This window comes from Garra rufa, chromosome 1, assembly GCF_049309525.1.
Source record: "Garra rufa chromosome 1, GarRuf1.0, whole genome shotgun sequence".
NCBI lineage: Eukaryota > Metazoa > Chordata > Actinopteri > Cypriniformes > Cyprinidae > Garra > Garra rufa.
This window is the reverse complement of record NC_133361.1, coordinates 41593765-41708081: the sequence shown is the minus strand read 5'-3', so window position 1 is coordinate 41708081 and position 114317 is coordinate 41593765. Positions and strand designations below refer to the sequence as shown.

General features: G+C 37.1%; 3 protein-coding genes across 7 annotated transcripts in view; 1 reads left to right on the top strand and 2 right to left on the bottom strand.

Annotated features, from left to right (window-relative positions):
• Positions 1-1215, bottom strand: part of LOC141298774 (stonustoxin subunit beta) — a 17376-nt gene extending 16161 nt beyond the window's left edge. The window contains exon 1 of the mRNA XM_073829120.1: positions 1015-1215. Coding sequence (XP_073685221.1) covers positions 1015-1069 — 55 coding nt within the window. The 5' untranslated portion in view covers positions 1070-1215. The remainder of the gene's footprint in view (positions 1-1014) is intronic.
• Positions 1216-13131: 11916 nt separating this feature from the next.
• Positions 13132-18587, bottom strand: emc10 (ER membrane protein complex subunit 10). Of its 3 annotated transcripts, XM_073828783.1 has the most exons (8): positions 18479-18587; positions 18246-18312; positions 18061-18173; positions 17824-17937; positions 17381-17565; positions 14634-14727; positions 14005-14107; positions 13132-13432 (listed from the first exon to the last, which is right to left on the bottom strand). In XM_073828783.1, the coding sequence occupies exons 1-7, from the start codon at positions 18572-18574 to the stop codon at positions 14021-14023; spliced, it is 756 nt and encodes a 251-aa protein (XP_073684884.1). In that variant the 5' UTR covers positions 18575-18587; the 3' UTR covers positions 13132-13432; positions 14005-14020. The 3 variants fall into 3 exon arrangements, with proteins under 3 accessions (XP_073684884.1, XP_073684820.1, XP_073684947.1); XM_073828719.1 differs by lacking the exon at positions 14005-14107; XM_073828846.1 differs by lacking the exons at positions 13132-13432; positions 14005-14107; positions 14634-14727 and adding an exon at positions 15023-17294.
• An 8707-nt stretch (positions 18588-27294) lies between these two features.
• mybpc2a (myosin binding protein Ca) lies at positions 27295-72974 on the top strand. Of its 3 annotated transcripts, XM_073828036.1 has the most exons (32): positions 27295-27379; positions 43870-43905; positions 44013-44027; positions 46695-46712; positions 48966-48986; positions 49381-49395; positions 49846-49929; positions 55219-55367; positions 55446-55563; positions 55894-55942; positions 56740-56796; positions 57145-57317; positions 57810-57942; positions 58095-58219; positions 59418-59523; positions 61162-61322; positions 61468-61633; positions 61873-61979; positions 62059-62088; positions 62169-62311; positions 63964-64123; positions 64223-64327; positions 64438-64626; positions 64722-64856; positions 64991-65158; positions 66487-66575; positions 66693-66888; positions 68260-68399; positions 71076-71235; positions 71360-71496; positions 71610-71796; positions 72784-72974. In XM_073828036.1, the coding sequence occupies exons 1-32, from the start codon at positions 27355-27357 to the stop codon at positions 72813-72815; spliced, it is 3429 nt and encodes a 1142-aa protein (XP_073684137.1). In that variant the 5' UTR covers positions 27295-27354; the 3' UTR covers positions 72816-72974. The 3 variants fall into 3 exon arrangements, with proteins under 3 accessions (XP_073684137.1, XP_073684210.1, XP_073684282.1); XM_073828109.1 differs by lacking the exon at positions 48966-48986 and having other exon boundaries at positions 27296-27379; XM_073828181.1 differs by lacking the exons at positions 46695-46712; positions 48966-48986 and having other exon boundaries at positions 27308-27379.
• The last annotated feature ends 41343 nt before the right edge of the window (positions 72975-114317 follow it).

Below are 114317 nucleotides of genomic sequence, written 5' to 3'. Positions count from 1 at the left end.
AAGTAGGTGTACACACACACACACACACACACACACACACACACACATGTTGGGTTTACATGTTTTATGGGGACATTCCATAGGCGTAATGGTTTTTATACTGTACAAACCGTATTTTCTATCGCCCTACACCTACCCTACACCTAAACCTAGCCCTCACAGGAGATTGTGCACACTTTTACTTCCTCAAAAAAACTCATTGTGCATGATATATAAGCCTGTTTCCTCATGGGGACCTGAGAAATGTCCCCACAAGGTCAAAATCTACTGGTATTCCTATCCTTGTGGGGACATTTGGTCCCCACAACGTGATGAATACCAGGTACACACACACACACACACACACACACACACACACACAATATTTTCCCTTGTTTTCCAATTGTACCTGTCAGTTTCAGTACAACATGCAGTATGCATTCATATGTCCTATTGCTGCTGTGTTTTACTTTTTATTTTGTGATATACCAAGATGAAAATGAGAATACCTATTAATATAAAATGTACAAAAAATGTAAACATATAAAACTCAAATTAACATATTTACAAAAAAAATAATAAAACGTCAACAAAAAATATACAAATGTATTAAAATAAAACAAATTACACATTTATAATCAAGTTGTTTTAATGTGCATTTTACCTTGCCATTTATGATCTATTTTCCTCAGAAAACTTACTTTTTTTTCTCTTGCAGATATTTGCTATTTTTCAATTTATTATGTTTTATTTTGCATTTAATTTCCATGTACTCTTTTCTTTCTATTTTTTACTATTTTGTCAATTTTCTTTCGCCTTCATTGTGTATCTTTGCAAAAGTTCATATACACATACATAAGCACTGTTTTAAAAGAAGCTAAAGTTTTACTTGTTTATTTGCTAGTGCCAGATTCTTAAAATATAAAGCAACATCCAGTGATGCATTTGCAGCAAGCAACAGTGGGTCCTGGCACACAGCCTGTTTTGATAATAATAATGAACTGATATAGGTGAGGCAATGAGAGCAGCCCTTACCTGGTTTCTTTACTTCAGGCATGATTCCGTTGGTGCTTGGGGTACTACTGGGCATTGCAGGGCTGGATGAGTGTCTTTCGACTCCAAGTCTCTCAGTCTCTGGGTTCCCTTCTTATTCACTCCACCAAAAAGGGGGAGGAAAAGACACTGCCTATAGGGAGGGGAGGGGGTCTGTAGGTGGTCGAGGTGCTGAACATGAGGTCCAACCTGTCACATAAACCACATGTAACATGTTACATGTACCAAGAATTGAGTCAATGAAGCATATAGGAGACACACATTCACAGTTATGATTATGATGCAATGACGCAGTGAACTGATACAAGGTGCAGAGAACAAAATAGCATGGCATGGCATTTTAGCTTATTCCAGTGATTGGTATAAGACATTTAAAGTGTTTTTTTATACAAGGAGAAGACAGAATGGTTCTTTGACCTCGGAGTTCAGCAGGGACTCTGACACTGCACTCACATTACTGTCACGTCTGAAGGACATCTTCACACACAACCCAAGGCATTTTTTGTTAATGTTGTGCGAAATGTTATGTAGCCACAGCAACTTTGCTAATACTGAGGTATCAAAACTGAATCAGAAGGGTGTCACAGGGAGTCTAAGATTTACAATAAAAACACCCTGAAAAACACCCTGATTGAAAGATTTACAGCCAGGGTCAGAAATGAATGAGGGCTAGGGGCAAAAATGCCACCAAAATGAACAAAAATGTCCCATAAAATCAAGACAGAGAGGCAAAAAAAGTCCCTGCACAATTAAACAATGTATACAGCTGTCGCGATTAAAATGGGAGCTGAAAATGAATGAAAAGTATTAATTCACGTAATTACATTTAGATTCTCTCACATTGCATCAGATTGCTTTTAGGCGCTGTGTTGAGCCTTGTATTCAATTAAACGTATTTCTGTTAAACTTATGAATGCATTGGCCAATCAAAGGCGCTTAGATTAATCAGCACTAAAGACAAGCCAATCAGAGGAACTTAGATTAGTCAGCACTGACAATTCACCTATCAGAGACACTGAAAATGCATCAATTAGAGGCACATAAATTAGAGCTAAAGGAGAGGTGAGGAGCGTGAAGTGCTGATCATTGTAGCCAGTCACAGTCATATGTCAAGCGCGTGAACACTATAGCTAATCAGTGAAAAAATTGGCTCAACAGTGCTCACATGTGAGTGGGAAATGCAAGTTTTTAAACTTTCAGTACCAAAAGTATTGAACTCTGTACTTTTTGACAACTCTAGCTGAGATGTTACGATGTTACAGAGGACTTATTTAATTTCTTTGTTCCAACTTCTAAGTGGCCATGTTAGTAATGAATAAATTATGTTAAAACATGTATAAATTACTCATTCTGGACAAAAGCTGTGTGTGTGCGCACATTTGAATAATGCCGGACTGTAAGAGGTTCAGGCTTTTAAAAAGCTGTCAATCAAAATGTACTTGTTGGGCTCGGGCCGAAATCTGTCGGGCTCGGGACCTGACGGGCCTAACTTTTAAGGCCCGATTACAGCTCAGCACTGAAAATGCATCAGACAGAGGCACTTAGATTAGTCAGCATTGAAAACGCAACAAACAGAGGCACTTAGATTAAAAAAAAAAATTACCATTAAAAAAATTACCAATCAGATGCGCTGAAAATGCAACCAGAGGGGCTTTTTAGTCAGCTCTGAAAATTCACCAATCAGAAGTGCTGAAAATGCACCAATCAGAGACTCTTAGATTAGTCAGCATTGAAAATACACCAATCACAGGCGCTGAAAACGCACCAATCAGATGCGCTTGGATTAACCAATATGTTCAATTCAGAGTCCCTTCGATTAGTCAGTGCTTAAACGCATCAGTCAGAGGCATTTGGATTAGTCATCACTGTAAATGCACCAATCAGAGGCGCTTAGATTAGACAGCATTAAAAATGCACCAATTAGAAGCACTGAAAATGCACCAATCAGATGCGCTTAGATTAGTCAGCATTGAAAATGCACCAGTCAGAAGCGCTGAAAACACACCAATCAGATGCGCTTGGATTAACGAATATGTTCAATTCAGAGTCCCTTCGATTAGTCAGTGCTTAAACGCATCAGTCAGAGGCATTTGGATTAGTCATCACTGAAAATGCACCAATCAGATGCGCTTAGATTAGTCAGCATTGAAAATACACCAATCACAGGCGCTGAAAACGCACCAATCAGATGCGCTTGGATTAACCAATATGTTCAATTCAGAGTCCGTTCGATTAGTCAGTGCTTAAACGCATCAGTCAGAGGCATTTGAATTAGTCATCACTGAAAATGCACCAATCAGAAACGCTTAGATTAGACAGCATTAAAAATGCACCAATTAGAAGCACTGAAAATGCATCAATCAGATGCGCTTAGATTAGTCAGCATTGAAAATGCACCAATCAGAAACGCTTAGATTAGTCAGCATTGAAAATGCACCAATCAGAAGCGCTGAAAACACACCAATCAGTGGTGCTTAGATTAGTCATCACTGAAAATGCACCAATCAGAGGCGCTTAGATTAGACAGCATTAAAAATGCACCAATTAGAAGCACTGAAAATGCATCAATCAGATGCGCTTAGATTAGTCAGCATTGAAAATGCACCAATCAGAAACGCTTAGATTAGTCAGCATTGAAAATGCACCAATCAGAAACACTTAGATTAGTCAGCATTGAAAATGCACCAATCAGAAACGCTTAGATTAGTCAGCATTGAAAATGCACCAATCAGAAACACTTAGATTAGTCAGCATTGAAAATGCACCAATCAGAAACGCTTAGATTAGTCAGCATTGAAAATGCACCAATCAGAAACTCTTAGATTAGTCAGCATTGAAAATGCACCAATCAGAAGCGCTGAAAACACACCAATCAGTGGTGCTTAGATTAGTCATCACTGAAAATGCACCAATCAGAGGCGCTTAGATTAGACAGCATTAAAAATGCACCAATTAGAAGCACTGAAAATGCATCAATCAGATGCGCTTAGATTAGTCAGCATTGAAAATGCACCAATCAGAAACGCTTAGATTAGTCAGCATTGAAAATGCACCAATCAGAAACACTTAGATTAGTCAGCATTGAAAATGCACCAATCAGAAACGCTTAGATTAGTCAGCATTGAAAATGCACCAATCAGAAACACTTAGATTAGTCAGCATTGAAAATGCACCAATCAGAAACGCTTAGATTAGTCAGCATTGAAAATGCACCAATCAGAAACTCTTAGATTAGTCAGCATTGAAAATGCACCAATCAGAAGCGCTGAAAACACACCAATCAGTGGTGCTTAGATTAGTCATCACTGAAAATGCACCAATCAGAGGCGCTTAGATTAGACAGCATTAAAAATGCACCAATTAGAAGCACTGAAAATGCATCAATCAGATGCGCTTAGATTAGTCAGCATTGAAAATGCACCAATCAGAAACGCTTAGATTAGTCAGCATTGAAAATGCACCAATCAGAAGCGCTGAAAACACACCAATCAGTGGTGCTTAGATTAGTCACTGCTGAAAATGTGCCAATCAAAGGTGCTTAGATAAATCAGCACTGAAAATGCACCAACCAGAGGCGTCTAGATTAGTCAGCATTGAAAATGCACCAATCAGAAGCGCTGAAAACACACCAATCAGTGGTGCTTAGATTAGTCATCACTGAAAATGCACCAATCAGAGGCGCTTAGATTAGACAGCATTAAAAATGCACCAATTAGAAGCACTGAAAATGCATCAATCAGATGCGCTTAGATTAGTCAGCATTGAAAATGCACCAATCAGAAACGCTTAGATTAGTCAGCATTGAAAATGCACCAATCAGAAGCGCTGAAAACACACCAATCAGTGGTGCTTAGATTAGTCACTGCTGAAAATGTGCCAATCAAAGGTGCTTAGATAAATCAGCACTGAAAATGCACCAACCAGAGGCGTCTAGATTAGTCAGCATTGAAAATGGACCTTTCTCACATTTCTGGGTTTCTCATAGCAGAAGTCGTCATAGTTGGGTAAAATCCGAGAACAGCGAATAGAAGAGTACCACACAAAGGAAAAAAATGGAGAGAGACTGATATCGGCAGTCAGAAAAGAGAACAACTTGATGAAATAACTTGGTGATATAAAACCAAGTATAGTGTTATAAATGTACATACATTTTTGTTTTTTAAATTTCAAGGATTTATGATAATGTTGGCCATTCCAAGTGGCAGATATAACCCCTTAATGGAAAAGATTTCTGACCCTAGTTGCAGCAAGCCTTCTGTCATGGTTCATAATGCCTCCAAAAATGACAATAGCATCAGTTTCTTAATCAAATGGGTGGACTGGAAAAAGAGCAAAGCTGTACTAATCTGTGGTGGATCCACTGAACATTATCACTCAATAATGAGAGACATTTCTTCATCTCAAAGAGTCTCTGAGTCTTAAATGACATGGTACTTCTTTAATGCTTGAAAGCAGACTGCCGATTACGTAAGTATCTGCCCTGTCTTCATTCCTGATAAATGAGACAGGTGTATTCCTTGTCCCTTAGCCTCTCATTCTTTTCACACTCTTTCTCTTAGCACCTCTGTTCTCTCTTTATCGTTGTAATGAGAAACAGCTTCCCTTCCACGGAGCGCTCTGTTTCATTAGCTCTTCACACTTTGAAGACTTGTAAGTTAGGCGGTGGAATTTTAATAGGTGGCAACTGTACACTATGTTTAGCTAAAATACAGAGCATTGTGTGAGCATGTGAATGTATAGGACGTTTTAGGAGACACCCTAACCATGCCTCCCTCTGAAATAGCATTGGTGGAATGACAATGATTTGTAGGCTAACTTACACATAGTTTAACACTGTTTGTGTGCTAGTCTGTTCTGCATAAATCAAAACAGACTATGTATAATCTGCATCGCTTTTTTAAGTTGCTAGTTACCTGTGATTTATGCATAATAAATTAAATAATTCCTGAACTTATGTGCAGCGATAACAGTAATGACAATAATAATATCATAAATCTAATATTACATTTGATGCAATTTAATATATTTGTGTTATATTTAATATATATTAAATATACTACCAGTCAACGTTTTTGAACAGTAAGCTATTGATGTTTCTTAAATAATTCTCTTCTACTCAGCAAGCCTGCATTTATTAGATCCAAAATACAGCTAATATTTTTACTATTTAAAGTAACTGCTTTATATTTGAATATATTGTAAAATGTAATTTATTCCTGTGATCAAATAAATTTGCTAAATTATCAGCACCATTACCCCAGTTTTCAGTGTCACATGATCCTACAGGAATCATTCTAATATACTGATTTGCTGTTCAAGAAACATTTATTATTATTATTATTATTATTATTATTATTATTATTATTATTATTATTTAAAACAGCTGTACATTTTTTTCAGGATTCTTTGATGAATAGATGGATCCAAAGATCAGAATTTATCTGAAATAAAAAGCTTTTGTAACAATTTACATTATACCATTTAAAAGCTTGGAATCAGTACAATTTGTTTTTGGTAAAGAAATTATAGAAATTAATGCTTTTATTTAGCAAGGATGCCTGTAAAATTGATGATAACGACATTTATAATGTTACAAAAGATTTCTATTTCAGATAAATGCTGAACTTTCTCTTCATCAAAGAAACATGAAACAATTCTACTTAGCTGTTTTCAACATAATGATAATAATAATATTTTTTTTATTTTGAGCAGCAAATCAGAATATTAGAATGATTTTTGAAGGATCATGTGACTGGAGTAATGATGCTAAAAATTCAGCTTTGAAATCACAGGAAGAAATTACATTTTTAAATATTTTCAAATAGAAAACAGTTATTTTAAATAGTAAAAATATTTCAGCATGTTACTGTTTTTGCTGTACTTTGAATACTTTGTTGTGTAATATCTAGATATTAAGAAATCTCTTATGAAAAATTATCACATATTTTTCAATTATGAAATTAACATGAATATATAATTAATATGCATATTATATTATATTTAGTATTAGGCTACTTATGACATCAACATTATTATTATGCTGAAAACAGCTGAGAAGAATTTGAGGTTTCTTTGATGAATAGAAAGTTCAGAAGAACAGCATTTATCTTTTATCTGAATATCTGTCATACACAAATCACAAGTATTTATATAGGATATTAAATTATATGAATATATTATATATTATAATGATGAAAAAAAAAATGCAAATTAAAATTAAATGTAAAATGTAAATAATGTGCAGATAAAAGTAATAACAATAATATTAATATCACAAATGTAGTACTAAATCAAATATAATTTAATATATTTTTGTTATATTTAATATATTAATTCTATATATAATTATTATTATACTTTTATATTATTATTATGTATTATTTAATATTAATATTTAGATGTATATATTATATCATATTTGATATTACACTTGTTAATAGCATTTATATATATATATATATATATATATATATATATATATATATATATATAAGCATTATTGCATATATTATTACGTTAATAAATTAATACGAATATATAATTACTATGTATATTATATTATAAGGCATGTTCAAGTTCAAGTTCAAGTTTATTTATAAAGCACCTTTAAAACAACCTTCGTTGACCAAAGTGCTGTACAACAGGAGTCAATCATGTACTCATCAAATCAAGTAAGATGATAGGGTAGTACATAAAATAAAATAGAACATACATAATATAATAAAACAGGCCAAGATAAAGCTTCCTATTTAGTATTATGTATTTAGTATTATGTACCAAAATGAAAATTCCAAACACGTTTTTTCGTGTCCCCCTCCCCCATGTATTTTGCCATTTTTTTTACTATTGCATAAATGAAATACGCCAATTTTGTCTTGCTTTTCAAAGAAAAAAAAATACAAAACTAAAATTTAAAAATATTTACTTAACACTGAACAACATCAGTAAAATTACAATGCTAACATTTCTGAATGTTGACTTTTATTTTGGCGGAAACCCACAAGAAGACCTCAGCACAAGCACCGACAAGCTTTGTTATTATACAGACTTGTGTTAAGGCAATGATCTAGGGAAGAGTTCAGAAAAAAATCTGTTGCATTAAAGTTCACAGAAGCATGTAGCCTCCATTATCCATAATGGAAGACGATTGGAACAACTAGGACTCTAGAAAATGTCTGCCAGCCCCCATCCAAGCTGACAGAGCTTGAGAGGTGAAAAGGTGAGGCAAAGAATGGCAGATAATTGCCAAATGCAGATGTGCAAAGCTTGTCACATCATACCCAAAAAGACTTGAGGTGTTAAAGGTGCTTCAACTATGTACTGAGTTACTTATGCAATGTACTTATTTCAGTGTTTTATTTTTAATAAATTTGTAACATTTGCAAATCTGGTTTTTGCTTTGTCATTATTATGGTGTATGGAGTGTAAATTGATGTGGGGAAAAACTCATTTAAAGCAGTTTAACATAATGCTGCAACAAAACAAAATGTGAAAAAATGAAGGGGTATGAATACTTTTGCAAGGCACTGTACAGTAACCAGCAACAACCACCCCTTTGATATGTGATGCAGTTCTGAACAGTCTCTCGCTGTCGGTGCTTGTAATGATTTTTGCGTCTTTCTCAGACAGTTTTAAATGCTTCCACATTGCCGACATGTTTGCTGCGTTAGTCAGCGCCTCTATTTGATCACGTCACATCATTATTCAGTACAATTTATTCAGCGTTTTCGCTTATTCGCCCAAACACCGAAAGAGCTTTTTTTTTGCTATTTTCGGCTGAATAATTTCGGTTGGCGAACATTTGGTGCATCCCTAACAATTAGTATTACATATTGGTTATTATTAGTAGTAGTAGTAGTTGTATTACTGTTTTACACAAATTACAAGTACTTATATAGTATATTAAATTATATGAATATATTATTATATATTCTAACTATAATACTTTCATAGGGAAGCATCTAATAATTGCTTAATATTATATTATTTATGCTATTTTATATATACTGTATATATGTATATCACTGACCACTTGACCAATGTCAAGTAAACACAAGCTCAGAATACTTTAAAATCACATTGGAATCCCTGGCAGGTGTGCTCTGAGTAACAGGTAGTTATGGTGACCCAACTGGTCACGTAGTGACAGGATGTGAGATTTATGATTGTCCACTGACAGAGGCCTTACCCAAACAGAGGTTTCTGTTTCCTTTTCCTTTGTGTATGTGCTACAGTTTAATTTGTCATGCAATTCTTCTTGTGGACACAAATGAAGTGGATTGGGTTTGAGAATCAGATGTGAGCAAAGGTTGAGCAAGTGACACTCACTGTATATCTCCTAAAAAAACAACAACAAAATTTGCAGATGTTCTAAATACAGTACTAATTCAGTAAAAGTAGCATGTCACATCATGTTTGTTTCTCTTATTTGGGCTTTTGGTGTGCGTTCAGAAAAATACAGCGGCAGAAGAATTGAGCAAGAAAGAAATGCACTTACCATAGCACACACACCACTGTTCTGTCTCAGTTTCAGCCATGTGCTTCTTGGTGTCCATTCACACATTCATCAGAGCTGTGATGATAGTTCTACACAGAATGGGATCCCTATGTAAAGAAATTCACAAGTTACCCAATACCAAAAATGTACAGAGGAATAAACGTTTAAGATCTGTAACTTCAGATGTACACTTTTTTACTTCTCATTAGCTTAACACGGCTAAAGCGGTAGAAACAAACACAACATTTCCTGCTGCGCTGTCCTTTGACCTGGTACATTTTAGCCCACCAGAGCTGTTTACAGAGGCCTGTAAGCACAAAGGTGCCAGACCTTTGCATACCAGCAGATCCTTTTACTTACATATGACTTTGAAATTCATTCAAGCTCTCTCCTCCTTGCTTTAGAGTTTAACCGTGACATTGACTTTGGCTTCGACAGAAAGAGACTAACAGTGATTGATTGAGGTCACTGACTTGTAGATGTCCTGCTCCATGGGACTACAAAATCTTTCAGAGAATACAGGTGGGTGGTGTAGTTAAGGGTTTAGGGAAACACGATAGATTGTTGTCGGTGCTGAGCCTCATAAGATCCAGATTTACCACACACTGCCAAAGTTACACATGAACGGACCCCAAGACAAACAAACCCACAAGCTGAGAATGGCCGACAGCTGACAAAGATAGCCACACGGGTCTGCTGGAGTCGATCTAGAACATTCTCTCCCCAAGTTCGCTTCAGTTTACAGCACACACACTAATAGCCGAATGATTAGCAATGTCTTGCAATGAAGGAGGATGGATAAAATCTCGAAAAGTCTTTTGAAGGTCAATCTCAATAAAAAACAAAAAATAGAATATTTTGTATCTACCTTATTTTTAAATGCAGAAGTAAGCCGTTTTCTGTGAATGTGGAAGACTTACAGTTCATTAGCCTTGGTAGGGAAATAACGAGAAGAATAGAGGGTTTGCACTTGAGTCACGGTTTGGTCAATTACCCGGATGCACGGCCGTATTGGCAATGCTCAGATGTAAACAACAACACGGACTGCTCAGTTAATGTACTACTGAATATGTTGTTACGCTAATGTATACTATCTAAACCAGACAAATGTGTGAAAGCTGGAAAGGGTGCAATAGTTTGACAAACTAAAGTTAATAGGTGGGAAAGATACATACAAGCAGTATTAATTTAGATATTAGCCTAATATTTCACCTACCTGACTGGAAATGGTAAGAACAAACTCTAATGATTCTTGCCCTGGAAATCCTGGTTCAGTTTGGCCAACCACAATTTTTTTTTTCTTCCTCGGACAGTTTTTTGCACTCTTTTCTTTGATTTGTTATAACTTTTGGCAGTCTACAGTACTTCAATAGTTTTTTCCCGGTCTAACCGATTAGTACATCCCAAAACATGACAATAATTAACCATTTTCAGCAGCAATGATCAACAAAATATGCAAGTTTTGTTTGGTTCAGTGGCATTGTTTACATTTAGTGCCGCTAATATGGCCGATTGATGACTCGTCATGAAAACACTCAAAGTGCAATAAACGGTAAAACTGTTTGCACTACAAACTAGTGTGTTTATCATTAAGATAATACATTAAAAGTAATGTAAGACACACCAGTCTGCAATATTAAGCAGCAATACTAGCTGTTTTGTACGGCTAATCATACATAGCTGGAAGTCTCGCACATTAAATTTACAAATGCATGCGACCGCTCTTACAGGAAAAATAAGGTGGATAACGGCCATTAAATACTAATAAATAATAATTGTTGTAAGTCAAACTAATTTTAACTTAAATAAGAACCTACCTTCCATTTTAGGCGGATGTCCTACTCTGTTTTGTTAAATTTTAAAACATTAACATTACCCATTACTGTGATAGTGAAAGGGATAGTTCATCCAAAAATGAAAATTTGATGTTTATCTGCTTACCCCCAGGGCATCCAAGATGTAGGTGACTTTGTTTCCTCAGAAAAACACAAACAAAGATTTTTAACCAAAACCGCTGCAGTCTGTTATTGAATTAATGGCAGTGGATGGGCACCAAATCTTTGAAAGTAAAAAAAACAACCATGCACAGACAAATCCAAATTACATCCTGTGGCTTGTGGCGATACATTGATGTCCTAAGACATGAAACTGAACAGTATTTATATAATTTTTTACCTTTGATATACAGCAATGTCCATCTCAGCTCAGCATCTGGCGCGTTACCTGTGTACGCACTCTGGTGTAGTATACGCAAACGCTGGAAGGGGAAATCGGTGAAAAGTCAACATACCCGGATGAGTTTGCGCAAGTAAACGTAATCTTTTACCTTTAAATCGTTTTGCTGCTATCTCTGTGCACTGTGTAAACAATGAGTGTCGTACACACGCGACAGATTGCTTCCGGTGTTTGCGTATACTAAGTCAGAGCACGTACACATGTAACGAGCCGGATGCTGAGCACGCACTCGGGACAGTTGTTGGACATGGCTGTATATCAAAGTTAAAAAATTATATAAATACTGTTCAGTTTCTCACGAAAAAAACGATCGTTTCGTGTCTTAGGACATCAATGTATCGCCGCGAGCCGCAGGGTGTAATTTGGATTTGTCTGTGCATGTTTTTTTTTTACTTTCAAAGGTTTGGTGCCCATCCACTGCCATTAAATCACTAACAGACTGCAGCTGTTTGAGTTAAAAGTCTTCGTTTGTGTTCTACTGAGGAAACAGTCACCTACATCTTGGATGCCCTGCCTCATTTTTGGGTGAACTATCCCTTTAAGCTGAATTTCCAGCATTACTACTCCAGTCACTCTAGTCAATTCAGTGTCACATGAATCATCATTCAGAAACCATCCTAATATGCTGATTTGCTGCTCAAAAACCATTTCTTCTTATTATCAATGTTGAAAACACTTGTGCGGCTCAATATTTTTGTGGAAAGCATTGTTTCTAGGATTCTTTGATAAATACAAAATTCAAATAACCAGCACTCACAAAATAAAAATCTTTGGTAGCAAAATGAAACCATCACTTTAGATCAATGCAATGCATCCTTGCTGAATAAAAGTATTAATTTCTTTAAACACACACACACACACACACACACACACACACATATATATATATATATATATATATACAGTGTTTAAGCTATGTGGCTGTAACTGTGTATTTTACTCCAATTTAATGACTAGCACCTTTGACTTACATTGTAAATATATTACTGACAGCTGGATTGTTGTTTGTTTTTACACCTTACTCTATTGCCTTAATAATGAAATAAAAATATTCCTGTAAATCCAACAGAGCTTAACACATTTTTTTGCAGGAACATTTTCGTTTATTTAGTGGCGAGCTTATACCATATCCATGATGAACAGATATTTGGTTTACAGTAGATGACTAGTTATTTATGGCACCAAGGTGCAGAGAGGAGAGGTATTACCAGCATCAACATGATTCAAAACAAACTAGCTCAAATGGCACTGTGTCAGGAAACAAGACTAGGATCTACAGACAAGAGCATGAAGAGATCCCCTGTTTTAAAATACCTATGTTTTTAATATGAATAGCATCACTTGAAGTAAATAATCGTGCTGACAACTTCAAGTCATCAAATTATTTTATTAAATCAGTAGTAAAAACACAATCCAAGAATGCAGTTATAAGTTAAGCTTTTCAATCATTATCTCTCTAGAACGATCCTTCGTTTGTAAATGTATGTGTCATTATGTGTGTCAGTGAACTCAAAATCTGCTTTAAATTATTATGTACAACACAGGAGTTTTTGTTGCCAGGAATCATCGTCCTCCGCCATTGGCTGCACCACCTCCGGCTCCGCCTCCAGACTGATCCTGAGCTCCAGACATCATCAGGAAAAGAACGAGAGGGACAATATACATCCACTGGTGATGAAAGAAAAGAAAAACACAACAGATGGTTTTAACACATTAGTAAACGGTTTAAAATGCAACACATGATGGTTCCTCTCCAGAGTCAATGATTAGGACAATTACAGGCCATTGAATTAATTGGTTTTCCCAAGCAAATCATTTTCAGTTTCATCCTTCCTTGCTCTCTCTTTGTCCAACCTCCACCACTTACTGCTTCTTACAAATGACTCCACTGGGAGGGAGAAATCAGGAGAAATGAGACTGAAAAAACAGGACAGAGTGAAGCAAGCAAGCGTGGGTCATGAACATCTCTGAGCTTGAGACTACAATCACCTGCTAACCTGATTGTGAGGCCAAAAGACCTTGTTTAAATCAAAACACCACTGATCTGGTCATGACCCATCAGAAAAAAAGCACAAGGACGCACATAATCAACTGAACACCAAGCTGAAACAGAGGAAGGATCAGAGGATTTGAGTTTGTATGTATGTGGGTATGTTTGTAGGCCCATATACAGACACAACATTGAGAAATGCAGCTGGAGTGACAGAGTAACCAAGTAGGCTAAAATGAGATTTCAGTACTTGAAATGAATGGAAATCAGCTCTGCTCTCTGGCGCCCCCTGGTGGGGTCTGTGCTGAACTGGTGGCCATGAGGAACACTGCACCTCCCAGAATCAAATACCACTGGAACACAGCACAGACCGGCACAAAGTCAACACAGACACAGCACAGTCACAGCATAGTGAATGCAGAACAGCCAACCACGACACACGCCGCTGGAGAATTAAGAGATTGGTCACAAAGAGGGACATTAGTGCTGGTAGGCGTATTCAGGACTGGGTGAAACGGACCAGCAGCTTCAACACGGAGCAGAGCAGCAAATTAAATAATGGTTAGCTCAAAAAACATACAGTAACGGTCAGCTTAGGCACTGCAGTCCACTAGTTCCACAACACAAAAAAACTAATTCTAAAGACACATAGTAGAGCAAAAAAATATTAGCAGGAATAGAGGCCATTTGGAAAGGAGGTGAAATAAAGGATGAGAGGAGATTAATGCAATAATGCTGAATGTTTCACACGTTTACTACCTAGATAGATGGAGAAAATGATCACATTAATAGTTAATCAAATGCAAACATAATTGAGTGAACTTAATAGAAATCCTCATGTAATGTGAGGCATCATACTGAAAAAATAAAAATACTCACGTATTTAGCAAAGAAGGATTTCTGCTCTTGAGGGTTTTTGCCTTTCTTTTCCATTTCCTGCTCCATCCTCTCAATGTAGGGTGCCGTTTCAGGTCTAAACCAGCGCCAGAAGAGACAAACTCATTTTCAGATGCGCTGATAGTAACATATGCAGACAATGGAATTTGTGGGTGTATTGTTTTTGCATACTGTATTTAATATTTATCTAAAACTGAAAGTGGTCAAATAATATGGTAGTCATTTTTCTCAATTCATTATGGGGCCTCTACAAACTTCCAGAGGTTCCCCAATGAATATCATGATTATTTACAGTTAGTTATGATGTTAGTATGTTATAACGTTAAAATGTTAAAACCCACACACATTAAAAATAATGTACAACACTTAACTGACATCAGAATTTTGAGTTTATTTATTTTATTACTAGAGGTACATATTAGCTATTAGCTTAGACAGGAGGGAGTTTGAATATAGTCTTGGACAAAGGGGCCTTTGGATCAAAGAAAGTATCAGAAGTAGCCATTTGAGTGTGTGTGTCTGGTATGTGCACTACCAGTCAAAAGTTTTTGAATAGTAAGGTTTTTAATTTTTTTTTTTTTTTTAAGAAGTATCTTCTGCTCACCAAGCATGCATTTATTTGATCTGAAGTACAGCAAAAACAGTAAAGTTTATTCCTGTGATCAAAGCTAAATTTTTACCATCATTACATCAGTCTTCAGTGTCACATGATCCTTCAGAAATCATTCTAATATGCTGATTTGCTGTTCAAGAAACATTTTTTTATTGTTATTATTATCAATATTTAAAACAGCTGAGTACATTTTTTCATACTTTGATGAATATGGAGATCCAAAGCATTTATCTGAAATAAAAAGCTTTTGTAACATTATACAAAAAGCTTAGAGTCAGTGTAAAGTTCACTTTTATTTAGGAAGGATGCTTTACATTTTTCAAAAGTCATGATAAAGACATTTATAATGTTTTCTAGATTTCTATTTCAGATAAATGCTGTTCTTCTGAACTTTCTATTCATCAAAGAAATCTAAAAAAAATTCTACATAATAATATTTGCTTTTTGATGAGCAAATCTGAATATTAGAATGATTTATGAAGGATCATGTGACTGGAGTAATGATGCTAAGCTTTGAAATGACAGGAATAAATTACATTTCAAAATACATTCAAATAGAAAGCTGTCATATATCAAATATTTTAAAATTTTACTGTTTTTCCTGTACTTTGGATCAAATAAATGCAAGCTAGGTGAGCAGAAGACTTCTTTTAAAAACATAAAACAGATCAAATAAAATTTGACAGATAGTGTATGGTTTATTAGGACACTGTATAATAACATGGGTACTACAACATAAACATGGTTTATTAGAACATGTTTTGTGTCCCAGTAAACCATTAGGCTTTCAAAAAAAACTAGTGATGCTCCGATTGATCCGCCACCGATCATGATTGGCCGATATTGGCTAAAAATAGCTTGATCGGCGAACCCCAAAAGCGCAGATCAAAAAAGCCGATCACTTGATGTAAATTACTCGCGCAACTTTTTCACACGTGCATGCACGGCGCACAGGTAGACAACAGCAGAGCGGAGCTTACCAGTGGCAACATGAGTACTAAATTCCTCTTTCGTTTTGTAAGGGTAGTCTTGTTATTGGGCATGTGACTAAGTTGTGCGTGTACAGAGCGCTGACTGTAGTTTTGCCGGAGAAGTTAAAGTATACTTTCGGTTTCATTCTCTGCAATCGTCAGTGAGTGGTAAATGTGCGTGCTTGAATGTAAATGCATGTATCTTTCTATAACCGTCATATTGCAATAGCGTTACCGCTGTATGTCTGATTGTTGTCATCAGTTCATGTTGTAGTTCAGTTCATACAGAATAGAAACGGTGCGCATGTAATTCATGTGCGTATGTTTAGCGCCATTTTATCGCATCGTAATTCTAATTAATGCATATAGATGTTACTGAGGTGAATGTTTATGTTTCCTATATAGGGACGGATTCTGATATATCGTATTTAATTCAGCCTAAACCACATTTTACTACCTTTATCCTAATGACTGTGCAATGCTGGATAATATAATCCTTACATCATCTTAAAAAGCAACTACAAATAACAAGCAAAGAACAATTACATTATCAAAGAACTTCATCACTAACTAGTGTAGCCTAGTCTAGTGAGAGGTACACTCCCGTTATAATCAGTTCATCTATCTACACTGTATGATGAATAAAATCTCTTGCATGCGTTTATACCACGGCAAGTTTCTGAAGCATCCTAGAACCGACTCTCTGCACTGCATCGCTAAAGTTTTTGGGCAGAAAAGACTCCTTTTTGAGTCTTGTTATCGTCAAAGGCATCAGCAACTGGAGATATCTCTAACTATCGTTGATACACCATACTATCGTCTACAACCCTAACTTGGTGGTTCTTCAAGATCTTGACTGTAGCCTATTTCTACAGTTTTTTTCCCCCAATATAGTTAATTTAGAGTTAGTTTCATTTCTACAAATGGTGCAAACTCTGCTAGATTATAGATCAAAGATTTCCATTCCCCTGCCATTCTGTGATCGGCAGTAATCGGCGATCGGCAGATCATGATCTTGGTGATCGGTAATCGGCCCCAAAAATGCTGATCGGAGCATCTCTTAAAAAAAAAAAAACACAGTAAATAGAGAGTCCCTGTAAACCATATATGCAAGAATGTTTGTGTGTGTGTTTGTGTACACTCACGCAGGTGCAGTGACTGGGGCCACAACACTTATTGTTGTGTTAAAGACTTCCAGGTCAACCTCATCCTCCACCTCTATCCCACGACATGACCCAGGGATTGTTACTATGGAAATGCCAATGACATATCCGCTGACATCAGTGTGAAGGGTGATGACATCACTGAGGTGCGACTCCACTAGCGAGCACTTGGGAGAAAAGCAAGACAAGATTCATAGCTGAAAACAGTTGTGCTGCTTAATATTTGTGTGTAAACACATTTTGCAGGATTCTTTGATGAACAGAAAGTTGAGAAGAACAGCATTTATTTGAAACAGACATTATAAAGGTCTTTACTGTCACTTTTGATGTATGTTTGCTGGATAATAGCATTAATTTTTTTAGGTAAAATCTTACTGACTCAGAACTTTCTAATCTTTGCCGGTATTCACAAGAGGTTGACTTACAGCTCTAACGAATGTAGTAAGGTAACCTTCAGACTGTCTCTCTATCTGCCGATCCACCTGTAGAGAGACTTTAGGCACTCGAATCCTATACAGACCATCAACTGCTGCCACATCCTGAAGAACACAGGTAGAGAAATCAATATTATACCAGAGAGGCCGCTGATATGCTTTCAATATGAAATTCCTCCATCTTTAGCCACAAATATCCTTGCTTTCCTACAAACAGCATCTTCTCACCTTCAATGTATTCCTGTCTTTCTCAGAGAGCTGGTTTTGGGAGAGATACACACTGTTTTCTCTTCCACCCCTGAATTGCAGGGCACCACGAAGGCGAAATCTGGGGACATCATCTGAAACAAAGACAAACAGTGACCAAACTGCAAAGAGACATTAAATTATTAATCAATTACATTAATACTCACCCACTTCAAACGAGTGCTCTATTGGCACAGAGAAACCGCTGAAATCTGTGTCCACTGCATCTCCTGACTGGCAGAAAAAAACATTCACATTCATTCAGTCATTCATCTGCATATAGACAGATCAGACAGCAGCCTAGCTGCTAGCATGCTAACAAGCTCCCTACGCAAGACAGCAAACACAGGTAAAACTCAAACCACGTGATTGTGAGATTTAACAGATGTATTCGTCTTACCCTTCGACCATTATTGCATTCGCCAGATTGCGTCCATAACAGCGTTAAAGTTGATAGGACGGACAGAATAAGCGACAAGACTCTTATCGTGGCCATTTTGTCCCAAGCTTTGAAAGACTTCCCCTCTATGTACCGGAAGTACGGCGTTTCAAAACAAAAGTCGTAGAAAGCTAATCGAAGCACACCTTTTTGTTTGTATTCACTAAACACGTTTTACCCTGCTGTTCCTGATTATGAAAATATTTTGTAATGCTCATTTCTCTCGAAATAAGTCTCTCTACCGCATGTCTGTGCTTTCCGTTAACCATTAGAATTAACTAACGATAGAGAAGTTTGCCAGGTTTTGGTGCAAAAACAAGCAACCCGCTCTGACAAAACAAGCCCAAAATAAACAACTTGCCTCACCAAAAAAAAAGTGTTATACTTTAGGTACTTTTTTTCAGTAAATAAAAAGGTACAACAAAAGTACGACAAATTTAAGCACCTTTTATGAACAATTTCAAATACGCATATATCAAGCGGACATGGCAACACCACTGTTTATTTCCTGGGCCACTAGAGGGCGCGCCGCGTACTAGAGCGCAGTCAGAGTTAAGAGTTGCAGAAATCTGCAGTTCTATCGCCGGGCGCAGTGGCGTGCGCCTGTAATCCAAGCTACTGGGAGGCTGAGGCTGGCGGACCGCTTGAGCTCAGGGGTTCTGGGCTGCAGTGGACTATGCCGATCGGGTGTCCGCACTAAGTTCGGTATCGATATGGTGCTCCTGGGGGAGCTCGGGACCACCAGGTCGTCTAAGGAGGGGTGAACCGGCCCAGGTCGGAAACGGAGCAGGTCAAAGCCCCCGTGCCGATCAGTAGTGGGATCGCGCCTGTGAATAGACACTGCAGTGCAGCCTGAGCAATACAGCGGGACTCAGTCTTTTGTGTTTTTCATCACATTCTCATTTTATGTTGTAATAAATTAATGTATTAGCTTATAAATACTTTTTTTTATTTAACTTGCAACTTTATTTGGTACATTAGTCAAAGTTTTCTACCTCCAAAATTAAAACTATGCTGATAAATGCGTTTTATTTGCAATATTGCACAAAATTTGGGCTATTTTGATGCCGTTGTAGTGGCCAGAAAATAAGTGATGTACTGCCCCCTCTGTTTACGAAATTGAAATTACACCTGAATTTTGTGCGGCACGAATCGCTGAACCAGTAGGAGTCGCTGTTCGCATTATTTTTTTTAATCAGTTCATGAGAGAGATTTTTTCTCTGAGGTTATAATCCATATTTAGATGTCTTTTTATATATATATATAAAGATGTTACTTCATGATTAAATCATGAGTCTGCAAACATATGGTTCAAAGTAAAAGCAAGAAGCATTTTGAAAAGACATTAACAGGCAAACTGGACAAAAACACATTCTTGAAAAGCATAGAGATCTTAAAGGAGTAGTTCACTTTCAGAACAAAAATGTACAGATAATGTACTCACCCCCTTGTCATCCAAGGTGTTCATGTCTTTCTTTATTCAGTCGTAAAGAAGTTGTGTTTTTTGAGGAAAACATTTCAGGAATTCTCTCCATATAATGGACTTCTATGGTGCCCCCTCTAAATGATCCCAGCCGAGGAAGAAGGGTCTTATCTAGCGAAACAATCAGTTGTTTTCTAAAAACATTTACAATTTATATACTTTTTAATCTCTACAGAGTACACACAGAGCTAGACAAGACAAGCATTTGAGGTTAAAAAGTATATAAATTGTAATTTCTTTAGAAAATAACAGATCGTTTGGCTAGATAAGACCCTTCTTTCCTTGGCTTGGGTCGTTTAGAGCCCTTTGAAGCTGCATTTTGGAAGTTCAAACTCGGGGGCACCATATACACAGGAAATAGAAGTCCATTATATGGAGAGAAAACCTGAAATGTTTTCCTCAAAAAACATAATTTCCTTACAACTGAAGAAAGAAGAACATGAAGATCTAGGATAAGGGGGTGAGTACATTATCTGTAAATTTTTGTTCTGAAAGTGAACTTCTCCTTTAAGGTAGGTGAATGTTCAATATGTGTGCCCGTTTACAGGGTTCTCTCTGTGTTACTATGTTTTGGTTAACTTCACTATACCTGGGGCCAGTTGTTCAAAAAGTTTAATCTGGATTAGAATTATCTGGATTTGGAAATTCACCCTTTAGGGGTAAATTGTTCAAAAGTAATTTGATCAGATTTTGTCCATCGGATTAGATCAGATCTTGAAAATAGGTTGTTCAAAAGGAAAAAAAAAAAAGGATTCTTAATTCAGATTAGATTACAAAATCCAGCCTTGGTTTTGATCTGGATTAAATCCTCAATTTGTGTTGTTTAAAATGTTTTAGTAAGACTGGGACACTTTTGATCCAAAAAAAAAAAAAATGGATTGTTCTGATGCCAGCATAAGGATGGATTTCAGAAACAAAAATGTAATAAAACTTTAAAACTGGTCCAAAAAATACAACATTTTAACATGTAATATATCCCCAAATCTCCAAACAGCTGTCAATATCAAACAAAAATATATATTTAATGTTGTTGTTTTTTTAATCACTGATTGTAAACTACATTGGCACAGTTATCAGAGATGGACCAGTAAGAAGTAGTTATTTGTGTATATGCAATGCAAAACTAGAATACAATATATATATATATATATATATATATATATATATATATTTATTATTATTATCCCCCCCCCCCTCCTGTAACCATTTCCCTTCTGTAGAGCACTAGTAATCCAGATTTGGAAATCTGAAAAAAAAAAGTGTGTATCAGGGTGATCTAATCCAATTTTGATTTAAAAAAAAAAAAAAACAGCACAAAAGTAGGATGGGTAACCTGATCGTAGATAGCAGAACATGGGATTTCCAAATCCAGATTATTCTGATCCATAATAAACTTTTTGAACCCCTGCTGCAGAATAATTCTTATTTTAAAATCAAAAGTATCCCAATGTTACTAAAACGTTTTGAACAACACAAGATAAGGATTTAACCCAGATCAAAACAAAGATGGGATTTTGTGATGTAATCCGAATTCAGAATCCGTTTTTTTGTTCTTTTCAACAACCCATTTTCAAGATCTGATCCAATCCATGGCCTAAATTCAGATTACTTTTGAACGACTGGCACCTGTTTTCACAATGAAAGAACAAAATGTAATGACAGGAGTTGGACACTAGAGAGTGGTTTAGTTACACAGGAGAATGTGGCCATGTGTGAAAAACCAATGTAGAACACTTTTGAACACGGCTAAAGTCAGATGAAATGATTGATGACAAGACCTTTACATTAATCTCAAATGACTCCAATTATAGTATTATTCCAGGATCTTACTGTCAATATTCAGACGTTGAACGCACAGATTTTCATTACCACATATTTAAACATTTCCTATTACATCTGTCTTGAAAACGTTTTTACTATGCCTTTATAATTTATTATTTCCTCATTTTTCTACCTCACGAGGGATTACGTCCCTCTGTTATGACGTAATCCTTTGACGACCAACTAATATTGCCTCTAAAAAGTTAATGTACTTGGTTACCAAGGAGGCAAGTGACTGTAATGCTTCTGATATAAAGACGTGATGTGTGGAGAAAACAAAGTAAGTTTAAGGTAATAATATGCAAAAAGTGTGAAAATATTATGTTTATGTGTACTTAGATACAGCCCTGCTGGAAAACAACAACAACAACAACAACAACAACAACAACAACAACAAAAACAGCTAACACCAGCCTTGGTCTTAGCTGGTAAGGCTGGTCTTAGCTAGTTTAAGCTGGTTAGGCTGGTTTTAGCTGGTCTCCCAACCTGGTCATAGCTGGTTTATCAGGCGGGTTTACAGGGGTTTTGACCACTTTTTTAGCTGGTCAGACTGGTTTTATCTGGTCAGTGTTGATCTTATTTGGTAAGGCTGGTCTTAGCTAGTTTAAGCTGGTAAGGCTGGTTTTAGCTGGTCCCCAGCCTGGTCATAGCTGGTTTATCAGGCTGGTTTTAGAGGAGGTTTGACCACTTTTTAAGATGGTCAGACTTGTTTTAGTTGGTCAGTGTTGGTCAGGCTGGTTTTAACTGGTCTTCCAGCCTTGTCATACCTGGTTTATCAGGCTGGTTTAGAGAGGTTTTGGCCACTTCCTTAGCTGGTCAGGCTGGTTTTAGCTGGTCTTCCAGCCTTGTCATACCTGGTTTATCAGGCTGGTTTTAGTGGGGTTTTGACCACTTCCTTGGCTGGTTTTAGCTGGTCATCCAGCCTGGTTTTAGCCGGGCATAGTTGGTCAGCAGACTGGTTTAGAGGGGTTTTGGCCACTTCCTTAGCTGGTCAGGCTGGTTTTACCTGGTCTCCCTGCCTGGCCATAGTTGGTTTATCAGGCTGGTTTTAGAGAGGTTTTGAGCTGGTCAGTGTTGGCCAGGCTGGTCTTAGCTGGTTTAATTTTTTTCGGGCTGGTCTTAGTTAGTCAGGCTTGTTTTAGCTGGTCTGCCTGGTCATAGCCGGTTTATCAGGCTGGCTTTAGAGGGTTTTGATCACTTTTTAAGTTGGTCAGATTGGTTTTAGCTGGTCAGTGTTAGTCTTAGCTAGTCTGGCTGGCTGGTCTTAGCTGGTTTAAGCTGGTCAGGCTGGTCTTAGTTGGTTTTAGCTGGCCATGCTGGTTGGTCTTAGCTGGTTTAAGATGATCAGGCTGGTTTTAGCTGGTCAGACTGGCTGATCTTATCTCTATTACATTACACTGGTTTTAGCTAGTTGTCCAGCTGGAAAAAACAGCTAAAACCAGCTTGGCCAGGCTAGGAGACCAGTTAAAAAAAAACAGCTACTTAGATCTTAAACCAGCTGAGGCCAGTCAACCAGCTTAGGCTGGTTTTATTTGGGGTTTTTTCAGTGAAGAAAGAAAACAAGTTAGTGGATTTAGATAAAAAAATACCATTTTCATGCACTCAATGCTATAAAACACATTCAATAATTTGACATGTGGTGGAAATAACAGGGTGGTGAAAATGTTTATGACTTTCCAGCTGAAAAAAAAAAAGATAAAACCAGCCTAACCTTGGTGGTTTTAGCTGGTTGGCCACCTGGTCTCTTAGCCTGACTAGCTAAAGAAGTAATCAAAACCCCTCTAAAACCAGCCTGCTGACCAGCTATGACCAGGCTGGAAGACCAGCTAAAACCAGCCAACCAGCTTAGGTTGTTTTTAGCTGTTTCAGTGTGGAAAATGACATGTTTGATAAATTAATCACAGTATGGAAAATGACAAATTTAATCAACTACTCGCAGTGTTTTAAGAGTTTATTTCTTAAGAGTCCACAGGGCCAGAAGTGGCCGTAGTTGAAGAAACACCCTACTGTATAATGTAATCATTTAGTAATGTTGTCCTTGGATCTGACATACGATGTAATAAAATGTTTTCCAGGTTAAGCCATTACACACATGACCAAAGTTATGTGTGCATAAATACTGCAGTGTTCCCCAACCACCCAATAACCTATTAATTCCCCTCAACATCTGTCATTGTAGTGAACTTATAAGATAATAACTACATTGACAACAGTTCCAGAATGGACCATCAGGGCCACACGTTAATCAATAGCTTAGATCGATTACAATCAATTACAGTAGCACACAGTTGTCGTACTCCACAACCTCATTTTGTTCTGTACTGTTCTGTTCCCATTGTACTGTAAATCAAAGTTAATGATTATCTTACACTCTTTCCCCCAATCAATAGTGTACCTATTTGCGCCACTCAGTACGGGACCCACGGACCGCCATTAAGATCCAAGGCAGAAGAAAAACAAACAGACGCACGCATGCCCTTTCAATTACATTAATCAGATGACAGTGAGGTAAGTGATACAGCGTGGCGTATTGGCATTTCCATAACTGAACACATAAGAGCGTCTGTATGATTAATAGACTGTTTCAGCAGAAGGGCTCGGGTTCTCCATGCACTCATGCCATGTGATTTCCAAGACATTCCTGCTTTGAAATTAATATATACCTCTTCCATCTAGCCATTGCTGTCTGTCAGCACGCCCCCAAACAATAGTACAGCCCCATACTCCTGCTAGACTATAATTAGCCATCTCCTCACCGTAAAGGCATGCGTGTTACTCGTGCCTTGACATTTTATCATAAAGTGGTGTAACATTTTCTTCTTACATTTTATGATGAGAGTTGTTCTGCTCTTATATATGTTGACATATGATTTATATTTTCTTTACCAAGCACTTATTACGAGTAATAGAATCAAATAAATTAAGTTAGCACTCTATGAAGCATGAAGTATCTTGTTTCCTGCCTGTTGTCTTCAATATATCACTTTCCTTTCCACTGCATATGTCTTGTGCTTGTACGTGCGACTTCTCTGTCTCTACTCCTCTGTAATATTTCTCTTTTTCCTTTTCTCCTTGACACCTGCCTCTCAAGTTGGACTTCCTATAAATAGCACAGTCTCTGCCCAGTCTTCTCTCCCCCAAATTAAAGTTCAAAAGAGCATTTATTGGTGTGTCAGGCTTAATAGAGCGTCACTGAACTCTACACTTCAAGAATTCGCACTAGGGGCATGACTAAACTCTGTACTAGACATCTGTACGGCATACACAGGACATTTTGTGATTGTTGTTTCACATTTTTTTCAGTGTCTTACAGTGTTCATTTCATATTTTTGTTTTAGTCTGTTGATGGCTTTTGAAGAAAATATCCTTTTTTGTTCTAGTCAGTTTTTCATAACATAATCAGAGTTTATTTGAAAATTTTAGTTGATGAAAAATAATAAATATTTAAATATTTGGTATACACTACCGTTCAAAAGTTTGGGGTCAGTGTCTGCTCATTAAAGCTGCATTTAACAAATAAACTAAAAAAAAACAAACAGTAAAAACAGTAGTTTTGTGGAATGTTATTACAATTTTAAATGAATGTTCTCTATTTTATTATATTTTAAAATATAGATTTTTACTGTGATGCAAAGTTGAATTTTCAACATCATTACTCCAGTAATTTAAACATATATCAAGCTTTAACAAAATTTTTTTAATTTTGTCAGTAATTACTCACTCTCATGTCGTTCCAAACCCGCAAGACCTTTGTTCATCTTCGGAACACTAATGAAGATATTTTTTTATGAAATCTTTGAGCTTTCTGACCCTGCATAGACAGCAACACAACTACCACGTTCAAGGCCTAGAAAGGTAGTACGGACATTGTTAAAATAGTCCATGTGACATCAGTGATTTAACTGTAATTTTTGAAATCTACTAGAATACCTTTTGTGTGCAAAGAAAAGACAAATAACAACTTTATTCAACAATTTCTTCTCTCTGTATGGTCAGAAAACTCTTGGATTTATTCAAAAATATCTTCATTTGTGTTCTGAAGATGAATGAAGGTCTTACGGGTTTGAAACAACATGAGGATGAGTACAGTTGAAGTCAAAAGTTTACATACACCTTGCTGAATCTGCAAAATGTTAATTATTTTACCAAAATAGGAAACTCAATGCATTAAGAGCCGGAAGGTGAAAACTTTTTGAATTTCAAGATCAGGGTACATTTAACATACTTTTTCTTCTGGGAAACATGTAAGTAAAGTATCTTCTGTAGCTTCTGAAGGGCAGTATGGAATTTAGGCAAAATAAGAAAAATGTACACATCTTTATTCTGTTCAAAAGTTTACACCCTTGGCTCTTAATACACCAATTGTCCTTCTGAAGCATCAGTGAGTGTTTGAACCTTCTGTAATAGTTGCATATGAGTCCCTCAGTTGTCCTCAGTGTGAAAAGATGGATCTCAAAATCATACAGTCATTGCTGGAAAGGGTTCAAATACACAAAGATGCTGAAAAACCAAAGAATTTGTGGGACCTGAAGATTTTTTCTGAAGAACTATCACTAAGCAAAAAACAAAAAACAAAAAAAACAGCTGTGGATCATTCATGTAACAACACAGTATTAAGAATCAGGATCATTTTTATAAATTCAACTATTATTTTCTCTTGTGGACTATATGTACACAACTTTAATGTGAAATATCTTATTCAGGTCATGTATGTATGTAAACAATATGTCAGGTGTATGTAAACTTTTGATTTAACTGTAATTAATTAAAGAATTTTCTTTTTTTCGGTGAACAAACCCTTCAAGTTATGCTGACTAACATTAGTTTTATGTGTCAGCATATGTATGTATTTGGGTGAGTTATTTGACCCGCTACCAAAGGACATCAGTACAACTGCTTTTATTCACTGTTTAGTCTTGTTATTTGTAAAACACAGTCAGTGTGTCTCACGTGAAGATCTATGAGAGTTGTCAGCACTTATACTTGTTGAAAGGAAAGGAGTGGTTAGACAGCTATAAGGTCAAAGGTCAGCCTGTCAAATGTACTTAACCTCTGACAGCATTTCAGCAGCCTGAATTTGTTCTAGACAAGTCCCTCTTTAAATTTCTGAGGTAAGAATCACTTCATAGATGATAATCACAGGTGTCAAGCAGAAACTAGAATGTGCTTCATACAGGCTGTCAATGAATAGATCCACGAGTATATCATGCCATTAGCAAATAGCCTGGTTCACAGCATGCCTCAACAAGGTAACCAATTAACACAGACACCCTGTTTGTTATAACGTTAAACTTTTTCACCCTTGTCTCTGTCTTTCGTCTGCTCCTCCTGTACAAGTTGTATTCCCTTAAGATCTCAAGTAACGCTCGTTCTGTCGCACTCTCTCCCTGTATCGCTCTTTTCTCTCCTCACCCACCCTTTCTCAAGGATGGGGACGACATGCTTGCCAAGGGAGGAGGGAATAAAAGGGATGAAAGATGAGTAAAGTGTGGGAGAAAGAAAAGTCAGGGTGACCGACATATGACGAACCACCATGCCTGAACCGAAGAAGAAGCCAGGTAAGCTTCTTTAAGTTCATTTTCAACATCGATTTTTACACTTAACACTACGGTTTATTTTTATCACCGCTATTTGTCATTTTATATGTCACGTTAATGTAAATGATGCTCTTATACTGTGACTGAGTGTCTGGCCCATACTTAACATCCGTAAAGACATCCATTTGTTCTTCATTTCATTCATCAAGCTGGATTAGTTAAATATTGATCACTAGTTCAAACTTGTTTGTTAGCTGACTACCTGGTGATCCTGGGAGATGTGTTTTAGTAAGCATAAATCATAGATCTGTATGTATAACTTGTTGTAAGGAGATGTTTAGATTGTCTCATCTGTGACAGGTGCTGAAAGATAAATTTTATAGGTTGGGCTGGCAGCAGCAGGAGTGAGAGGTCAGTTTTCAGATGACTAGACCGAAGATACCCAGTTTGAATTATATGATGATTACTTTAACGCTGGACTTGTGAAATCTGAACGGATTTTAAAATACTTGACTGTGTAAATAGTTACAGAGGAAAACTGGCCATAATACAGTAAAGCGACTGAGCATCACACATTACCAGACTTTAAGGTCTTTCTGAACACAAACTCACAGAAACATGTGCCTTGTTACTAGGAGACTCATGACAAATGAATACACTATTTGTTCTAAAATTAGCTTGAAATATCAAACATGTTTGATATCCTCCATCTGGACGGGATCTTCATCTGAATCTGTGAAATATGAATTCCCAAAATCTGCCGACTGGCTCGGACTTTTGGCAACTCCTCCAGGCTGTAACTCTGGCAGTGTTGTGTTGTGTATTCCAGCCTTGAATCATTATTACTAATTATTAATCAATGGGCTACACTCTAAAAAATAAAGGTGCTTCACAATGCCATAGAAGAACCTTTTTTGTTTAAATGGTTCCATAAAGAACCTTCAACAACTGAAGAACCTTTCTGTTTCCCTGCTGAAAAAAAACAGCATATGCTGGTTAGGTAGGTTTTGGTGCTGGGATGCTGGTTTTAGCTAGTTAATGCTGGTCCTTTGCTGGTTTATGCTGGTCATGTTGCTGGTCAAGGACCAGCATAAACCAGCAAATGGCCAGCATAAACCAGCAAAGGACCAGCTAAAACCAGCATCCCAGCACCAAAACCCACCTAACCAGCATATGCTAGTTTTTTCAGCAGGGTTCACAAAAGGTTCTTAAGATTATAAAAAGGTAAGAAAGAGATGGTTCTTTAAAGAACCTTTGACTGAATTGTTCTTTGTGGAACCAAAAATGGTTCTTCTGTGGCATCGCTTGAAGAACCTAATAAAGCACCTTTATTGTTAAGAGTGTATACTTCACTGTACCTATAATGAAACTTATAATGAGGTGGACTCAAATCTCATTATATGTGAAGACTCAGAGGAAATCACATAAACCTGCATGACTATGGTGTTTCGCCTACAGACATATTTTCTTAAAGTCCTTCATTCGAACACTCAATTCTCAATTGACCCTGCAGGTGAAATTCTGATCCTTATGAAAATGAATCTATTGATTGAAGTAGTGCACAATTAAAAATCAATAGCACATCACATATGGTCCTTCAAGTGTTAATGCTGATTTTGGAAAGGGGGTTAGTTCTGAACATACAGTATGATTTCATTCGCTGGCACCGATACAGAGGTGAAAGCTTTTTCCGCCACACCTTTTTATGGAGCTTTTAAAGGAGAGTGAATTGCAGGCATTGAAGTGTAACCAGCAGATGGAATCATTAGCATCGGATATCAGAAGTTGGTGTCAAAGGATACCCATGTTCAGCCGTGTAATGACGTTGTGAACTTGTGTATCTGACTGAGACTCTAAAATATGACCGTCTTCATTTTCGTTGCGGAGTACATGTCTTGAGGCAGAAAGAAATGACAGATTTGACAGCCGAAAAATCTTCAGGTGAAAGAAGCAGCGCTGTTCGGGGTAGAAAAGCAGATTTGGAGGGCAAAATAGAGTTGTGTTTCAAATCTAAGTCGTCCTCATAGAGAAGTCATTACTCTAGCAAGAGGAGGATAATAAGCAAAACCACTGCTATGCTGTAATACTCTCAAAATGCATTTAATGTACAGGGCAAGTAATTGTGGCACTAAGCTGCTTAACGGTGGATGCTGTTAAAGAAAACAGATCAGAATGTTTGTAATTACTGGAAATGGAACTGGAAATTTTAGATATTCAGAAGTAGAAAGAAACCGAACCTTTTTTAGGAAAACATTTAGGATTTTTCTCCATATAGTGGACTTCAATGGGGATCAACGGGTTGAAGGTCCAAATTGCAGTTGCAATGCAGCTTTTAAGGGCTCTACACGATCCCAGCCAAGGAATAATGTTCTTATCTAGCAAAGCAAAAAAATAAAATAAAAATGTATATACTTTCTAACCACAAATGCTCATTTTGCACTAGCTCTGAAAATACATGGAAGTGAGTAAATTATTAGGAAATGTTAGCTCCTGTTCTAACTTTGTGACTATGTTCAGTATTCTTTGAAGTACAACAGTTGGTTGTCATGGGCATGTATTTAGTAAACAACTGCCTCCAGAGAATGACCCTGTCAAAACTCACAAGGTCATTTCAGTGTCTTTGTCTATGTCACCATGCCCTCTTGAGATCTGCCTTGTATCTGTTCTGATTCAGTTTTTCCTTCTTGCTCAGCCCCATGACTTTGTGTTAATCCCAGTCTAAGAGCATGACATCAGGGTGTCAAATAACTGCATCATTTCATTGGACGTGTCTCTTGCCTATCCTTCCGTCCCTCTTTCATTTTCTCATTTATCCTGCCTTCGCACTTCAGACCACACACGAGGCCTCTCTTTTAGTTTATTGCTTTTTAAAGATCACATTTACCACCCTCCACTCGAGTCCCCCAGTCACAAACACAGGCCACTTTACTCTGAGTGGGGAACTGTCAAGATAAAGTCTGTCTGTATCTCCTGAAGCCGTAGTGACTGGCAAGGAGCATGATTCCTTAATAAACAGCTTCCAGAATAGCCCTGCGGCCTTGAGCAGCTTTTAGGAGGGTATGCGATTTTACAAATGGGCATGTTGACAGTGGAGAAGTGTTCGGAGATGTGTGTCTCGGCATATTGCTCCATGATTATGGATATTTTGGAATGATAGTACTGTAATAGTGGGTCAAGGCTGTGCGCTATAAATTGTGCATTTGCATTAAGGCTGAAATAAAGCCATGTGATGTGTCACATTAATATAAATTACTTCACAAAGAGTCTAAGCTTTACCATAATAGTCAAATGTCCGGCTTGTGACACTTTGAGATCACTGAAGTGACTTCTAAAATGTCCTAAAATGATTATTTGCTTGTGCTGTTTAAGCATCTTCTGTGACAATATTGAGGCTGTTTTTGCATAAGCCTGTGCTGCCCTGCCAGGCTTGAATCATGTCATTTCTGTCCTGGCAGGACAACAAGAGTTCGGCTCCCTGTAACCCTGCTAATGAAACACCCCGAGTATTGAGTATTAGGGAAGTTTAAGCCTCTTATTTGCCATCTGAAATGTCATTATTATGGTGCTCCCTTTCCCCAAATCTCCCTATTTTCACCACAACACTGTGCAGAATGACACAAACGCTCTCTGTGAGCTCTGTAATGCATTATCGACATATTCTTGCTTCATCCTCTTTTATTGACCCAAACACTTAAATATTTACTAGTCATATAGTAGTGATTCTCAACCAGGGGGTCGGGAACCACTAGGAGGCCTCAGCACAACTTCAAGGTGGCTGTAAGATACCTTAAAATTAGTGCTGTCAAAATGAATCTTGTTAAAATATTTAATGCAATTCAGGGGCGGGACTAGGGTTGGCCACCTCACTCACAACTGCTGAACCATAAGGAACATTCAGTCGGAATCATGGGATTTGTTTTAATAATTTATCTTTTTTATTTGATTTTAGTTTTATTCAGGTTGAGAACTGCTGCGATCTACAAAAAAAAAAAAAAAAAAAAACTTGTATATAAATATTCTAGTTACACTATAAAAAATGCTTGGGTTATTTTGCAACCCCAGCGCTGGCTAAATATTGGACAGAACACATGCTGGGTTGTTTTGACTCAGCTGGTTGGGTTAAATGATTTTACTCGACATGCTGGGTTGTTTTATGTAAGTCAACTATTGCTTAAAAATATTATATTGCTGGATTAAAATCACACACAGAATTACAGAGGCAACAGCAATAATTAAAAGATGAGCATTTATTACTAAGAAAAAAACATCCATGAACAAAAATATAAGACAAATTTAATTTATTTGAGTGAAAACAGCATAGTTTACAATAATACAGTGGTGTGAAAAAGTGTTGGCCCCCTTAATGATTTTTTATTTTTTTGCATGTTTGTCACACTTTGATGTTTCAGATTGGGCCACCCTTAGCAGCAACAACTGCAATCAAGCATTTGCAATAACTTGCAATGAGTCTGTTACAGCGCTGTGCAGGAATTTTGGCCCACTCATCTTGGCAGAATTGTTGTAATTCAGCCACATTAGAGGGTTTTTGAGCATATACCACCTTTTTAAGGTCATGCCACAACATCTCAATAAGATTCAGGTCAGGACTTTGACTAGGCCACTCCATAGTCTTCATTTTGTTTTTCTTCAGCCATTCAGAGATGGATTTGCTGGTGTGTTTTGGATCATTGTCCTGCTGCAGAACCCAAGTTTGCTTCAGCTTGTGGTCACGAACAGATGGACGGACATTGTCCTTCAGGATTTTTTGGTAGACTGCAGAATTCATGGTTCCATTGATCACAGTAAGTCTTCCAGGTCCAGAAGCAGCAAAACATCCCCAGACCATCACACTACCACCACCATGTTTTACTGATGGTATGATGTTATTTTTCTGAAATGCTGAGTGAGCATGTCTGTCACACTTTAATGTTTCAGATCATCAAACAAACGTAAAAATTAATCTGTACTCAGTGATGGCAAAATAACTCTTCATTACTGTTCTACAGTTGATATGGTGGCAGATATTTTAACTAAACCTGTATCTAGAATCAGAATGGATAAATTTGTGTGTTTTCTATTTGGTATGTGATGCACTGTGTTGTACTCTGTCAATTTCAGAACAAGTAGTTTCTGGAAGTGGGCGTGGTGATACACCGGTGCGCAATCATTAATAAATGGCCACTGCTCATTCTCAGTTTGTGCATGCAGGCCAAAGGAATTTGTGTGTCTGTGTGCTAAGTTTTTCCTCCGTTATGAGAACCGGCATTCCCAGTTCTTTTGGAGATGGCCGCACCAACAAAAGATAACACAAGTAAACACAAAATGCAGTTTTTAAATATCTAAAGACCATCTAAAGAACTGCAGGCCTCTCTTGCCTCAGTCCACCATAAGAAAGAGCCTGGGCAAAAATGGCCTGCATGGCAGAGTTCCAAGACGAAAACCGCTGCTGAGCAAAAAGAACATAAAGGCTCGTCTCAGTTTTGCCAGAACACACCTTGACTTTTGGAAAAATACTCTGTGGACTGACGAGACAAGTTGAACATTTTGGAAGGTGTGTGTCCCATTAAATCTGGCATAAAAGTAACACAGCATTTCAGAAAAAGAACATCATCCCAACAGTAAAACATGGTGGTGGTAGTGTGATGGTCTGGGGCTGTTTTGCTGCTTCTGGACCTGGAAGACTTGCTGTGATAAATGGAACCATGAATTCTGCTGTCTACCAAAAAATCCTGAAGGACAATGTCCAGCCATCTGTTGTGACCTCAAGCTGAAGCGAACTTGGGTTCTGCAGCAGGACAATGATCCAAAACACACCAGCAAATCCACCTCTGAATGGCTGAAGAAAAACAAAATGAAGACTATGGAGTGGCCTAGTCAAAGTCCTGACCTGAATCGTATTGAGATGCTGCGGCATGACCTTAAAAATTCATGCTCGAAAACCCTCCAATGTGGCTGAATTACAACATTTCTGTCAAGATGAGTGGGCCAAAATTCCTGCACAGCGCTGTAACAGACTCATTGCAAGTTATCGCAAATGCTTGATTGCAGTTGTTGCTGCTAAGGGTGGCCCAACCAGTTGTTAAGTTTAGGGGGCAAACACTTTTTCACACAGGGCCATGTGGGTTTGGATTTTGTTTTCCCTTCATAATAAAACACTTCATTCAAAAACTGCATGTTGTGTTTACGTGTGTTATCTTTGATTAATATTTACATTTGTTTGATGATCTGAACCATTAAAATGTGACAAACATGCAAAAAAATAAAAAATCAGTAAGGGGGCCAACACTTTTTCACACCAAATCTTATGTAGAGGACAAAATCACGCAAAAAGCCCCCGCTCTGACTGTAACTCAGTAGCTAGGTTGTTTCGTCGGAGACAGGCTCAACCTAGCGTTTGCATTGAAAAAAAATCCTTTATTTAATAACCCATTAAAAATTACCCAGCAGTTACAGAAAAACTACCCAGCACCTGGGTAAAAATATTAAAAACAAAACAATTAAATGACCCAGCAGGCTAAACCCAGCATTTGGGTAAAAAAAAATAACCCAGCCTTTTTTAGAGTGCCCTAACACCAACCCTTTATTTTATGTACAAATTGTTTTTCCAATTGGACATCTCCAAAGGGTGGTTTTGTATACCTGAAAATATAGCTAAGTAATCTCACCCCCCATCCCCCCTAACACACACATATATACAGTGACAGTGATAGGCGTCTTAACATTCAATGTCTCATTTACAGCTGGGATAGTGTAGCATTACCTCATACCCGTTAACATCACAATGCACTCCTCGGCATGCGTCTCTTTCATGATGGATCACACGCAGATGTGGGAGCGCTCGCTTTTTGTGCGTTTTAGAATATGTCCTCCAACTTAACGTATGTAATGGGATATCGACTGCATGACCTGATGTCGTCAATGACTATAATCATAGTCATAGACGACGCTGTTGCATATTCCACACACCAGTCTTGCTCAGTCTTGCTCCTGGAGATCTGGAATCATGAAATATTCAAGTGAACCCAATGACCTTGATTAGCTGGTTCATGAGTATTTGATTAGATTTGAACTAAACTCTGCAGGAAGGTAAACCTCCTCGAGCGCTCCGGCAAAACCACTGTGCTAATTTGTATCTATTTAACTCTGTTAAATCAACCTTTCCTTCACCTCCCAAAATCCGAGCACCCGGAGTATAAATAATTTCCATTTTGGTAGAAGCAACATGCCCAAGTTTTTAAAAGAAAAAATATGTATCTTTAATAATTAAATTGCTTGAGTATTGTAAGTAATAAAGTGTTTTCTTGGCTCAAAAATAAGGATGGCCCGCTGACCTGGGACGAGGGAGAAAGAGTTTTGGGCCATTTGACCAAACTATTGCTTGCCCTGTTCAGTCAGCAATATATATTTGTTATTTAGAAATGTATATCATTCATTTTCCATTTTTCTTGTCATTTTATTTTATTATTTTTTTGCACAAAAAATCCTAATAAAAAGTGAACACAAATGTAAATTATCCTTTGCATTTGATGGAAAAACAAATACATTTATATGTGCGAAAAATCTCATCTATTCATCCTCCAAAGCATGCTCAAAAGTTTTCCTCCCCATAGAAAACAAAATGAGTTAAAATGTCTAATCCACTCTTTACCTTAATGCATGGTGATCACTTGCTGTCAAGTTCAGTTTTACACTTTGCTTGGTTTGTTAAAAATGCTTTGTGCCACCCTGAGAGTGGAAGAGAGAAAGGGATCACTGTCAGGAAGTAAAGAGGCCATAATTAATCTCAACATCATCACACCATAAACCACACCTTTCATTTCTTATGATAGCCTGTCTTTACTCCGTAAATACCTTTTAATCAAATATTTTATTTTAAATCATGTTTAGAACTTCAGCTTATGTAAATATTTTTGTTGAGTCACCTCAGAATTCATGTAGAACTGTATCTATTCTTAGAAATTATATAGGTTGAGTTTACATACACAGCATGACCCCATAGCAACCAGTTTATTTTTATTCCCATATCAGATGATCGTGATCAACCTGTTTTTGCGTCACCATCTCCCCAATCTTAATCTTTATCTACACCACTTCATCTATCCATATATGTAGGAAAGAGATATTCACAATCTAAATCCATAACTCAAATCATCAGTACTGTCACGCAGAGACTGATAGATATTGTGGCGTTTCTCTTAAGTGTTTCCTTTTCGCTGCCAAAAGAATCACTCTCTCCATCCTCATAAAACTGGGAAACTTCATCATGTGCGGCTGACCCTCCCTGCACTTGTATCCACTCCAAATGCTTCTAATGCCAAAGACACTCCATCACACACCCGCTTGTAAAAATAGCTGCTTTCAATCTGGATCTGAGGAGCTGAATGAAGCCTGAGGGGGAAAAAAACAATTTTTTTTTCTTGTTGTGATATACTTAGAAACACTACATATATCACTAGGCTGTTTCCATCAAAGTCTGTTTATTCTGAAATTGGAATATTTTAAAATAAATCATTATATTCATTCAGCGGCAGAGTTGAAGTCAAGGCCAGCAGCCAGTTGCATCAAACTCCTTATGTTAAGAAGACCCTTGTTAATAATAGAATCAATGGGTTTGTTGCAACTAGACCACGGACCCTGCAAGACCCAGAACTCAGATTCAATTTGTTTCCCCATTTACAAGCATTTGATTCGTTTCCACTTCACTTTGATTAAATTTGGCAAATTTCAATTATAATGTCCATTTAGGTAATGTTGGGAATTATAGGGATCTTTCTAAACTAGTACATAAACAGATCAATTACTAATTAACAGATATAATAATGAAACCAGAAACTAATGCTGATAATACCAACCAAAATAAACCTTAAATTGCGTTTGTTGTATTAATCAATGAATACAATTATAAACTTCTGGGCACTTTAGTTATAAACTCCCAAGAAAGTGTGTAGAAGAAAGTTTGTGAATGATTCACAAACTTCACTAAAAGAATCGACTTCTAAGAGTCATTTGTTTGTGACTAGAATTGCACTGTTTGCAACTGTCTGACTAAACTGGCTCCTTTTAGCTTGTTGAAAAGTATGAGATCATTAACCGACCAATTTGAATATTATCAATATTATAGTGATTACAGTCTTAAAAATAAAGGTTCCAAAAGGGTGTTTTTGCAGTGATGCCATAGAAGAACCATTTTTGGTTCCCTAAAGAACTTTTCCATAAACAGTTCTTAAAAGAACCATTTCGAAGAACATTTTAAAAACCTAAAGAACCTTTTTTTGTCTATAAATGAACCTTTTCTGCATTTGGAAGTTCCCATGGATGTTCAAGGTTCTTCATGGAACCATCAATGCCAATAAAGAACCTTTTTTAATGAAGAGTGTTTTGTTATTTAGTAGCATACATTTTGTACTCATTCTCAATAGAGGTTGTCAATATGACCAAAATCTTATATCACAATGCGAGTAATTTTATTTCAAGGTAACAGTATATATTACAATATAGTTCTTTATGACATCAACATTTTTGATACCATAGAAATTTAACAAAAACTACAACTAGTCTAAATAAATAATAATAATAAAAAATCCTCAAGCTCACTGAAGACAATTAAACAGTCAGCGATTAAATAAAAATAATAAACTAATTACAAGCAATTTGGCAAAAAATAATTAAAACAAATAAGAAATGCTACATACACTGTATAAAGTAAACAAATTATATAAAAACATTGCGTATTCTTCACTGTGCAAATTGAATTTATATTTCTTCTTACTAAAATTACAGTGATTTAGTCAGGAGCAGTGAGCAGAGCAGTGTTGTTTGATTAACATGAATGACAGACAGCAGTAATATTAGACTGCTGTCACTTTAAGAGCTACCTAAATCCAATATACTGTTGCAAATGTGTTTTCTTTTTCAGCGTTCGCTTTCACCTAACACCTAATTGTTGTGTTTATGTGGATTCTTGCAGAGACAGCATTTTGACACAAACAAATATGTGTATTTAACCGTTCAAGGCCTATAAAGCGACAAAAATAATTTATGTATGTTTTGTTAAGATAGGACAATATTTAGCTGAGATGCAAGTTTTTGAAAATCTAGAATCTGAGGGTGAAAAAAACAATGCAGTGCATATTACTAATCAAAAATTAAGCTTTTATATATTTACGGTTGGAAATTCACTAAATATCTTCATAAAACATGATCTTTACCTAATATCCTAATGATTTTTAGCATAAAAGAAAAATCGATAAATTTGACCCATACAATGTACTCTTGGCTATTGCTACAAATGTACCCGTGCTACTTAAGACTGGTCCAGGGTCACATATATAGTAATAATTAAGGCAGTAACGGTGCACATATTCATATTGAAAAATTTCGGTATAGAAACAAAGTCTCATCTTTCAAATAATTTTTTTTTAGGAAATTTAAAGAATAAATGCTCTTTGATGTGACAAGACAGCAGCGCGAATGTGCGTGATCATCTCTTTCTCTTTACTATGACATTAAATGTGAAATAAACATGAATAAACATCTCATGCTCATCTCAGTCAATAAAACAGCTTGTAAACAAAATGTCAAGCAGCATTTCATTTACGTCATCAAGTCATTAGTGTCCACAGCTCATTAGTTCGCTAGTTTTTAATTTAGAAGTTCATTTAAACACTGCATTATGTGCAATTTACATGTTTGCATACAATGTTTTCAGTGTTTGATAATTAGATTTAAAAATAAATCATAGTTAAATTGAAGTTCGGCTCTGTTGTTAATTGTAACCTTATTGTAATTTAAAAGGGCTCACTGTAGTTCAGAGCATAAGCTGAGCTGCGGTAGATTTTTTTTTAAAGGTAGAGGTAGACATTTTTTAAAGAAAAAGTTCAGTAAAAATTGAGGTACGTATCGAACCGCCATGTTTGTGTACAGTTGCACCCCTAGCAGTAATACAGTATTATAGAGTATAAAAATGCTCTGTGAGCAACCTCTTCACGTGCGCACATATAGCGAAGTGAGTTTTCTTTCGCTGCTGATTGCGCTTTAATGGCTTCGAATCACTTGTTTGGTTTTTTTTGACGTTTTTTGACTATGTAGCACAGCAACATCATGTGAGCGTTTAACCACAGACGATAGTCCAAAATCGCCCACCCCTTTTGTTGACACTTTAAAACATTCATCGGGGATTAGATTGGCAGTATATGATAGCAGTTTTTTTTTGTATTAGTCACACTTGAAACACATTTGAGCCTGACTCTAAACACTCAGTCATCCTTTCAGGTTTTGTTTGTATAACACTGTATGTGACAAGTCGGAGTGCAATGGAAGCATATATGTGGTGATATGCGAGGGGCATTTGTCGACATTAACGCAGAGTGGTGTGGGTAGACATGTTAACTCAAGGCCACTCAGAGTGAGGCCTCTGCTTTCACATCTCAAGATGTGTCTGAGAGACTTGACAATGTTGTGAAAGTCTATCTTCCCCCATTGGCCTGTCAAAATGGTTGAAATCAGCTGTCTGTGTTATTATATGACATGTTCTCTCATTTGTTTGTAGACAACCTGAACCGAATCTGTATTTTAAATGGTCGGGAGGCTTATGGCTCCAAAAAGACTTTTACCTTTGGTGTAGAAAGAGATATCAGATAGTAGTGAAGTAAATGTCATAAGAGATTAGCTTCGTGAACATTCCACAGAGGTTAGTCGGCCAAACAGAGTGAGGAAGCGCTGAGAGAGAGGAACACAGAGTAGAGAGTGATTTGTCAGCATAGTGAAGGAGAGAGTACTAACGCTGTAGGCTAATGTAACTAAAGTGAGCAAATTCTGGGTGCAGCCACGAATACGATATAGTTTCAAATGCTGATGCTGGATTTTAGTCTGCTCTCAATTTCAGGGCATCATGTGGTTGTTTTGCTAGGTTTCAGAAGCTGACCCAGGAGCCAGCGGGGGTGGCGTCTCTAAAACAGCCGTGGATTAGCAAAATGGGACCTTCTACATTTGGATCAGACAGAAATGAATAGGGATGTAAAAACTGAAATATTCTCCAGCCTTTATATGGAGTTTATGAGGATGGAGATAGAGTATATGTAATCGTAGATGTTGTATTTATGGAAATGGATTCACATTATCGACACAGAGAGAGGTATTGGAGACGAGAGGGCATTAGACCACTCGTTTACACTTTTCTCATATGTTGTTTATGTAACGTACTTTTAGATATCTGAGTCTTCTGCGTGCTAATTTAACATGACCGCCTTAAATTCTGTCCATCTGATTGACTTTATGATCTTTGGCTGTCTTTCTCTCTCTTATGGAAGTCCATTTCTGCCTCCATCAGTGTAAAAAAAAAAAAAAATTGAGATAAAGTTTTACATAAAACTTGCGAAGAAATACTGTTAGATTGTGAGATATTAAAGCTTATTTTTGATTTATCTTTTTGTTAGTTTGTTTTGAGGAGGAGGAAACAGGCTTGCAAATGGGCTTCCTTATATTTGTTAACCATGTATGTCCCTTTCAAAGAAAAATAAAAAAATGAGAGAGAAATAGAATAATAAAATCTGTTGTGCAGTGTTATTTTAGTATTATTCATATACTACAAATTCTTCTGTTTTCTTTATTTTAGTTTCTTTTAGTGTTTTTTTTTAAGCCAAACCAAAATGTATTCAGACACCTTCAATGTTTCTCAAATGATCACAATTTATTCGTTATAGTTTAGAAAATGGTAATAAAATATGACAAGAACTCAAAAGTTAAACTGTGTCAGAACAAATCCACCTTGATAATGTCAGATAACTTTGAGTATGAAAACAAATTAGACAAAACATGGTCAGGTCAAAGTGTCTGAATAATTTTTGGTCCCAAATTTTGATCAATTTGATCAAATTTGTATCAATGCTGGTAGTCCAGTAATTTTTGGGTATAATATGTCACAGTTTACTTTATTTTCCTATTCTCACTTACATAAAAGAGCTATTGCTAGTGAAAAAATAAAAAAAAATTATATCTGGTGTCTAAATAATTTTTGGTTTGACTCAATTTATATTTAACTGTATATATTTAAATTGAATTCTGTTTTAGTTTTAAATTTATTGAGTTATTCGCTAAGGCAACATTTCTAAAGTTTGTTAACATTTTTTTTTTAGTTTTTCATAATATTTATATTTTATTTTATTGTAATTTTACCTCAATTACCATCATTTTAATCATTTTAAAGGGGACATAACACAGTTTCTGCCAATTTCATGTTAATCTTAAGTACTTAAAGAGTAGTATTGCATCCTTCATATCTCCGAAGAGTATTTAGTTTGATCAGATTCATAAAAAACAGATACAGTACTGCTTCTCTCCGAAAACAGTCGAGCTCCGGAAGGCGTGTTGTGGGTGGAGCTAAAGAGTCACAAGCATGCAAAGCTTTTACGTAGCTATCACCTGCAAACTGTAACATTGATATGATTTATTGACTTAAACATTCGTCGTTGACCTCCATAATCTGAATGAAGTGCGCTCTTGCTCTGGTTGATGTGTGCGCGCACACTCTTCATGAAGAATTGCTTATACAAGGAATCCCGCCCTTAATGACATCACACAGGACCATACTCGAAAAAATGCTCCATCATACGTCCAACTCTTTTTTTTAAAACTTTGGCCATGTTTAGCATTAGAATCCATCTCTTTACCAGTGTAAATAGGTCAGAATGCATGAAACGGCATTAGGCCTCCCCTTTAATAGTTTTAGTTTAGGTTTTAGTTAAAACTAACAATGCTGCTGTGAAGGTGGTTAAGTCTCTACATCTCTGTGCATTCATGTTTTAGCATTAGGTCTCCATTGGCCTCCATTTGACTTCTTACCTCATCTACACTTTTAGAACGTGTGTGTTTGTGTTGAGTGTGAGTGCGTGTCTATTAGTTTTTAGCACTGTGGCTTTATGTAGCAGTGACGGTGACCAAGACTAGCAAGATAGAGAGAGTGCTGACGTCTGGAAACCAGAGAAGAGCCAGAGTTGAGCAGGAGATCAGGAGCCCATCAGGAGTCCTTAGAGAATTTAAGTAGAAAAAATATCATTAGGAAATTATCTGCCTCAGTATAGCACAGTGTTATTTTAGTAGTATTTATATACTATTGTAGTATTAGTAATATTTTAAAATGGAAAGTTTTAGTAATTTGTTTATGTGCTTTTGTCATGTTTATTAGCGCTTTTTTATTATTATTTTTGCTTGGCTTTTATTTTAGTTTTAGGAGCAGTGATTTTAGTACTTAAAGCTATTTTAGTTAAAAGCACAATGTCTTACAATATGTAAGATATCTAAAAACCACTAAATAGTGATATAGTCTTCTATTATATTATATTTTGCTGATTTGAGTACTTACGTTATCCCAAATGTTTCAAAGAATGTTTAAATTCATAGAAATTAGCAATTTTAACTATTGCCAATGACAAAAGCACAGACTAGCATTATAACTATTTTTAAGTTTTGCTTCACAATAACAACAATGATATTGCATCAGTAAACTTTTGGGACACATTTTAAAGGAAACTCCAGGTATTAAGACTTGTATGGCATAATATATCATAAATTATGTCTCTTACTGAAATATGTAGTAGAAAACCCATGAAAGATTCAGGTTATTTTAAAAAATCCATATTTTTTATACATTTTTTCTACTATGGGGGGCGAAATTATTTCAATGATGTGGAATGGTTGCACTTGGTGAACTACTGTTGCTCTTTTCACCACAAGACAACTCTTAGAACATATTGTTTTCATTTGTCATGCATCTTATAAGGCTTCTGTGTTATGTTTCTGTGTGAGTTTGTTGTGATCAAAACTAGTTTAAGGTCTGGTAGTGTACGATCCTTAGAGGAAAAACTGGCCATCATACACTAAACGACTGTGACCATTTACAAAGTCTGTAAGTGTATGATGCCTAGTGTTTTAAAAGCTGGTCAGATTTTAAAAGTCATGTGGTGTATGGCTTTGGATGCTCAAATCACCACTAGACTACTCCTTTAGCTTAACCAGCAAGATTGTCTTGATCAGCTGAATTTTACCAAGGAAACAGAAGATGATTAATAGATGTTTACTGGAGTTCAACAGATGAGAGCACAAGAATTATATTGGTTTCTATAGCAACAGCAAAGCACATGCACAGCATTGCAGTGGTGTTAGCAAAGGATTTAAGAGGAAAGGGCCATTTTTATGAAAAGCTGACTGGGTCTTCCACCTCAGCAAAAAATTTTAACTACATTTTAGCCAAGCAAATTAACACTGCCAGACCAATTCATCATGGGTAAGGTGACAGCTGCTCAGAGCATTTGAGTATTTCCCAGTAGAGTTGTTACAGGTCCCTGTTTGTGTATAGTGGTGACCTTCAGCTGTCTGGTGAACCTGCTGCTCTATCCTTTTTCGGGTGGACATCTTAGCCAGCTCCTTAGATCCTGAGGCAGAGGAAGCATTTATAAATCACTGGATCGTCGCATCCCACTCCTCCTCTGGGACGAGGAGATATACCACAAGTGCCTGAGCCCCATTAACATATTGCAATCTGAAAGACAAACCTAATCAAAAATAGATGTGTCTGTACTTTGGTATGCAAGCAGATCACGCAATCTGACCCTTAGGGCCGAGGCCAGGTGCGGTGTCTCATATCCTTAGTGCTAAATAGTGAAGGTCCGGCCACTCCTATCAGGTCCAGAGTCAATCCGAGGCCAAGATTGTGACTTGGTAGGTGACGGTGGCATGATGTAGCAAAGCTGTTTACACCTACTGTTGGCCAGAGGAACGGACAGAGGAGAAGCTCAGATGCCTGCACTCCAAAATACTTTCTGCCCTCTAAAAAAAATCTAAAAAAAATAGATTAGGCCAAGTCAGAAATGTTTTATGATGATGTATGCACATATATATATATATAATCAGTGTTTTTACATTTATTTATTGTTCTGATTGTGGTCTGAGTCATGTACAATTTTTCATCGTTTACCTCCTCAGACAGTTTGATGATTTACATATATGACCCTGGACCACAAAACCACATTTTTGTTAAGTTGCATGGGTATATTTCTAGCAATAACTATGAATACATTGTATGGGTCAAAATTATGGATTTTTTTTTTCTTTTATGCCAAAAAACATTAGGATATTAAGTAAAGATCATGTTCCATTAAGATATTTTGTCAATTACCTACCATAAATATATCAAAACTTTATTTTTGATTAGTAATATGCATGGCTAAGACCTTCATTTGGACAACTTTAAAGGTGATTTTCTCAATATTTAGATTTCAGATTTTCAAATAGTTGTATTTCAGCAAAATATGGCCTTTTCTTAAGAACCATACATCAATGGAAAGCTTATTTATTCAGCTTTCAGAAGATTTATAAATCTCTAAAGAACTGACCCTTACGACTGGTTTTGTGGTCCAGGGTCACATATGTGTATATACTGCATATACATCTAACAAAACTAATATGAGATTGACAGTATTGACTTGTTTTGACTTTATGAATTTCATTTGTTTCAGGTGCCAAGGGAGAGAAGGTGGAAGCTCCACCTGCTGGTTTGTACTTGTATCTCTTTACTCTACTAAATATTCATAATCTGTTTGATGAAATGAATCATTTAAAAGCAGTCAGACTCACTCTCAGTATCTCTTTTTTTTCACAGATAAGCCTGCCGAAGGTGGGTCACCTGCTCTGAATCTTGTTATGAACGCCATTTGTCTTCATTCAGTCTGTCAAGGGTACAAGGGGATAGCTTTGCTTCTACAAATGAGCTTTCTGTGTGTGTGTGTGTGTGTGTGTGTGTGTGTGTGTGTGTGTGTGTGTGTGTGTGTGTGTGTTTTAGTGGTTAGTGTTAGCTAGTGTTCTGCAAGGGGTTAGAAATAAGTGAGAGGTGTGCTGAATTATACATTCATTTAAAGGGATAGTTCACCCAAAAATGAAAATTCTGTCATTAATTACTGTCATGTCATTCCAAACCCATAAGACCTTCTCTAGAACACAAATTTAGATATTTCTGAGGAAATCTGAGAGCTTTCTGACCCTGCATAGACAGCAACACCACTACCACAATCAAGGCCCAGAAAGGTAGAAAGGACATTGTTAAAATAGTCCATGTAACGTCAGCAGTTCAGCTGTAATTTTGCATCATGGTACTCTCATGAATGTGCATCGAGGACTGACACAGAAGAGAAGAAATTGTTGAATGTTGTTATTTTTTGTCTTCTTTGTGCACAGAAAGTATTCTCATAGCTTCACAACATTATGGTTGAACCACTGATGTCACATGGACTATATTATCGATGTCCTTACTACCTTTCTGGGTCTTAAACGTGTCAGTTGTGTTGCTGTCTAATCAAGATCAGAAATCTCTTGGATTTCATCAAAAACATCTTAATTTGTGTTCTGAAGATGAACAAAGGTTTTACGGGTTTGGAACGACACGAGGGAGAGTAATTAGTGACAGAATTTTCATTTTTGGGTGAACTGTCCCTTTAATGTGTTCCAATACATCTTTTTATACCTGAAATTAACTAGCAGTGAACTTACAATCTTTGAACATATTGGACATATGTAGTGCATAGCTTAGTTGAACAACAATATAATTATTCATCATTCATCATGCTGTAACACATAAAGACTTAATAATATGGTTGAGTTAACTCCTGACTTTATAAGTAGAAGTGCTGGTGGCAATAATACATTTGAATTTAACTATGTATACATTCAGAACCATATTTATTTACTATACTGTGTCTGCATAATACAGTTAACCTAATTTACAATTTATTGTTTCTACCTACAGAAATAACATTAGCGCCTACTTAAGTCACTGCTGAAAATGCGCTATAGACAAAAGCCCAGCATATGCTGTTATGTAGTAGAGAACTTATTATTGCTGTGCTGCCTGCATTTAAAAAAACAATGTTGTTGTTTTATTACAGTTAATTTGAAAATATATGAGTCATTTTCCAATTGCAGTGGGAGCTGCTATAACTAGCATTTAGGTGGAAAATATGAAAGTGCAGTAAACAGTTATTCTACAAATCCATGTTTTAAAACACCTTTTAATCTTGAAAAACAAAATGATTCTATCTATGTATTCACACACACTGTTGTGGTCAAACTTTTACATACAGAATCAGCTAAATAACAATTATTTTGCCAAAATAAGAGGGATCATACAAAATGCATGATATTTTCTATTTAGTACTGACCTGAATAAGATAGTTCACATAAAAGATGTTTACATATAGTCCACAAGAGAAAATAATAGTTGAATTCATAAAAATTACCCTGTTCAAAAGTTGACACATTATTGATTCTTAATACTGTGTTGTTACCAGAATGATCCACAGCTGTGTTTTTTGTTTAGTGATAGTTGTTCATGAGTCTTGTTTGTCCTGAACAGTTAAACTGCCTGCTGTTCTTCATAAAAATCCTTCAGGTCCCACAAATTCTTTGGTTTTGCAGCATCTTGTGTACTTGAACCCTTTCCAACCATGACTGTATGATTTTAAGATCCATCTTTTCACACTGAGGACAACTGAGAGACTCATATACAACTGTTACAAAAAGTTAAAATGGTCAATGATGCTCCAGAAGAAAACACAAGGCATTAAAAGCCTAAAGCTGAAAACGTTTTGGAATTTGAAGATCAGGGTAAATTGAACTTATTTTGTCTTGTGGGAAGTATCTTCTGTGGCTTCTGAAGGGCAGTACTAAATGAATAAAATATGATATTTAGGCAAAATAAGAAAAATTCATTCTTTTCAAAAGTTTACACCCCTGGCTTCTAATGCATTGTTTTTCCCTCTGGAGCATCAGTAAGCATTTGAGCCTTCTGTAACAGTTGTGTAACAATTTGTGGGACCTGCAGTTCTCAGTTCATGTTATGAATTTGGTGTTATAAAACGAACACTGTACTGGGGTACAAATTGTTCCCTGTGGAGGAGAGCCAAAGCCTAGGGTGAAGGGTAAGATTTGTACACAGTGTAATGTGGTGTGAACATGAGCACTTTCTTAATCAGATGTGCGGATTCACATTTCAGTGCGGATTTGTATGAATTTATACATGTTAACAACCTACAGTGACCCGAACAGTAAATGTCATTGCATTATACATCTAATCAATCTATCAAAACATATCACATTTATTCAAAACAGTTGGACAGGTATGCTGCTATTTTTTTTTATTTGCCCAGTTCTGTTTACACTTTCTCTCCAGCTCTAGCTTCCAGAAACAAGACGCTGAGATGTAGTTTGTTATAATGTTGGTGTTTAACCCGTCTCTCTCTGTATGTGCTGCCTTAACCTCATTATGCTTTCATTGTTTCTTTAAATTCAGATGATGAGGGCCGCGACGGTAAGGGAAAGAAACACTCCTTTTGGCTCGCTGTGTGTGTGTGCTCATTTGTCAATGTGCAAGTTGCTTTCCTGTGACTGTGCATGTGACCAAATGTCAGTCACTGTCTCTGTCGGTGGTCCACAGGTCTGTCACAGGGGTTCTGACTGGCCAAATCAAGACCAACAAGCAAACAAATGGTTTGAAATCTGAGATTGCTTTGGCGAATGACAGCAAGTCTGTTTTTCATTCATGTTAATTTATTGGTCACAAAACAGCTCAAAAACAGCTCTGTTCACAGCGGCCCGTTTCGGTGCATGGCTCTTTAAATGATACGAGACATTGTTATCACTACAGCTGCTCGAGCGCAGAGAAAATGGCGGGTAGTGTACAACTGGCTGAGGGTGTAAATATGTTTACACAGAACACACTGTGAAAAAAAAAAAATTTGTTGAGTCAAATAATGTGTTACCCTGCTGCTTTAAAAATTTAGGTTCAGTTAACTCAAATAAGTTGAGTCAACTTGAAATGTGTGACGACTTAAATATTTGAGTTGACTCAATTAAAAATGGTTTGTTAAACTTAAAAGCTGGGTAAGTTACCTGGCTGCCTTAAAATTTTAAGTTGAATCATCTCAAATATCTAAGTTGTCACTTAACTTAACATTTTAAGTTGACTAAACTTTTTTAAGTTGACTGAACTTAACATTTTAAGGCAGCCAGGTAACAAATTATTTTAAGTTTACTCAACAAATTTTTTTACAGTGCAGTCTGTCAGCGGTCGTGGGCGGGGCCTGATCAGTATGACATCATACTGCTCAGAAAATCAAAACGGCTTGATAATTGAGGCTGTTTAGGTTTTTTGGAGATTTAAAAAAATTGAATGGATTTATGTCCTTGTGGAGTGGTTGTGTCCACACTCCGATAAAACACATTTATATGGAAGCCATGTAAAAGTGAATTTTGCATCCGATGTCCCCTTTAACAGCTTTTTTTTTTTTTGAGACTCACTATAATAGAAAACAGTCTCTGCTGCCTATTCAACTTAAGTTTCGCCAAAGCATCCAGATGAAGAGTATGTTATAAATATTTTAGCCCTTACAAGTGCTGTAAGTAATTTTAGGCAAATGAAATGACTCATTAAATACTTTTTTAAATATTTCTATTCAGCTTTGTTTTTGTTTCAGTTTGAGTCATTGTTCATATATATTCATATTTTTTGTTTTATTTTAACTTTCATTTACCAAAATTCATGTAATTAATAGTTTGTTAACAGTCAGTTAACAGTGACTTGCCATTGCGGTTACCTCCATTGACTGACATACAAAATTAATTCATAAAATAGTCAATTATTATACATTAGTTATTTGCTTTGGTTCTTTGAAGGTTAGCAGTGACTAAAATTGTTTACAGCACCTTCAACTATCACTTTAATTGTAGTTTAGGACAAATCATTTTAATTGAAGTAAATCTGGATATATACTTTGTTTATTAGATTGGGTATATATCAATGTGTGCTGGTGTGGATAAACCAAAACATTTTATTTCAACCTCTGGCCATTTTACAAAATGTATTTTATATAAATGTAATACTTTTTCATTCAGACTAATTTGGTTGGTGTTACTTTTATGACCTATTTACCATGACGGACATCGTCTTGATGTCTTGCAACCATGTTTTATTTTAACCACTCGGAATCTTTTTAGAAATGTGGTGACGGTTTCAGAAGCCAAGGTTAAGCAGTATACTGATACTCTGAAGTGGTTGTCCCTCTGAAAGTTTCACCATTGGAAATATTTGGATCTGTGAATGAGATCCAGCATTGAAGTGTGCGAGTGTGAGGGTCAGGACATTTAGCAACATGAGGTTAGGACACCCAGAGCTGGACAAGCATTTTCACAGTGTACATGTTTAGTGGCTGACATTAGTGTTAAACTACTTCAACATCTATCTTATCTGGGTTAAGTGTAACTGGGTAAATCATCTTTGTAAAATTAGATGGTTGGGTCTAAACTATATAAGAGAGCCCTATGCAAAACCTTTTTTGAATATAAGCCAAACTATGCATTGCGCTGTGACTTTTCGTCCTTGTTCAGTTGATCAAATTAACTTGCATAAACATAAAACAGGGTGAAGCTTTTGTTCTCTGGTTTTATGGAAATGCATGACATCATCTGGGCCTGATCCCAGCACAGAGGGTATATGTAGCCATTTAGAGACAATTTTTTTGGCTTGTAATATTACGTTTCATATTTACTGTGACTTTTCCTATAGATTTGTTATCTGATTCTGAAGGTGAGACGGAAAAGAATGCAAACATTGGTTTTAAATAATCAGCCATCAAAGCCATCCATTTAACTTTTAACCAGCATCAACCAACCAAAAAAAAAAAAAACACCCACTCATCAGTAGCACTATGATTATAATGGTTTGCAGGATACTGAAGTTGATTGGTATTGACTGGATATAGAAGAAAATAACTTATTTAACGTCCATGCTCTTTCTTCATTCTGAAAAACTGAAGGGCAGAAGGACATCGGTTTTTACATGTATGTGTGTTAGTATGTACAGTATGCGTGTACATGAATGCCTCCTAAAGGGTCAGTCTTAAAAAAGCCATGATGTCATGCCATATATAACTTCCTAATGGTTTCCTTCAATCTGTTTTCTCTCTTTTTCTTTGATACAGAATTGCCTGAGGATGGTAAGACACACAAATCCTTTAGCATGTATTGTCAATGACATATACATGAAAAAAAAAAAAAAAAAGAAAATGTTATCTGTCATGCAAAGGAAATTGTGTAAGTGTCTTTCACATCCCAGTGCAGATCCTAAAGGGATAGTTCACACAAAAATAAAAAACAAAAATGGCACCATTTTTATTTTTGAGCAAACTATCAGTTTGAGGATCTGAAAGGGTTGAAAGGTTAGAGTCAGTAGTGAATAGTTGTGTTTTGTTAGATGGTGCTAAATGTTTTAGGGAAGCTTTACTCCAGGCTGCTTACATCTCGATATGAATAGTAAATATCATGAAATATTCACTGCTTTCAGCCTCTTTTCAGTCCTGGTTGACTATAGCCTGTCTTAGTGTCCGTTAATGTGGGCTTTCAGCATTTCATATCGGTTTACACTGTTTCTTTGACTCTGCTGGTAGAACATGTCCCAGGAGAAGAGCCTCAGATGTCTGAAATAAGTGGCCTGTTTGTGGAAAAGCCTCAGACTGTCACTGCCGTTAAAGGTGAGTTTCTGAACTGTCCGCAGCTGCACTTCTAAATTCACTCCGAGATTTGTGTGAAGTATTTATAATGTCTTTCCAGGCTCCTGCACTCTAAGAAATGCAGCACTAAAAGTGGTTCATTGGTTTGTAATCATAGGTGAACCACTTTAAGTGCTATATATCACCTACCTTTAACAGTGTTATACAGCTCATTTGTCAAATGGTCCTGTGTAGAACCATAAGAAGAACCCCATTCTCATCCATGGATTTTAGATCAAAAGGTCTTGTGTGGGGGCCCTGGAATATTTCCTTATTGGGGGGCCTTGAGGGCAAAAAGGTTGATAAGAGAACTAGGGATGTAACAATATTATCAATATTGTGATATCGTGATAGCAAAACTTTATATTTTTGTGGTCACATGACGATATGAAACGATAGGTCTTTTAATACTAAAAGTTTATTAAAGTTGTGTTTTGGGCCATTATACTTTGTCACAGTATCTGTTAAACAAACTAAAACCGAAAGCACAATATGACTTAATCCTTTCAATCTGTTCAGTCTGTTTGTGCTGCGCGTTTCAAAACGTGATCAGCTTGTGATCTGGTGTTTTCAGTTCACAGTGAATGCAGTGAACTGGTTTATTGCATGAACTGTGAGTTTAGCGCGTGTTTGGGAAGCAACGCCCACCAGTTTTTTACCAGTCTTTATTTTCACAGCAGACGATTACAGCATTTCACTAGATTTGTAGTGAGATGCGTTTTTGTAAGCTGTTTTCACTGAAGCTGGAGTTTTCCTTCAAAATAAAAGCTCTACAGCCGTTTCTGTCCAAATAAAACCTTAAAAGTGCTAAAAGCAAGCAGTTTAAATGCAGTCCAAATTCAAAGTATCTCTTTCAAGCAGAAATTAGAAAAGAAGTATTGCAGTTTCCCTACTGTAGTGTAAAGCAATAAAATATACCTGTGAAATATTAATTTTCATTTATTTTACAGTGCAGTTGTTTTACAATATATACACTATTACTGTTGTTGTTGTTATTCTTATTAGATTTTAATTTGTCTGGCTTCCTAAAACACCAGTGTGTATGTAATTTAGACTGAGACAGTATATCACAAATAAAAAAGAGGATTGATTCCCCTTTTAAAATTCAGGTACAAGTGAATTCGCTGACTTTTTTTCTCACGTAAGTTTTCCTATAGTTAAAAACATGGGTTGGGGCTCTTCATTTCAACTCATCAACTCTCAAAGTGCATTAGATAGAATAATTTAACTTTAAAATGCACATTCAAATTTTTTTTCCATTTCTTTATTTGTCTTTTTTTTTTAAATATCGCAATACATATCGTATCATGGACTTTATATTGTGATATTGTTACATCCCTATTAAGAATCATGTTATCTTCAGGAAATACACAAAATGTTGTTTTTATATGGCAGTGGTGCTATATAGCACCTTAACGACGCCAAAGAACCTTTTTTGTGTGTGCAGTCTGTGCATTATTCCTGGGTTTTTTAGTGACTTCTGCAGTTGAAATTATTACGTCAGTATGTGGTGACTGTCTTTCTAATTGAGTCACTGAATCATTCTCTCAGTCAATTCGATCTGAAAATGTGTCTGTGTTTATGACTGAGTCATTGAATCATTTACTTAACCAATTCGTTCACAACACTGATTTGTTCCGGAACAAAATAAGCAAGTTTAACCATAAACACTCAAACCTGATCTCATGACAAAAATGTACCTGTGGGAACTTTTTTGCAAGATGCAAAATACGTACCAATAAGTACATATCACGGTCCGTGTACCTACGTATAATTGTTTTTCTCGATTTTGTTTTTAAAACAAACAAACGAATAAATGATTGGTTTATGCAATATTTACATTTTCTTGAGAACACAAAAACGAATTTCATTCATATTTTCAATTTTGTTTTCATTACACGTCGTTCAAATGCAGATATTAAAAAGTCAACAAAACCAAATCGAAAAATTAAAGTTTTTTTGAACAAAGCGCGTTTTAGTACACCGGAAGCTCTCTGCTGCCACTTTCACTTGAGACGGGCGTAAACATACGGAGCCCACAGCGTCACCTGCAGGAGAAAAATAATCAATCCGTGGCGAAGGTTTTGCAAATTGTCCCCTGAGTTTATAAACCGTTTCTGAAAAACGATAGAGTTTGGAGAGGAGAAGGTAAAAAGCAATACAAAACTGTACCGGTGATGTTAATTATTTTGCTTTCAAACTGAATGCAATGTAATAATATATATTTATTAATAACATTAACATCATGCATCTAACTCTGGGTGAAAAGCTTATAATACAATCACCAAAATATGTCGTCATAAGAATGAATAGTTTGCAAACACATTTCTAGGTTATTTAAAAATAAAACATTCATGAATTATTGTATTAGAAACATTTTACTGTCTTAAGTGCACTCATTTATTAGCCTATAAATTAAAATAATAATAATTATTATTAGTAGTATTATTTACGGTGACGCAAACAGCTTATATGCTGTTTCAGCTATTAAAATAGTTCAGGAAAGTGGTTGCTTCATTTAGTTTTTTTATTAAATTAATTTAGAAAAATGTTTAGAGCATTTTATTGTTCGTTCAATATAAGTTTTTTTTTTTTAAGTAACAACCAAGCAGACAGCGACAGACAGTGAGTTGATCATAGCCTGTGTTTGATCAGTTTTGCCTTCTCAAATCATCACGACTTGCCTACAATAAAATCTATAGGCCTAAAAGGGTTCAAGTATAAAACAATGTTAATTTCAACAATAAACTAATATAAAAGTGTTTATATTCACCGCCTGTGTTTTATCCTATTGGTAATTATTGTAAAATAAAGGCTAAAACGCTTGTGTTTTCTGAGTCAGTGTCGCAAGGATGAAGTTGCCAATCGCCATTTCCTCTTTGGACGCTTTTAGAGAGAAATTAATCTTTACAGACTACATAATGAAATAGTTTTTGTTTTTGATTTGTTCTATTTCGTTAAGTAATAATTTAAAGCTTTCTATAAATACATGTATCTTGTCTGTGAATTATGTATTCGCTGAGTTTTGCTGAGAATAACTCCTATTGAGATGACATGAGGGGTCATGTTTGTTTTCAACGTTTCAAGCACCGTTTGCAACGTTTTGTTGATATTGTGAGTGCACACAAATAAAAGTAGACCCTTTACAGTTTCGAATAATGTATTACTCATACCTTTATGAGCAAAAATAACGGAATATTTTAAATTGTTTCCACTGCAAAAATGCAAGTGATTGTGCTGGCGCCTCCATGTCCTGCAAAGAGGCTCTCCGTACAAACGATTGCATTTGTGCCTAATAGCGCACATTTATATTATTTTAACGTTGAAATTAACATTGTTTTATACTTTAACTCTTTTAGGCCTAGATCTATATTTATTTTAGGCAAGTCGTGATTATCTGAGAAGGCAAAATTGATCAAACACAATATGATCAACTCATTCTCTGCCGCTTGCCGCTTGGTCGTTACTTTAAAAATCAAAAACTTATATTTAACGAACGAAAAAATGCTCCAAACGTTTTTTCTAAATTAACTTAATAAAAACGAAACAAAATATAATCACTTTGCGTTACATACAAAACTAGACTATTTTAATAGCTGAAACAATACGCAGTTTCGTGAGAAGAGGGGAAAAAGACGTCGGGTTTGGGTCGGATTGGGGCCCATTACTGAATTCTGATAAACTCGGGCCAGCATCTAGGGCTAGGGCCTGGATTTGTAATTATTATAATTATTATAGACTAAATAAATGGGTGCACTTAAGACAGTAAACTGTTTATTATAATGAATGCTTTATTTTTAAATAACCTTTTACAGCTTTAGAAATGTGTTATACTATTCATTCTGAACACGTAGACTAATTTTGGCGATTTTATTATAAGCTTTTCACCCAGAGTTAGATGCATGCTTCACTGTTAGGCTAATGTTATTATTAAATAAGCAAATCCCAAACCCTTGGGAACTGATTGCGAAAGCGTGCGCACTGTTTATGAATTTGTGGGTAGGGATTCAAAATCCGAAGGCACGGTTTACAAAATCTGAGCGCACAGATTGGAAATTCGTGGGTACGGTTTGTTATTCCGTGGGCACGATTTATTAAACCGAGGGAACAGTTTAAGAATTAAGTTTATAAACTCAGGGGACAATTTGCAAAACCTTCGCCACGGATTGATTATTTTTCTCCTGCAGGTGACGCTGCGGGCTCCGTATGATTACGCCCGTCTCAGGCGTAAAGCAGCAGAGAGCTTCCGGTGTACTAAAACGCGCTTTGTTCAAAAAAACTTTAATTTTTCGATTTGGTTTTGTTGACTTTTTAATATCTGCATTTGAACGACGTGTAATGAAAACAAAATTGAAAATATGAATGAAATTCGTTTTTGTGTTCCCGAGAAAATGTAAATATTGCATAAACCAATCATTTATTCGTTTGTTTGTTTTGAAAACAAAAACGAGAAAACCAATTATACGTAGGTACACGGACCTATCACGTATCACATAATGATTCAGTTTCCAAAAGAAATAAAACAGAGAGTATTTGTAGTTGTTTTTGTATACAGTTATGATTACAGATGTTTTTCTTTCCGTATGTAACAAGCTTGCTTGTTAGCTCATACAGTACGGAATTGGATTTACGGTGTGTAATCCTTGGGTATGAAATCAAGTAAAAAAAAATCACGATGAAAGAGCTAAAAGATGCTTGCGATAGCATTTTTATGTCACATTCGTTTTTTTGTTTATACTGGCAGGTAGGTTTAGATGTAGTGCAGATGGTACATTGTTTTAAAACATCACAGAGCATTAGAGTTTTAGCGCCACTCAACGAATGTTTCAAGTCAGAACTGCAGTGACACTACAAAACTAACCACTCAGTGGACATTTCACATCGAATATGTCACAAAATGTACATGGCGGTATGTATTACGTGTCTTGCAAAAACGTTCCCACAGGTACATTTTCATTATGAGATCAGGCTCATTCTGGAACCAAGCGCAACTATTGTATGTTGTTCAGAGATGTACAATTCTTATGCAAAATTCCCATTGAAATTAGGCAGAAATGCACAAGGTAACTGACAACATTGTGGCTATAATGTTCTTATTTATTGAACTATATGTAAGAATACATCCAATATCAGAAACACAACTGTGCTAAAAATATCCAGCATTCACAACAATAGCACTCTTGCTTGTGTCATATTGTTTAATATATTCACATAAATAATGCTATATGGAAAGTTCAGCAATGTTTATTCATGTCATTTTATTTGTAACAGGGAAAAATGTCACATTTGTGGCTAAGGTGGACTCCTCTCAAATGCTAAGGAAGCCAACTATGAAGTGGCTGAAGGGGAAATGGATGGATCTGGGCAGCAAGGCTGGAAAACACCTGCAGTTCAAAGAAACCTATGATAGAAACACCAAGGTGTGTGAAGAACTGTGTGTTTTACTGGAGATTTGTTTACTACAGATCAGAGTTAACATTTATATTTTTTGATGCCAGATCTACACCTATGAGATGACCATTGTGAAGGTTGTGGATGGAGATGCAGGAGGTTATCGTTGTGAGGTCACTTCCAAAGACAAGTGTGACAGCTGCACATTTGACATCTCTGTCGAAGGTAGGATATGCATATACAAATAGATTTACAAACTGAATCTGGCTAGTTATTAAAGTTAAAACATTTATAATGCACATAATCTCAGATTAATAAAGTCAGTTAACACACACCTGGTGTGTGTGTGTGCGTGCACGCTTTACTGTAAGTCTAGAGCTGATTCATTATTCAGTAGGTATTTAGCTGATTAGATCCACTCCTGTTAGTTTCGCAGCACTTAGTAAATCAGCACTACACATTTATTGGCTTTGACAGTAATCAGATTGTGGAGCAAATCAAACACTCACAGTTTCTCATCATCATCATCACCATGTATTTCATCTTCCCCTTCAGCTGCTGAAGAGACACAGCAAACAAACATTTTGGAGGCGTTCAAACGATCGTAAGTTCGTTTGTGTGTCAGTGTCTCTTACTCATTAGTAACTGGTAAGATGTCTTGATGTCACATTGTTTTAACACACTGCTAAGATGTTTATCATCTTTGTTTGGAGGAATGTGAATCAGTGTGACATTATTGTTAGATGCTGCTGTAGATTTAGCGGCTCATGCTCCTCATGCTCATACAGTACATGCAAGATGATTATGATACTCTTGCATATCATTGAGGGAGCTGTCTGTTGCCAGAAGCTGCTCTTCGGAGCAGTAATAATCTCATGGACTGATTGAGAGAAGTTTTTCCTCATGTCTGAGAGTTTGGCTCCAGGTCCAGCTCCGGGAGGTCGATGTTTAGCCCAAGGACTGAGCCAGGCTCCTTGATCAGCTCTTCGAGCTCCTCAAACAGTAGAACATGTTGCTAGCAATCCCAAGGTCATAGATTTGACTCCCAGGGAATGCATGAATCAGTAAAATGTATATCCTTAATTCGATGTTAGTCATTTCAGACAAAGCTGTCTGCCAAATTCAAAAAAGTAAATGTCGGTTTAGATGCTGCATGTATCCTTGATATATATGTCTTTTTTTAATAATTTAATGAAAATTTTGTGTAATGGAAGGGTTCCATGGATGTTAAAGGCTCTTTATGAAGCCACAGAAGACAAGAAACTTTATTTTTTAAGACTGTATAACAGTTTTTGTCTATTCTGTGAGTTTATAGTATACAGTAAACTGTATTTATTATAAACATGATGTGCTCCTAATTGTTTTTCTTTTTCTTGTTCAATTGCCTTCTGTTATCTGTAGGGGAGATGCAGGAGAGGATGCAGGTGATCTGGACTTCAGTGGTTTACTCAAAAAAAGGTTTGGAAGATATTCTATACCCTCCATGTTTTTTCTTCTCACTTTACTTCATGTACAGCTGAAGCTCGAATTGCATACATAGCAATCACTGCCTCATTGTAATTAATGAACAGGTGTCATTTATATCCTGCACAAATCAAATTTACGAAATTACGAAATTTCTGTAAGTCAGATTTCTAAAATATGCATGCAGCCTCATTTATATCTGCAAACTCAGTTTTGAGTAGGTCATAGAAACTTATTAATAGAATTTGACGGAAGCACAACATCACTAGGACTCAACATAAAAACAGCCAGTCTCAGCCAAATATGAAGATTCCCCATATTTTTGGTTCTCATGTACCTCAGAGAGAGGAAGCAGAAGGAGGAGCCTGAGATAGACGTGGATGTGTGGGAGATCCTGAAAAATGCCAAGCCGTGTGATTACGAGAAGATTGCCTTTGAATACGGCATCACTGATCTCAGGGGCATGCTCAAAAGACTTAAGAAGATGAAGAAGGTGGAGCCTAAAAAGAGCGATGGTGAGACACATGATGGATGTACTAAGTCACAGTTCTTCACAAAACCAGTCATAAGGGTCAGCTGAATAATTAAGCTTTTGACTGATGTATGGTTTGTTAGGATAGGACAATATTTGGCCGAGATACAACTATTTGAAATTCTGGAATCTGAGGGTGCAAAAAGTATTGAAAAAAATATTGAAGTTGTCCAAATGAAGTTCTTAGCAACGCATATTACTATTCAGAAATTAAGTTTTGATATATGTATGGCAGGACATTTACAAAACCTTCATGGAACATGATCTTTGCTCAATATCCTAATGAATTTTGGCATAAAAGAAACATTGATTATTTTAACCCATACAACGTCTTTTTGGCTATTGCTACAAATATACCCGTGCTACTTAAGACTGGTTTTGTGGTCCAGGGTCACATATGTAATTTTGTTAATATGTAATTTGGCAGGTGAATATTGTAATGGAGTGAATATGTTAGTGCTCTTTCTGTTTTAAGCTTTTCTAAGGAAGCTGGATCCTGCTTACTCTGTGGAGAAAGGAAAGAAAATACAGCTTAGTGTGGAGCTGGCTGACCCCAACGCTCAAGTCAAATGGCTGAAAAATGGACAGGAGATCAAACCTTCAGCCAAGTATGAGCCTTTGTGATTGTGTTAAGAAGTATTGGAATAAAAAGCACTTTGAGAGACCAAAAGGTGCACTGGTCATCTTTGATGGCCGCTATTGATGGTTGATGCTTGATGCCTTACATGAGGTCTGTGCTGAATTTCTCTCTTTCTGTTAGATATATCTTTGAGAGTGTGGGTGGTATCCGTAAGCTCACTATTAACAAGTGCACCCTTGCTGATGATGCCGCGTATGAATGTGTGGTTGGAGAGGAGAAGAGTTTCACTGAGGTCTTTGTCCAAGGTACACTGTCATTACCATCTTCATCATCATCACCGGCATCATTAGCACACACCCTTTTTTGTAAATTGATCTGTTTCATTTGTTCTGTTGCTGTCCTGTCCTGTCTGAGTGGTAGCCATCTCTTCTATTGATTATTATAAAGGGATAGTTCACCCAAAAATGAAAATTCTGTTATTAATTTATCACCCAGATGTTGTTCCAAACCCGTAAGACCTTTGTTCATCTTCAGAACACAAATATTTCATACATTTTTGATGAAATCCCAGAGCTTTCTGACCCTGCATAGACAGCAACGCAAGTACCATGTTCAAGGCTCAGAAAGGTGGACATCGATAAAATAGTCCATGTGACATCAGTGTTGTAACCATAATGTTACGAACCTGCGAGAATACTTTTTGTGCAAAAAGAAAACAAAAAAGCGACTTTATTCAACAATTTCTTTTCTTCCAGTTTGTCTTTGGTGTGTGTTCAAGAAAGTACCTTTATGGGCCTTAAACGTGGTAGTTGTATTGCTGTCTATGCAGGGTCAGAAAGCTTTTGAATTTCATTAAAAATATTTTTTATTTGTGTTCCGAAGATAAATTAAGGTCCTACAGGTTTGGAATGACATGAGGGTAAGTAATTAATGACAGCATTTTCATTTTTGGGTGAACTAACCCTTTAAAGCTCTGTCTATGCTGTCTGTTTTTACTTGAGCCATCCACCCTGCTGAAAAAACCAGCTAATACCAGCCTAGGCTGGTTGACTGGTCTTAGCTTGTTTAAGATGGAAGTAGCTGGTTTTAGCTGGTCTCCCAGCCTGGCCAAGCTGGTCAGGCTGGTTTTAGCTGGTGGTTTCCCAGCCTGGCCAGCTAAGACCAGCCTGACCAGCCTGGCCAGGCTGGAAAAGTGGCCAAAACCCCTCTAAAACCAGCCTGCCTTCCAGCTATGACCAGCTAAAACCAGGCTGGTGGACCAGCTAAAACCAGCCAACCAGCCTAGGCTGGTTTAGCTGTTTTTTTCACCAGGGCAAGTATCTGCTTCTGTCTTTTTCTCTGTCTTGTTGTTGTTCTTGTATCATTTTTGTCTTATTTCTTCATGGATATGTGGCATTGTAGCTGCCATCAGCCCCAGAAGTTCCTCTGTGCATTGATGAAAATGTTGTTTGTTTTACAGTGTTTGAATATATTTACCAGTTATTGGTGTGTTTATACGAACAGAACCACCTGTCACCATCACTAAGATGTTGGATGATGTCCATGTGGTGGTCGGGGAGAAGGTGGAGTTTGAGGTTGAAGTGTCTGATGAGGGAGCCAATGTGAAATGGTGAGATACTGGACCATACTAGCAACACTTACCTGGTCAGTTGGACGAATAATAACGCAGAATCAGCCATTTTGTCCAATAAACAAAACAGACAGGAGCGTAGATTAACTTTGGTGGACTTAAATTTGTAAAATGGTGTGTATTTACGTTTTTCCATGGTTTACCTTCTAATGTTCATTCATGTTTATTTCGTGCTATAACTAGTGAAGAGGAAGAGATAATTGGTTCATGTCCCACTTGAACTGATGTGCTACGGTGATCTGTCACAACACATTGAAGAGCCACAAAATGTTATTTATTGTTTAAATTTCTTAAAAAATTACCAAATTTGAATGCTGAGACTTTCATACCAAAAGTAACCTGCTCTGTCTTGTCTGACGGCTTGTTGTTAGTTTCCTCTTTGTTCGTGATGTATTTTTCTCTTTGCGAAGGGTCAATTGTTCACCAGTTTATTTAGTTCCGTCAACAAGCCTTCAAATAAATTTACCAGCTGTACAAATAAAAATGCTCAATACATCTCTAGCTGACTAAATTTCAGTACTATCAAGGTTAACACTGCTAATTATTATCATTTACCATTAACAAGCCATTATTAACGTTATATAGGCTAAACAGCAAATTATCCCACTGCTTTTTTGTTTTCCATTTATTACCAACAATTATAGAATACAATGACTCATTTAGCAACTACTGTGGTTATGTCAAAAAACACAAAAACCTATTAGCCTATAATAAATGCCACATTTAGTTTTAGATTATGCATTTTTCTCTGTCATTACCTCTCTCTGTTTAAATGAGTAATGTGGCTGAGCACTGTGACTGCTTGTGCTTTTCTGCATTTATGCTCAAGTTGAGACAAGCAGATGGAAGTTTTCGGTCGTATATGCTTCACAATGTTCTTTTTTTTCCCCACTTTTGAAGTTTAAGATACACATTGATTTACATGCTAAATAAATTATAAAAGCTCTAGTAGAATCAATCTTCTCAATACAATATGTGACCCTAGTCTTAAGTAGCATGGGTATATTTGTAGCAATAGCCAAAAATACATTGTATTGGTCAAAATTATCGATTTTTTTTTAATGTCAAAAATCATTAGGATATTAATTAAAAATCTTGTTCCATGAAGATATTTAATAAATTTCCTACTGTGAATATATCAAAACTTAATTTTTGATTAGTAATATGCATTGCTAAGAACTTCATTTGGAAAACTTTAAAGGCGATTTTCTCAATATTTAGATTTTTTGCACCCTCAAATTCCAGATCTCAAACAAACCATACATCAATGGAAAGCTTATTTATTCAGCTTTCGGATGATGCAAACATCTCAGTTTAAAAAAAACTGACCCTTATGGCTAGTTTTGTGGTCCAGGGTCAAATATGAGTATCAGAAGTATATTTCAGGATTGTTTTCTGCTATATTAAAGGCCGGGACCATCAATCTTTTCTCTTGCTCTACATCTTTCCAACTTGTTTTTTTCCCCATCCGTGTTTTCTTTGTACACATCCCACTCTTTCTTATTTTATCTTCAGTTATCTTGGCATAGATTGCCTTCCTTGCTTTCTTATGAACATTTTTTCCATCTTTGTCCCTCTCTGTCTTGCACCGGCTCTGTCTCTCTTCATCTCTCTCAGGATGAAGGATGGCGTGGAACTGAGCCGAGATGGAAAGTATCGCTTTAAGAAAGATGGGACAAAGCACTGGCTCATCATCAATGAGGCAACCACAGAGGACATTGGAACATACTATGTGTACACTAGCGGGGGGGAGTCCAAGGGAGAGCTGGAAGTGGAAGGTACTTTCTTTTGATTGAGTAAAATGACAATTCTGCCTTCTTAGTCCTTCCACCATTTGGCTGATATTTCAGTAATGTTTCTGTATTTATTTTTAGTATTAATAGTGTCATTGTCCTTCTTTCTCTTCTTTTTTCTCTATTATAGAGAAGGAACTGGAGGTTTTGCAGAGTATAGCTGATCTGACAGTGAAGTCAGCAGAACAGGCTGTCTTCAAGTGTGAAGTGTCAGATGAGAAAGTGACTGGCAAGTGGTTTAAGGATGGGGTGGAGGTCATTCCCAGCGACCGCATCAAAATGACACACATCGGCAGGTATATCGGTCCACTTACTGCCACCCTTATCGATTCATGCATAAGCAGGCTCTCCTCGTCCTTGACCTCACCAATATTATGCCAGGACGCTAAAACCGACTAGTCATCGAAATATCCATTATGCTCTTTCCTACTGAAAGAATTCTGTTCTTTCAGTAGTGTATTCATTGCTTTTTGGGTAAAAATAATGTGGCATGCACTTCTTATGCTGTTGTAACATTTTCATCCTGGTATCTCAGGACCCACAAGCTGGTGATAGATGATGTGAAGCCTGAAGATGCGGGAGATTACACCTTTGTACCAGACGGTTATGCTCTTTCTCTTTCTGCCAAACTCAACTTCTTGGGTAAGAGAGAGAATCAGAGATTTTTAAATCAAATTTTTAATTTCTGCACTCACCTAGCTCTATTTTTTTGTATCCACAGAGATCAAGATCGATTACGTTCCTCGTCAAGGTAAATGTCTTACCCGCATCCAACAATATATTTTTGTTTGACAGTTTTTTAATGCCACAATTCTTTCTTTTATCATCCAGAACCACCCAAAATCCACCTGGACACCACTGGCAACTATGTCAACAAAAACACCATTATCGTTGTTGCAGGAAACAAGCTCCGGTTTGATGTTGACATTACAGGAGAGCCCCCTCCCACTGTGTGCTGGAGAAAAGGAGATACGGTGAGAGCTTGCTGGCAAATTGTCACATACTCTCATCTTATGTGAAGCCAACAACACACATGGGCTTGTTTTCATATCAGATTCAGTGAGAAAACCCTGCTGAAAAGCCCTAGCGGTGCTGGCCACCAGCATATGTTGTATTTCGAATTGTGTCTCCGCCACCCTACTTTAACCATCAAGAGTCAACCAGCTTACCCAGAAAGAACATGCTGGTGACCCCATTCTCTCATATTTTGCTGGTCTTTCCTATAGTTTATCAGAAATGTAACCCTGGACTACAAAACCAGTCTTATGTAGCTTGAGTATGTTTGTAGAAATAGCCAAAAATACATTGTATGGGTCAAAATTATAAATTTTTCTTTTATGCCAAAAATCATTAGGGTATTAAGTAACTATCATGTTTTATGAAGATATTATGTAAATTTCCTAATATCAATGTATCAAAACTTAAAAAAGTTCACTTCCAGAACAAACATTTTCAGAAAATGCACTTACCCCCTTGTCGTCTAAGATGTTTGTCTTTCTTTCTTCAGTCGTAAAGAAATTTTAAGAAGTAAAATAATAATAAAGAAGTTTTTTGGATAAACATTTTCACTTAAATGGTGCCCACGAGTTTAAACCTCCAAAATGCAGTTTAAATTCAGCTTCAAACAGGCTCTAAATGATCCCAGTCGAGAAAGAAGGGTCTTATCTAGCGAAACGATTTGTACAATTTATATACTTTTTAACCTCAAATGCTTGTCTTGCCTAACTCTGTGTGAACTCTGTGCATTCCGGGTCAATACAGTTAGGGAATGTCGAAAAACTTCCATCTCATTTTCTCCTCCAACTTCAAAATAGTAATACATCGCTGCAGAAGTACCGACCCAGTGTTTACAAAGTGAACGCACAAAGAGGGTCAAACATCCCTTACAAAAAAATGGTAAAACAGTGATGTAGGATGATTTTCAAGTTGGAGGAGAAAATGAGATGGGAGTTTTTCAACATACCCTAACTGTCATGAACTGGAATACACAGAGTTCACTCAGAGCTTGAGTTTTAAAAGTATATGAAGTGTACTTTTTTTTTCTTTTTCTTTTTTTAGAAATTAACCAATCGTTTCGCTAAAAAAAAAAAAAAAAAACTTCTTCCTTTGCTGAGATCGTTTAGAGCCCTTTGAGGCTGCATTTTGGAAAATCAAACTTGCGGACACCATAGAAGTGAACTATATGGAGAGAAATCCTGAAATGTTTTCCTCAAAAAACATAATTTCTTTACGATTGAAGAAAAAAAAGGCATGAACATATTGGATGACAAGGGGGTGAGTAAATTATCTGTAATTTTTTTTTCTAGAAGTGAACTTCTCTAATTTTATATTTGTAAGATGCATTGCTAACTTAATTAAGACAGCTTTTAAGGCAATTTTCTCAATATTTTGATTTTTTTTTGCACCCTCAGATTCCGATTTTCAGTTGTATCAGTTGATAGTTGTATCTCGGCCAAATATTGTCCTATAAATCTCAATTTCAAGTTATTGACCCTTATGACTGGTTTTGTGGCCCAGGGTCACAAATGATATTCCTACATCACATAGGATATGTAAAAATCAACTTTGAAATGAAACATCTCCAGTATATCAGCTTGCTTGAAAACACAGTGTTTCTGTGATGCAGGAGATCTCTGAAGCTGAAGGGCGTGTAAGAGTGGAGGCCAGGAAGAACCTGAGCTGCTTTGTTATTGAAGGGGCAGAGAGATCCGACGAGGGCCTCTATCATATCACTGTAATCAACCCAGCAGGAGAGGACAAGGCTGATGTCATGGTTAAGATTGTTGGTGAGTTCATGCATGTTAACCATCCGCAACCCTCTCTTTTTGTGCTCATTAGTTGCTTTGTCAGATCTCTTCATTACAACTCTTCATCACTGTGTTTAGATGTGCCTGACCCACCTGAGAATGTGAAATGCACTGGAGTGGGTGAGGACAATGCTGCTATCCAGTGGGATCCACCTAAATTTGATGGTGGAGTTCCAGTGAAAGGTAAAACAGATCCTCACCATCCTTGACATCCAATAATACATCCTTGTAATATTTTGTCAGTCTTGCTTTTTTGAAACATACCATACCTTAGACTTTTGTGCACTCTTAAGGTTACCTAATGGAGAGAAAGAAGAAGGGCTCTTCCAGATGGACAAAGCTAAACTTTGACATTTATGAGTCCACAACATACGAGGCTAAGAAGATGATTGAGGGTGTGTTATATGAGATGAGGGTGTTTGCTGTTAACGGTATTGGCATCTCCCAGCCCAGCGCCAACTCCAAACCCTTCATGCCCATTGGTAAGTGCCTCATCAGATTGTCTGCTACAACTCAACTTTTTCAATTAAGTTCATATATTTCAATTCCTTCTCTTGGTTTTCCTGCTCCTTCATAGCACCAACTAGTGAACCAACACGCCTAATGGTGGAAGACATTACAGATGGTACCTGCGCTCTGAAATGGCTTCCCCCAGAGAGAATTGGAGCTGGTGGCATTGATGGATACTTCATTGAATATTGCGTTGAGGGAGGTGAGGCACTTTACTGTGGAGCTGACATAGTGCCGTCTTGGTTTCAGAACTGAGGTAATCGTTTTTGATCATTTTTGACATGTTTACATATCTTGCTGGTTTGCCCCTTGCTTTGCTCCTGGTGAAACTCGCAGCCACTGAGTGGGTGCAGGCCAACGAGACCCCTGTTGAGAAGAATAGTTACAGGGTCAGAGGGCTGCCCGTTGGAGAGAAGATGCTGTTCAGGGTGACAGCTGTGAACATCGCTGGTCGTAGCCCTCCGGCTGAGTTGGCGCAAGCTGTCACCATTCGGGAGATTGTCGGTAAGACTCACGCACATGCATACTTGCACACAAACAACATACAAGACATTCTCAAGAGTCAAAATAGGAGTTTGTGGAGTTTAGTCCATTTCAAACTCCTGAAAACTGGCAAAAGAATCTTTAGCTAATATGTGACCCTAGACCACAAAACCAGAAGAAGCACAGGTATATTTGTAGCAGTAGCCTAAAAAATATATAGTATGGGTCAAAATGATTGATTTTTCTTTTATGCCAAAAATCATTAGGATATTAAATAAAGATCATGTTCCATGAAGATATTTTGTAAATGTTCTACCGTAAATATATCTTTTATAGTAATATGCATTATTAAGAACTTCATTTGGACAACTTCAAACCAATTTTCTCAGTATTTAGATTTTTTTTGCACCCTCAGATTCTAGATTTTTCAATAGTTCAAATATTTTCCTATCATAACAAACCATACATCAATAGAAAGCTTATTTATTCAGCTTTCAGATGATGTATAAATCTCAATTAAAAAAAAAAATTGGTCCCTGACTGGTTTTGTGGTCCAGGATCACATATACGCTTTTAAAATACACAGTCTCTGTCTTCCAAAAAAAATGAGAAAATAGGCCTAAATATTGCTGAAAACAATAAAACAACATTGGAATTCACTAACTTTCATTTTGTGGACATTCTTTCACATATCTTCTTTATATATCTTCACATATCTTCTATCCTTTTAAAGGATTAGTTCACTCCTGAATTAAAATGTTCTGATAATTTCCTCACTCCCTTGTCATCCAAGATGTTAATGTCTTTCTTTAGTCGAACAGAAATGAAGATTTTTGAGGAAAACTTTCTAGAATTTTCCTCCATATACAGTAGTGGACTTTAATGGGAACCAACATTTTTTGTTAAGAGCCTATGACTTTCTTTGCATGTTCGCTTTGTAAGCACTGTCTGTACTTCCGCCTACGTTGCATGCGACCGTTCCAACGTGATTACACAATGCATGAAGTTGAGCATTTGTGATTTTTTTTTTTTTTTACATGAGTGATTGTTTCACTAGATAAGACCCTTGTTCCTCATCTGGGTTCATGTAGAGCCTTTTGAAGCTGCAATTTGGACTTCAACCAATTGATACTATATAGAGAAAAATCTTTGAATGTTTTACTCAAAAACCCTAAATTCTTTTCAACTGAAAAAAGAAAGACATGAACATTTTGGATGACATAGGGGTGAATAAATTGTTAATTTGATGCCACACACTTGTCTATGACACATTGAACATGAAGTATCTAAACACCCCACTGTCTGTTGTCATTTTCAGCACGTTTTCTTCTGTCTTTTTCCTCTCTCAGAGCGTCCTAAAATCCGCCTCCCGCGGCAGCTTCGGACTAAGTACATCAAAAGAGTGGGTGAGAAGGTCAACCTTGTCATTCCCTTCCAGGTCAGTAATGCACGTACATTCTTCTGCTCTGTACTTTTGTAGTGCTACTTTTCTGTTGAGTCGCCGGTCTTTGCAGCAGTTCAAATTATCGACTTACACCATGTCAACTGCTATCAGGGCAAACCGCGCCCGGTGGTGACCTGGCTCAAGGATGGCGCACCTCTAGACACCGGGATGGTGAATATCCGCACCAGTGAAGTGGACACTATCCTGTTCATCAGGCAGACGGCCAGAGATCACTCTGGACTGTACACCCTTTCCGTGCAGATTGAAAACATGGAGGACAAAGTCAATCTTGAGATCCAAATTGTAGGTTAGTGTACATTTTTTTTTTTTTTTAATGAAAAAGTGGAATTAGATCGGGATAAGACCTCGAGCCCCCCCAAAGTATTGACATGTAGGAGCATTGCCCACAAGGCTGTGTCTTTATGAAATGTTTTGACATGCCATCATAAAAATGCAACGCTCGTGGCAGGATGCTCAGAGGGCAGCATTAGATGTGATGCGATGACTGAAGACATCCGTCACAATGTGTGTGGATGTACTGGCGAGGGTTTAATGGTAATGTAAAGGTGAATTTAAAGATGCAGAGAGTTTATCCTTGCTAACTTTAAATTAAGAATAATGCATCATCTGAAAACTTAATAAATAAGCTCTTTCCATTGATGCATGGTTTGTTAGGATAGAACAATATTTGTCCCGAGATACAACAATTTGAAAATCTGGAATCTGAGGGTGCAAAAAAATCTAAATATTAAGAAAATGAAGTTCTTAGCAATGCATATTTCTAATAAAAATTAAGTTTTGATATATTTATGGTTGGAAAGTTCATGGAATTTGATCTTTACTTAATATCCTAATGATTTTTGGCATAAAAGTAAAATCTATAATTTTGACCCATACAATTAAGGGTGGTAAAGATGATGCATATTCATTGGTGGAGATCACTCACATCGACATTATAGACATCACTAGAGCCACAAATACAGCGATGACATAAAATGAAGGGATTAAACTGCACAGTTCAAAAGGTTCATTTCCCTGCGAAGTGAAGTGTGAGTCAGGTTAATTTGGTTAACCCGTGAAAAAAGTGTTTAAGGATCACTTTGAAAAGTGACGCTGAATTTCCAACTCCTAAACTGTCGGAAAGGTTTCATATTAAACACTCAACACTTTCACCAAAAATCGAGGATGTCATAGGTCAGTTCGGTTGCAGGGATTATTCTGCGGGGTGTTGTTTGGATTATTCCTGGTGTTGAACGGGATTAGGATAGGATTAGGGGACACTCACTCTGTGTTCCCGCTGGGAGGTAAGCTAATGAGAGTGCAAAAACCCTTCAGATGAGCCAGACAGCCATTTAGTCACAGTTTGCTGCCAGCATCCCAGCAGCCTGCCCAGGATTAATGCCAACCGCTCCCAGCCGCAAACTCCAACTCTCTCGCTTTCAATCTTTTTTCTTTTTTTTAGCTTGATCTCACTATCCTTACCTCACGCTCATGTGCTAACCCTCTTTTTCTCTTCTCCCTCTTTCATTTTTATCATTCCTCTGCTCACTCACTTGTAGCTTCTTCTCCATTGAGCGCACATTAATTAGTCTCATGGTTAAAATTAGGACGGTGTATTGGTGTCAAGCTCTACAGTAATAGTGCTTTATTTCTTTCCCTTTCTTTCCCGTTCTCACAGACAAGCCTGGGCCACCAATTGCCGTCACTGTGACTGATGTTTGGGGCTTCAATGCTGCTTTGGAGTGGAAGCCTCCAAAAGATAATGGCAACTGTGAGATCACTGGCTACACCATCCAAAAGGCCGACTTGAAAACCAAGGTAAACCAGCTACAGTACCTACCATATTGGGCAACATTAAAGGAGAACTCCGGTGTGATATTGACCTAAAGTGTATTGAATCATGATACGGAGTGTGAACGTACCTTGCATATTTCATCTCGGTTTGTGTCCAGCTGTCCGAAATCTGGGGTCAGTTAGCCGATGCTCACAACAGGTTGTCAATGAAAGTCAATCGGGCATCGAAGGAGCCATGTAAATAAATCACTGTTTTACGCCATTCACGAGGCACAAAGTAGCTCCACACTTCATCGGTAGACTTCCTAGGGCCCTGACATTTAAAACGAGACATTGAGAACTCAGAAAAGAAGAACAAGAAGATTTATACAGACATCTTCCACCAGGAACAGAGCAGTCGCCGCCATCTTAAATGTAGTCACGATAAGTCGAGTGTCGAGCACGAAGGAAACTACAACCTGATACGTTGATAACCTGATAAATTCATTGGTGCTCCACACTCGATTTATCGTGACTACATTTAAGATGGCGGCGACTGCTCTGTTCCTGGTGGAAGATGTCTGTATAAATCTTCTTGTAAATAAACTACCGGTGCTTTTTCTGAGTTCTCAATGTCTCGTTTTAAATGTCAGGGCCCTAGGAAGTCTACCGATGAAGTGTGGAGCTACTTTGTGCCTCGTAAATGGCGTAAAACAGTGATTTATTTACATGGCTCCTTCGATGCCCGATTGACTTTCATTGACAACCTGTTGTGAGCATCGGCTAACTGACCCCAGATTTCGGACAGCTGGACACAAACCGAGATGAAATATGCAAGGTACGTTCACACTCGGTATCATGATTCAATACACTTTAGGTCAATATCACACCGGAGTTCTCCTTTAAGTGAACACTCTTTTTAAATTAGCAGGTTAGACCCCTAAATCTTAATGCTATGACATGCAATGCCAGGCTGGTGTCCTGCAGCGTTTTGCTCCAACTTGTTCTAGCATGCGTAGTAATGATTAGCTGGATCACATGTGTTTAATTAGGGTTGGAGCTAAACTGTGCAGGACACCGGCCTTCTAGGACCGAGTTTGGAGACCCCTGTTATAGAGGTTTGTGTGTTGTCAGCCTTTTTGAGAGGATCGTTTTCTGCTCCTTCTACATAAAGCGAGCACCATGAAGAATTGTTTACTGAACTTGTAGTCTGGTTTGGAAGAGCTAACCCACACCAAATATTTCTTGTTTTTATATGCTTTAAATCAATAAATAAACACACCTGAATGGTTATATGTACTGTAGGCTACATCATGGATAAATAATTAATACCCCCCATTTTGAAAAATAAAATATCATATATAAATATTACATTTATTGACAAAGCATCATTTGTGTTCTTATTCTCAAAAAAATATACCAACTCTTTTTGTAACTGTGTGTATTTGACAGTTTATAACACATGAAAGAGAACTTAGTTTAGTACTCACATGCCGTGTGACAGTCGCTTTCCGTGCGCGTGCTTCGGATGTATGCGTTTAGAAAACCGTATATCAGAATTTTAAACTAATATGGTTTAAAACTCATGATTTCAGCAAAATAACATGATAATCGAGACCAAACAGATGTTTTTTAGTATCGAACATATCTAACATTTGAGCTGTAAAGGCACAGCCCTATTCTGGAAAAGGGGGTGGGGCGCAGCAGCTCATTTGCATTTAAAGAGGCATGCACGAAAACAGCATGTTTCTGCTTGCAAATTTTCACCCAATGATATAATGAATTAATTGTGGTGTATTTTGAGCTGAAACTTCACAGACACATTCTGGGGACACCTGAGATCTATATTTATATATCTTGTAAAAAGGGGCAAAATTAGTTTCCTTTAAGTATTTTTAAAGAGGACATCAGATGCCCATATTCCACAAGCTGGTATGATTCTATCTAGTCTTCTACACGTCTACAACATACTTTGTTACAATTCCTCAATGGTCGTGTAAAACAACACCCTTTTTACCTTGTCAAAAACAGCTCTGTTCACGGCGAGCCGTTTCGGTGCATGTCTCTTTAAATGATAACGAGCTACTGCTCACTCCCCTCTCTTCCGTTTTTTTGTGTATTCGGTGGCACGTTACTATCAAAAACATAACAAATCCACTGCATCCTCAGTGACTCTGATGTTGGGGGAAAATTAAGACTCTTATTTTTACTTTTACATCCAACTACAAAACACCTGCATTGCTTACGAGACATCACTACAGCTGCTCAAGTGTCGAGAAAATGGCGGACAGCGTACAAATGGCAGACAGTGGAAATATGCTAATATGGGACAGTCTGTCAGCAGTTGTGGGCGGGGCCTGAACTGTATGACATAATAATGCTCAGAAGATCAAAACAACTTGATAATCCAGACTGTTTAGGTTTTTTGGCGATTAAAAAAAGAAGTGAATAAATTTTTATCATTGTAGGGTGGTTGTGTCCACACACTAAGACATATTTATATGCAAACACCATGTGAAAGTGAATTTTACATTTAATATCCCCATTAATAGTAGCATGGGAAACCTTGCACATCAACTTTAGGGGATATCATATCCAAAAGTGAATAGAGAGTGGTTTGTATCTACGTTTGCATTTATGTACAAGGCCAAAAACAGCAGATGTTCTTTATTTGTATAGCTGTTTAACTACAAATCTGTCCTTTGCTCATTCACCTGTTAGGAGTGGTTCACGGTTCTTGAACACAATCGCAGACCTAGTTGTACCGTGTCTGATCTGGTGATGGGGAACGAGTACACCTTCCGCGTGTTCAGCGAGAACATCTGTGGCATGAGTGATGATGCTGGCCTCAGCAAAAACACAGCTGTCATTGCCAAAACAGGTACCTGCAGACTGGTGGTTTAAAAATTAATCTCGAAACACTGAATGTTGTTTTACATGATGACTATTGCACAAGTGTCTCTGCTGAAGCGACACTTCTAATGTGTAATCCTTATTTCTCTTAGGTCTTAAACAAAAAGTGCAACCCTACAAGGAAAAGGATATGTGCAGCTCTCCTAAGTTCATCACACCTCTCGTGGACAGATCCGTTATCGCAGGATACAGAGCTGCCATCAGCTGTGCTGTCCGTGGGCACCCGAAAGTAAGTGTTAGGATAGTGTCTGACTATATAAACCCATTCGCCCATGCAGTCGTTTATAAGCCCATTAAGCAACAATGCACTCTCCTTCTCATTCTCTTTTGTTCTCCTCCCAGCCAAAGATTATATGGATGAAGAATAAGATGATTATTGGAGAGGATCCAAAATATCTCATGCAGAATAACCAGGGTGTGCTGACTTTAAACATCCGCAAGCCCAGCTTGTTTGATGGAGGGAAGTACACATGCAAAGCCATCAATGACCTGGGAGAGGATGAAGTGGAGTGCAAGCTGGAGGTTCGAGGTACGGCCAATCTCCATCATCTCCAGTCTGCGTATTACATAATGTTTAGGGATGCACGATATATGGGCTATTCTACAGAATTGGTCCAAACTGTTGTCCCACAACCAAAAAACACATTTAAAAATCATTTAAGTAATCAAACCTTAGATGTTTACTATGATCCTTTTATTATCTATTGAAACCCACAATAATATTTAAAATATCTGTAAGCTTATATAAAATCATCATTTAGTGGGCACTTGCAATTGGGAGGTGGTTATCCCAAAATCTAACCCCATACATTTCAACTTATGAAAATGATATTGTAATAATTATGCATTTTATTCCATTGTTGTTTTAAAAAAAACTTTTTGCCTTTTACAAAGAAAAATTAATTCAAAATACAAATCTCAAATCACACTTGAAATATTGTTACAATTGTAATTGTTATTGACTTTTTAATAAAATAGAAAAAACATTTTTACAAGGAAGATGTAAATTAAATCTTAATAGGTCAATGTAACCCACCCTTATTAAATTACATATTACTGTTTTGGTAGTGACAAATTTGGGGAGAGGACAAATATTCCAAAGCTTTCTGAAAATACAATATGAGAATTAACTGCACAATTACTAAAAACATGTACCTTAAATATTATACAATTTGCATATATACAAAATTAGTGGAAAAAGACACCTTTACTCTGACTTTGAACCAATTCTGTCAAATGGCCCATATCTGTACCTGTTGATGTTGTATATTTAATTATGCATGCTCATTTCCAATTTTCTATATTTAAATTACATTTGCCTAACTTAATGTTACTCATTAAACAATTTACGCCAACAATTTAAAATTAAACTGTTAAATATAATCTTTAGCAAAGCCCAAATCTATCATACTATATAATTTAATGTTGTGATGCCTATAAAATGACTGGCTTAAGTTTGTAGCTAAACCCTCAGCCCTCTGTATTATTTTCTAATGTAATATTGTTTTCTTTTCAGTCATAACAGAAAAGGAGGCAGAGAAGAAGTGAACACGGCCATGAAGATACTCTAAATACGGCAACGTGAGAGTGTCAGAAAAGCAATAAAATTAGATTGATTTAGAATGAAATTGCATTTTTACATTTGGCTCTTACAGAAAGTACTGTGGTGCTACCAGCTTATACCATTGTACTCGGTGATATCCCTTGCTCATTTACCATGTTATTTACGTGGTACTTAAAAAAAGCATTAAACAACTATGGTAATACTAGTACTGTTTTGTGTTAGTGTAATTGGGCTAATATAGTGCAATAAAGTAGCTTTTTTCTTCTCTGGCGGTATGTCAAGTTCAATCGCTTGAAATAAAAGCACATGAAAAATAAAAATGGTGTTGTTTTCATGGTAAACTCAAAGTGAAAGCCGCCATCGACGTTTGTTTATATCATGTTTGTGAACAAAATTATATCATTCATCCCCTATGTCTGCTAGCTGATCAGGGAGAGTTAGAGAATCAGGGTCTCATTAGCATATCACACTAGAGACTCATTTACGCACCCATCAACACTGCCCCAATTAGCTCTCTCCCACGTCATTACTGAGCAAACGAATTACGGCTAATTTACACACCCGTAAAACAAACACACCACCGCGGCTCCGCTGGGAGAAGCTGCGGCCCGAGGTTCGCTCGATCCAGGACGGCGCTGCTGAATCCCTCATCCGTGCGACAGAAGGTGGGCTTGAGAAATTGGCTAAAAGTGAGAAAACAGTCAACAACATGAAGGCAGGAGGTTTAGTTTTGTTAAGTAAATACCACGTACGTTATTATAAGAGGAGGGAAGCGGAAACCGTTCCGTCCGTCCGTCAGTTTGTGAACTGTTGAAGAGCGCGAAACAAACAAAAGCTGCTCGAACTGACCAGCAGATAGCGCACCTAACTTACTCAATAGCTTCAGGACATTTACACGGTTAGAGCTGTAATGAAGTTAAATGTGTCCCTTACTTACACCTGAAACCGTATACATCAATAATTTATTGACAGTACATGATTTACGTTACTTATTTGTGACCCTGGACCACAAAACCAGTCATAATGGGCAATTTTTTTCAAATTGAGATCTATACAATAAATAAATGAATAAATAAGCTTTCCATTTATGTACGATTTGTTAGGATAGTAGGACCATACTTGCCCGAGATACAACTGTATGAAAATCTGAGGGTGCAAAAAAAAATAAAAAAAAAATAATAATAATAATAAAAAAAATCTAAGAAAATCGCCTTTAGAATTGTCCAAATTAAGTTCTTAGAAATGCATATTACTAATCAAACATTAAGTTTTGATATAGGCTATATTTATGGTAGGAAATTTACAAAATATCTTCATGGAACATGATCTTTACTTAATGATTTTTGGCATAAGTTGGCACAAGTTTACCAGCACAATGTATTTTGGCTATTGCTACAATGCACGTTGGAGATTTTGCATTTACTTGTGTTGTTTTTATAAACTAATGATAGTTTCTATAACCTTTCCATGCCCTCACGCAAATCTTTAATTTTTAGAATTTGTTTAGTGTTTATTAAGCATTTTCTTGGCTGTTCCCCACAATATCGGCAAAACCTGACCCACACATCTTTTGTTTTTATACTAAAAAAAATATATATATTTATATTTGAATACTTAATAAAGTGTATGGTACAAGCTAAATAAGGGGACACAATATAAAGTTAACCCTAAGTCCTAAGCCTTTCCTGCTAAAAAACAAACAAACAAACAAACAATAGACACCATCACAAAATGTGTAATGGTTTTACTGGTTATAATGGGACTTATAATTGGTTTTAATGGAAACTGTAATGGACCCTGTGGGTTTCTACTGGTAATTAGTTGCCTTCTATTTGTGGCTTGTTAAAACCACTAAATCCTAATGGAATATGTCCCAAAACACACTACAGAAAACCAATTTTTAATGGTTTTATTGGTTAAAAGTTGATGGAGTACAAGAAAACGTACTGCTTTTTAAGAATTTTCCTTCAAAGTAGGCTACAGTGTAACCAAATAAACTCCTACACATATTTTTAAATAAGACCTTATACCCAGCTGTCATGGTCTCATCATCGCTCCACTTTATCTTCCTATGTTCCTTGACTCCCTCATCAGTGACATTCTGTTGCTAAGCATTCTTGCTAATTGTACCTCCTGGGACGTCGCATTCACATTGTCTCCATAAAAATTAAATGGGTAAAGTTGACATCCTTGTGTCTCTCTTACCAAACTCTCTTAACTGCAGAGCACAAGGACTCACACAAACACTCGTCTGAAGGGTACAAGCAGGTAGTGTGCGCCGCTTTTTCTCAGCAGGGCCTCTCGCATACTCCATTTCGACAGCGCGCAGGAGAGGCACTGTAAGCCGCTCGATAACTGTTGCGATACAACAGCATATACGATACGCTTCTGGATCCAAGCGAACCAGAGAGAGAGCGCTACGGTGAGCAAGACAAAACCATAACGGCAGAGTGGAGAGAACTATAATTATGCAAGTAATTATGCATGAATTCCATGAGAGAGAGAACAGAGGGAGATTTTCTTGCATGTAATTACAGTATAGAAACTTGGGAAGGCAGAGGAGTGAAACTCTGTAACATTATCCACCTCATAACCTCATTTATGGCAAACAGTCACACACACATGTGGATATTCCTGCATTTGCACGTACCAAATTGTTCTTAACGGTCTTACGCACTAGGCCATAGCCAAATATAAATTATGCGTTTTCCTATGAATTCATATGATGCGATTTGTACAGAAACGGATTTAAACTATAAAGTTTACTATATTAGTACCCACAGATAGCATTCTGCTTGAGCGCTTTACAAACATTGGTTGTAAATCTATTGTTTATCGTTCATTAGCTAAAAAAAGTTTCTGTGGTGATTCCAATAGAGGGTTGGCACTTAAGTCACGATTTGGTCAGTTACCCCGCTGCGTGGCTGTATTGGCAATACTCAGATGTAAACAACAGCACGGTTAGCATGGTTAATGTACCACTGAATAGTTGTTCTGCTAGTTTATGTTGTCTAAACCATGAGAAAAAAAAACATGTTGAAGCTGCTAAATCATATAGAGAAGGACTAGGTAAGCAGAAAAGGGCGCAATATTTTGACAGACTAAAGTTAATAGGTGGTAAAGATACTAGCAATATTAATTAAGATATTAGCCTAATATTTCAACTACCTGACTGGAAATGATAATGGCAAACATGATGTTGTCAAGAATCTTGCCCTGGAAATTCTGGTTCAGTTTGGCCAACCACAAATGCATTTTGTTCCTCTGACAGTTTTTTGCACTCTTCTCCTTGATTTGTTATAACTTTTGGCAATCTATAGTACTCGTTTTTCACGGTCAGACTGATTAGTACAGCCCAAAACATGACAATAATTGACCATTTTTAGCAGAAATAAGCACAATATGAGTTTCGCTCGGTTCAGTCACATTGTTTACATTCTGTGCCAACAATATGGCCGATTGATGACACACTCTATTACCTACCTACGCTGGCAGTTTGATTGACAGGCGATCTGACCAATAACAAAGGTTAATCTGCCATTTTGTCTGACAAGCAAACCAGACAGGGGAGTAGAATAACATTGGAGGACGTGAACTTACAAAATATTGTGTATTGACGTCTTTGCGCAGTTGAAACGATACCTTCTGATGATCATTCATGTTTATTTTGTGCTATAACTAGTAATAAAGAGGAAGACAGTTCATGTGATGCTTGGACTGAGGAGCTACAGCAATCTGTTCGACACATTCAAGAGCCAAAAACAGTACATTTGAATTTCTTAAAGGGGTCTTCGGATGCAAAACTAACTATTACATGTTTGTGTTGGTAGTTTGTGTACACAACCACCCTACAATGATAAAAAAATCCACCCAGCGGTATTTTTTTTATCTTTAAAAGTAATATCCCCTTTTTAAAATCAGGTCATTCTCAGCTTCTTGTCAGTGTGACGGCACACCAACAGAGGACACTCCCACGATAGTCGAGCACCTCACCTTAGACCCGCCCTCACTGAGCTGAAACAGTCCTACACCAGTCGCCATTGTGTGGCTCAGGTGCAGACAAGAATGTCTCCGATTGAGCGATTGAGGTGTTCTGTTGTTGGATGTAATAATGAACAAAGCATTCGTCATTTACTCCCGACATCTGAGCCACGGAAGACACAGAGGAAAACATTCGTTTTTAAAAGGAAAGCACCGATCCCTGTCAACATATGCCTCTATGTTCGTGCGAATCGTTCCTGATGCAGCTTCACCCACAGCAGAAGAGAGTATAAGGGTTTTTATGCATCTTTGCGAATGGCCTTTCTTGATAATGTGCTTGTTGGCAAGTTTCGCTGCTAAATGCGGCTAAAGTAAACATTACAGCTCATAATCCCACAGCAGAGAGGGGCGGGGCGAGCAGAACTCATTTGCATTTAAATGGGCCATGCACTAAAATGAGTTGAGTTTTTGCAGAGCTGATTTTGACAAGGTAAAAGAGTGTTTTTTACACTACTATTGAGAATTTTTAGCCAAAGTATATTATAGACTTTTCATTAAGACCCTAAAGAATCATATGAACTTGTGGAAAATGGGCACCCGATGACCACTTTAAAAAATGACATAATTTAAAGGTAAGACTTTGTTTCATACCTACAGTAACCTGCTCTGTCTTGTCTGTTGGCGTGCTGTCAGTGTCCTCTTTGCTCACTGATGTGTTGCGTGAGAGTGCCATGGCTTGTTGGATGTAGCAACAATAACTAAGGGGAACAGGTTCATTGATATTGTTTTTGCTTTGCTGTTATCATTATAACTGCGATGTGGACTCTGCTATTTCTTTTAAATTTAGAATGATTTAGAACTATATTTATTACCATACGTTATCGTTATAGTTGTCGACCTTGGTGTAAACAGACCTTAGTCACCAATTTGCCCAAACATAAAATACCTACAAATTGGCATGAGAGTGTGTTGGACATGCATAAATACACATTTTCCCACATATTTAATGGGTGCCTGTGGTTATGTTGTATTTTCTCTGCTGTTCTATTCATTAAGATGGCAAGGTTTTGACTTTGACTCATGATCGGTATAATGAGCTAACCGTATCTCATAATATCAGTACATTCATCATTTCATTTTTATAGTAATACAGACTGACTACTTGATGTTATTGGCGTACATTAAATGTTATTTTTAACTTATAGATGCCTGAAAGTTGACGTAGAGCATGGCTGTCATTTTTATCTGTCAATTGGAAAGGCTTCGCCAGTCTGCCATATGAATTCCTCGAACACAGACAAATTGTGGAGACTGCATGGTTTTGCCCTGTTTGGCTAATTGTCAGTGACACTTCTGCTGTAGGTGTGTGGGCTCATCTGCTATCACAGACTGTCTAAAAAGGCTCTGAGGTCTTTTAATTAAAAGAATTACGCTAATTACAGTTTAGTGGCTGTGGGAGAAAAGGAAAAAAGCCTTTTATTTCTGGATGAAAATGGAGGGGAACAAAGACAACACGCAGGAAGCCTTAAGACAGAGACGGTGTGCTGGGAAAATATGCTGTTGACGGGTATCTATTAACATCCCTAGAACCCCAGAGCACTTTGAAACTGTGATGGCACAACTGTTTAGTAAAATTTTAGGAAACAGATAACCACATAAGGTTTAGCTCTCAAGTGACTTGACGTCTAATTACTGGTAAATTTAACCCTGTAATTAATTTTAAAAAAAGCAGTTTTATTTACATGCACTGAGGATTGTCCCTTTCTGTTAACTATTGACTTCAGTCAGAACAATCACAATTGTATCTGCGAGACAAAAGCAAACTTTAAGTGTCTCTGAGAAGAATCTTGCAACACATACAGGAAAACACATCCTCATTTTCAGCCGGCATCATGCTGGGACTCAGGACCCAATTTAGATCCACACTCACAGGCGCAGTGGGAAAACAGCAGAGGTGGGAGTAAGCCACTCATATGCAAGTCACAACCGAGTTTCAAGTCCTCAAGTCTGCAGTGAACACAATCAATCAATCAATCAAATAAGACAAGTCAAGTCAGTGGCTCACGGTCACGTCAAGCAAGTCAAGCGCACCCAAGAGACATGTGAAGTCAGGGTACTAAACAGCAACTAGTTGAGTTTAAAATTACTTATTTATTTTCCTTCAGGAATTCTAAACTTTCTGAATAATGAATTATACATGTTAAGAAAAACCTTACTCTTGCTTCTACATTACTTTTATAGCTGAAAACTTCATTGACCGTACTTGACATGGTAGAAGTATAAACAAAATCAATAAAATCTTATTTAGGACTAAACTTGCCACAGAGATACAATAATGGTTGAATTTATCCTGCTTTCATTTATTATTAAAAGTGTGAGCCAAAATGTAAGCTATGCATATTGTGTAAATATTTGTATATGGGTCACCCACAACCCCCCCCCCCCCCCCCAAAAAAAAAACAAAAAACATTTAAAAAGCATTTAAGTATTCAAATCTTAAATGTTTACGAAGATCTTTTTATTATCTTTTGAAACCCTAAATATTACCTAAAATATCAGTAAGCTTAATATATATAAAATCTTTATTTATTGGGTACTTTTAATTGGGAGGTGGCTCTCCCAAACCCTAACCCCTAAATTTCTTATGAACTTATGAAAATGACATAGAAATAATTTTTTTTTCATTTTATTCCATTTTGTTTTTAGAAATATCTTTTAGATTTTAAAAAGTGAAGTTAAAAAATATTTTATGTAAGTCACTACCGAAACATGTATGTTTTAGTCCATTGGTTGAGTCTGATTTTAACTACACCCCTACATTTATGATCAGGAAATATTCCTGTGTCCCTCTGTCTCATAGCTACATGGTGAGTAGATAGGCCCCAGCATTTTGAGGTAAATGTGTTTGAAAGTATGAAAATTTGTGTGTAACTTTAAGGGACGTCACTACCAAACACAATTTTTCTATAATTAAGCGCACTTTGTTTATTTATTATTCCATAACATTTAGTTTTTATATGTGTACAACTGTTCAGAACTGTGCTAGCTAACCATGTGCTAATTAGCATCTCTGAGCTAGCTTCAAAAGTATCTAAAAGTACATACTGAAATTTTTAGTACGTGTTAAAATTCTGTAATGTGATGTGGTCGCTACCAAAAAAACATTACCCAGCAAGCAATAGCCGTCATTTCAGCGTCTCGGTTAACTATAGAGCAGATATAGTCCGGCTACGTGTAACCCCCTTCTAGCCCAAATAACCCTGAATTTGGACACGTCATTTTTTGGCGAAAAAACTTGTGAGATGTATGCTATTCCATCATGTAAGCAAAGTCAGCTTTGATTTGCATTAGATTAATTTCTTTTAAATATTTATGACTTATTAAAAAAAAAATTATATATACAGTACAGACCAAAAGTTTGGACTGTATATTTGTCTGTTTATTAAAGTTTTTACTCTACATTTGTGCAGTTTTCAGTGGGTTAGTGATATTTTTTTAAATATATATAAATTAATAAATAAATATTTTTTAAATGGGTTTTTATACAAAAAACGCTTTTTTTATGTAAAATTCACTTTATAAAAGACCCACATTTCTAACTTTAATTCATGAGGATAACATGGATAATTTCACATGGTTTAGTGTAAGATTTTTGCCCATCTTTTGAAAAATCCAGTTTCCAAAAAAACAACAACAACTACAAATAACTTTTACCAGTAGGTGGCTGCAGAGCTCCACTATTTGCTATTTGACCACTTTAAACATATTTTTTTCACAAGTTTTTTCAGTTGAATTCATATGTACAGTACAGACCAAAAGTTTGGACACACCTGAATGAGAAGGTGTGTCCAAACTTTTGGTCTGTACTGTATATATATATATATATATATATATATATATACACATACAGTATATATATAGTCATAGTATTTATATTTACGTGTATTGTATTTATTTATTTTATTCTGCATTCATTTTTTTTCATTTTGTATTGTCTTAAAGTTGTTGATTGCCATTTTGTTGTCTATTAGATGTATATATGTAGGTCTAGGCGTTTATTAGATTTTATGTCTTTTTTGGGCTATGTTTAGACGTCTATTAAATTTTCACTGACAGCCCAAATTTAGACTTGTTTTAGCCTAGACCCATATTCACTGTCTATTAGACGTATACATGTAGTCGTTCAATAATGATCTAACTGATGTCTAGTCTATTCTTGGGCTGCGGTTAGACATCTTTTAAATTTTCACTGACAGCCCAAATTTTACCCTAATAGGTCAATATAACCCTTTTTATTAAGGGGAGACACTGCAGGCAAAAACACTGTTTTTTCATGAACCTGCCAAATTTGAGATTTTGGGCTTTTTGGTTTTTCATAAAGTGTTTTTTCAGACTAGTGGAACGAAAACATCCAAAAGACACTATTAAGTGTTTCTTTTATAGAACTTTATCTATTTGTGTCAATAGATTTCAATTACAATACATATTTTTAAAGGACGTTTTCTCAACTCCTGACTATATCCTGAAGGTTTTTACAGAGGAATTTGTTCATGTATAATTTTATCCAACATTTTACCCCCCCCCCCCCCCCAAATAATAAAAAAAAAAAAAATGTATTGTTTTCTGCCTGTCTAAATCTAAGTATTTTCTAAATTATGGAGAGACAAAATGAGATTCCAAAACTCCCTCTGTAAAAACATTTGACTCTAATATGTCAAAAAAATTAAACAAGAATTTTGAAACTGACTTCATTTGCATATTAAAACCTAACCTAAAAATGACCTCATTTGCATATTAAAATCTAACATTTTAGTTAATTTTTTTTTTTACCCTATTCACCTGTAGTGTCACACCTTTCGGTAGTGACAAATTTGGGGAGTGGACAAATATTCTTAAAACTTTCTAAAAATGCAATATGAGAATTAACAGCACAATTACTGGAAATGTATACCTTGCATATTATACAATTTTCATACATACAAATATGTGGGAAAAGACTTTTTTTTCCAAATTTGACTTTCCTACTTTGTAGAATGGCCTATATATAAAAAAAGAAATAAAAAAATCTTACCTACTTGATTATCTTAACCATCTTACTTGATTGCCATCCACTTAGGAACAAAACATCCGATATGTACGGTGGCAAATCAGAGTTTTGTTTTCACATGCCATCAAGGGATGGGTTTATCTGTGATAGATTCAACCACAATAATGGGTTGACATGGATTTAAATGATATGGTTGCAGTATCTGCAAATGGTTCTATAGAAATGACGGGAATCCACTGATTTAGTTTCTCGTTATCATCGCTTAGCCTGGTACCTGTAAACATGATTTTGTTTCCAGACAGACGCTCAAACTCAAATTAAAGCTTTCCAGATGCTTTACAGTTTTGTGAGCAATACGGTCAGCAAATCACTGTAGGCGGCCCAACTGAGACAGAGACAAGTTGTTCTTAAATTTGTCCCCCACCTCTGGAAAACAAAGAACATCAGGGTAACATCCTTTGCGGGCGTCTCTCTGGATCACTTTTGTCCGAGTAAACACTGTTGGCTTTCTTGATCAAACATTGACTGATCTCAGCATGTTACGCTGAGCAATACATTTCTTCAGATCTTATGGGCCATTTATAAATGTGCACTGTGCTGTAAACGCTGGCAGTGTGTTAGAAAGAGAGGCATTTGCATCTTTCCACTCATTCAATTTCTCATGGCTGTTTTAAAGCTCATGATAAGAAGACCAGCTACAGCTGTGAGTCTATTTTGGTTACAGCAATTCACTCACTCAAACATAAATGTGTTGTTTTATGTCAGAAGAGTTTGTTATACAATGTTTCTGTTGCACTACTTGATTAAAAATGTTTGGATTAAACACTAAGTATCATAGTTGAATTAAACCACAAATGTAATAACCCCGCCAAAAAAATGTAGCAGATCTACCCACCCAGTAAGCTTTATGATGTTGGGCTGTGTATATATACAACATTATTTCCTTCATCACTGTTCAAAACAGCCATATAATAAATTAACTACAGTACATCTCTTTATGCAGTTGGAGATTCTGTTATGAATATAAAATACAGCATGATTTAAAAGACCAGAGATAGCTCAAACAAGCATTAAAACTTTTGAATAATTTAGAATGAATTTATTATTTCAAAAATGGTAACTCCATTTAAATGAATACCTAATCTTTTCAAATTAAAACCATTTTATGAAGTCTGAGAACCTCTGGTTAACATCTGTGATGGCTTCTAGATTTACAGTACATGGTTTTCCTCAATGCTTGATTGATTTAGATGTAACATTTTTTTTTTTATCAGTTCATTATTTAATCAGAAATTATTTAATATCTTTATTAATGCTCTTTCGTCCTGATCTGGAAGAACTGGGCAGTCTTTCACAGCACACAAATGTATTTAACATTCAGCACCCTGAACACTATTCACTGAGGAAATGCAATGTGAGGATGCCAGAGCTGATCAAACAAAATTTAAATTTGCAATTTTTATTAAGAAGTAATAAATATAGCTGCTTATCTTCACTGAATCTTCTCTGCAGTCCATTAGCGGTGCGATCCTATTAACAAAAGACAAGATTCACAAATCAACTTTTCACTTCATTACTCAGTCAGATATTTACCAAGCTGTGCATTTCATTTCAGCATATTTGAAGTTATAAAACAAATATAGCTAGTTCAAAAACTGTTGTGTAATTGTCTTAGAAGAAAACATAGCTCTTGGGAGATTCTTGTTCCCCAGCCATTATCCTGCTGCTGTGGGACAGTGAGAGCAAGTACACCTTCATGCTTAATCATTAATGCTGTAGAGCAAGAGTTCATACATGTTAATTAGTAGAGAGGTGGAAAGGTCATTACTGTTCCTCTCATCTCTCCAGATACTGTACAATGTATGAACACTAGATTTATATCCAGTCAGCTGGACGTTGCTGAAACAAGCAGAACTTTTGATGAAATTAGACTGAATGGCATGAGATGACATGCAGAACAAAACAAAACAAATAAAAACATGTTTGGTTGCTTCTTCAGGAAGGCATCAAAAATATATAAAATAGTCAAAAAAAAAAAAAAAAAAAATATATATATATATATATATGCCTGCAAACTTGATTACATCTGTGGTGTTAACTGGGCATTTGTTGCCTTAAAAAAAGGAGGTGACTATTCGTAACATAATGTGACAGTTGGGTTCTATTAGTAAAACATCATTATTTTTTTCTATAGGGAAATTGATTTTTAACTTATGAACCTTTAAAGAGTCGACTGTATACATTATTTCAATTTTTTTTAAACAGCGTAATTCATGATGGAAAGCCACATTACCCATGATACTGTGCAGAAAATCCCATCAATCAAAGAGTTGCAGCCAGTGAATCACACCAAAAGAGCTTGCAGGAACCGCCATCTCCCATGCAGCAACACAAACGATGAGTCAGTTTCAAAATCTTAAATATTTGTGTATATCCAGCTTTTCCCTGAATGCAGAATTCGTATCTGCCTCACAATTGAAAGATGCTTTACATTTCCAAGTCTCTGGTGTTTCTAGGCAAATTACTGCACAGATTAAACCTGCACACATTTTTAGTTTTAGTTAGACTTGAAAAGTTTCAGTTTCATTAATTCAGTCGATCTATTGGAATAAACTTAAACTTTCAACTTTAGTTTTATTTTTCACCATCATTTTCAATTCGATTATGTCATACGCTTCACAGGATTGTAATTCTTTTCCTCACAAAACCGTAATATTTTGATTCAGCTTGTAGCTGGTTGATTTTTCCCTTAGGGATTTGTAAAAGTTTTTGTTAAAGCCATGAACCAAGGCTTTAACAAAAACTCTTTAAAGTCCCTAAGGGAAAAATGGATTTTGAAAAATAAATAAAAAATACTTTCAAAACCAATGTCAGTGAAAAAAGTGGACAGGCACTAATGCGCTCTATAATAATAATAATAAAAAAAATGTTTGTGTTTCTTTATCATTGTAGATGCTGGTTTTGACTAGTTATTTATTAATTTATTTTGATGTGACTTGGTTTTTAAAAAACAAAATATTAATCTGAAAAATTAATACAGTATTGATTGCTTGTCCTTGTGAATGGTATATAACCTGGCTTTTAAACATCAAATGAACCCGTCTTGAAACCAGAGATTTTGGCTTGTGGCGTTGGAGTGAGCACTTTTTTTAAGCTTCTGATTGGCCAACATGGCTTTACGGAAAGGAAAGGAAAGGAGGTGACGTGAGGTCAAGTATGGTGACCCATACTAGGAATTTGTGCTCTGCATTTAACCCATCCAAGTGCACACACACAGTAGTGAACACACACACACACACACACACACACACACACTGGTTTACATGTTTTATGGGGACATTCCATAGGCGTAATGGTTTTTATACTGTACAAACCGTATTTTCTATCACCCTAACCCTACCCTACACCTAAACCTAGCCCTCACAGGAGATTGTGCAAACTTTTACTTCCTCAAAAAAACTCATTGTGCATGATTTATAAGCCTGTTTCCTCATGGGGACCTGAGAAATGTCCCCACAAGGTCAAAATTTACTGGTATTCCTATCCTTGTGGGGACATTTGGTCCCCACAACGTGATGAATACCAGGTACACACACACACACACACACACACACACACACACACATGTTGGGTTTACATGTTTTATGGGGACATTCCATAGGCGTAATGGTTTTTATACTGTACAAACTGTATTTTCTATACACCTACCCTACACCTAAACCTAGCCCTCACAGGAGATTGTGCACTGATTTATAAGCCTGTTTGCTCATGGGGACCTAAGAAATGTCCCCACAATGTCAAAATTTACTGGTATACAGGTACACACACACACACACACACACACACACACACACACCCAGAGCAGTGGGCAGCCATTGCTGCGGCGCCCGGGGAGCAGTTGGGGTTTTGGTGCCTTGCTCAAGGGACTCACCTCAGTCGTGGCATTGAGGGTGGAGAGAGTGCTGTACATTCACTCCCCCCACCTACAATCCCTGCCGGACCTGAGACTCGAACCCGCAACTTGTGGGTTACAAGTCCGACTCTCTAACCATTAGGCCACGGTTGCCCCACGGTTGTGGCTTTAGGGTTATGTCACCACCTTTTGTTCTGGAATGTTCTTGACAGCTCTTCATACTGTAGCATTCTCATGTGGACCAGATTTTTTTTTAATGAAGGAGAAGAAAATTCTGTTTATAAAAATACCCATGTACATGTGGACTAGGCCTAAGGCCATTTTTTTCTCTTCATTTTGTCCACACTGAGACAGCGTATTTTTTAAGAAAAACGGAGCATTATGAAAATGTGGATAGATTTGAAAAATGTTTGCAGTGTGGACTGTGAAAATAAAGGCTTTTGAAAATGATGACTTTAGTTTTTTCATGTGACACATTAGATATCTTTATATCATAAGGTGTGTTTCCATTAAACGTTTGCGATATTTTATAAACGTTAATAAAAACTATTGTGAAATGACAGTGTTTCCATTAACCATAATTGTCCCTTCGCGATAAGTCATGATGACCAATGTTGGTAGGTTTATGTATATGGCAGCCACCAGACTAGATATTATTTTTAATTGTCAGAGACGTAATTGTATATCTTTAGCAAAGCAGCATGGAGAGCCACCTCTGGGGGCGCTTCTGAAACATTCTGATATAAACACAAGCGTTGACTAAAGTGTTCAAACATTAATGGCAAGGAAAGCCTGTTATACTTGGGAGCGGGCATGTATGAGGTGTTTCTTGGAATGATATACTACATTAAAGAATGATCGTGTGAATTTTATGTATGCCAAGTGAGCTGTAAATGCGGAAAAACAGTTTTCATTGCACTTTTGCAAAATAGTCCTTTTTTGAATTGCCTGAAAAAACACCTCATGCGAGTGTAAAACTGTTTGTGATATATGGGAGTTTTCGCGAAATTGAAGCTTTTCCAATGGCCGTATTTTCAATTCGCAATTTGTACAATCTGAAGGGTAACACAGCTACAGTCCTGCAAGGATGAAAGAAAATGTACTCATGATTGCTGTTTGTGGCAAAACGTGAGGGCAGTTGTGTTTTAGATCAGAATGGTGAGTCAGTGTGACATGGCTGCGTCAGACATTTTCCTAAATACGTATTCATGGAATTCATCTGCCATGATCATTTTATGTATGTTCCATCTGTATCATCCCAGTGAGCTTTTTTGAGGCTTTACGCATGTGCAGTTAAGCGAATTTAACGTTTTCCGGGCATCTCAGTGTGGATGAGAAATTTTTAGAAAATGCTTGAAAATGCGCGTGTGGATGGAGAACGTTTTAAAACAGAAACACCGTTTTTCAAATCTGGATTAATGTAGACGTAGCCTACATTGGTTGGCTGAGTTTAGCTAGTCTTCCAGCCGGGACATGCTGATTTGCAGGTTGGTTTTAGAAACCAGCTGACCAGCCAGCTAAAACCAGCTGAAAACCATTTTGACCGATTTATATGTGACCCTGGAACACAAAACCAGTCTTAAGGGCATATTTGTAGCAATAGCCAACAATATATTGTATGGGTCAAAAATCTATTTTTGTTTTTTACGGCAAAAAACATTAGGATATTAAGTAAAGACCCTGTTCCATTAAGATTTATTTAAATTTTTCTTAATATTTAGATTTTTTTTGCACCCTCAGATTGCAGATTTTCAAATGGTAGCTGTATCTCGGCCTAATACAACAAATAATTGCCCTATCCTAACAAACCGTACATCAATGGAAAGCTTATTTATTTATTTATAAATCTCAATTTTGAAAAACATACCCTTATGACTGTTTTTTTGGACCAGGGTCATATATCAGCTATGCCCATCCTAAACCAGCTAAGACCAGCCAACCAGCATAGTCTGGTCACAGCATTTTTTTTCTCAGCAGGGTGGGAACTTTCCTTCCTGATTTCAGATGTCCACAATCTGCTTTGGCCAGAATAGGCCACATATTTGACACTAGTTTTGTTCCACCAGCATAAACAAGCCTAGAAATGTCTTGAACTATAAACAGTATTTCTACTCTGACATGTTGTTCGACATCCAGTGGGCTGACTGCACATTTCCCACCTGATGATATTCAGTCAAATCCCACTCTGATCATGTGTATGTTCACACGGGACGCAACCATAGCACCTGTGGAATCGACACGCGTGTGTTTGTGGGCATAGGCTAGCTCACAGCAACACTCACATGCTAACAAGTCGCATGCTCATTTATACCCACAGTCGCATGCATACGCATTCACAGGCTGACTAGACGCTCGGAAAGAGAGAGAGAGAGAGAGAGAGGGAGAGAGGGGGGGGGGGGAATGAATGCAGCAGTTTTGAAAGAGCGTTTGGCTCGGTTCAAATAGTTGCCATGGTTTCAAGATGTTGCCATGGAAACACAAGCTGCCAATAAAATGAATCTGAATGCAATCTTTGCGGCGAGAGAGGGGATGAAGGGAGGAGAAAGGTAAAGTGAAGCTGAATAAGAGAGAGAAAGCGCCCCTCCGGATTGCGTCCCACAGTAAAGTGAGCAGCGCGGTGGAGGTTTGGCGGGGTGGGGATGTGAGCTGGGAGGTAAGAGAAGAAAACAGCGCTACGGAGAAAGCAGGGGGTGAGCTGAGCGCTAACTATTTTAGGCCGCCTGTCGTCATAGTAACGACAGCCTCGCCATAGCATGAGGAGGTAGTGTGAGAAATGTGAGGGAGAGAGATAAACATATAGCAGCGCCTTGGGGGCTCAGGAAATGTGTCCTGCGTGAGTCACGCCGATGACTCTCCTCAAAATGTCACGCTTCCTGCGCGGGAGCAGCAACTTCAGCTGCTGCCCGGACCGGCTTCGGGCCCAGTTTCTCTTTCCGCGTCTATTTGCATCTCTCGCTCGCGGTCCCCTCAGCAGTTTCTCACCCCCGCGCGCTTTCCTCCTTGCCGCGCGCTCCCTCTTGCTCCCTCTCTCTGAAGGACAGAGGTATTCCCACATTTCTCGGTCGCCATGGCAACGCTGCAGCAAGAAAGGAAGAGATAGGCCGCGAGAGGGAGGAGGGGAGAAGGAGAGATGAGGCTGGGGATGTGTGAACAATGCTAATGCTACTTCACTGATCACCAATTGTGTGTTTACTCCTCCTCCTCCACCGCCGCCGCTCCCGCTTTCTCCCTCTCTCCTCTCGCCCTCACCAGCGCTGTTTATCTTGCTCTCCTCCGCCGCGCTCCTCTGTCTGCTCTCCCCGCGGGCTCGAAACTCTCTCTTTAAACAGTGCTGCCATTGTTATCTGTATTATTGTTGGGTCATTTAGCCGACGCCGGTATCCAGGGTAACCGGGGAGATGTGACATTGGTTCCCCACGTGAATACAAATATAGACAAGTATTCATCAATATCCAAAAGAGCCATTGTGGGTGTAATGGCCGAGGCATCCCTGTCAGATCGTTCTATAAATAATGCAGTTTCATTAGAATCCCGCTGCAAGTCCAGCAGACTTCATCTCAACCTGATTGAGTTTATGCCCTACCTATGCATGTGTGTGTGCGCGTGTGTAACGCTCACTATAGCAGAATGAGTAAATAACCCTGCCGGTAAATCAGCTCAGGTACTGGATCTGGCGTCAACAGGTGTGCGTGTGTGTGTTGGCATAATCATTTGCATTTACATGCAGAATTCATCTTCTTCCACCTCATAGCGTGTGTCTCATCCTAAAGGCTTTTCTTGGTTTAATCCATAAATAGATATGCTTTGATATCACTAATTTAATTGAACACAGCTTGTTATCACCTTCTGAAGCCTGTTGAAATGGCCTTTTAAATAGATAGGTTTTCCGAGAAATTAAAGGCACTGTGAAATCACAATTGACAATTTTTATTTCTTATTATGGACTATTGCCGTAGGCTATTTATTTTTAAATAATTTTTCCGTGCACATCGTATATATATATACATATATATGTATGTGTGTAACCCTGGACCACAAAACCAGTCATAAGGTTAAATTTTACAAAACTGAGATGTATACATCATATGAAAGCTCAATAAATAAGCTTTCTATTGATGTATGGTTTGTTAGGATAGGACAATATTTGGCCGAGATACATCTATTTGAAAATCAAAATATTGAGAAAATCACATTCAAAGTTGTCCAAATTAAGTTCTTAACAATGCATATAACTAATCAAAAATTACATTTTGTTATATTTACAGTAGGAATTTTACAAAATATCTTCATGGAACATGATCTTTACATAATTTCCTAATGATTTTTGGCATAAAAGGAAAATCAATTATTTTGACCCATACAAAGTATTTTTGGCTTTTGCTACAAATATACCCCAGCGACTTAAGACTGGTTTTGTGGTCCAGGGTCACATATATACATATATATATACACACAACAGTTCTTTCTGGTCCTCAAATCTGATTGGCTGGTAAGAGTGTAATATTAGAGTGATATCAGAACTCCAACAGCTGTTTCACAGTTTGTAAACGTATCACTCCACTTGCAGTACTTCATACAGCGAGTGTAATGGTGGATGACCAAATCTAGTATAATTTTATACATGTTTATACTGTTTTTGTGTAAAGGTGAGAAAGTACTTGTTTATAGTTCAAATATGTAGTTTGTTAATAAAGATAACGTCTATTTGAAAAATTACGTTGATGTTTTCGGACATGTGGGCTCCTATAGTCAGCGGCCGCTCAACGCTCATGAACCTGGCTGAGAGCAGTCTAACCTCGGCCACATCTTCTGGAATTTACCGCAGACTCTGATGTCTCTGTAGTGGTTAAACATGAGACATAATTTGTTGTGGGTAAAACTAACAGTCTCATTAATCTGTTATTTGTTCCAGAGAAGATAGTTTTGGCAAAATGTCATGTTTATGTCAATTCAATGCTGTATATCAGAGCGCTGCCTTTGTCATTTTGACTGAATTGCCTCACAACTTTTAATATGGCTGTTGTTGTTGTTTATTAAATATTATCATTCAATACATAATATTTTTAATAAATAATATTTAGATAAATTATAGTATTTAATAATAGTGTTTAGTAATGAGAAACGGTGCATGTTCTTGATGGTGATTTTAGTTACATTGTTTTTTGGCTGAGTCAGCGGTAAAGACTTTTACATTGAAAAGTTATTTTTATAACAACAGCTTGATGTAGTGAACAAATGCACTGAACAGCTAAATCACCTTTAACAGATGATATTGACAAAATGAAATAAATAATGCTTTTTTCAGCAAGTATTCAAACTAATGTTTATTGTGAATACGAGACCAATCTGAAGAATGAATGCTGTATCAGATGCAGGTAATCACACCCAGTCCATCTCATAATACTTTACATAATACTACTTTCATATTTACTTTTTTTACTACAGTTAGGGCCGTCAATGCTTACTGGGCATGTGCACATCAAGTTTGTGTCTTTTTTTTTTTTGTCATGGTAAACAACAATTACTGCATTTGCAATTTTTTGCAATGGGCAGGTTTAAGTTTGGGGTTGGTGTACACATTAATAAAACACAATCCAATAGGTAGCTTTAATTTATTGTTGTTTTTTATAGCAAGGTTTTCCATGGCCATAGCTGTATCCCTTCCAGCCACAACTGTTTTATGCTGACTTTAAAATTATGTCATGATTTACTGACCTTCATGCCATTTCAAGCTTTGGTTGCTATTATGCATACAATCATTCGATAGCACTTTGTTTGTCAATCAAAATTATCATATTACTTTAGAGGATGTGCAATATCACACACAAGTCATATGGACTATTTTTTAGCAAAATTATTTCAACTTCAAATCTTCAGTCTTTATTCAATGGAATAAGTGATCTGATTGTTTTTTTGTGTTTTTGTTTTTTAAATTTACTCTAGTGGTTTAATTGGTGTTTAGAATAAAAAAGGACAGAGTAAGCATTCATCAATATTTGGTGGAAATCCTCCTATAGAACACAAATTAAGTCATTAGCAATTTAACTTGTTTATAATAATAACAATAATAATTATAGAATGCATTTGTGCCATCAATTCCCGCCCACTTATTAAGGGCCATTAATCAGATTTTTTGTTCATTCATTTTTCCAAAGTCTTCATTGAGGCATAATAAGCCATGAACAAAGCCAACCAAAATGAATCACAATGCTTTGAACATTATTTGAAGCCAAAAAATGTAAAATTGGACAAAAAAGATAACTCTGTCCTTAACGACTTTAGTGAGGGAAAGAACTACAATCCCATGAAACACTGCAATGACAAATTAAATTAAAAGTATTCATGTAAGTTTGTTGATATATCTATATATCTATTGTATTAATTAGGGATGCACGATATGAAAAATTTTAACCGATACCGATAGCCGATAATTAAGTCCTTCTTGTGGCCGATGCCGATACCGATACCCAATTCGCTCATATTTTTATATGATAATTTTGTGCACCCAGGAGAATACAAAATCTAAGATAAACTAACAAAATTTATATTATATATCTGGGTCTAACAATCATAGCAAACATCAGTCCTGACTCTTCAAAAATGTTTTTATTTTTTGTGTAAGGCACCACAATTCTAAATAAAATAAAATACTGTGACATTTGTCAACCTGGAAGAAAAGAAAAGTGCATCATGGAGTAACGTCAGATGTTACTCCTACAGACCGGTTTGGAAAGAAAGTGAAAGTGGCGCGTCTAGCGTTTTCCATGCGTTTTTAGGCGCGACACGTGAACGGCCCTTAAAACAGATTCACCGCGATGACGACCTCTGAAGTGAGATTTGTGTTAAAACTTGACGGCTTTTTTACCTCCTCTCGGAATCCTTGCTGAATATGTGTTGCAAATAGCAATAGCATCGTCCTCCTCTGCCACCATGAAAAACTTCAGACCTGCGAAGACTATGATGACGACACAGATGATGACGTATTAAACGCGACAAAGTCGGAGAGTCACTGCAGTTTACAGCTGCAGTCACTTGCACTCGGAAAGCAGATGAATCTCAGATAAACCAGACTGATTGATTGATTTACCAGCAAGAATACTTCATCGGATCGGATTTCATTTATTTATCGGAGCAATAAAAATGGCGTAATTTTTACCCATATCGGTCGATAATTTATCTGTCCGATAAATATCGTGCATCCCTAGTATTAATACAAATATATTTTGTATAAATTTGCCTGGTAGCCATCTACTTCTTCTCCTTACTATGGAAGTCAATGGCTACCAGGAACTGTTTAGTTACCCACATTCTTCAAAATATCTTCTAAAGAAAGGGGTATTCACATTCACATTGAATATTCTAAAATACATTGAACTAATGTAAACAGATAGCTTCAGCACCAAAAATTGACAACACTGGAACCAAAATACTCCATAATAATAATAATAATAATAATAATAATTTGAATACATATACACTACCAGTCAAACGTTTTTGAACAGTACGATTTTTAATGTTTTTAAAGAAGCCTCTTCTGCTCACCAAGTCTGCATTTATTTGTTCCAAAGTACAGCAAAAGCAGTTAAAAATGACTATTTACTATTTAAAAAAACAGTGTTCTATTGAATATATTTAAGATGTAATTTATTCCTGTGATTTCAAAACTAAATTTTTAGCATCTTTACTCCAGTCACATGATCCTTCAGAAATCATTCTAATATTCTGATTTGCTGCTCAAAAAACATATATTGAAATATATTCAAATAGAAAACAGTTATTTATTAAAACATTTTCAGAATTAAACTTTTCAACATTAAAAATCTTACTGTTCAAAAACTTGACTGGTAGTGTATTTTTTATTTATTTATGTTTTTTGTTTTGTTTTGAAACAATAATAATTATTATTATTACATTGTTTTACAGGCCCAAATTATAAACCATAGAAATATGTGCTATTAGGCCTATTCCCTAAACTGTTGCTACATGGAATTATTGTTTCACGTATTAGATTAAGTGATCATAGAATAGTGTTTTTTGGCCAAATTATTCTTAGATATAAAGACAGGAGTCCAGTAAATCCAAGCATAAAGGTTGCTTTTTTAAGTGCATTTATGTTTCATGTGAATTAATGCCCTGCCATCCTGCAGCAAAGTCAGCTACTGTATATGCACTACACACCGCTATCTTGAGTGTGAACAGCATCGATTTTAAAAACCGATCCACGTGCTGGCGAGCGTGTATAAACGCACGCACAACTAAGACATAGTGCCACCTTCGCCAAACTGCGGCGTGTTTAACACACGTACTGTATATGGAGTCAGTCGGAACAGTATGTTTTCATCGCGCGCCCTGCATTTCTGTACGCCTATACCCAGAAAAAATGATTTTGAACTCTGAGCACACAGATCCTCAAGCCCCTTAGTGCCATGGAAACAGCATATCTCCGATAGCAACAGTGACCGTGGTGACATTTGTGATGTAACCTGATGTTCTGTCATTTCTGCAGTGGAGTGTTTTTAATTCTTTTTTCCCTCCGTGTTTCTCGACGTCCCTAATTGCAGCTCATTTGGAAGCAAGAACGCATTGTTGTCTTTAAAGATGCTTATTAAAAACAGATATCAAAGCAGGCTGCATCGTCTCATCGCCTCAAATGATCTTTCGTCTGACAGAGGTGTGAACCTGGAGACCTGTAAATTTAGCTGTCTCGCACATATTTTGCGAGATTTTTTAGTCGAGCCGTAGGCAGCATAGGCACAGACTGCTTGTTATGTCACCATGAGTGCTGAAAGGCACTATTAATAATATTTTGTTAGAGTATACGTGCACACATTGCGCAATACGGTTCATCTGACATAAGATTGTTGTTATGTTGTTGATGTGTCATTGTACTCACTCTCCGACTATCATCCTGTCTTTCTTTGCTTCGCTCACTCACTCACGCACCCTGCTTTGCAATCAATAACTCATCTTTCAGCGTCGATTTTCCTCTTCCCCACAGGAAAACAAACGTCCTTCTACAGGACAAACAAAGGGGAGAGAGGGGGAAAGAGACGATGACACACCAGAAAGAGAGGACAGGATGTGAGGCTTGATCATTGGAAAATTACTGATAACCCATTAGATATACTGAAACTGAACCATACTGGCATTTAAAGGGAAGGAAAAAGTGGGCCAGGGGGTGCTGGGGGAAGATTGAAAGGGTAGTTATGGGATGGATGATTAGCCCTTGTCTCCAAGGTTACCCTTTACAACTGTATCAGCGCACAGCGGATTGGAAGAGACGAGGAGGGGTTGTTTGGGGGGACGGCATATGGAAGGGATGGAGCTTAAGTCAGCACAGAGATCAAAGACCCGTATTGACCTACGCCACAGCTGCATTAATTTCATATAACTTGGGCTCCGAAAGATAGACAGGTTTTAAGGCTCACAAAGTGAAAATGGTACTCGGCTCAGGATTAAAAGGCAGCTGTAATACTGAGTTTATGACTAGGAATCTTCCTAAAGAGATAGTTCACCCAGAAACGTTTACTCAGCCTCATGCAGTTCCAAACCTGTGTGACTTTCTGTCTTGCGAATAAAAAACGAGAGGTTTAGCATCTGCTCCTTACCATACAATAAAAGTGAATGGTGACTAGGGGCTGTCAAGCTCCAGAAATGACAAAAAGGCACTATAAAAAGTACTATAAGGGGCCGTTGACACAGAATGGTTTTCCATTCTACTGCACTACTCTTCTGTTGTTTTGTAAACGTGCCAGATGGATGCTTTTGACCGCTATTGCATTTTTTGTAGAGTGAAGCAGCATTCTGTGGCGCTCAGGTTAAAGGATTAGTTTGGTTCCAGAATTAAAATTTATTTCAAATGAATTTACTTACCCCCATGCCATCCAAGACGTTTGTGTTTTTTTGTCTTCAGTCATAACGAAATTTAGGTTTTTGAGGAAAACATTCTAGGATTTTTCTCCATATAGTGGACTTCAATGGGGATCAATGAGTTGAAAGTCCTAATTGCAGTTTCAATGCAGCTTCAAAGGGCTCTACACAATGCAGAGGAATAAGGCTTTATCTAGAGAAACCATCAGTTATTTTTTTTTTAAAAACAGACCATACTTTTTACCACAAATGCTCGTCTTGCACTAGCTCGACTAAGACAATGTCCTAACATGACATGTCAAGATTCCAGCGACAAGCAATTTGGGTGTCCACAACAGATGCAACGCGACACGTCAGAATCAATCAAATATCACAGCCAATCAGAAGCGCCTGTGGGCGGGCTCTCCCTGGAAGCGCACTGCACTCAGCAACGAAATGGATAAGTTTATAATCTAATTCATAAATGTTGAACCTTTATAATATTATTAAAAGTACATACTGAGTGACTGATACTGTGTTTATTATGGAATACACTTGTTGGTTCGCACTGAGTTCACAGTTTTAATATAAGTCTTTGCTTTCATTTATCTTCGAGATCCGAGGTAAACTATCTGTTGTTGCTTTCAGTATGCTATAAAGGTCACACAAAATGATATTCAAACTCACATTAAACACATTTAACTTTGAATAAAGCACATAATCAGTACCTTATAATAACTGTCATTGGTTTGAATGTTCCAGCTGCGAGGTCGCGAAACTAAAAAACGTTTCTAAAATAGAAATTTAGCGTGTCGCCCTTGCAACTGGTTAGGACAAAATCTGATTAACATGGAAAAGATACCTTTAATCGGCATTGCGTCGCATATAGTTAGGACACGCTGTTACACATTATGTTGGAAAGGTCATGGGTGATGTAGGTGAACGCACTAACCAAATGTTTACAAAGCGAACGTGCAAAGAAAGTCAAACGGCCTTTACAAAAAAAGGTAAAATAAAGATGTTGCAAGATTTTGAAGTTGGAGGAGAAAATGAGAGGAGTTTTTTGCCCTACTCTACGCTTTGAACTGGAGTACACAGAAGAAGAACTAACCATGCGTGACCTTTCCAACGTGAAGTTGCAGACGTGCGTTCCAGAGCTAATACAACACGATTTGTAGTTAAAAAGTATATACATTTTTAGTATTTTTTATTTTTTTAAATGGCCAATTGTTTCACTAGATAAGACTCTTATTCCTCTGCTGGTATCATGTAGAGCCATTTGAAACTGCAATGAAACGGCCATTTGGACCTTCAACCTGTTGATCCCCATTAAAGTCCACTATATGGAGAAAAATCCTGGAATGTTTTCCTGAGAAACCTTATTTTCTTTTTAACTGAAGAAAGAAAACATCTTGTATGACACGAGAGTGAGTAAATTATCAGGATTTATTTTATTGTGGAACTGAACTAATCCTTTAAAGTAAGTTCACCTTTTAAAAAATGCGTCTTGATGCCTTGTGGGGTTTTTCCCCCATGTCTCACTGTTTTGTATGGACTCTGGTCCATAGGACTTGTGCCCTATAAGCTTAAGAAGTCATACAGTCACACAAAACTATCTACCTTTTTCCGGAGTAACCGATGAGCGCCAACATGATGGATTCCAGCTTTCATTTTGGTGTTTTCGTGTACTGATCTCCATTGAAATCAATGTTAAAACAGGGTAACAAAAGAACAGCTGAATTAATTAAACTGGGAGCTGTATGTGTGCTCATGTGTTCTCAATGCATCTAACTGCACTTCGCTTCATGCCAACTACCGACTCATTAAACTATGACAGGTGAGTTACTGCAAAAAGACGGTCATTGCAACACTGTAAAGTGATGAAACTATGCCGCCATGTGCTTTTTAAAACCATTTTCATCAGTTTAACGGCATATTATCAGCTCGGAAATGCTAAATTTGACTAGAAACACCAGAGAACGGAAATGCAAGGCATCGTACCAGTCGGGCGAGACATCCGCGTTCAGGAAAAAGGTGGATAGTAAGACTTCAAAAGATTTTGAATATAGCACATGAATCATTTCGTTACAGTAGCCTATGTAGAAATAGAGCAGGGCAAATGTTCAGAGTCTTTTGTAGTCTGAGGTGCAAATAAAAAAATATTGGAATGAGTTGAGAGTAAAAAAGCAATTTTTTTTTTTTGGCTGAACTGTCCCTTTAACCTCAAAACTACTGAGAACAGCTGGAACATCTATTAATAAAAGATCTCAGCAGATGTACTATGTAGCTTTGTTCTGTTTATTAAGTTCAAGGGTGGAAACAAGGGGCAATACGAAACCCAAAACCTTCAATAAAAAGCAAACAAACACACAATGTGACAAGATTGAATTCGGAGGGAAAAGGAAAATTAAAGATGACTGGCGAAGAGAGGCAGTATTTTCACAATATAAAGGTTCAGCTATTAAAAAAATCTAGAGCATCTCTAAAACTCATACTACTTGGCTTTTGGTTTTCAATGGAATTTTGTTGATATGACCAGACCTTGACCATTTCAGACATAGTTTGCTGGGATAATAACAGTGATGCAGGACTTAGGGATCCAGCCTGGGTGATTAGAAGCAGTGTAAAGATTCTGCACGTTCAGATGCTCAAAAGAGGTGTGAAAACAGAGTCCAGCCGTGGCTGCGGTAACACTAGTGTATGTATGTATGTGCACCTTGAGGTGAGAATGAGGATTGTTAAGCTGCTTACATAATTTATTTAGTGTGAGTGTGGATCGGGCACCCTGGGTGAGGTGTGCTATAGCACTATTGTGAAGGGCTGCTTACACACTAGGCTGCCTTCAACTGATCTTCTCTGAACTCCATACCAAGATTTTAGGAGTCGTACATCAGGTTTGTTTCAAACTCTAGCTTGTATAGTGAAACTAAAACCGAGTTGGGTTTGAGTTTACCCTTGTCATGTACTGTATTCCTCTAAACATATGCACACATGCATGCTTTTATTCATGCAATGAGAAAACTCCACTGGGGTGAATGAAACCTCATTCGAAACCTTTACATAGAAGCACACAGCATCGTTCTGCACGTCCCTTGTTTTAGTATCTAATATGCAAAACACAAATGGACGTGAAGGAACACAATCACAATGTCACCCTCACACACAGACTAACACGCACACCCTTAGGTTAGCCAATAATTGTAACCCTGAGTCAGTAGTATTCAGACGCTGACCCCGTAGCTAACCCTCACCCAGCGCAGGAGGCGTGTAGACTGCAGGCTAAACATCAGCCCAGAGAGACACACGTACACACATGCTCGCTCGCACAGCGCAGGCGGAGGTCAGCCATCGGGGTCAACTTAAACACCCCGCAGCTAGCCAGTCACAGCTCTAGTGTCAAAGCAGCGATAACACATTGACATAATGGCTGCTAAACGCACATACATCGATTTAGGACACACCCAGAAAGTCACACCAATCACTGAGTCAGATGTTTAATGTCAGCATGACATCAAAATGAACCCTGTTAACTGTCTAAATGGTCTTAATGTGTGTGATACATCAGTGCATGTTGTTCCATTGGAAAAAAAGGCTTTATAGTCTTTATAGTCGAAATGAAATGACTTGCTCGGCCTCTTATCCACCTTTTTCTTCAATGCAGAAGCAAAGCATATTGGTAAGACTTCAGGTTCATTATCCGCTATAGGGAAATAATGAGAAGAATAACTATGTGCAGTAAACAGTAAAACTGTTTGCACTAAAAACCAGTGTGTTCATAATTAATACATTAAAATAATATGGTAAGCCACAACAATTTGTTTTGGACACCCACTCTTATGTGAAGAAAAAGGTGGCCAGGGCCTTATGATTTGCCCTATGTGGAACATGTGGATGGAATCGCAGAATCCAGTCATAAAAATGAAATGTACTTTTTAAAAAAATGAAATTTACTGTATAACGTGGAATTTCATGGAATTTGCCAAATTTTGGATACAAAAAAAGTTACAGTCACAATTTTCAACAGGTCAAATGTCTGAAAGCTGAATAAATAAGCTTTCCATTGATGTATGATTTGTTAGGATATGACAATATTTGGCTTAGATACATTTTTTTGAAAATCTGGAATCTGAGGATGTAAAAAAAATGTTTTTAAAGTTGTCCAAATGACGTTCTTAGCAATGCATATTAAACATTAAGTTTTCGATATATTTACGGTAAGAAATTGACAAAATATCTTCATGGAACACGATCTTTACTTAATATCCTAAAGATTTTAGGCATAAAAAAAATCGATAATTTTGACCCATACAATGTATTGTTGGCTATTGCTACAAATATACCCATCCTACTTATGACTGGTTTTGTGGTCCAGGGTCACATATAACTTTTTGGCAAATGTGATCAAGTCCCTCCTCTTCACCTTCCACAATCCAATCAAATCCCACTCTACATTTTTTTTTGTTTCACTGAGAAATACCTTCATTTACTGAATTAAAATCGACTGTGAATGTTGTTTCAGGTCGATTATAAATGTAAGTCTAAATTCATACAAGCAGACATACAAAACACACACTCATGTTCTCACATCCCCCGTTTTGCATTTGTTGTTTGTTTGATCCTGTTTTTGTCATGAAAAACATCCAAAATAACCACCCACAGTTCAATACTCATTTTGTGAAAAAAAGAACATCTTTTATTCCATAAATTTATCAGTATGGCACATGAACAGAGATTGAATGGTCTGAAAAAGATTTGGCACAGAACCATTACAGCAGAACGAATCTGCCCTCCTCCACACACACACACACACACGCACACACACACACACACACACACACACACACACACACACACACGTGCACGCACGCACACGACACATTTCAGATGTTAATAATACACACATTCCAGAGCGATTTATCCAACAGGTTCAAACAGAGTCAGGAGAAACAATCACATTAACAACTACTTTCAATATTTCAGAGGGACTCAGACAACCCGAAGTGGCAGATGGGGGGAATGTTTAATTGAACAGAGGGAAGGAAATATCTGAGGCATCAGTTTGCTTCTCTGTTGTGTTTCTGTTTTTTCTTCCTCTCAAGAGAGGCTTGTGGTTGCAGCGCGTGTGTTTGTGTGTTAGACACCAGACAATCGTGAATTTCTAGTCCTTCAGGAAGAAAAGCATAAATGAGAAGGCTGATGGGGGAAAGAGTGAGAGAGAAGACATGAATCTAGGAAAATAAGGTACGACGGCAGAGGAATTAAGGGATCGTCGCTGAATGAAATTATGTCATCATTTACTCACCCTCATGTCGTTCCAAACCCATATGAATTAATTCCCAAAAGATTAATCTTTTAAGAATACTCTGGCCACATTTTACATTAAATGAAAGTGAACAAGGACTCAAGCAAGCTCCGAAATGTGAAAAAACACTGTAAAAGTATTATAACAGTGGTCCATACACTCTTACAAATAAAGGTGTTTCACGATGCCATAGAAGAACCTTTTTTATCTAAATGGTTCCATAAAGAACCTTTAACATCAAAAGAACCTTTCTGTTTCACAAAAGGTTCTTTGTGGTGAAAGAAGGTTCTTCAGATTATAAAAAGGTAAGCAAGAGATGGTTCTTTAAAGAAACTTTGACTGAATGGTTCTTTGTGGATTCAAAAATGGTTCTTCTACGGCATCGCTGGGAAGAACCTTTCAAAGCACCTTTATTTTTAAGAGTGTATGACTCAAATGATAGGATTCATCCTCTGAAGCTGAAGTCTGAAACAGACTGGAATTTAAAACATTATTCACATTTAATTGTGTATACAGTACAATCAATGTCTGATTCATTTTCAATTAATCATTTGCTCACAAACCCCCTCTGAATGATTCGGTCCTATTATTCTAAATGATTCAGACTGATTCAGTTCATTAGTTCAACTCACTGACTCAAGAAATTGTTAAATAAAGTCATTATTTTTGTTTTTGTTTTTTGCACACAAAAAGTAGCTTTATAAAATGATAGTTACCACTGATGTCTGTATATACTATATGTGACCCTGGACCACAAAACCAGTCTTAAGTCGCTGGGGTATGTTTGTAGCAATAGCCAAAAATACATGGTATGGGTCAAAATTATTGATTTTTCTTTTATGCCAAAAATCATTAAGAAATTAAGTAAAGGTCATGTTCCATGAAGATTTTTTGTAAAATTCCTACTATAAATATATCAAAATGTAATTTTTGATTAGTAATATGCATTGTAAAGAACTTAATTTGGAAAACTTTAAAGGTGATTTTCTCAGTATTTTGATTTATTTGCATCCTCAGATTCCAGATTTTCAAATAGATGTATCTCGGCCAAATATTGTCCTATCCTAACAAACCATATATAAATTAAAAGCTTATTTATTGAGCTTTCATATTATGTATACATCTCAGTTTTGTAAAATTTAACCTTATGACTGGTTTTGTGGTCCAGGGTCACATATAGCAATGTTCTTACTTCCTTTCAGGTCTTGAAAACGTCAGTTGCATTGCTGTATATAGTCAGAAAGCTCTTAAATTTCATCAAAAATATCATAATTTGTGTTCTGAAGATGAACAAAGGTCTTATGGGTTTAAAGCAACACGAGGGCGAGTAATTAATGACAGAATTTTCATTTTGGGGTGAACTATCCTTTTAAATTTCAGACTGCTTGTACAGTGTATGACTCATACAGACTTTTATGGTGTTTTTGCATCTGTTTGAAGCTTTACAGCTCATTTAGAGCCTATTTACAGTATATCGAAAAGTCTTTCTAGAATATGTTTCTGGAAAAGAAATCCTTTCTTTCTAGACTGGGTTTGGAAGGTTAAGTAAATTATGAAGCGTTGTATGGTTGTTACTCTTCACAAAATCAACAAGGTGAGTAAATGATTGAGATTTCTGGGTAAAGCATCCCTTTAAAGGACGGAAGGAAGAGCATAAGGTACAGAGAAAAAGAAAGTCCCTATTTTCTCTCTTAAGTCGGTGACTCAGAACGAAAAGGTCTGATGTGTTATCCGCATGTCGGAAGATATAGATGTAGGGGAGGAGGAAGAGGGTGAGAAAAGGAGAGAGAGGGGTGATGTCAGCTGTGCGCCTCTCATTCCTGCAGGTTACGAACAGTGAGGTCATCACAGCCCACAGCAACGCTTGACATACAAGGATAGCAATGTCCCTGCACACACACAAACACACACATGCTCGCACCGAGACACACATGACTCAATTTGGCAGACGGACGGACGTCCACAGTCTTACGTACACACACATGCTGGCTGTCAATGAGCAAACACACAGCATGTTCACACGGACACCTACAACATACAGTATATGCACCTTCACACACGTCACACGAACGCACACTTCTATGCCCACACACACTCATTGTTTGGTAGATGTACGAACACCTTTCTTACTTTGTTCACAAAGTCATTGGCGCAGACATGCCCACACACACACACACACACACACACACACACACACACACTCAAATAAGACATGATGAAAAGTGACAAGACATGTCCGAACGTCCTATGACAGCCAGCCTCATCTCATCTCATTCTATTTTCTCTCCTGATCTTTTTCTTTGTTGTAGATTTATCAGCAGAATTAGCACATGAGTTTTAGTTTATTTTCAGGGATAACATAACTCCAGCCTTCATTTTAGCCCTCAGTCAGACGTTGTGATCTAGAGGAGTGATCTTTTGACTACAGTGCAAGAGGTCAAAAGTTCAAAACCTTTATTAAACAATTTAAAATGTATATGTTTCAATTTATTGACTGATCGCTGATCACTGTAATGGAGAGCGACCCACATATGAACCAAAGAGGTCAAGGTTGACCTGGTTTGGATGGTGTAGTTCATCCCCTGCTGGTAGATTCCCACAACTATGTCTATGAGGGTCAGTGAAAATTGTGACCCTGGACCACAAAACCAGTCATAAGTCGCACAGGTATATTTGTAGCAATAGCCAACAATACATTGTATGGGTCAAAATTATCGATTTTTCTTTAATGCCAAAAATCATTAGGATATTAAGTAAAGATCATGTTCCGTGAAGATATTTCCTACCGAAAATATATCAAAACTTAATTTTTGATTAGTAATATGCATTGCTAAGAACTTCATTTGGACAACTTTAAAGGAAAGTTAGGTTTTTTTGCAGCCTCAGTTTTTTAAATAGTTGTATCTTGGCCAAATACTGTCATATCCTTACAAACCATACAACTGAAAGCTTATTTATTTATGTCAATTTAAAAAAAAAAATACCGTTATGACTGGTTTTGTGGTCCAGGGTCACAATTGTGAAAATATGTAAGGGTTGTCAAAGTTAGCATGTGCATTTAAGACATGATTGTTTAAAGCAATGGCTTTTTTTTATATGCACACCTAACAAATTGGATGAAATCATAATTTCAATTGTAGTATTCTAATAAAAGCACTAGTTTTAACAGTTATGAAAAAAATCAGTATATAGCTAATAAATGTTTTATTTTTAACGTAAGAGTGGATGTGACGATGTGTTACTTGAATGTTCGAGGTTTCTGGTGTCAGACGCTTCCTGTTATTTTAAGCTTACAGAAACAGTCCATTATGCTGCTTGATATTGCAAGCTGGTATTTGTTAACATATTATCTAGTAACATAATCATACATGCTTGTTTGTAGCGCAAGTAGTTTTATCATTTGATACTCTTAGTTATTTACCTATAGCAGGTAATGAATGTGAAGTTGTGCACATTAACTAGAAATGAGTTCAGATATAAGATGGAGAAGTTCAAGTTATTTAATTTATCAAACAAAATGTAAAATTTGTTGTCTATTTCCTAAAGCGTGCCATGAGTTTGGTGGGGGGTAATTGAGAATGAATGGGGGAAATTCACGTGAGAGGAGGTAATGCCTCCATTTCAGTATGATTGGATATGACTGGTTGTGACCAGCTGTGATCGGTTCATACGTTAAATCCCAACTCTTGTAATCATGCGCTTTCCACATTTTACGAATCAGTCCAAATGAACAATCTATTGGCGTTAATAGAAAGACTAATTAAAAAAGTAAGGAAACAACTCACACTTTAAAATATAACCAGTTTGTTACGTCAAAATAAGACTTGAAATGGCCTAAAATCATGATTTGTGGGTTTGGTTAGTTTTAACAACTAAAAATAGTTGAAGGTTAACTGTCAAAAAGAATAGCTGAACATAAGTTCACAAATAAAATATATTGTTTAAATTGTTACTGCCTTGAGTTATTATTTTGGAATAAATGTAAAATTCTTAAAAAACAAAAACGTACCTGAGGGAACTTTTCACAAGACGCGAAATACGTACAAATAAGTACATAACACTGCAGTTTCCAACGGAAATTAACACTAGATGTGGTAAAACAGCAAGCACTTTTTTGTACACAGTTATGATAACAGCTCCATGTGTTCCGCTCTGCAGACGTAACAGGCTTTTTTGGTAGCTCAGTTGGCACAGAGTCGGACTTCGGATGCGGAATCCTTGGCTACGAATCCCGTGAAAAACATGACTCACGATAAAAGAGCTGAAAGATGAGAGATCGAAAAACAAGCTAAAACTACATGCTTGCGATAACGTTTTACATCACATTCAATTTTGTTCATACTATCGGGTAGGTTTAGGTGTAGTGCAGATGGTACGTTATTTTAAAACGTCACGGAGCATTAGAGTTATAGCGCCACTCAACGGACATTTCAAGTCAGAACTGCGGTGACACGTACAAAACCAGCGTCTCATAAAACGTACCATATGTACGTTCATCTGTTCCGGGGAAATAAACAAACATTCTTTTAGACATTTCACAATGAATGTGTCACGAAACGTACATGGCGGTACGTATTTCGCGTCTTGCGAAAAAGTTCGCACAGGTATGTTTTCGTCATGAGATCAGGTTGTGAGATTCACACTTGGCTTCAATAATTAGAATATTAATGACATTGTTAATATAACAATATAAAATGGAATTGTTTTGTAAGTAATGTTTATTTAACAAAGAAAACGGACTGTGACTCCTTCCACACACCACTGGAGTCCATGACATCCAAACGTTTAAAAACCTCAGGGCTAGAACATGAACGTTGTCTAATGTGACGTCTTCAGTGGTTGGGGTTTTGGGAAAACCCCCCTGTGGAAGGATAGAAAGGAAATTGGTTTACAAAAACGACTGCGCTACGAACATAAATCAAAAGCTTGAAAGCTGACAGAAGGGGGGAGAAGTTTAAAGTAAAATCAATAATTCTAGTTAAACTTTATTTCATATTGATAAATGTTTACTGTTATGCCGCTCTGTGCCTTTTAAACTTATTGCACCAAAGTCAGTGTGCAAGATTTAATGTGCTGAGATAATGACACGCTTTAGTTTCGCCTCTTCTGCAAATCTTGTTCTGCGTTCCGCCGCTCTACACTGTAACTGGGTCACATTTAGATCATTCGGTTCGCTCAGTCTCAGACGGCACCGGCACTCTGACCCCGAGAACCCAGATCGGGTTCTCCCACGGCTCTAACGTGGGTTCGCTTTATGCCGTCACAGCGTGAGCGGGGTCTTCATAAGGTGATCAGGTCACAGCTCATTGCTCTCTCACCAGCCCCTCCGCAGGCTGGCTGGAGACTGTCCACTTCAAAGTTTTTCCAGTGCACTGCCTCTCGAACATGCAGCATCCCTTTTCAACTTCATTCAAAAACATCACACAGGGAATTGAGCCAATAAGATGCCCAAAACTCATAACAGTAACAGAGTTGGAGGCTGAAGAGCAAAAGGCACGGTCTGAAACCCAACTGAGAGTTCATCCTCAGAGACGAGCCAAGATGCTGCTTCAGCTGTTTTAACAGAGCCGACTCATTCAGGATGCTGTTACACATTAACACAACCCTACCCTACACTGCAGAAAATCATTTTCATAACCAGTGTTTTGATTTTCAGTAAAACTCTCTAAATGTGCTCACAACAAGAGGATTTTGCTACTTCAGCAGCAAAATCGAGTAAGCTATTAAAACTTTTAAGAGAATATATCTTAAGTTTACTTTTCATACTCCATTGGCCGTTTTTGGTTTGTTTGTTTAAGCCTAAACCTCATTTGTTATATTTATGTGTAAAAATAGAAGAGAAATTGCCAATGGGATAAGAAAAATAAACTTCTTTAAACACTACAAGCCTTAATATCTTAAGCCAGGGGATTTCAAAGTTATAAAATACATAGTTTAACTTAAAGGGATAGTTCACCTTCACCCAAAAATGATAATTCTGTCATTAATTACTCACCCTCATGTCGTTCCAAACACATAAGACCATTCGTTCATCTTCAGGACACAAGATATTTTTGATCAAATCCGAGAGCTTTCTGACACTACTGACACATTCAAGGCCCAGAAAGGTAGAAAAGACATTATTAAAATAGTCAATGTGACATCAGTGGTTCAACCGTAATGAAGCTACAAATTTCTGTGCAAAGAAAACAAAAAACTGTTGAATAAAGTCGTTATTTTTTTTACTACCTTTCTGGTCCTTGACTTGCTGTCTATGCAGGGTCAGAAAGCTCTCGGATTTCATCAAAAACATCTTAATTTGTGTTCTGTAGATTAACAAAGGTCTTACGGGTTTGGAACGACACGAGGGTAAGTAATTCATAACAGAATTTTCATTTTTGGGTGATTTAACTATCATGAATAGTTTTAGATTCACAATGGCCAAATTTGATATTACTATCATCCTGCTTTCTAAAGTCAAAAATCATGAAGATTATTTTAAAGATTACATATTATTTCAGTCTATTCACATTCCTTTGACAACAATCACAACATAAAAGCCGATTATTTAAAAACTGTGTTGTTTTTATAATAATCACATTTTTTCCTCACAGCAAATACATTAAAATTTACAGCTGCCTTTATAGTTTAGTTAGGTGGTCCCTCACAACAGGATCATCGTATTTGAAGCCTCTTGCCTTTAAAACCCCACATTTTAAGCAACTTTGCTTCTAAAGTGACAAGACAAAAACACTGATAAAGAAAGTGATTTTTTTGCAGAAAAAAAGATACTTTCTAAACCAGCGGAGCAGAACACCTCATGGTGTCTCTAAACCAAAGAGCATTGCGGGAGGACACACAGGATTGAAGAAGAACGAAAACAATATTGCGAGGGATTTCCCAGGAAATAAACGATGTGAGCTGAAATTTGGTGATATAATTCATTCCCATTAGCAAACACACTCAACTGCAACCTTATCTTCATAGCCTGTGCAAAACCTAAGAATAGCCATTTTTGTTTTCAAGCAGTCAATACCCAAAAATGCAGCCTTTCTGATGTTTCCAGGAAACATGGATGATAATTAGCCACCATCACAAAAGCTACTGACATCCCTCAAAGTTAGAAATGGTCTAAAAGGAGCTGAAGCAGGCAAGTCAAGCTATGAAATGCAGTCTCTTAAATCAGACTTAGCACTTGTCATAAATCTCAGGCACGTGGTATGGATGGATATTACTGCAGACATGTAGAAGCACTGGTATGCATACATACATACATGTCTGGCCCATGTGCCTTTACCAGTCAGTCAAATGCCATCCAATCACAAATGGCAGTGACATTTGAGAAGCTTGTACCATGGAGGATTACATTAGATGACAAGGCACAAACTGTACGAAATTACAAAGAAGACACTGATGCGGTTTCCGAGTCTGAGGTGTCACATATAATTATCAATGCCTCTGTCCGTAGGCGCATGTGTGCGTTTGAGGGAGGAGGCGGGTAAAAGCGCTCTTTATTGACTAAGGTGAGGGTCTAGGATACAATCTTGCATTAGTGTGTGTGTGTGTGTTCAGGGGCAATCAGTGTTTGACAAGCTGCTGCGGGCTCTTGTACAGATCAGCGCGATGACGCAAAGAGACGTTGTGAACAACTGATCTCATTCTCTTCATAAAACCCCTCAAACACACACGCAGATAAAAGTCCTGATGGCTATCTGGAAGCCCACACAACTACAATGGCAAACGAGGCACATGTTCAAACAAACCATACACACGCTCCCTAACGCGATAAATCATTATGTGTGACTTTTGCCGCACACACTCAAGCTGCTTTAATGCTCAATTCCAAATCTGTCACACACACTCAATCTCAGGGGCTAAATAAGTCTTCAGGGTTGAGCAACACACTGGTCCTCTCGCTCTCTTTCACCCTCGGCGTCAGAGCAGAGGACGACAGTTTTATGTGCATTGAGCGGCAAATAACAGTAATACGTTGCCAATTACAATAATAACACAGAATTCAATAAGAGTTTGTCAATTTAGACCATAAGAGAGAAATTATATTTTTATCATTAAGTAAATATTTTATATTATTTGTATTATTTGATGTGCATTAGATAATGCACTAGATACTTGTGTTCAACATATACTTGTTTTTAGAGAATATACATTACCAGTCAAAAGTTTTTGAACAGTAAGATTTTTTATGTTTTTTAAAATCTCTTCTGCTCACCAGGCCTGCATTTATTTGATCCAAAGTACAGCAAAACATATATTTTTATGATTTTTAATTGAAGTCTTTTAATTGAAAGCTGCATTTCCTTGATTAATTTATTATAATTTAACATAACCATTTTCTATTATAAATTATTTTAAATTTTAATTTATTCTTGTGACGGGATACTAAACTTTCAGCATCATTACTCCAGTCTTCACTGTCACATAATTCTTCAGAAATGAGTCTAATATGCTGATTTGCTGCTCAAGTAACATTTTTTATTATTATAATTGTTATATTGAAAAGATTGCTGCTATCATTTTTGTGGAAACCGTGATACATTTTTGATACTTTAATGAAGAGAAGGTTCAAAAGAACAGTATTTATTTAAAATAGAAATCTTGTGTAACAACATTAAAGTCTCTACTGTCATTTTTGATAAATTATTATCAAAAATGACACGGAAACAATGAACTTAAATATATTATGTCTGTTACTAACAAAGTGAAAATGAATTAAGTGTGTCGATTACAGCATTGAATTAATATCTGCAAATTTTGCACCATATTTATTTTTTCGCGTTTTTACATTGCATGGTATAACCAATCCTACCTGATCTCATGATAAAAACACACCTGTGGGAACTTTTCCGCAAGCCGCAAAATACGTACCAGTAAGTACATATCAAACTAGAGCTAGTAAAACAGTGAGCACTCGTAATCGTTTTTGTACACATTTATGATTACAGCTTCATAAATTTCGCTTCCTGGATGTAACAAGCTTGCTTGGTATCTCAGCCGGCACGGAATTAGACTTAGGATGTGGAATCTTTGGGTACAAATCCTGTGAAAAACATGACTCACAATGAAAGAGCTGAAAGATGAGAGATCAAACAACAAGCGTCATGCCTGTGATTGCGTTTTTACGTCACATCCACTTTTGTTCATAGTATCAGGTAGTTTTGGATGTAGTGCAGATGGTACATTATTTTAAAACATCACGAGGCATTAGAGTTATAGCGCCTCTCAACTGACATTTCAAGTAAGAACTGCGGTGACACGTACAAAACCAACGTCACATAAAATGTACCATATGTATGTTCATCTGTTTCAGGGGAAAAAAACGGAACACTCTTTTAGCACCGCTCAGGGGACCCTTCACATCAAATATATCAAGAAATATACATAGCAGAACATATTTTGCGTTTTGCAAAAAAAGTTCCCACGGATATGTTTTCATCATGAGACCAGGTTGCACCAATCACACATGATTCTGTTGAGTTTATGAACGAAATGGCCAACCAGAGGCCTTCAGATAATTCATCTCTGAAACTCAGATTTGTTGAGTGCATGCACTCACTGACTGAATTCTGTACTCACGTGAATTCTCTCACCATAAACAACAAAGAGATGCACGTACAATGTAAGTAAGGGATTCATTTCACAGTCTAGACAGCTTCAGTGATTATAACAATAATTTTGTTTTTTTTAGAGCGCTTAAACTTATGATAGAACTCGCTTTCTGTATATAATTTATTCGCATCTGGTACTTGCCTAAAAAGATAGGTTTATGATGTTTGTAGTTAATACTGTAGATTACACTAACATTAGGCTACTTCTTAGTCTTACCCTGTAGTTGACTCACTCTCTGCATGATCCTTGCTGAAGTGTAGTGTATATTTATTTTTATTTTAAGCTAAAAAAAAAGGTTTATGCCTAAAATAATTTGCCAGTTGAGTAAGAACAATAGACATACAGAAATATGTACTCTACAAACAAGTAAACTAATCTACAAATGATATCTAGATATCAATTGAGTTGACAAGTTCTCTTTTCTTTTCCATTGCACAATGCTATTTCTCACAATTGGGAGCATCGGTGTCAGAGCGCCGTGACGGTCTGTGCAACTCTGGTAAAAACCGAGTTTGTTAGGGGCGCAAGCTACATCCACACCCTGCCATGAAAGATTTGTCTGTTCTATCTAGCCCTGACAATTACAATGAACCAGTTTTATATGTGAAGAATGACACCATCCCTCGCAGCTGCTTTAGAAGCGGACCATCACCAACAGTGGGGCTGAAGTATGATTTGGACGCAATTGATATTCTAAGCGACACACTCTCAAGTGAGTAGAAGCCAGTCGTTTACTTGTTCGACTTGGTTTTGCGGGCAACTAATGCTATAGACCTTCTGCTGATAAATCCAGGACCAAAGTGCAAACAACCAAACACAAATCTTTGAAGTAACGCTGGAATAAGATATTTACCCCCAACACCCAAAAGCAAGAGCTGCCCTAGATTTGTCTGTCAAAGCCTGAGCAACTGCAACTTCAACGCATGAAAAAACGGGGACCATTGTCGCACGTCTGAATTTCTGAATAATGTATCACGAGCGCTACTAGGGAAGTACCTCCCACCGCTTCAACCGGTTTGGAAATTGGCACGACTGCCCCCTGACTTCTCGATTGGGGTATAAGGGGGGGAAAAAAGGAAAATCCCAACTGATGTTTTTTCTTCATTCTAGCTAAGAGCATCATTCAGAAGATCATACACAAGCCTGCAGCATAGGAAAATACGCTAAAGTGATTTAAACCGGGGATTGAAAATGGATGTCTGACTCTCACCACAGTCTCTAAATAACACAGATGCCTCAAACACACACACAAGCTCACCACGTGCACGCTCAATGACAACAAAGTCTCTTATTGTAAAACGCATTCGCTCCACACATACACTCACACACAAGAGGGCAACAGAAACGATATCAATGAAAAACATTGGTCGAAATACATGGATGTCGTCAAATAAGCGTACCAAAGCTGAAATGGCCATTTCCATAGTTTTCACACACACTCACACACAGACACATGGTTAAGCCGAAACCCGCGACACCACATTCTCTGGTGCTCTTTGCATAAGTCCTAACCAGCTGGTGGGCAGGGTATTTCTCTGCAAAGCGTGTTTATGAGAGAGCCGAGATGTGTACGAGTGTGTGAGTGTGTGTGTGTTTTGGGCCCTGTGACTCAGATACCGCAGTGCTACGAGGGAGAGAGAGGGCTCCTGTCTTCCTACCTTTGTCACAGCGTTCGTAAGACTTGAGGAAGCGAGAGATATCTGAGTTTGCAGGCTGGGTGAAGATCATGAGATATGTGCTATGTTATAACAGTCTCTGCCCTGTCCCACTACCAATCTGCTTGGCAATACTTTCTTGTAAGTTGCTTTGGAAAGAAAGCATATGCCTTGAGCACAAATGTAATGCGATTACTGTCTGGTACACACATATGCACACACACACAAACAGATGTGTACGTTAATCACTCGAGAAGCAAACGAACATATGCAAATCTCCGGCGCGAGAGGGAGAATATGATAATTTTGGAGCGCAGGGGGATGATGTGCCTATGGAAGATCAATGGCGTTTTAGATGCGGACATCTCGATGGCTGCTACTCAAGGTTCGTGAATGTCAGGTGCGCGGCGAATATGCTCCGAATAAATCTCCGATTTACGTCCTATACCGGCTCGGTCCTCGCATTTGCATCCGAGACCCGAACGCTGTGATGGGGACTGTCGCAGAGCAACAGTTGCCAGGGAAACCTCACCATAGGAACCTGTTGGGACGCCGTGCCAGAGCACGGGTGCGCCAATATGCCGGATGACAATTGACGCGGCGGTGTGCTCGCGTGTGGATATTTGTACTTGTTGTAGGCTAACAAGGTTTGACAAACACAGGCACGGGGACCCACAAAGATGGCACCCTGGCTCTGACAGTGTTTGGCACGTTAGTGCAAAGGCGTGTTGCCGTGGCAACAGGGTGTTGACACGGCACAGTCGCACTTCTCGGCACTGATAATGGGTGACATTCTGAGAACAAGCGTGTATCAGAAAGCGGGTCTCTCTCTTTCCTCTCTCTCATATCTCTTCCTCTGCAGAGAAGAACGCTACCACCAGCCAAATCACATTCTGTCTGCATCTCGGGAGAACTGTCTCCAAGCCGTAAGCTCTAAGGGTTACATGTACAGTGATACCTCAAATACATGAGAAAAAGAAAAGACAAAAACATAGAACAAATCAATGCCACCAAGTTTCACAATTTCAGTTGCCAGTTTGTGTGCCATTTATATATATATATATATATATATTTATATATATTTTTTAAATTTCGAAGTGACTTCTGCTAACAGAACATTTTTCATAATTATAACGAGTGTAATATTAGCTAATTATAATAACAATAACAATATTACAATTAAGATAACACTTGATTTTGAAAAAACAGAACGAAACGAAAAGAAACTAGATAAAAACAAATAATGAAAGACACTTATTATCATAATAGTTTTGTTTTTAAAAGAGCTCTATAAGTTTCTATAGTTGTCATTTATTTGTCCATTTTCATTTAAAAAAAAAAAAAGCTTTCCAAACTCCAGTCTCGCTCACTGAGTGGGTTTTCTCTTACCTTTCGAAAGCAGTCCTCCGTTCGCTTTCTGCTCAAACAGTAGTTCCGTCCACATGTCTGGACACAGTGTTCTAATAATCCATTTTAGCCCTGCGGCAATCACCAGAGTTTGTGTTCTGTTCTGAATCTCGCTGATTCGCGTTGGCAAAAAAGCCGGGTCCAGGTAAAGGTTTGTCTTGTACAAAACAGAGGGGACAGGCCATTGAGGGAGCCATTTTAAGGCCCATCCCTTTCCTTGTTTGGAGAAGTTGTTGTTGTGGCTTGGTAATGCTTCAAGCAATTTGTTGTCATTGTCAGTACGTCCACTGCTATTCCAGCTTTACTGAGGGGATTATCAGCTGTAGCGACAATCACTTTTTTACACAATGAAAAACAAGCACCACCTCTAGGTAAAAACAAAGAAACCGACTAAATCCGCTATGCTTTTGACACTTGACGTTTTCCCATAATGATGATAGTAGTAGTAATGTAATGTCAACCGGAGCTTCAGCTTTCAAATCAAATTTGACTAAAACTTCTCACTTAAAATATCTTTTCTTCGTATACAGATCTGGCCATTTAAAATGCGCGCGGGAAGTAAAGTGGTCTCGCGTGACGCCGGTGTATTCCAAGGGAACACGGAAAATACAATGACATAGGAAAGACATGATCAGTAGGGGGCAGTCATGTAAAGCACTGAACTGAAGCGGCAGCAAACATCGCTCTAAGCCCGAATGACTCGTTTGTACGGTGACCTGGAGAGGA

Excerpts from the sequence above, each read along its gene's own strand:
- emc10 (XM_073828719.1), bottom strand. The coding sequence starts at position 18,574 with ATGGCCACGATAAGAGTCTTGTCGCTTATTCTGTCCGTCCTATCAACT. Across the intron at positions 18,174-18,245 it reads AGAGCACTCGTTTGAAGTGG|ATGATGTCCCCAGATTTCGC; the intron begins GTGAGTATTAAT and ends TCTTTGTTTCAG. Across the intron at positions 13,433-14,633 it reads AATCCTTCTTTGCTAAATAC|TGGATGTATATTGTCCCTCT; the intron begins GTGAGTATTTTT and ends TTTCATCACCAG.
- mybpc2a (XM_073828036.1), top strand. The coding sequence starts at position 27,355 with ATGCCTGAACCGAAGAAGAAGCCAG. Across the intron at positions 55,943-56,739 it reads TTGGAGGCGTTCAAACGATC|GGGAGATGCAGGAGAGGATG; the intron begins GTAAGTTCGTTT and ends TGTTATCTGTAG. Across the intron at positions 57,943-58,094 it reads GAGATCAAACCTTCAGCCAA|ATATATCTTTGAGAGTGTGG; the intron begins GTATGAGCCTTT and ends TCTTTCTGTTAG.